Raw genomic sequence first — 125,396 nt, forward strand, 5'->3', positions numbered from 1 at the left:
GATAGTCATAACTTTACTTAGTATTTTGTGAAGTTCATCAGCAAATACTATTAATATATGGGTTAATGTCGGCGTATATTCAGTGCAAACTAACGACTGTCGATTCCCAAATTGAAACAATATGTTTACCCAGAAATCTGTAGGTAAAAGGATCTAGTGTGAAACCAACAAACAACCAACAAGCGTTATACAATGAACAAATGTATAACAAAAAATAACTAGGTTTACAAATCAATACAAATTACTGCACAGCAATTACAATGTCAGTACACAATAGAGAGATAGTACAATATTCAATGACAATAAGTAAAATTATGGCAGTGGTCAGTATCAAATACAAAAATACAGTGTTGATAGCAAAAGTCAGTGAAAATAATATATTCACTCAGGGGCGACAGTGGTCAAGCTTTCGAAATGGGAATCAGGTATGATGAGCGATCCTCACATGAAAGCTGGTTCCGACGGAATCAAAATCCGTGAGAGATACGTACACACTCTCTTGTTCCCTTATATTGTCTAACCAGTTACTGGAAAGTTCCACATAGTGCCCTCACAACATAGAACATTACAGAAGTTTCGGTAACATACTATTACCGTCCGCAGTATACCGGACCGGAAGTTTACACACCACACTAGCATCTAAATATAGTAACTTCCTGACGACTGATCACTGTCCAAACACAATGCAATGAACGTATACCGAATCCCAACAGAAACAATTCAACACAGCTACAATCACTCTTAAACAATGAAATACACTGCCATATAACACGACAGTGTCTGGGGTATGTTTCCTTCTGTGGTGAATCGTGTTACTGACAATAGTGAGTGAGTGAGTTGGGTTTAACGCCGCTTTTAACAGTATTCCAGTTATATCGCGGTGCGTCAGCTTAATGTGGGAGGAAAGCCCGAAGTGATGCAGGTCTCAGACGTTTACCACTTCGGTGAAACCCACGAGCGCGGGTATGGTGCTGACAAACCTAGAAACATAATCGGGGCGAACCAGGATTCGAACCCACAATCATAGGTTTCTGGCGTGCCCAAGGGACGCAACTCTGCACAGCGAATCGCGGTGCCTTAGACGACTGGGACACCCGTGCCCCCCGAAACACGAAATATCAAATGCATGCTGCAAATATTTCTTCTCATTTGTTTGAGAGTGCATAATTTTTATAACCGCATCCTATCTGTAAGAAGCGGTCTTAGCGCTAAGATGTTCGTAGCTCCCATAAACATAGACTTACGACAGTCATAGTGCTAAGGTTGTTTTGTACAACGACACCCAGAACTAATATTACGATTGTAGTTAGAACAATAAGTCATGAGTTTCCGTCATAAATAGTTATTTTTTGTGACAACAGACGGACATCTTTGAAAGTTAGTGAGTTAGTGAGTGAGTTTGGTTTTACGCAACTTTTAGCAATATTCCAGCAATATCAAGGCGGGGGACACCAGAAATGGGCTTCACACATTGTACCCATGTCGGGAATCGAACCCGGGTCTTTGGCGTGACGAGCGAACGCTTTAATCACTAGGCTATCCAACCGCCCCCCTTTAACCACTAGGCTACCCGACCGCCCCCTTTGAAAGTTAATAGCCATGTTGGATGTTTAGGTGGCTTTTGTATCAATTGACTCACATTGGAATAATACTTTAAAGATTAAATAATCCCTATATATGGTTCATTGTCTCCTTCACTCATACTGAGTTATACATCCATTGTTATAATAAAAGCACACTATCAGGTGACTCACATTCGAATAATACCATAAACATTAATGCTTCCCGCCATCCGTTGAAAGATTCCATATATGTGGTTCATGTTCTGCTTTACTCATAGTGGACCGCCTCCGTGGTCTAGTGGTAGTGCGTCCGCCCGGAGAGCGGAAGGCCCGGGGTTCGATCCCCGGCCGTGTCATACCAAAAGACGTTAAAAGATGGTACTTGTTGTTACCCTGTCTGGTGCTCGGCATTAAGGGGCTAAAACAGTGACTGGTCAGCTCGGAGTCTGTATACTGTGTCTAAGTGGGGTATCAATGTTAAACTGCGGCATGGTATCTCAGACTGCTAGCACTATAAATCGGCATCAGTCCGGACTAGTACAAGCAGCCACACACGCACACACACACGTGCATGCACGTCGCTAAATTAGCGCAATAATCTTGGACGCGACGTTAAACCCAACTTCACCTCACCTTACTCATAGTGAGTTATACATTCCTTGTTATAATAACAGCACACTGACATAAATAAGGTAAACGCCCAGTTTCGGACACAGACACAGTGTACTGATGAATGATTGATTGGCGTTAAGGAGTTTACAGTTAGCGCAGGCAAAATCAACATATTGTTCCTGACAGGTCAAGAATGATCCATCTCTTGGGTGAAGGTCACACTTCCTTGTTATCGACATGAAAGATGTACAATAAAACATGACTCACTTAGAAACCCTTACGTTTACTGTCAAATCTGACAATCGTTTATGTAATGTATAGGCAAAATAAATCAACATGACAATGCCACGCGGCGTTAACTAGTATCCATCGTACAGGACATAATTCACATGTTCCTTTTCGCGAACACCTGGTGTCATCACTATTTGATGCCGCATCCCTGGTCTGGTAGTACTGCGTCCACCCGGAGAGCGGAAGGTCCGGGGTTTGATCCCCGGCCGCGTCATACCAAAAGACGTTAAAAGATGGTACTTGTTGTTATCCTGTCTGGCGCTCGGCATTAAGGGGCTAAAACAAGGACTGGTCGGGCTCGGAGTCATTATACTGTGTCTGAGTGGGATATTCATGTTAAACTGCGACATAGTATCTCAGTGAGCAAGCACTAGAAATCGTCATCAGTCCGGACTAGTACCAGCAGCCACACAAACACATACACGTACATGCACGATTATGATTATTGAAATGTTTTTTGTCGGTTTTCATTATTAGTCTTATACAACCAGACATTTGGTGTAGAGGTATCATGAGACTATGAGTCTAAATAATTTCTGATACGTTTAAGAGCAGAGTAACCTGTTGGCTAAAGCGTTCGCTGTTCAAGCCCACTTGAAATGTGGGATGTCAGTTCTTCTGGAATATTGCTAAAACTGTCGTTTACCATACTCATTGACTAGATGACGATCGATGACTAAAGATCCATCAATGTCCTCAGGGGCGACAGTGGTCAAGCTTTCGAGCTCAAAAGCCCACTTGAAATGTGGGAAGTCAATTCTTCTGGAATATTGCTAAAACTGTCGTTAACCATACTCATTGACCAGATGCCGATCGATGACTGAAGATCCATCAATGTCCACGTTTTTGTAGCTTGGGCACTGTGATTTATCATCTGAAGGTATTTAAAGTACGGACTAGTTTTTCCTTTGCAATCAAGGTCATCAGGCCAACAATTCAGAAAAACAACACACAAATACATGCATATGAATAACCCATATCTTCGCATGTCACCTTATAAATAAGAGGGGCGGTCGGGTAGCCTAGTGGTTAAAGCGTTCGCTCGTCACGCCGAAGACCCGGGTTCGATTCCCGTCATGGGTATAATGTGTGAAGCCCATTTCTGGGTTCGATTCCCGACATGGGTACAATGTGTGAAGCCAATTTCTGGTGTCCCCCGCCGTGATATTGCTGGAATTTTGCTAAAAGCGGCGTAAAACCATACCCACTCACTCACTTATAAATAAGCGTCAATGTCGAATACCGGGCTGTGTGTTGATTAACACTTTCGCTTGTAAACCGAAGGTCCGTGATCGATTTCTCAAATGGGTACAACATGCTAACATCTGCAATTCAGTCATGTCACCTTGGACGGTCAATTCAGCAAGGACGTTAAAGACATTTTTGTCTTGTCATGTCATGCATTCATTTTGAGGTCGATAAATGTCATATGATATTATTTGTGAGTCCAGTCACATGTTGAACATGCATTTAAAAAAGATAATTATAGGAAACTCTACAATTATCAAATCGTTTCACTCTTGATTTTGATTACAGATTGTGGACGCAAGTTTCACTTTGATTTTGAACGTCAAGAGGGACATCCTCCCGGCGGCATCTGGCAGGGTTTGGAGGGGAGGGTCACCTTCAGAGGGGGTAAGGCGTGGCTTGACGGTCACGGGTCTCTCATTTATCCTTTCTTTTCACACAACGATCTAAGAACAGGCTTTGCATTCTCCTTCAAAATAAAACCTGCCAAAATAGCACCTGGTGGTCGAGTAGCCATTATCACCAACGGCGTGGACCCTGGATCGTCGACCTTGACTGTATTTCATAACGGCACGTGTCTTGGGGTGAAGGTCGTTGAGATAGCTGAAACATGGAATCCGGCGAAAGGAATCGACTTCAGCAGGAATGTGGAACTTAGTGTGGAGTATACAAAACATAAACAGGTTTGAACATTATTTTACATATATGTAATACTAATATTCCTTTCTGAAATGGTGATATCTTATGATGATAGTGGTACGAAATACCTTGATGTTCATGTTATTTTCATCAATATTAGAAATAATATCCTAAATTATAAGATTATTTAATATTTTGAGGATTGATTATTGATACTCACTCACTCACCTAAACATTTCAGAATGATACTTTTATTCTCACAGAGGCTGAAACGCTCCTCGGATACGGGAGCAACGGCAGACGTCTACGTCGACCCCAACCAGTCAGACGATGATATGACCAACGTGGCGATCAAGAACGACACCACAGGATCGCTGGAGACCATAGAAAAACTTTTAAGTTTCATTTCCGGTGAAGTTCCGGGTAACCATGGCGACGCTGCCGGAGTTCCAGATGACGGACCACGGGATGATAACGGAGTAAGAGGAAGATTAAATTGAAGTAAACTGAATCTATAATTTATATTCGGCTCTAAATTAAACAAATTTCAAAGGATCGAAAGGGTCATTAAGATTAATGTCATCTTTATTGTGGTCTTCAAAGAGTGAATGAGTGAGTGAGTTCGTGAGTCAATGAGTGAGTGAGTTCGGTTTAACGCCGCTTTTAACAGACTTGAGTATTCCAGTTATATCGCGGCGCGGATATCGAAAGCCCGAAGTGATGCAGGTCTCAGACGTTTACCACTTTGGTGAAACCCACGAGCACGGGTATGGTGCTGACAAACCTAGAAACCTAATCAGGGCGAATCTTGGCAGTCGCGGCGACTCAGGATTTGAACCCCTAATCATATGTTTCAGGCGTGCCCTGATTCAGATTCAGATTCAGTGGCCCCCTTAAATCACCTTATGCTCGACATTGTTCTGCATTTTGAATGTATTTATTTGGCATTGTATCGCTGTTATGTTGATTGATTGAACTTGCGATGGGAATTGGGTGGGGTTGGATGTGGGTGGTGTTAGATGAGGGTGGTGATGTGGGTGGTGTTTGATGTGGGTGGTGTTTGATGTGGGTGGTGTTTGATGTGGGTGGTGTTTGATGTAGGTGGGGTTAGATGTGGGTAGTGTCAGATGTGGGTGGTGTTGGATGTGGGTGGTGTTTGGTGTGGGTGGGGTTGGATATGAGTGGTGTTTGATGTGGGTGGTGTTTGATGTGGGTAGTGTTTGATGTGGGTGGTGTTGGATGTGGGTGGTGTTTGATGTGGGTGGTGTTGGATGTGGGTAGTGTTTGATGTGGGTGGTGTTGGATGTGGGTAGTGTTTGATGTGGGTGGTGTTGGATGTGGGTGATGTTTGATGTGGGTGGTGTTGGATGTGGGTGATGTTTGATGTGGGTGGTGTTGGATGTGGGTAGTGTTTTGATGTGGGTGGTGTTGGATGTGGGTAGTGTTTGATGTGGGTGGTGTTGGATGTGGGTGATGTTTGATGTGGGTAGTCTTGGATGTGGGTGGTGTTGGATGTGGGTGGAGTTGGATGTGGGTGGTGTTTGATGTGGGTGGTGTTGGATGTGGGTGGTGTTTGATATGGGTGGTGTTTGATGTGGGTGGAGTTGGATATGGGTGGTGTTTGATGTGGGTGGTGTTTGATGTGAGTGTGGTTTAACGTGGATGTGGTTGGAATTGGGTGGATTTCCCTGGAGGTGGACATTATACATATAGTTCAGCTCTTGCCATTTTCAACTTACAATCCTTCCACAGATTAATGGTTCAACTTTTAATGATATATCATTAAGGTGATGTTTTCCTCTACAGGCGTCAACAACAAATTTGAACTATGACATCATTGCAGTTCGAAAACTGTTCAAAGAGGACACAACAAACACCCACAGCTCGGCATATCATGTTGACATTGTGACGGAGACACCGTCCATCACCACGACCGCGTACAGAGACATCACAGATACACAGTCCAGCACAACCACGTCTACGGACGGCACAGATACACAGTCCAGCACAACCACGTCTACGGACGGCACAGATACACAGTCCACGACAACCACGTCTACGGACGGCACAGATACACAGTCCACCATCACCACGAAGAGCGACATTAAAGAAACACCGTCCACCACCACCACCAAGCATGGGGACGTCACGGATACACTGCCCAATACCACCACAACGTATGGCGACGACATCACGAAGACAGCATCCACGACGATGTATAGCGACACCACGGAGATACCGTCCACGTCAACGTATAGCGACATTATAGAAACACCGTCCACCACCACTACGTACAGCGGCATCACGGAAGTACCGTCCACGACAACGTATAGCGACATCACGGAGACAGCATCCACGACGACATATAGCGACAATCCGGAGACAGCATCCACGACAACCTACAACGTCGCCACAGACACACCGTCGACAACATGTAGCGACAACACGGAAACTATAGAAGATAGCGATACTGACAATGGGAATACAATTTCTGATTTTGTGATTGATACGAACTCTTCGACCCTACGAAGTGTCTATACATCTAGTGGTGTTTCAGACCACACTGCTACACCGTTGACCGAATCAGACACAACATATTCAACGTATGGCGCCAGAGTTAGAGAGCAGACGACACAAACGCCACACTCCACGCGTACAGCATCTACGACAGATTTTGTTGTATATAGACTACCTTCAACATATTCCGTCCACATTTACACTGACGCAGAGCAGACGACAATTGATCCCGCCTCAAATCACATGTCGTCTGGCGTCAGTTTAAGTCAGCAGACGACAACGCTGCCATCTACAACGTCACGTGTTCCCCAAGAAAGAGTTGTGGTTCCAAAAAGGAACAGGTTTCTGATTATCCCTAATATATTCAAGGGTTTGCAGGAAGAAGACCCAGATGAGGTAATATTACAGAGTCGGTCCGCTTTACGGTAGACAATCACGGTAGATGTGAGGTGAGGTGAGGTGAGGTGAGGTGAGGTGAGGTGAGGTGAGGTGAGGTGAAATGGGGTTTAACATCGCGTCCAAGATTATTGCACTTATATAGCGACGTGCATGCACGTGTATATGTGTGTGTCTGCTTGTACTAGTCCGGACTGATGCCGATTTATAGTGCTTGCACACTGAGATATCATGCCGCAGTTTAACATGGATACCTCACTCAGACACAGTATACTGACTCCGAGCCGACCAGTCCTTGTTTTAGCCCCTGAATGCCGAGCGCCAGACAATAATCACGGTAGAGAGTCACGGAAATAAATATAAAGCTTATTGAATATTCAAGTCATGTTCTGATAAGAAACATTTAATGTTTGATTGATTTTACATACTTTGTATACGCCAAAAAGCGGAGCAAGGAATCACACTTCGACTTTTATTATTTATGTGCACTGGGTCATTGAAATATATATTCTTTTATGCAGTCTGCTGTGTATTTAGCTGTGCGGGTGCCCTTTCCATCAGTACTCATACTTACATCAGCTCTTATATTGTGCCTCAGAAAAGGAATACCCGGACTTATGAAAACATGACAACTTAAGTTTAGTCCACAGTGGGGGAAAATGGAATTGGCTGTGCAGGATTGCATCCCTTTCGTTGTGCAGATTTGCCTCCCTTAGTCCCGCTAGAAACCTATGGCTTTGAGTCCCTATATGCTACGATTGTTGCTGGGTTTGTCATCACCATACCAAAGTAGTAAACGTCCAACCCTGCACCACTTCTTTCCTCCAACATCAAGCTGACTTGTGGGTTCGCCCCGATTATGTTTCTAGGTTTGTCAGCACCATACCCGTGCTCGTGGGTTTCACCGAAGTGGTAAACGTCTGAGACCTGCATCACTTCGGCTTTCCTCCCACATTAAGCTGACACGCCGTGATATGAATGGAATACTGTTAAAAGCGGCGTTAAACCCAACTCACTCACTCACTCATTAACTTTAAATGTACATAAGAGTAATTGAGTTGTGTTGAACGCCGCTTTCAACAGTATTCCTGTTATATCACTATTGAATTTGTTGACGTTGAAAAAGTGTGTCATTTAAAAGTGGTCAAATTTAACAAATGTTATATTTGGGATAACACTTTCTTAGTAGATATTCTAGTACTTTTTTTATTGAGTCCCCTCCGGATTCGAACCCACAGTGTCAACGTGAGGCACCTAATCGCCAGCAAAATGAGGCAGCGATCTAAACCACTCAGCCACAGGAGCGTCCACAAAATGAAAGTCCGACACCTGGTAGTCTAGATCACGTACTTTGTGTACCCCTCTGACAAGTGTAAAGTGGCATGGCTCCCATGGCCGAAAGCTATGAACACAATGCCATTTAGAATGTGATCAAATGTAGCAAATGTTGGGATTAACATTTTCTTAGTGAAGTCCAGATTCTAGTACTGTTTGGGGTTGAGTCACATTCGGGATTCGAACTCACACTGCCAGAGTGAGGTACCTAATCGCCAGCACACAAAGCCAGCGATCTCAGCCACCAGATTGGATTCAACCCAAAAAGGTACTAGAATCTGTACTTTACAAGGAAAGTGTTATCCCAAATATATTACATTTGTTACATTGAGTATGACACAACTATCCATGTGTTTTTCTATGTGCTAGATAGAGGTCCGGCTTGCCCAGGATAATGGAGTCTTGCGGCTGCAGGTCGGAGAAAGCGCCATACAGGAGACCACTGTGGGTAATGCAGCCTTATTACAGCCTTCGTGTCAATGTTGGTTGGTTTGTTGTTCACCGCCACAATCAGCAATATTCCAGCTATATGACGGCGACAATCTAGTCATTGATATCATGAGCATCGATCCAGGCAATGCGGATACTATGCCATGCATCATCCAAGTCAGCAAGCCTGACTATCCGATCCCGTTAGTCGCCTCTTACGACGAGCATAGTCGCCTCTTACGATAAGCATGGGTTGCTAAAGACCTACTCTAACCCGGATCTTCACGGGTTTTATGTTATTGAGGGCAGTGGGGTAGTCTGGTGGTTAAAGCGTTCACTCGTCATGTGTTCAACTCCCCACACGGGTACAATGTGTGACCTGTTTTTGGTGTCTCCCACCGTGAATCCACACGATGTGAAACCGAACTCACTCACTTACGAATGTGAGCATGGTTTCATAATGTATTTCTGTTACAATATCAGCATTGAGAGCACTCAGCATGAGCAAACACACTGGCGTCACACCTCTTTAGACTGCACCTAATTAAACTGGAAACCCCACATTCCGGACAGATATTATTTGGAGCGTGTCCAGTGAAGTTACTACGGATAATTTCTGACGTTTTGCTGTCAACCATTGGTTTACCTGGTCCAGACTGGACCACTTACAGGACGCCGTGCAAAACACCGACTATTGCTGATTCTTGCATAATACAGCATTGATGCATTCTTGTATTGACCCAGGAAGATCCGGGTTAGAATAGGTCTTCAGCAACCCATGCTTGCAGTAAACGGCGACTATGCTTGTCGTAAGAGGCGACTAACGGGATCGGGTGGTCAGGCTCGCTGACTTGGTTGATGCATGTCATCGATCCCAGTTGCGTGGATCCATGCTCATGATATTAATCACTGGATTGTCTGGTCCAGACTCGACTATTTACAGACCGCCGTCATATAGCTGGAATATTGCTGAGTGCGGCGTTAAACAACAAACAAACCAACCATTCTTGTTTTAATCACTATTGCTCCGTACTGACCAAACACTACATTAATGAATCTTGATACAGGGCCACCGCGGGGATTTCGGGTTATCCCCATGGAAACCAATAGTGTCCCCTTCTGTTTCTTTATGCATATGAATAGGAATTTCTGCCCGGTTTGGCAAAGTCAAAACAAGGAAATATGGCCAAGAAGTTTAACTTAGGCTTCAGGTATATCAATGATCTGATATAGTTCAATCATCATCAAATAGCCAGTTCCCTTCCATCGATTTACCCACATGAACGGGAAATAAAGGAGACCAGTGAGACCGTCTCATTTGTTTCATATTTAGATCTACGCATAAAGATTATGGATGACAAAACACTCTCCACAAGAATGTAGGACAAGAGGGATGACTTCAACTTTCCTATAGTCAACTTTCACTTTCTGTCGTGCAATATTCCTTCAGCTCCAGACCTTTGCATCTACTTTTCACAAGCTTGGAGGTACAATCGAGCATGCTCTTTGTACCAAGATTTTAAAGAGCGTCATACGACTCTTGCTTCTTAGTTGCTTGATCAAGGTTACAACATTCAAGGCCCCAGTAATGATTTTATAGTGGACATGTTTAGGACATTTCAATATTTGACGCAAACGTGACACCATTGATTTCTGATGCAATTCCCTATTTGCACTTGTACCATATGTTCCAGTGTTTTTCAGGTGAACAATTGACTTGCCTTGAATGTGTTTGAATGGATCCACTGTTGGGGCAAGATACGCTCACCTTTTCGATGTTTGATCATTATTTGATACTTATTCATAAACACATGCTCATGATATATGTATATTCGGAGTAGTACAATCGACTCTGCTTTTGGCAGAGATTTCTCATGAATATGGGAAGGTGTTTGTCGCTTTTATTTATAGAAATAGTCCCCAGCAACCCATGCTGATCATAGGAGGCGAATTAATGCATCGGGTGGTCAGGCTCGGTGACTTGGTTGATTAAGTGTCATCGTACCCTGGTGGATGTAGCCTCTAATATCACTGGATTGTCATTATTTACAGGTCGCTGTACTAACGGGATAGGGTGGTCAGGTTCGCTGACTTGGTTGAAGCATGTCATCGATCCCAATTGCGTGGATCGATTCTCATGCTATCAATCACTGGATTGTCTGATCCACACTCGATTATTTACAGACCGTCGTCATATAGCTGGAATATTGCTGAGTGCGGCGTAAAACAACAAACCAACAACAACTACAGGTCGCCGTCATGTAGTTGGAATATTGCAGAGTGCGGCGTTACACAACAAACTGACTGTGGTACTTAACGCATCAGTGCATGGAGAATGTATGCTAATTTAGCCATTTGATGACCACAGGCGTCACCGAGCATATGAAGGCCCCACGGTCAGCTCTGAGGGTCGGCACCGGGGACGGACTCCTGTCATACAAGGGCAGCTTTGATGAGGTAAATCCATTAAATAGTATCACCCAACTAAATTGAGGGGCGAAAGTAACTATACATTTCAATTGATTTTATCGTATGTTTGATTTTCAACTGAAAATATCTTAAGTTAACGATATTTTATAAAAAAAGATTAACTATAATGGCCCTTAGTCAGCACTCAAAGAAGATACATCCACATAATATTTAAAAAAATATGATTGAAACTTTTGAAATTAAGAAAGAAAATTCGCATAATAAAACACTACTAATGGGTGTCTTAGACATATTATTTTTTTTAAATCAATACATTTGGTGTTTAGGGCACATATTTACATTTAAAACATGGTAGGGGTCACGAAGCTGCAAATTCATTTCTTATCCCAGTCTTCACAGATTGATTAATTTTTACACAAAATTGCCCAGCCACAGATGACTTTTAACAAACTGTTGCAGGAATGAGTGTGGAACAATTACATTTAAGTTGAAAATGTGGTAAAAGAGATATACCAACTGATGCAAATACGCAATATTACACGTTAAAAGATGTTTACTTAATACTTGCAAACGATAAATGAAGATTTAAATTTGATGCTGTAAAAATGTTTCATTTTCAGTTTTCCATGTACGACTGTGCGCCTGAAAAATTCTTTAAAGATGAAAACTGAGGATGAAGAAACATAATTTTTGCATCTTGTGCCACCATGTGGCGCCTTTGAGCAAGGTTAACCGACCTTTAATGTCGGTCTTCTGGGCAAGAACGTCTCAGACTTGGCCTACTCGCTTTCGGGCGTCATCGTTGTGTGTAGTGTTTTATTCCACAAATGACTAATTACGATATTTCTGGTATGACTGACACCTGTCAGCGTTCAGAGTCCAGCGTGTTAATTTGAAGACTTTATTACCTCGTTAACTTCCACTGTCAATCTGCGAAACTGTTTAACAACTGGTCTAAGTCATTCATGGGAGTTATGTAAATATAGATGTATTTGCATTTTAGGAGAGACGTAGCAAACGGTTTAAACATTTACACATATAGTTTCTTTTTTTAATGGAGATTTATTTTAAATAGATATGTTTTTTCCTAGTCATAACTTGCACCTGCCGTAGTGCTGATTTTGATGTGTAGTCTTGTCATCTGTGTTATTTATTAGTAAACTCAGTGAGGTTTGTGTCGGGTTTCTGCAGGTCAGAATTGTTTACTTGAGTGTATATGTGTCAGATATCGGTGACAGTAGTAATAAACAAAACAAAACAGCATTCGTGTTTATTATTGTAATTTTAAGGAAACAAATTAATGATAATTTATAAGGTGAGGTGAGGTGAAATTGGATTTAACGTCGCGTCCAAGATTATGGCACTTATATAGCGACGTGCATGTACGTGTGTGTGTTTGTGTGTCTGCTTGTACAAGTCCGGACTGATGCCGATTTATAGTGCTAGCCCACTGAGATACCATGCCCCAGTTTAACATGAATACCCACTCAGACACAGTATACTGACTCCGAGCCGACCAGTCCTTGCTTCAACCCCTTAATGCCGAGCGCCAGACAGGGTAACAACAAGTACCATATTTTAACGTCTTTTGGTATGACGCGGCCGGGGATGGAATCCCGGACCTTCCGCTCTCCGGGCGGACGCTGAGAATTTATAATGATCACATTGCAGGGTTGATGTGTATTGAAGTGCTATTTTCAGTTTGACATTGCATTCAGCTTCCTCTAAAATACACTGACTGAAATACAGTTCCAATAGCGTTAAACTTCGCTCACTCACTCATATTATTTTCCGATGTTTCAGTAAAAGTCGTTTTTATTAATGTCAACTTTTGATTTCCAAATTTATTAAAGTTGTAAATCGGATATTTTCTCTCTCTTTTGTCTGTCATAAACACCACGTTGGTCTAAAATATGAAGTTTTGGTGTAACCCACCTATACAATTGCTGATACCATCTACTTCAATGAACGTTGCAAGTGGTGTGAGCTTTTACCCTTACTCTTAGAATTAATTCAGGCCCAGTCATTTCACGCTGTATTGTCACTTGTTTCTCTGCTCACAACATGGAGTAACTCGTTGATATTTTCTGTACACTTTCAAACCAAAACGATTGTCATGGAAGCGGAAACAAGCGAGAACCATTTGTCATTTATGAGGTGAATATAAGCGCTTATTGATCAAGCACTCGCTGCTACCTCTCTTGCAGGACGTGGTTTGATTCGTTGTTTAAATTAGCACGACATCGCACAGCAACCTGTGTATGCACGGGTGATGGAGGAGTGCATAATCTACTGAACCATTTCAGTTTCGGGATCCAGCTGGCAGGCTGATGGGGTCTACCTCAACCGTGGTACAATCGAAATGTACCCTGGGTACATTAATGTACCACGATGTAATCACTCGGCACTTTTGGGTGCTACCGCGGTCGGCACTAGTAGGTGAGGAGTGCATAATCTTCTGAACCATTTCAGTTTCGTGATCCATCTGGCAGGCTGATGGGGGTCTACCTCAACCGTGGTACAAACGAAATGTACCCCGGGTACATTAATGTACCACGGTGTAATTACTCCAAGCCCTTTTGGGTGCTACCGCAGTCGGCACTAGTAGGTCTGCCCAGAGAGCTAAGGTCGGTGACTTTTAACGCGACATTAAACCCCATTTCACCTCACCTCACCTCACCTCACTTCCTAAGTAAATGCCTGGACGTAACTTGTTGGGGTTGATGGTCCAGCTTCAGGGGGTGTCTATACACGTGATCTGACACAGGGTGGTCCTGTCGTCTTAAGAGGTCTGCTCTGTTTCTCACCTGCTGTCCATGACTTAGATTTCAACCGGAAGTGACGTATTTGTTTGGAGTAATCCTGGTGCATTATGGGAATGTAATTCCTGGATGGCACCGACATTGGAAGTTACAAGTGAAGAATTATTAACATACTTGTAATATACAATTCTACATTTAAAACTCGCAATATCTCGACTAAATAGTGATGAAAGCTTAAACCACAACAACCCAATATATCCTTAATACACTTGATCCATTTGGAATGGTAATTGTTTGTGATGAAAATTTATTATAGATAATTATAGTAAGCTTATAACTCATACATGATACAATTATATACCAGAATGCAACCATTCGCTTCCAGTCTCAACAAACAACATGTATGATGAGGTATTTTTCTTGAATGGAGTATATACTTTAAAAATATTTTATGTACACCCTCTACACAAGTGACATCACTGAAACCCCACACTTCACAACCATACATTGCTATAAAATTCCGGCTATATTATCTATTCATCTACATTTTTCTATAACGACGTCTGTCCTTTTTTTTCTTTGTATATTTCCATCTGTCATATAAATATAGAAGTAATGAATATTCTTCAACAAACCTCGCTGTCACTGCAGTAAGAGTCAAGGTCGCTATCTCGTGAATCTTCCCCGTCGAAAAGTAGACCTCTTGGTTTGAAGTCTTCTTGCACACTTTGATGCTAATGTCTTTGCATTGTGGCACAAATTTCTTCAAATAGTTTCTACTGGGCTATGAAAGTGAATCTAATAATATGTGTTTGGTACATAATTGTCAAATAATTTGACAAACCTCACTGTCACTGCCAAGTGATTCAAAGCCAAGCCTCTTTGGGATAAAGACTTCTGGTTAACTCTGACATTCTCTTCTTACCATTGTGGCACAGATTTCTTCAAACAAGTATATCTATGGTCATGTATTTGCAAGTTATGCAGTTGCCAGGAGAATGATGCTGTGTCTTGCATCGGTTGCATATACACCTGTACTAAAACAACATATTTACATAACAAAGACAGCACTCGTTGATCGATTCGTTACCCAATTAATCGTGCATTGTTTATACTGGTTAATAGAAGCAGTATAGACTTTCACACATTAAAGGAGATCGGTTAAGTATGTGGGCTTGGTGTGAATGTGCGATCGCTAATGTCCCCCGTAAATAAGTATCTACCTGTACGAAGGTAGGAAGGGATTATCCCGAAGTCATCCAGGTAGAGCTTCAAATGTACCTGCAGCCCATGTTTGGATAATACAGAATTAAGGTCGTTCTCGTCGTCAGTTGAATGGCAATTAAGGAAGATTTGTATTTATTTTGTGAAGAAGACATTTAATGTCGGCTCACTTTCTGCATGTATTCCCGACCAGCTGGATTAAGGTGTAAAGAAAGCATGTTTATTAAAGGGAAGTTAAGGTGATCGGGATGATCTGGATTAGACTAATGCTTTAGTGTTTCATAAAATACGTAACACTTCGTGAAATATAGTGTATTTCTTATTGGTTTCTTACCTCCTGCTCCATTGTTTGAACATGCATTAACACTTCACTTGCTGACTGAAACACACAAGCGATATGGTCATAAGAAGATTCTGCTGACACCAATGTACGATTCCGACTATATCACAAGCATGTGTTTATGAATAACTATCATAGTGGTGATACCAGGTGTTCGCGAAAAGGTGGGCGTATCCTACCCCACGGGTGTTACACACTTCACTGGTTTACTGACCCAGATTCCATTTCTTGATTAATTTAAGAATATTCGAACATAACCACACTGCCAGTGTATTTGCATGCGTAGTTTTAAAAACCCATTAAGATTTATATTACAAATGAATGTTACTTTCTACAATGTGTATGTTCTTTATAAGCATTGCAACTGAATGATACTAGGACCACGTGACTGTCTCAGTAGTATTTTGTATTCCCCCTTCCCTCTCTCGCCTCTGTCTGACTGTTTGTCCCGCTCTGACATTTTGGAGAAAAATAAAGAAAACTTTGGTGATTGATAATTAAATGGTAGACCATAACATCATTTGCAAACATCATTTAGATCAAGATACATTATGACACATTGTTATTTAATTTTCGTTTTACTTCAGTTTGCTAAACTTAAAATATACACTGCCAATAACACACATTGTGTTCTATACTATTCCATTCTTATAATATGACAATGAATAATTCTAATTATGCGCCTGTTATATTCTTCATGGTCTTGTAATCTTACTTCTTTGCTTATCGGATCACTCAGATAAAAATCAAAATCTATTGTGTATGTCCACAATAAGCGTTGGTGATGTACATTGTAATTACCCCTTTGGTGAAAGTCACGATGACGACTTGGTCACAAGTGTCTATGGAGTGGACAGGGGATGGCTTAAAGTGCACAGACATCGAAATGTATCGACGCTACAGTAATCATGGACCACTTGCACAGAGCAATCTTAGCGCCTTTGTAACTTCCATACTCTACACACTCTACCAAATATATTTGAAATTGTAATTGAACTTGACAAACAACAGAGACAATCCATCGATTAAGAAGAACGTTTGTGATTTGATGTGAAAATGTGAGGAAAGTGTGTGTTTCAAAGTGAAGACATTCAACGAGCTGAAGATATGTATTTATTCATATCAAACAAAGAAACAGTCGATAACAGGACGGTATCACAGTGTGGTTAACAAAACAGGTCAACGTATGTGTAAAGTATTCCGTGATTACCTCAACATTCAGGCACCAACATAATCAACAATAACAGTGGCAATAAACAACAAATCTCTGAAATCCAACACTCGGACAACAGGTGACATTTCACATTTCAGCAATTCATATTCCAGATTACCATGGAGACATCTTAAGCGGAGACGAATCTATTATGAGACGTCGACTGCGCATGCTCTGTTTTTCTCCTGCTGTCCATGACTTGGACTTTACTCGGAAGTGACGTAGTTGTTTGGAGTAATCCTGGTGCAGCATGGGGACATAGTTTCTTGGATTGCACTGAGACTGAAAGTTATAAGAAAGTATTTATTACCATACGTGTGACACATGAATGCACTGATAACACAACATTCTCCCCAAAAGGGTAGGACAGATAACTTTAAATTTAGAATGCATATTAAAATGATTATTAAAAGGCATACATTTGATTAGAGACTCATTTACAATATCCTACAAGTAGTCCCGTTAATTTCGAACATTCGTCAACCTACCTGATGTTGTTCATAGAAGGCCTTGTATCCGCCATCTAACAGGTATACTTCCGGGTAGAAGAGGAAAGGGTAACGGTCACTGTTCTGCTTCCGGTCAAGGTTTCTGAGAAGTCTCAATCTGTATCAGAAGATATATAATTGGAATAATTGTTACATAAGGTAAAACAAATGCAATTATATTGGGTAGTACAGTAAACCTATGACCGTATGATCTTTTACGCCGACTGTTTCAAGTGCTAAACGCGAGAAACAACGTACAATGTATTAACAATAGAAACCGCAAAATCAATTTTCATGTGAACAATGATGTTAACTTTTAACTTTTGAGCCTTTACGCCAACAGCAAATGTGTTTTACGTAAGACAAAATACGTACAGTTTCGGGCCTCTCTCTGATGAAAATTCACAGTGGAAAACCAGGATGTTCCGTTGAGTGGAGTCCCTCCCCTGTAGACTGGTCACTAAGTCTTTGATCAGAGCGTGGGTGTGAAGGTTCTCGGCACCCTGAAGTAAATAATGTAAGAATATAAGCTCAGTAAACTCTTATTAATATATTGGCCTAAATTTTTATAAAAGTACAATGCAAAGATATAATATGAACAAACAAACATTGATTACATTCTGTTATAGAAGCTTAAAGATAACAGCATACCTCAATGTGACCACCTTCATACTCATATGGGTAACGACAGTCAATGATCCTGTAGCTGGAAATGACGTCATCGTACTCTCCTGTTAGAAGCTGACTGACTGTATGTGGAGTCACAGATTTGAGATCCTTGTGTCTGCCTTGTGTAGTTGGGAGACTATGAACCTGAAAACATAATGACAACTTGAAAAAATGTGGAATTCCTTCTCATTCTAATAGATTAAGCAATTCAGAAGATCTATATAATCGATATTAGAATGGAAGGATGAATCCTCAACTAACCTCTGAACCATCACCGATGAGATCAACTTCATTTTGCATTTTGTCGACTGCCGTCTTCATGACCTCTGATGTTACTTCGGCTTGGAGGTTATGACCACAGCTGGCTATTTTTTGTTTCTTGGTCTGTCTCACTTGAACATAATAATCTCCGTCATCGCCATTGTCACGCTGTCTCTTTCCTCCGAACAGTGACTTCCTTGTTCCATGGAAACCCGCTTTCCTGTGATCCAAAGGTTGTGGGGATACCTGATGAAGAAACATGCATACAGTAAATTTCAGTGTTGGCTTAACAATTACATGTAAAAGCATCACATTTCTTTTTTGAAACCGCCTCATCCAACCCTTTAACTATCCATTATCCATATCCATTACTGCATATATATTTCTGTCTGCTTTATGTATTTAAGAAGTAGCTGTTCTCTGTTCTATTATACACAATTCGACAAACCTCACTGTCACTGCAAAGTGATTCAAAGCCACTATCACGTGAGTCTTCATCTTCGAAAACAAGGCTCTTTGGGATAAAGACTTCTGGTAAATTCTGACATTCTCTTCTCGGCATTGTGGGACAGATTTCTTCAAACAATTCTGAATGTTAAGAAAGTATATTTATGATCATGTATGTGCACGTTATGCAGTTTGCAGGTGAATGATGATGTGTCTTGCATCTGTTGTATATAAACCTGTACTAAAACAACATATTTACATAACAAAGACAGCAATCGTTGATCGATTGGGCGACCAATCGATCGCACTTTCTTTATTCTATTTAATGAAAACTTATGTAAACATTAACACATTAGAGCAGATCGGTTAAGAATGTTGGCTTGGTGTGAAAATGCGGGATCGCTTGCGCCCCCCTGTAGGTATGGAACTACCTAAATGAAGGTGTGAGGGGGATTATCCCAAGGTAATCACCAGGTAGGACATCAAATGTACCGTTAACACATGTTTTGATAAAGCAGGATTCAGTTTGTTGTGGTCGTGCGCTGAATGACAATTTAGGACGATTTGTATTTACATGGCAAACGAGATGTTTCATCAAGGTGCAATGTGGCTGTGTTAAGATGTAAAGTAAGCAGGTTTATCAAGGGCCAGTTAGAATGATCTGGATTAGGTGGACTAGATTCATGTTTGTAGAGAATGTCTTGTCAGTTACGTGTCTATTGATCTTGAAAGGGAGGCACATGGAAAAAGTTATTGGTTTTCTGTTTAGTGTGTGTGTGGTTCTATGGCAACTTTAGCAGAAACAATAAAATGATTTGACTTTATGAGGTTATTACTGTCTGTATGTTTTCTTGTTGGACGTTAGAATAATTATACAAGCACGATTTGATAGTGGTTCAGATTTTATTAAAGATAATTTATGATTATTGAAATGTTTTCTGTGACTTTATTTTATTTGAATCTGGTATTCGGCTCACAGTCATTTACAGTAGATTTTGTGCTTTAGCCTCAGTCTTATAACAACGCTGTGGTAATACCACGAATATGCCACCACGAATGGGTGTCAAATATTGTACCAATATAAGGAATGGAATTTAAGATCTTCAGCATAGTGATCAAACGACTTGATATAACGATCTAATGGCATTAAGAACATCGCTGGCTGTTTCAAAAATGTTCACCAAATATAATCCATTCATGGCTATTTCCAGCAAATAAAAAAACTGTCTAGATCATTTACCGTTTGGTTGCGAAACCGTTTTTAATTCACAAAATATATATATATCAATATTCATTAACAAATTAACGTGTTAATAATTAAAAGTAAATTGCTTCAATAGACATAATCTTCCTTGTTACGTCTCGCATGTGACTAATATAACCTAGAGTCTTGAACGATTCCTTGCAATGTTTCCCAAATGACTATCCACTCGCGATAACAAATGAGTTGAATATTTAATAATTCAACAACTTGTTTGGTAGATGAATGGCATTTGCTGATGGATGGAAAGCCCAAACAGCACTCCCGAGCAACAAAATTGGAAGACTTTTGACATGAAATATATGTAACAATACCTTCGTTGGCAAATTATCAAAAACATTATGATGATTTAAGGAATACTACTACTTTTCATCCATGATCCTGAGCACGAAAAATGGACCCCCAGAAAGTTTGGGATGAAACTATTTCAAGAGGATTTCCATTCAGAAAGAATGATTCGTAGCATTGTAATGTGTCAGCCATTCTGAATACAATTTCCTTCATCGTATCAAGATTTATTGTTAATTTCAATTTATTGCAGTACAAAACTACTTTGTCTCGACTCTTTTATAAACTTAAAACTGAGAGATCAAACAATACAATGTCACATAAATAACTCAATAAATTCTAAATTAATCCTGCATATGGTCTTTCAACAATATCATTAACAAACAAAGAGAAAAGAAAAGGTGATAACTGGCACCCTTGACGTACGCCAATAAACAATAAAGAAATGTATATCCATTCTTCACTGAAATACAAGCTTGAACTTTTTCATACACGCTTCTTAACAATCTAAAGGTCTTGCCTTTGACATTTCCCAGCACAAGTTTGTAATAAAACACCTATACCTGTCTACAGAGTTAAAGGCTGACTTTAAATCAATAAAGGCGCAATACAACTGCCCATTATATTTATAGGTACTTATTAATGATGGTGCTGAGAACAAAAATATCATTGTGTGTCTGAAAACCATAACTTACCCAGCCTGCTTATGAATGAAAAAATGTTCCCGCTTGGCCCAATGATTTCATCTATTAATAAAAACCTGAGAGAAAATTTTACCCGAAACTTCAAGCAATAGTCAATAGTTTGGTGGACAGTCAGATCTACCCTTCTTATAGAAGGGAAATAATAACTCAGTTGTACCATTCGGGTGGATACATACCTGTAGATAAAGATTTTAGCCGATTAATACTTAATTATGGTGCATTTTTGAAATTTCAATTGGAATTCCACTATATCCGGGAGTTTTACCAATTTGCATATATTGAATTGCATCAATATTATCTTGATACCAGATTTCTTGATCCAAATCATCAAAATACTTTTTACAAGTTATTAAATGCAGAACTGAAAACTATGAAAATCATTTTATTCACACTAGAACGAACTTACGGAACATTTTATCGCCAGATTTGACTAACGCAGGTTCATATGATATTTCAAACGAATTATTAATAAAATTGATGATTGTGCACAACAATTTTACTTTGAATGCGACTAAAACTAAGAGGTACTGACTTGAATGTCTAGATCTGCAAGTACTGTAGACACATCTGTGAAGACCCTTCTTGTTTCCGTGGTTCGGTATGCGAGGACACTGCTCATTGTTTCTTAATATGTCCAATTTATAGAACCATAAAGATCAAAATCATACTTCTATACCATGGGATAGTACATCTGTTTGGCATCTTATGGCACTTCCCTAGAAATCGGAAACGTTAAAACAAACAATTTTGGCATCTGTTTGTGATGCTATTAAACAAACAAAAATATTTTCAAATTGATCATGAACCAGTTTATATAGCCTATTACACCCCCCGACACACCTTCATCTTATCCATTGGCGTTATCCCCAAGTTATTGCTACCTTTACTGTATTTCATTTTCAATTGTACGTATTACTCGGAAAGTATTCATATAAGTCGCACGACTTGTTTTCCAATCCATTCCGTGTAAACGTATGGAAACCACAAAGGTTCATAAAGTCTTAAAACGTAAGTTTAAGAAGAAATTTCAAATTGAAAAGGTATCTATTTCATGTAATGTAAGTACCCAAATTTGGTGCCAGGATCACTATTGTCCAGATTAGTGGATTTTGAACATGTTTTCGATATCATTCAATTTCTCCAAAGGACTGACATTGCATATATTATTGTAGCTCAACAGGTTCCTATACTATGAAATCGTTTTGTATAGCAAACCTGTCCAGCAATTGATGCTATTACTTATAATGTTTCAGCAATGAATCTTTTGTCCCAAACATACAGAGAATAATTCAATGTAACACCTGATATAACAGAATTTTTAAGTCTCCCAACCGAGGTTGGGATGCACTTGTTACTGAAGTTACTTGTTCAGATTTGAACCAATTAGTAATAACACATCTGCATTTTTTTTATATTCGTGATAACATTTTCTGGTATAGATTCTAGTTCTTTTTTGGGTTAAGTCCCATCTGGGATTCAAACCCACACTCACAGAGTGAGGCACTTAATCGCCAGCACACAAAGTCAGCGATCTAAATGAAAGTCCGACAACTGGAAGTCTAGATTTAGACTTGTTAGAGGGGTAAAAAAAAGTAGCTTGATCAAGTGATCTTGAACAGTTGTCGGACTTTCAATTTGTGGAAGCCTCGGTGGCTGTGTGGGTAAGATCGCTGAGCAAAGAAAACACTCGTTGATTGATTCGTTACCCAATTGATCGTACATTGTCTATATTGGTTAATGGAAGTAGTATAAACATTCACACATTAAAGGAGATCAGTTAAGTATGTGGGCTTGGTGTGAATGTGCGATCGCTTGTGTCCCCCGTAGATACGTAGCTACCTATACGAAGGTGAGAAGGGATTATCCCGAGGTAATCATCCAGGTAGAACTTCAAATGTACCTGCAGCCCATGTTTGGATAACACAGAATTCAGGTCGTTCTCGTCGTCAGTTGAATGGCAATTAAGGATTTTTTTTATTTATTTTGTGAACAAGACATTGAATGCGAGCTCACTTTCTGCATGTATTCCCGACCAGCTGGATTAAGGTGTAAGGAAAGCATGTTTATTAAAGGGAAGTTACGGTGATCGGGATGAGCTGGATTAGACTAATGCTTGTAGAGTATCACGTTTACACAAAGTACGTAACACATCGTGAAATATAGTGTATTTCTTATTGGTTTCTTGTCTCCTGTTCCATTGTTTGAACATGCATTAACACTTCACTTGCTGACTGAAACACACAAGCGTCATAAGAAAATTCTGCTGGCCCAATGTACGATTCCGACTATACCACAAGCATGCGTTTATGAATAACTATCATGGTGATGATACCAGGTGTTCGCGAAAAGGTGGGCGTATCCTGCCCCACCGGTGTCACCGTCACAAACACTTCACTGGTTCAGTGGCCTAAATTCCGTTTTCCGATAAATGTAAGAATATTCACGTGTGATATAAACGACGTTAATTGGCTATTCAATGAAGTCAGTCAATGTTCAGTTTACAGCTTTATAGATTCAGATTACAGATCTGGTGCTTTGGCTGACAGTTCTTCACGGCATAAACATTCATGCATTCTGAAACATAACGAGGGATGTATTTCAAGTCAGTCTGTAACCTCGAAACAGATGTTTAATGCTTTAACCACGTGCACAGCATTACCGTGGAGTCTTGACACTCAAATGACAAGAGTTTTTCCCAAGTGAGTTATGAATGCTACACCAGTCCATGGATATCCTAATACTTTGGAACCAAACGGGAGATTGGGCAAATATGAAAATAACTTCATTGTTCAATGGTGTAGCAAATACCTCCGAATATGACCACACTGCCAGTTTATATTGATTTGTACTTTTTAAATCCCCTATAACATTTATAGTAAATATCCTTATAAATGATTTATATATCTTTAACACATGAATATTACTTTCTACAATGTGTATGTTCTTTATAAGCATTGTAGCTGAATGATACTAGAACCACGTGACTGTCTCAGAAGTATTTTGTATCCTCCCCACCCCCACCCATCAGTCTGTCTGTTTGTCCCACTCTGAGATTTTGAAGAAAAATATAGAAAACTAAATGGTATACCATAACATCATTTAGATCAAGACAAATTATGACACATTGTTATTTTCACTTCAGTTTGCTAAACTGAAAATATATATACTGCCAATGATACACATTGTATTCCATATTCTTCCCTTTTTATAAAATAACAATTAATAATTCTAATTATACGCCTGTTATTTTTCTTCATGGTCTCGTAATCTTACTTTATTCGTTGCTTATCTAATACATAAACCACGGATCACTCAGATAAAAATCAAAATCTATTGTATATGTCCGGATGTCAGCTTAATGTGGGGTAAAATCCCAATAGGCGTTGGTGATGTACATTTAATTACCACTTTGGTGAAAGTCACGATGACGACTGGGGCACAAGTGTCTCTTAGCGCGAATGTCGACTTGTGCAAGTGGCTCCTGGACTTCACCAGATTCACGGCACATTCGATCAAATATATTGAAATTGTAATTCAACTAGACAAAGAACAGAGACACACCATCGATTAAGAAGAACGTTTGTGATCTGACGTGTGAGAGTGAGGGAAGTGAGGACACTAAACGAGCTGAAGATAAGTATTTATTCATATCATACAAAGAAACAGTCGATAACAAGACGGTAGCACAGTGTGGTTGACATAACAAGTCAAGGTATGTGTAAAGTATTCCGTGATTACCTCAACATTAAGGTAGCAACATAATCAACAATAACAGTGGCAATAAACAACAAATATCTGAAATCCAACACTCGGACGACAGGTGACATTTCACATTTCAGCAATTCATATTCCAGATTACCATGGAGACATCTTAAGCGGAGACGAATCTATTATGAGACGTCGACAGCGCATGCTCTGTTTGTCTCCTGCTGTCCATGACTTGGACTTTACTCGGAAGTGACGTAGTTGTTTGGAGTAATCCTGGTGCAGCATGGGGACGTAATTTCTTGGAATGCACTGAGACTGAAAGTAATAAGAAAGTACTTATTAGCATACGTGTGACACATTAATTCACTGATAACACTGCATTCTACCCAAAAGGGTAGTACAGATAACTTTAACTTTAGAATGTATATTAAAATGAATATTAAAAGGCATGCATTTAAATAAGGACATATTTGCATTTTCCTACAAGTAGTCCCGTCAGTTTCGAACATTCGCCAACCTACCTGATGTTGTTCATAGAAGGCCTTGTATCCGCCATCTAACAGGTATACTTCCGGGTAGAAGAGGAAAGGGTAACGGTCACTGTTCAGCTTCCGGTCAAGGTTTCTCAGAAGTCTCAATCTGTATCAGGAGATATATAATTGAAATAACTGTTACATAAGATAAAACAAATGTAATAATTTTGGGTAGTGCAGTAAACCTATGACCGGACGATCTTTTATGTCGACTGTTTCAAGTACTATACGCAAGAAACAACGTACAATGTATTAACAATAGAAGCCGCAAAATCAAATTTTCATGTGAACAATGCTAACTTTTGAGTCTTTTACGTCAAATGCAACTTTGTAGTATGTAAGAAAAAATACTTACAGTTTCGGGCCTCTCTCTGATGAAAATTCACAATGGAAGACCAGGATGTTCCGTTGAGTGGAGTCCCTCCCCTGTAGACTGGTCACTAAGTCTGTGATCAGATCGTGGGTGTGAAGGTTCTCGGCACCCTGAAGTAAATGATGTAAAAATATATGCTTAGCAACATATTGATGTCAGTTTTTTTAAAAGTATTATGCAAAGATATTACATGAACAAACAAACATGGATTACATTCCTTTATGCAAGTTTAAAGACAGCAGCATACCTCAATGTGACCACCTTCATACTCATATGGGTAACGACAGTCAATGATCCTGTAGCTGGAAATGACGTCATTGTACTGTCCTGTCAGAAGCTGACTGACTGTGTGTGGAGTCACAGATTTGAGATCCTTGTGTCTGCCTTGTATCGTTGGGAGATTATGAACCTGAAAACATAATGGCAACTTGAAAATGTGGATTTCCTTCTCATTCAAATAGATTAAGCAATTCAGAAGATCTATGTAATCGATATTAGAATGGAAGGATGAATCCTCAACTAACCTCTGAACCATCACCGATGAGATCAACTTCATTTTGCATTTTATCAACTGCTGTCTTCATGACCTCTGATGTTACTTCGGTTTGGAGGTTATGTCCAAAGCTGGCTGTTTTTTGTTTCTTGATCTGCCTTGCTTGAACAAAAACTCCGTCATCACCATTGTCACGTTGTCTCTTTCCTCCGAACAGTGATTTCCTTGTTCCATGGAAACCAGTTTTCCTGTGATCCAAAGGTTTTGGGGACACCTGATGAAGAAACATGCATACATTAAATTTCAATGTTGGTTAAACAATGACATGTAAAATGAATCACACTTCCTTTTTTAAAATCATCTTATGCAACCATTTAAATATACATTATCCATAGCTCTCTATATCCATTGCTGCGTATATATCACTATCTGCCCAATGTAGCTGTTGTCAGTTCGATTATACATAGTTCCACAAACCTCATTGTCACTGCAAAGTGACTCAAAGCCACTATCACGTGAGTCTTCGTCATCGAAATCAAGGCTCTTTGGGATAAAGACTTTTGGTATACATTTTCTTTTTGCCATTGTGGGACAGATTTCGTCCAACTATTCTGAATGTTAAGAAATTTATATCTATGGTCAGGTGTTTGCAAGTTATGCAGTTGCCAGGGGAATGATGCTGTGTCTTGCATCTGTTGTATATATACCTGTACTAAAACAACATATTTACATAACAACGACAACACTCGTTGATCGAATCGTTGAAAACTTATATAAACATTAACACATTAGAGGAGAACGGTTAAGAATGTTGGCTTGGTGTGAAAATGCGGGATCGCTTGTGTCCCCTGTAGGTATATGGAGCTACCCATACGAGGGTGTGAGGGAGATTATCCTGGGGTAATCACCAGGTAGGACTTCAAATGTACCGTTAACCCATGTATTGACAACGCAGGGTTCAGTTCGTTGTGGTCGTCCGCTGAATGACAATTAAGGACGATTTTCTATTTACATGGCAAACGAGATGTTTAATTAAGGCGCATATTCAGCGTGGATTCCCTACTGGCTGTGTTAAGGTGTGAAGTAAGCAGGTTTATCAAGGGCCAGTTAGAATGATCTGGATTAGCTGGAATAGATTCATGTTTGTAGAGAATGTCTTGATAGTTAGGTGTCTATTCATCTTTAAAAGGAAGCACACGGATAAAGTTATTGTTTTTCTTCTATTTCTTCTGTGTGCGTGCGTGCGTGCGTGCATGTGTGCGTGCGTGCACGTGTGCAGCTTCAGCAGAAACAAAATAATGATTTGACTTTAAGCGGTGATTACTGTGTATATGTCCACGTATTTGCATCTTCTTGTTTTCATCGAATATAATAGATGGAAAACGTTCAAAAGCTTCACGTTATTCCGACAATTATTGCTGTAAAGTTTCTTGTTGGACGTTAGACTCATTGTATAAGCACTATTTGATAGTGATCCAGATTTTTTTTAGAGATATTATATGATGATAGAAATATTTTCCGTCATTTTATTTAATTTTGGTATTCGGCTCAAAGTCATTTACAGTAGAACAAGAAAGATACAGAGAATATCACTCGAGTCTCAGTCTTATAATAATGCTGTGGTTATAGCACGAATGGGACACCAAGAATGGGCTTCACACATTGTACCAAAATAGGGAATCGAACCTAGGTCTTCAGCATGCCGAGCAAACGACTTGATATAACACTCTTATGGCATTGAGAACATTGCTGGCTGTTCCAAAAATGTACACTAAATATAATCCAAACATGGCTATTTCATACCACCCAGCAAATCAGAACACTGTCCAACACTTTATATTTGTGATGGATCATTTACCTTTTCGTTGCGAATACGTTTTACATCAATATTCCTACACAAATTGACGTGTTAATAATCAAATGTAAATGACCACAGCTCCAACATTTGGTGTTTACATTTCGCAACGTTTGAGAAACAATCAAACATGTTCTTTCTACAAAGATTTCTAAGAGCGTTATAAGACTCTCAGACGTTGTTGTTTTTCCCTCTTACATCCCACATGTGACTAAAATAACCTGGATTTTTGAACGATTCTTTGCAATGTTTCCCAAATGACTATACACTTGCGATAACAAATGAGTCCAATATTAAATAATTCAACAATACTAATTCACTTTTAATGAATAACGACCAATTTCAGCATGAACAACAATGTTTGAGAAATTCTTGAGAGACCCACCACTTGTCTACAAAACTTGTTTTGTACATTAATGATATTTGGTGATGAATGGAAATCCCAAACTTCACTACCGTACAATAAACCATGAAGACATTTGACATCAAATATTTGTAACGATACCTTCGTTTGCAAATTATGAAAAAAACCCATTGTTGATAATTTAAGGATTAATGATACTTTCCATGCTTGCTCAGCTAAGGTGTTTTGTGTAAAATACCATGATTCTGAACACGAAACATGGAACCCAAGAACATTTTTGATGAAACTGTTTTCCATTCAGAAGAATGTTTCGGAACGTTTTAATCTCTCGGCCTTTCTGAACACAACTACCTTACCCCAATCAACATCTCCTTTTAGTCCGCATTTATTGCAATACAATAAATGCTTGTCTAGCCTCTTTTGTAAACTTAAAGCCGAGAGATCAAACGATACAATGTCACATAGATAACTCAATAAATTCTGAATTAATACACCTCTGACTGCTGTCTGCATAAGGACTTTCAACAATATCATTAACAAACAAAGAGAAAAGAAAAGGTGATAACTGGCACCCTAGACGTAGCCAAATAAACAATAAAAAAGAAGTATATCCATCCTTCATTGAAATACAAGCTTGAACTTTTTCATACACGCTTCTTAACAATCTAAAGGCCTTGCCTTTGACATTCCCCAGCACAAGTTTTAAAAAACAAACACCCTCTACCTGTCTACAGAGTCAAAGGCAGACTTTAAATCAATAAACTGCCCATAATATGTATATTTATTTTTAAAGATTGTGCTGAGAACAGAAATATTATCGTGGGTCTGAAAACCATATCTTAACCCATCCTGCCCCTGAATGAAAAATGTTCCCGCTTTGCCCAATGATTTCATCTATTGATAAAAACTTGAGAGAAAATTTTACCCGAAACTTCAAGCACGGTCAATAGTTTGGTGGACAGTCAAATCAACCCTTCTTTTAAGGGAAATAATAAATCAATAGGACCATTCAGGTGGATACATACCTGTAGATAAAACACTGTTAAATAAAGGTTTTAGCAAATTTATACTTAAATCTAGTTCATTTTCGAAAATTTCAATTGGAATTCCACTATATCCGGGAGCTTCACCAGTTTGCATATCTTAAATTGCATTAATTATATTTTGATAACAGATTTTTTCATCCAAATCATCAAAATCAACTGATGATTTTACGAGATTATCATTAATAATAAAATGTTCCTCGTCAGCTGATACATGCAATCCCTGAAAAAGCTGCTGAAAATGATTAATCCATACAGACGTATTGTTGTTGACAAAATTGATTTAACTGTTCTCCAAAATAACTTATTGTCTTTTGCAGAAAGCACATTACAAAGTCGGTCTGTAAAGTTGGTAAATTTGCCTAGAAATCGGACACGTTGAACCAAACAATTTTGGCATCTGTTCGTTATGATATTAAACAATCAAAAATATTTTCAAATTGATCATTAACCAGTTTATATAGCCTATTACACGCACCCGACATACCTTCATCTTATCCACTGGCATTATCTCCAAGTTATTGCTACCTTTACTGTAATTTCATTTTCGATTGTAAGTATTACTGGAAAAGTATTCATATAAATCGCACGACTTGTTTTCCAATCCAGTCCGTGTAAATCATATGGAAACCACAAAGGTTCATAAAGTCTTAAAACGTAAGTCTTCCAACCGAGGTTGGGATGCACTTGTTACTGAAGTTACTTGTTCAAATTTGAACCAATTAGTTATATACATTTGCATTTTTTCATATTCGTGATAATATTTTCTGGTACAGATTCTAGTTATTTTGGGGGTATAAGTCCCATTCGGGATTCAAACCCACACTCACAGAGTGAGGCACTTAATCGCCAGCACACAAAGTTAGCGATCTAACACAGCCTCCAAGGCTTTCAATAAATGAAAGTCCGACAACTGGAAGTCTAGACTTAGACTTGTCAGTACCTTGACCAAGTGATCTTGACTACCAGTTGTCGGACTTTTATTTTGTGGAAGCCTCGGTGGCTGTGTGGGTAAGATCGCTGAGCAAAGAAAACACTCGTTGATTGATTCGTTACCAAATTGATCGTACATTGTCTATATTGGTTCATAGAAGCAGTATAAACATTCACTCATTAAAGGAGACCAGTTAAGTATGTGGGCTTGGTGTGAATGTGCGATCGCTTGTGTCCCCAGTAGATACGTAGCTACCTATACAAAGGTGAGAAGGGATTATCCCGAGGTAATCATCCAGGTAGAACTTCAAATGTACCTGCAGCCCATGTTTGGATAACACAGAATGCAGGTCGTTCTCGTCGTCAGTTGAATGGCAATTAAGGAAATTTTTAATTTATTTTGTGAACAAGACATTGAATGCGAGCTCACTTTCTGCATGTATTCCCGTCAAGCTGGATTAAGGTTTAAAGAAAGCATGTTTATTGAAGGGAAGTTAGGGTGATCGGGATGAGCTGGATTAGACTAATGCTTGTAGAGTATCACGTTTACACAAAATACGTAACACATCGTGAATTATAGTGCATTTCTTTTTCGTTTCTTGTCACCTGTTCCATTGTTTGAACATGCATTAACACTTCACTTGCTGACTAAAAAGACACAAGCATAATAAGAAAATTCTGCTGGCCCAATGTACGATTCCGACTATACCACAAGCATGTGTTTATGAATAACTATCATAGTGATGATACCAGGTGTTCGCGAAAAGGTGGGCGTATCCTGCCCCACCGGTGTCACCGTCACAAACACTTCACTCATTCAGTGGCCTAAATTCCGTTTTCCGATATATGTAAGAATATTCACGTTTGATATAAACGACGTTACTTGCCTATTCGACGAAGTCAATCAATGTTCAGTTTACAGCTTTACAGATTCTATTGTATCTAGTGCTCTGGTTGACAGTTATTCACAGCATTAACAGTCATGCATTCTGAAACATAATGTGGGATGTATTTCACGTCAGTCTGTAACCTCGAAAAAGATGTTTAATGCTTTAACCACGTGCACAGCATTACCGTGGAGTCTTGACACTCAAATGACGAGCGTTTTCTCTCAGTGAGATATGAATGCTACACAAATCCATAGATATCCTAACACTTTGGAACCAAACGGGAGATTGGTCAAATACGATAATAAATTGATTGTTCAATGGTGTAGCAAATACCTCCGAATATGACCACACTGCCAGTTTATATTGATTTGTACTTTTTAAAACCCAATAAGATTTATAGTAAATATCCGTATAAATGATTTATGTATCTTTAACACATGAATATTACTTTCTACAATGTGTATGTTCTTTATAAGCATTGTAACTGAATGATACTAGAACCACGTGACTGTCTCAGAAGTATTTTGCATCCTCCCCCACCCATCAGTATGTCTGTTTGTCCCGCTCTGAGATTTTAAAGAGAAATAAAGAAAACACTAAATGGTATGCCATAACATCCTTTAGATCCAGACACATTATGACACATTTTTATTTTATTTTCACTTCAGTTTGCTAAACTGAAAATATATATACTGCCAATAATACACATTGCAATCTATACTATTCCATTCTTATAATGTAACAATTAATAATTCTAATTATATATGCTCCTGCTATTTTTCTTCATGGTCTCGTAATCTTACTTTATTCTTTGCTTATCTAAAACATAAACCACGGATAAAAATCAAAATCAATTTTGTATGTCCACATGTCAGCTTAATGTGGGGTAAAATCCCAATAGGCGTTGGTGAGGTACATTTTAATCACTTACTTTGGTGAAAGTCACGATGACGACTGGGTCGCAAGTGTCTTTGGAGTACAACTATCTCGGACTTTAAATTGATGAATTCCTGGATTTTACCACGACGGCAAAAGCAGTTCCACAGTCAGCGAGTAGAGCCCTGGGTCTTATCATTGCTAACAGTAAAGCCCTGGGTGGTCTCCCCTACGATGCGTATTCCAAAGTATATGATGCAATTGTGCTACCTGTGATTACGTATGGCGCATCAGTTTGGGGAACTAGAGAATTTTCTACAATTACAAGATTCAAAACAGAGCGTGTAGACATTTTCTTGGAGTCGTAAAATATACTCCTAATGATGCAGTACAGGGGGAGATGGGATGGGCCCCTATGTGTGTCAATCTATGGAAAGCCGTGTTACGTCAGTGGAGAAGATTGGTGAACATGAATGTGGATGGATTGAACAGAAGAATATTCCTCCTACTGGACAATTACCGAGTATCAAGATTTAAGATATGAAACTACAGAATTTACAAATTCTTTGAAAACCAAGGGTCGAGTAATTTCTGCAACGTTGAAACTTTTATATCCAAGAATGTGATCGATAGTGTTATTAATGCATATGAACTGAAAATATTGGAAGCATGGAGAGACAACATTCGACAAAATGATAGAAAATTGAGAACTTATCGTCTTTTTAAACAAGATTACTGTATGGAACCTTATACTCAAGTTAACATGCCCAAAACCTTCAGGAGTGCATGAAGTAAATTTCGCATATTATTTAATGTATATATTGCTGTACATGAGGTGAGACCCTAATAAACTGTCTGTCCGTCTGTCGGCATGGTGTATAGTGTACAGACATCGAAATTTAACGAAGCTTTAGTAATCATGGCGATCTTAGCGCCTTCGCCTTCGTAACTTCCCTACTCTAACACAGACTTACACTAATGTTTTAGCGCGAACGTCGCCTTGTGCAAGTGGCTCCTGAACTTCACCAGATACACGGCACATTCGACCAAATATATTGAAATTGTAACTGAACTAGACAAACAACAGAGACACGCCATCGATGGTTTGATGCAAAAGTGTAAGGAAAGTGTGTGTTTCGAAGAGAGGGAACTAAACGAGCTGAAGATCAGTATTTATTCATATCGTACAAAGAAACAGTCAATAACAGGACGGTATCACAGTGTGGTTGACAAAACAGGTCAACGTATGTATAAAGTATTCCGTGATTACCTCAACATTCAGGCACCAACATAATCAACAATAACAGTGGCAATAAACAACAAATCTCTGAAATCCAACACTCGGACAACAGGTGACATTTCACATTTCAGCAATTCATCTTCCAGATTACCATGGAAACATCTTAAGCGGAGGCGAATCTGTTATGAGACGTCGACTGCGCATGCTCTGTTTTTCTCCTGCTGTCCATGACCTGGACTTTACTCGGAAGTGACGCAGTTGTTTGGAGTAATCCTGGTGCAGCATAGGGACGTAGTTTCTTGGATTGCACTGAGACTGAAAGTTATAAGAAAGTACTTATGACCATACGTGTGACACATTAATTCACTGAAAACACAACATTGTACCCCAAAAGGGTAGGACAGATAACTTTAAATTTAGAATGTATATTAAAATGATTATTAAAAGGCATACATTTAAATAAGGACATATTTGCATTTTCCTACAAGTAGTCCCGTCAGTTTCAAACATTCGCCAACCTACCTGATGTTGTTCATAGAACTTTTTGTATCCGCCATCTAACAGGTATACTTCCGGGTAGAAGAGGAAAGGGTAACGGTCACTGTTCAGCTTCCGGTCAAGGTTTCTCAGAAGTCTCAATCTGTATCAGGAGATATATAATTGAAATAACTGTTACATAAGATAAAACAAATGTAATTATTTTGGGTAGTCTAGTAAACTTATGACCGGACGATCTTTTATGTCGACTGTTTCAAGTACTATACGCAAGAAACAACGTACAATGTATTAACAATAGAAACCGCGAAATCAAGTTTTCATGTGAACAATGCTAACTTTTGAGTCTTTTACGTCAAATGCAACTTTGTTGTATGTAAGAAAAAATACTTACAGCTTCGGGCCTCTCTCTGAAGAAAATTCACAATGGAAAACCAGGATGTTCCGTTGGGTGGAGTCCCTTCTCTGTAGATCGGTCACTAAGTCTGTGATTAGAGCGTGGGTGTGAAGGTTCTCGGCACCCTGAAGTAAATGATGTAAAAATATATGCTCAGCAACATATTGATGTCAGTTAGTTTTTTTTAAAGTATTATGCAAAGATATTACATAAACAAACAAACATGGATCACATTCCTTTATACAAGTTTAAAGACAGCAGCATACCTCAATGTGACCACCTTCATACTCATATGGGTAACGACAGTCAATGACCCTGTAGCTGGAAATGACGTCATCGTACTCTCCTGTCAGAAGCTGACTGACTGTGTGTGGAGTCACAGATTTGAGATCCTTGTGTCTGCCTTGTATCGTTGGGAGACTATGAACCTGAAAACATAATGGCAACTTGAAAATGTGGATTTCCTTCTCATTCAAATAGATTAAGCAATTCAGAAGATCTATATAATCAATATTAGAATGGAAGGACGAATCCTCAACTAACCTGTGAACCATCACCGATGAGATCAACTTCATTTTGCATTTTATCAACTGCTGTCTTCATGACCTCGGATGTTACTTCGGCTTGGAGGTTATGTCCATAGCTGGCTGTTTTTTGTTTCTTGATCTGCCTTGCTTGAACATAATTAACTCCGTCATCACCATTGTCACGTTGTCTCTTCCCTCCGAACAGTGACTTCCTTGTTCCATGGAAACCAGCTTTCCTGTGATCCAAAGGTTTTGGGGACACCTGATGAAGAAACATGCATACATTAAATTTCAATGTTGGCTAAACAATGACATGTAAAATGAATCACACTTCCTTTTTTAAAATCATCTTATGCAACCATTGAACTATTCATTATGCATATCTCTCTATATCCATTGCTGCGTATATATCACTATCTGCCCAATGTAGCTGTTGTCAGTTCGATTATACATAGTTCCACAAACCTCATTGTCACTGCAAAGTGACTCAAAGCCACTATCACGTCAGTCTTCGTCGTCGAAATCACGGCTCTTTGGGATAAAGACTTCTGGTAAACATTCTCTTCTTGCCATTGTGTGACAGATTTCGTTCAACTATTCTGAATGTTAAGAAATTTATATCTATGGTCAGGTATTTACAAGTTATGCAGTTGCCAGGGGAATGATGCTGTGTCTTGCATCTGTTGTATATATACCTGTACTAAAATAACATATTTACATAACAACGACAACACTCGTTGATCGATTCGTTGAAAACTTATATAAACATTAACACATTAGAGGAGAACGGTTAAGAATATGGGCTTGGTGTGAAAATGCAGGATCGCTTGTGTCCCCTGTAGGTACATGGAGCTACCTATATGAGGGTGTGAGGGGGATTATCCTGGGTATAATCACCAGGTAGGACATCAAATGTACCGTTAACCCATGTATTGATAACGCAGGGTTCAGTTCGTTGTGGTCGTCCGCTGAATGACAATTAAGGACGATTTGTATTTACCTGGCTAACGAGATGTTTAATTAAGGCGCATATTCAGCGTGGATTCCCTACTGGCTGTGTAAAGGTGTGAAGTAAGCAGGTTTATCAAGGGCCAGTTAGAATGATCTGGATTAGTTGGAATAGATTCATGTTTGTAGAGAATGTCTTGATAGTTAGGTGTCTATTAATCTTTAAAAGGAAGCACACGGAGAAAGTTATTGTTTTTCTTCTATTTCTTCTGTGTGCGTGCGTGCGTGCGTGCGTGCGTGCATGTGTGCGTGCGTGTGCGTGTGCAGGTTCAGCAGAAACAAAATAATGATTTGACTTTAAGTGGTGATTACTGTGTATATGTACACGTATTTGCATCTTCTTGTTTTCATCGAATATAATAGATGGAAAACGTTCAAAAGCTTCACGTTATTCCGACAATTATTGCTGTAAAGTTTCTTGTTGGACGTTGGACTCTATAAGCACTATTTGATAGTGATCCAGATTTTTTTAGAGATATTATATGATGATGGAAATATTTTCTGTCACTTTATTTTATTTAATTTTGGTATTCGGCTCAAAGTCATTTACAGTAGAACAAGAAAGATACAGAGAATATCACTCGAGTCTCAGTCTTATAATAATGCTGTTGTTATAGCAAGAATGGGACACCAAGAATGGGCTTCACACATTGTACCAAAATAGGGAATCGAACCTAGGTCTTCAGCATGCCGAGCAAACGACTTGATATAACACTCTTATGGCATTGAGAACATTGCTGGCTGTTCCAAAAATGTACACTAAATATAATTCAAACATGGCTATTTCATACCACCCAGCAAATCAGAACACTGTCCAACACTTTATATTTGTGATGGATCATTTACCTTTTGGTTGCGAATACGTTTTACATCAATATTCCTACACAAATTGACGTGTTAATAATCAAATGTAAATGACCACAGCTCCAGCATTTGGTGTTTACATTTCGCAACGTTTGAGAAACAATCGAGGATGTTCCTTCTACAAAGATTTGAGTTTTGAACGATTCTTTGCAATGTTTCCCAAATGACTATACACTTGCGATAACAAATGAGTCCAATATTAAATAATTCAACAATACTGATTCACTTTTAATGAATAACGACCAATTTCAGCATGAACAACAATGTTTGAGAAATTCTTGAGAAACCCACCACTTGTCTACAAAACTTGTTTTGTACATTAATGATATTTGGTGATGAATGGAAATCCCAAACTTCACTCCCGTACAATAAACTTGGAAGACATTTGACATCAAATATATGTAACGATACCTTCGTCTTGCAAATCATCAAAAAACAACATTGTTGATAATTTAAGGATTAATGATACTTTCCATGCTTGCTCAGCTAAGGTGTTTTGTGTAAAATACCATGATTCTGAACACGAAAAATGGAACCCAAGAACATTTTTGATGAAACTGTTTTCCATTCAGAAGAATGTTTCGGAACGTTTTAATCTCTCGGCCTTTCTGAACACAACTACCTTACTCTAATCAACATTTCCTTTTAGTCCGCATTTATTGCAATACAAAATAACTTGTCTAGCCTCTTTTGTAAACTTAAAGCTGAGAGATCAAACGATACAATGTCACATAAATAACTCAATAAATTCTAAATTAATACACCTCTGACTGCTGTCTGCATCAACAATATCATTAACAAACAAAGAGAAAAGGAAAGGTGACGTAGCCAAATAAACAATAAAAAAGAAGTATATCCATCCTTCATTGAAATACAAGCTTGAACTTTTTCATACACGCTTCTTAACAATCTAAAGGCCTTGTCTTTGACATTTCCCAGCACAAGTTTTAAAAAACAAACACCCTCTACCTGTCTACAGAGTCAAAGGCCGACTTTAAATCAATAAACTGCCCATAATATTTATATGTATTTATTAAAGATGGTGCTGAGATCAGAAATATTATCGTGGGTCTGAAAACCATATCTTAACCCATCCTGCCCCTGAATGAAAAAATGTTCCCGCTTTGCCCAATGATTTTATCTATTGATAAAAACTTGAGAGAAAATTTCACCCGAAACTTCAAGCACAGTCAATAGTTTGGTGGACAGTCAAATCAACCCTTCTTATAAAGGAAATAATAAATCAATAGGACCATTCAGGTGGATACATACCTGTAGATAAAACACTGTTAAATAAAGGTTTTAGCAAATGTATACTTAAATCTAGTTCATTTTCGAAAATTTCAATTGGAATTCCACTATATCCGGGAGCTTCACCAGTTTGCATATCTTAAATTGCATTAATTATATCTTGATAACAGATTTTTTCATCCAAATCATCAAAATCAACGGATGATTCTACGAGATTATCATTAACAATAAAATGTTCCTCATCCGCTGATACATGCAATCCCTGAAAAAGCTGCTGAAAATGATTAATCCATACAGACGTATTGTTGTTGACAAAATTGATTTAACTGTTCTCCAAAATAACATATTGTCTTTTGCAGAAAGCACATTACAAAGTCGGTCTGTAAAGTTGGTAAATGCTGATGACTACATTGAAGCACACAACTGTTAAAAAAATGACCACAACTCGACATAACATTGTCGATCGCAGTTACTGTTACTAGCTTGAACTGCACGCAGAAAGGGCCGAGTTGTGTTACATGCAGACCAACACTCCGCGTCATATCAGTTGTCTCCCTTCGAAGACACTTTTCTTACAAAAGTCTGCACAACATTGATTGATACAGTTTAACATGGATAACGCCTCAGCACCTCACCATTGGCAACATAGTAATTATTTGAACAATTTGCGGGGTTCCAAGAGGCACTTATCATAAAAAGTCATAAAAAGTTAAAATCGTTTGGGGGAAAAGTGAAATAATTTTAAAATGGTGTTCTACTATAAAATGGTAAATAACAGCCTATTATCATTCTGATCTCGTTCTGGTCCACTTTAAGTAATGACTTGCAAGTTGACAATTTATTAAATGCAGAACTAAAAACTATGAAAATCCTTTTATTCCCACTACAACGAACTTACGTAACATTTTATCGCCAGATTTGAGTAACCCAGGTTCCTCGTGATATTTTAAACGAATTATTAATAAAATTGCTGATTGTACAAAACAATTTTACTTTGACTGCGTCTAAGACTAAGATGTAGTGACTTGAATGCCTCTAAGTGCGATAGACACATCTGTGAAGGCCCTTCTTGTTCCCGTGGTTCGGTATGCGAGGACACTGCTCATTGTTTCTTAATATGTCTAATTTATGGAACCATAAAGAACAAACTCATACTTCTATACCTTGGGATAGTACATCAGTTTGTCATCTTATGGAAATTTGCCTAGAAATCGGACACGTTGAACCAAACAATTTTGGCATCTGTTCGTTATGATATTAAACAATCAAAAATATTTTCAAATTGATCATTAACCAGTTTATATAGCCTATTACACGCACCCGACATACCTTCATCTTATCCACTGGCATTATCTCCAAGTTATTGCTACCTTTACTGTAATTTCATTTTCGATTGTAAGTATTACTGGAAAAGTAATCATATAAATCACACGACTTGTTTTCCAATCCAGTCCGTGTAAATCATATGGAAACCACAAAGGTTCATAAAGTCTTAAAACGTAAGTCTTCCAACAAAGGTTGGGATGCACTTGTTACCGAATTAACTTGTTCAAATTTGAACCAATTAGTTATATACATTTGCATATTTTCATATTCGTGATAATATTTTCTGGTATAGATACTAGTTATTTTTGGGGTATAAGTCCCATTCGGGATTCAAACCCACACTCACAGAGTGAGGCACTTAATCGCCAGCACACAAAGTTAGCGATCTAACACAGCCACCAAGGCGTTCAATAAATGAAAGTCCGACAACTGGAAGTCTAGACTTAGACTTGTCAGTACCTTGACCAAGTGATCTTGACTACCAGTTGTTGGACTTTTATTTTGTGGAAGCCTCGGTGGCTGTGTGGGTAAGATCGCTGAGCAAAGAAAACACTCGTTGATTGATTCTTTACCCAATTGATCGTTCATTGTCTATATTGGTTAATGGAAGTAGTATAAACATTCACTCATTAAAGGAGACCAGTTAAGTATGTGGGCTTGGTGTGAATGTGCGATCGCTTGTGTCCCCAGTAGATACGTAGCTACCTATACAAAGGTGAGAAGGGATTATCCCGAGGTAATCATCCAGGTAGAACTTCAAATGTACCTGCAGCCCATGTTTGGATAACACAGATCCAGGTCGTTCTCGTCGTCAGTTGAATGGCAATTAAGGAATTTTTATAATTATTTTGTGAACAAGACATTGAATGCGAGCTCACTTTCTGCATGTATTCCCGTCAAGCTGGATTAAGGTGTAAGGAAAGCATGTTTATTGAAGGGAAGTAAGGGTGAACTGGATGATCTGGATTAAACTAATGCTTGTAGAGTATCACGTTTACACAAAATACGTAACACATCGTGAAATATAGTGCATTTCTTTTTGGTTTCTTGTCTCTTGTTCCATTGTTTGAACATGCATTAACACTTCACTTGCTGACTAAAAAGACACAAGCATAATAAGAAAATTCTGCTGGCCCAATGTACGATTCCGACTATATCACAAGCATGTGTTTATGAATAACTATCATGGTGATGATACCAGGTGTTCGCGAAAAGGTGGGCGTATCCTGCCCCACCGGTGTCACCGTCACAAACACTTCACTGGTTCAGTGGCCTAAATTCCGTTTTCCGATAAATGTAAGAATATTCACGTTTGATATAAACGACGTTAATTGGCTATTCGATGAAGTCAATCAATGTTCAGTTTACAGCTTTACAGATTCTATTGTATCTAGTGCTCTGGTTGACAGTTATTCACAGCATTAACAGTCATGCATTCTGAAACATAATGTGGGATGTATTTCACGTCAGCCTGTAACCTCGAAAAAGATGTTTAATGTTTTAACCACGTGCACAGCATTACCGTGGAGTCTTGACACTCAAATGACGAGCGTTTTCTCTCAGTGAGATATGAATGCTACACAAATCCAACGATATCCTAATACTTTGGAACCTAACGGGAGATTGGTCAAATACGATAATAAATTGATTGTTCAATGGTGTAGCAAATACCTCCGAATATGACCACACTGCCAGTTTATATTGATTTGTACTTTTCAAAACCCAATAAGATATATAGTAAATATCCGTATAGATGATTTATGTATCTTTAACACATGAATATTACTTTCTACAATGTGTATGTTCTTTATAAGCATTGTAACTGAATGATACTAGAACCACGTGACTGTCTCAGAAGTATTTTGTATCACCCCCCACCCATCAGTCTGTCTGTTTGTCCCGCTTTGAGATTTTAAAGAGAAATAAAGAAAACTCTAAATGGTATACCATAACATCATTTAGATCAAGACAAATTATGACACATTGTTATTTTATTTTCACTTCAGTTTGCTAAACTGAAAAAATATATACTGCCAATAATACACATTGCAATCTATACTATTCCATTCTTATAATGTAACAATTAATAATTCTAATTATGCTCCTGTTATTTTTCTTCATGGTCTCGTAATCTTACTTTATTCTTGCTTATCTAGAACATAAACCACAGATCACTCAGATAAAAATAAAAATCAGTTTTGTATGTCCACATGTCAGCTTAATGTGGGGTAAAATCCCAAAAAGGCGTTGGTGAGGTACATTTTAATCACTTACTTTGGTGAAAGTCACGATGACGACTGGGTCGCAAGTGTCTATGGAGTACAACTATCTCGGACTTTTAATTGATGAATTCCTGGATTTTACCACGACGGCAAAAGCAGTTCCACAGTCAGCGAGTAGAGCCCTGGGTCTTATCATTGCTAACAGTAAAGCCCTGGGAGGTCTCCCCTACGATGCGTATTCCAAAGTATATGATGCAATTGTGCTACCTGTGATTACGTATGGCGCATCAGTTTGGGGAAGTAGAGAATTTTCTACAATTACAAGATTCAAAACAGAGCGTGTAGCCATTTTCTTGGAGTCGTAAAATATACTCCTAATGATGCAGTACAGAGGGAGATGGGATGGACCCCTATGTGTGTCAATCTATGGAAAGCCGTGTTACGTCAGTGGAGAAGATTGGTGAACATGAATGTGGATGGATTGAACAGAAGAATATTCCTTCTACTGGACGATTACCGAGTATCAAGATTTAAGATATGAAACTACAGAATTTACAAATTCTTTGAAAATCAAGGGTCGAGTAATTTCTGCAACGTTGAAACTTTTATATCCAAGAATGTGATCGATAGTGTTATTAATGCATATGAACTGAAAATATTGGAAGCATGGAGAGACAACATTCGACAAAATGATAGAAAATTGAGAACTTATCGTCTTTTTAAACAAGATTACTGTATGGAACCTTATACTCAAGTTAACATGCCCAAAACCTTCAGGAGTGCATGGAGTAAATTTCGCATATTATTTAATGTATATATTGCTGTACATGAGATGAGACCCTAATAAACTGCCTGTCCGTCTGTCGGCATGGTGTATAGTGTACAGACATCGAAATTTAACGAAGCTTTAGTGATCATGGCGATCTTAGCGCCTTCGCCTTTGTAACTTCTATACTCTAACACAGACTTACACTAATGTTTTAGCGCGAACGTCGCCTTGTGCAAGTGGCTCCTGGACTTCACCAGATTCACGGCACATTCGACCAAATATATTGAAATTGTAACTGAACTAGACAAACAACAGAGACACGCCATCGATGGTTTGATGCAAAAGTGTAAGGAAAGTGTGTGTTTCGAAGAGAGGACACTAAACGAGCTGAAGATCAGTATTTATTCATATCGTACAAATAAACAGTCAATAACAGGACGGTATCACAGTGTGGTTGACAAAACAGATCAACGTATGTATAAAGTATTCCGTGATTACCTCAACATTCAGGCACCAACATAATCAACAATAACAGTGGCAATAAACAACAAATCTCTGAAATCCAACACTCGGACTACAGGTGACATTTCACATTTCAGCAATTCATATTCCAGATTACCATGGAGACATCTTAAGCGGAGGCGAATCTGTTATGAGACGTCGACTGCGCATGCTCTGTTTTTCTCCTGCTGTCCATGACTTGGACTTTACTCGGAAGTGACGTAGTTGTTTGGAGTAATCCTGGTGCAGCATGGGGACGTAGTTTCTTGGATTGCACTGAGACTGAAAGTTATAAGAAAGTACTTATGACCATACGTGTGACACATTAATTCACTGATAACACAACATTCTACCCCAAAATGGTAGAACAGATAACTTTAAATTTAGAATGTATATTAAAATGAATATTAAAAGGCATGCATTTAAATAAGGACATATTTACATTTGGACCCGTCAGTTTCGAACATTCGCCAACCTACCTGATGTTGTTCATAGAAGGCCTTGTATCCGCCATCTAACAGGTATACTTCCGGGTAGAAGAGGAAAGGGTAACGGTCACTGTTCAGTTTCCGGTCAAGGTTTCTAAGAAGTCTCAATCTGTATCAGAAGATACATAATTGAATCATTGTTACATAAGATAAAACAAATTAAAAAAACCAACCCCTAAACAAACAATTATTTTGGGTAGTGCAGTAAACTTATGACCGGACGATCTTTTTCGTCGACTGTTTCAAGTGTTATACACGAGAAACAACGTACATTGTATTAACAATAGAAACTGCATAATCAATTTTCATGTGAACAATGATCTAAACGTTTAACGTCTGAGTCCTTTACGTCAACTGCAACTGTGTTTTACGTGGGAAAGAATACTTACAGTTTCGGGCCTCTCTCTGATGAAAATTCACAATGGAAGACCAGGATGTTCCGTTGAGTGGAGTCCCTCCCCTGTAGACTGGTCACTAAATCTGTGATCAGAGCGTGGGTGTGAAAGTTCTCGGCACCCTGAAGTAAATAATGTAAGAATATAAGCTCAGCATAAACTCTTCGCAAAATATTGAAGTCAGTTATTTTTTGCCTGTATTATGCAAAGATATTACATGAGCAAGCAAAAACATAGATTCCATTCCATTATACAAGCTTAAAGACAGCAGCATACCTCAATGTGACCACCTTCATACTCATATGGGTAACGACAGTCAATGATCCTGTAGCTGGAAATGACGTCATCGTACTCTCCTGTCAGAAGCTGACTGACTGTGTGTGGAGTCACAGATTTGAGATCCTTGTGTCTGCCTTGTATCGTTGGGAGACTATGAACCTGAAAACATAATGGCAACTTGAAAATGTGGATTTCCTTCTCATTCAAATAGATTAAGCAATTCAGAAGATCTATATAATCAATATTAGAATGGAAGGACGAATCCTCAACTAACCTGTGAACCATCACCGATGAGATCAACTTCATTTTGCATTTTATCAACTGCTGTCTTCATGACCTCTGATGTTACTTCGGCTTGGAGGTTATGTCCATAGCTGGCTGTTTTTTGTTTCTTGATCTGCCTTGCTTGAACATAATTAACTCCGTCATCACCATTGTCGCGTTGTCTCTTTCCTCCGAACAGTGACTTCCTTGTTCCACGGAAACCAGCTTTCCTGTGATCCAAAGGTTTTGGGGACACCTGATGAAGAAACATGCATACATTAAATTTCAATGTTGGCTAAACAATGACATGTAAAATGAATCACACTTCCTTTTTTAAAATCATCTAATGCAACCATTTAACTATTCATTATCCATATCTCTCTATATCCATTGCTGCGTATATATCACTATCTGCCCAATGTAGCTGTTGTCAGTTCGATTATACATAGTTCCACAAACCTCACTGTCACTGCAAAGTGACTCAAAGCCACTATCACGTGAGTCTTCGTCATCGAAGTAAAGGCTCTTTGGGATAAAGACTTCTGGTAAAAAATCTCTTCTTGCCATTGTGGGACAGATTTCGTTCAACTATTCTGAATGTTAAGAAATTTATATCTATGGTCAGGTATTTACAAGTTATGCAGTTGCCAGGGGAATGATGCTGTGTCTTGCATCTGTTGTATATATACCTGTACTAAAACAACATATTTACATAACAACGACAACACTTGTTGATCGATTCGTTGAAAACTTATATAAACATTAACACATTAGTGGAGAACGGTTAAGAATGTTGGCTTGGTGTGAAAATGCAGGATCGCTTGTGTCCCCTGTAGGTATATGGAGCTACCCATACGAGGGTGTGAGGGGGATTATCCTGGGGTAATCACCAGGTAGGACATCAAATGTACCGTTAACCCATGTATTGATAACGCAGGGTTCAGTTCGTTGTGGTCGTCCGCTGAATGACAATTAAGGACAATTTGTATTTACATGGCTAACGAGATGTTTAATTAAGGCGCATATTCAGCGTGGATTCCCTACTGGCTGTGTTAAGGTGTGAAGTAAGCAGGTTTATCAAGGGCCAGTTAGAATGATCTGGATTAGCTGGAATAGATTCATGTTTGTAGAGAATGTCTTGATAGTTAGGTGATCTTTTAATCTTTAAAAGGAAGCACATGGAGAAAGTTATTGTTTTTCTTTTATTTCTTCTGTGTGTGTGCGTGCATGTGTGCGTGCGTGCGCGTGTGCAGCTTCAGCAGAAACAAAATAATGATTTGACTTTAAGTGGTGATTACTGCATATATGTCCACGTATTTGCATCTTCTTGTTTTCATCGAATATAATAGATGGAAAACGTTCAAAAGCTTCACGTTATTCCGACAATTATTGCTGTAAAGTTTCTTGTTGGACGTTAGACTCATTGTATAAGCACTATTTGATAGTGATCCAGATTTTTTTAGAGATATTATATGATGATAGAAATATTTTCTGTCATTTTATTTAATTTTGGTATTCGGCTCAAAGTCATTTACAGTAGAACAAGAAAGATACAGAGAATATCACTCGAGTCTCAGTAATAATGCTGTGGTTTTAACTCGAATGGGACACCAAGAATGGGCTTCACACATTGTACCAAAATAGGGAATCGAACCTAGGTCTTCAGCATGCCGAGCAAACGACTTGATATAACACTCTTATGGCATTGAGAACATTGCTGGCTGTTCCAAAAATGTACACTGAATATAATCCAAACATGGCTATTTCATACCACCCAGCAAATCAGAACACTGTCCAACACTTTATATTTGTGATGGATCATTTACGTTTTGGTTGCGAATACGTTTTACATCAATATTCCTACACCAATTGACGTGTTAATAATCAAATGTAAATGACCACAGCTCCAGCATTTGGTGTTTACATTTCGCAACGTTTGAGAAACAATCGATCATGTTCCTTCTACCAAGATTACAAAGAGCGTTACAAGACTCTTGCTCAGACGTTGTTGTTTCTCCCTCTTACATCACACATGTAACTAATATAACCTAGAGTTTTGAACGATTCTGTGCAATGTTTCCCAAAAGACTATACCCATGCGATAACATATGAGTCCAATATTTAATAATTCAACAATACTGATTCACTTTTAATGAATAACAACAATGTTTGGTGTATTTTTTGAGAAACCCACCACTTGTCTACAAAACTTGTTTTGTACATTAATGATATTTTGTGATGGATGGAAATCCCAAACTTCACCCCCGAACAATAAACTTGGAAGACATTTGACATCAAATATATGTAACAATACCTTCGTTTGCAAATTATCAAAAAACATTGTTGATAATTTAAGGATTAATGATACTTTCCATGCTTGAACAGCTAAGGTGTTTTGTGTAAAATACCACGATTCTGAACACGAAAAATGGCAGCCCAGCACATTTTTGATGAAACTGTTTTCCATTCAGAAGAATGTTTCGGAACGTTTTAATCTGTCGGCCTTTCTGAACACAACTACCTTACTCTTATCAACATCTCCTTCTAGTCCGCATTTATTGCAATACAAAATAACTTGTCTAGCCTCTTTTGTAAACTTTAAGCTGAGAGATCAAACGATACAATGTCACATAAATAACTCAATAAATTCTAAATTAATACACCTCTGGCTGCTGTCTGCATATGGACTTTCAACAATATCATTAACAACAAAGAGAAAAGGAAAAGGTGATAACTGGCACCCTAGTCGTAGCCAAATAAACAATGAAAATGAAGTATATCCATCCTTCACTGAAATACAAGCTTGAACTTTTTCATACCCGCTTTTTAATAATCTAAAGGTTTTACCTTTGGCATTTCCCATCAAACATTTGTAAGAAAGCCCCTTTACCTGTCTACAGAGTCAAAGGCCGACTTTAAATCAATAAAGGCGCGATACAACCGCCCATTATATTTATAGGTACTTATCAATGATGGTGCTGAGAACAGAAATATTATCGTGGGTCTAAAAAACATATTTAAACCCAGCCTGCTTCTGAATGAAAAATGTTCCCGCTTGGCCCAATGGTTTCATTTATTAATAAAAACTTGGGGGAAATTTACCCGAAACTTCAAGCACGGTTATCGGTCTATAGTTTGGCGGACAGTCAAATCAACCCTTCTTAAAAGGGAAATACTAACTCAATAGGACCACTCAGGTGGATACATACCTGTAGATAAAACACTGATGAATAAAGCTTTTAGCAATTTAATGAATGAGTATGGTTTTACGCCACTTTTAGCAATATTCCAGTACGGCGGGGGACATCATAAATGGGCTTCACACATTGTACCCATGTCGGGAATCGAACCCGGGTCTTCGGCGTGACAAGCGAACGCTTTAACCACTAGGCTACCCGATCGCCCCTTTTAGCAAATTAATGCTTAAATCTAGTTCATTTTCGAAAATTTCAATTGGAATTCCACTATATTCACCAGTTTGCATATCTTAAATTTCATCAATTATATCTTGATAACAGATTTCTTCATCCAAATCATCCAAATCAACGGAGGATTCTACGAGATTATCATTAACAATAAAGTGTTCCTCATCCGCTGATACATGCAATCCCTGAAAAAGCTGCTGAAAATGATTAATCCATACAGACGTATTATTGTTGACAAAATTGATTTAACTGTTCCCCAAAATAACTTATTGTCTTTTGCAGAAAGCACATTACAAAGTCGGTCTGTAAAGTTGGTCTTATATAAGTTGCACGACTTGTTTTCCAATCCAGTTCGTGTAAACGTGTGGAAACCACAAAGGTTCATAAAGTTTTAAAACGTAAGCTTAAGATGAAATTTCAAATTGGAAAGGTATCTATTTCATGTAATGTAAGTACCCAAATTTGGTGCCAGGATCAATATTGTCCAGATTAGTGGAATTTGAACATGTTTTCGATATCATTCATTTACTTCAAAGGACTGACATTGCATATATTATTGTAGCATAACAGGTTCATATACTATGAAATCGTTTTATATAGCAAACTTGTCTAGCAATTGAGGCTATTATTTATCATGTTTCAGCAATGAATCTTTTGCCCCAAACATACAGAGAATAATTCAATATAACACAACAGGATTTTTAAGTCTCCCAACAAAGGTTGGGATGCACTTGTTACTGAAGTTACTTGTTCAGATTTGAACAAATTAGTAATATACATTTGCAATTTTTCATATTCGTGATAACATTTTCTGGTATAGATTCTAGTTCTTTTTTGGGTTAAGTCCCATCCGGGATTCAAACCCATACTTCCAGAGTGAGGCACTCAGCGTCAGCGATCTAACCCAGCCTCCAAGGCTTTCAATAAATGAAAGTCCGACAACTGGAAGTCTAGATTTAGACTTGTCAGAGGGGTAAAAAAGTACCTTGATCAAGTATCTTGACTACCAGTTGTCGGACTTTTATTTTGTGGAAGCCTTGGTGGCTGTGTGCGTAATTAAGATCGCTGAGCAAAGAAAACACTCGTTGATTGATTCGTTACCCAATTGATCGTTCATTGTCTATATTGGTTAATGGAAGCAGTATAAACATTCACACATTAAAGGAGATCAGTTAAATATGTGGGCTTGGTGTGAATGTGCGATCGCTTGTGTCCCCCGTAGATACGTAGCTACCTATACGAAGGTGAGAAGGGATTATCCCGGGGTAATCATCCAGGTAGAACTTCAAATGTATCAGCAGCCCATGTTTGGATAACACAGAATTCAGGTCGTTCTCGTCGTCAGTTAAATGGCAATTAAGGAAGATTTATATTTATTTTGTGAACAAGACATTGAATGCGGACTCACTTTCTGTGTATTCCCGACCAGCTGGATTAGATTTAAGTATCACGTTAACATAAAATACGTAACACATCGTGAAATATTGTGCATTTCTTATTGGTTTCTTATTGGTTTCTTGTCCCCTGTTCCATTGTTTGAACATGCATTAACACTTCACTTGCTGACTGAAACACACTAGCGTCATTAGAAAATTCTGCTGGCCCAATGTACGATTCCGACTATATCACAAGCATGTGTTTATGAATAACTATCATGGTGATGATACCAGGTGTTCGCGAAAAGGTGGGCGTATCCTGCCCCACGGTGTCACCGTCACAAACACTTCACTGGTTCAGTGGCCTAAATTCCGTTTTCCGATATATGTAAGAATATTCACGTGTGATATAAACGACGTTAATTGGCTATTCAATGAAGTCAATCAATGTTCAGTTTACAGCTTTATAGATTCAGATTACAGATCTGGTGCTGTGGCTGACAGTTCTTCACGGCATAAACATTCATGCATTCTGAAACATAACGAGGGATGTATTTCAAGTCAGTCTGTAACCTGGAAACAGATGTTTAATGCTTTAACCACGTGCACGGCATTACCGTGGAGCTTTAACACTCAAATGACGAGCGTTTTCTCTCAGTGAGATATGAATGCTACACCAGTCTATGGATATCCTAATACTTTGGAACCAAACGGGAGATTGGGCAAATATGATAATAACTTCGTTGTTCAATGGTGTAGCAAATACCTCCGAATATGACCACACTGCCAGTTTATATGGATTTGTACTTTTTAAAACCCAATAAGATTTATAGTAAATATCCGTATAAATGATTTATGTGTCTTTAACACATGAATTTTACTTTCTACAATGTGTATGTTCTTCATAAGCATTGTAACTGAATGATACTAGAACCACGTGACTGTCTCAGAAGTATTTTGTATCCTCCCCCACCCATCTGTCTGTCTGTTTGTCCCGTTCTGAGATTTTAAAGAGAAATAAAGAAAACACTAAATGGTATGCCATAACATCCTTTGGATCAAGACAAATTATGACACATTGTTATTTTATTTTCACTTCAGTTTGCTAAACTGAAAATATATATACTGCCAATAATACACATTGCAATCTATACTATTCCATTCTTATAATGTAACAATTAATAATTCTAATTATGCTCCTGTTATTTTTCTTCATGATCTCGTAATGTTACTTTATTCTTTGCTTATCTAAAACATAAACCACGGATCACCCAGATAAAAATCAAAATCAATTTTGTATGTCCACATGTCAGCTTTTGCGGGGTAAAATCCCAATAGGCGTTGGTGAGGTACATTTTAATCACTTACTTTGGTGAAAGTCACGATGACGACTGGGTCGCAAGTGTCTTTGGAGTACAACTATCTCGGACTTTTAATTGATGAATTCCTGGATTTTACCACGACGGCAAAAGCAGTTCCACAGTCAGCGAGTAGAGCCCTGGGTCTTATCATTGCTAACAGTAAAGCCCTGGGTGGTGTCCCCTACGATGTATATTCCAAAGTATATGATGCAATTGTGCTACCTGTGATTACGTATGGCGCATCAGTTTGGGTAACTAGAGAATTTTCTACAATTACAAGATTCAAAACAGAGTGTGTAGATATTTTCTTGGAGTCGTAAAATATACTCCTAATGATGCAGTACAGGGGGAGATGGGATGGGCCCCTATGTGTGTCAATCTATGGAAAGCCGTGTTACATCAGTGGAGAAGATTGGTGAACATGAATGTGGATGGATTGAAAAGAAGAATATTCCTCCTACTGGACAATTACCGAGTATCAAGATTTAAGATATGAAACTACAGAATTTACAAATTCTTTGAAAACCAAGGGTCGAGTAATTTCTGCAACGTTGAAACTTTTATATCCAAGAATGTGATCGATAGTGTTATTAATGTATATGAACTGAAAATATTGGAAGCATGGAGAGACAACATTCGACAAAATGATAGAAAATTGAGAACTTATCGTCTTTTTAAACAAGATTACTGTATGGAACCTTATACTCAAGTTAACATGCCCAAAACCTTCAGGAGTGCATGAAGTAAAATTCGCATATTATTTAATGTATATATTGCTGTACATGAGGTGAGACTGTACTAATAAACTGTCTGTCCGTCTGTCGGCATGGTGTATAGTGTACAGACATCGAAATTTAACGAAGCTTTAGTAATCATGGCGATCTTAGCGCCTTCGCCTTTGTAACTTCCCTACTCTAACACAGACTTACACTAATGTTTTAGCGCGAACGTCGCCTTGTGCAAGTGGCTCCTGGACTTCACCAGATTCACGGCACATTCGACCAAATATATTGAAATTGTAACTGAACTAGACAAACAACAGAGACTCGCCATCGATGGTTTGATGCGAAAGTGTAAGGAAAGTGTTTGTTTCGAAGAGAGGACACTAAACGAGCTGAAGATCAGTATTTATTCATATCGTGCAAAGAAACCTTCAATAACAGGACGGTATCACAGTGTGGTTGACAAAACAGGTCAACGTATGTATAAAGTATTCCGTGATTACCTTAACATTCAGGCACCAACATAATCAACAATAACAGTGGCAATAAACAACAAATCTCTGAAATCCAACACTCAGACAACAGGAGACATTTCACATTTCAGCAATTCATCTTCCAGATTACCATGGAGACATCTTAAGCGGAGACGAATCTGTTATGAGACGTCGACTGCGCATGCTCTGTTTTTCTCCTGCTGTCCATGACTTGGACTTTACTCGGAAGTGACGTAGATGTTTGGAGTAATCCTGGTGCAGCATAGGGACGTAGTTTCTTGGATTGCACTGAGACTGAAAGTTATAAGAAAGTACTTATGACTATACGTGTGACACATTAATTCACTGATAACACAACATTCTACCCCAAAAGGGTAGGACAGGTAACTTTAAATTTAGAATGTATATTAAAATGAATATTAAAAAGCATGCATTTAAATAAGGACATATTTACATTTGGACCCGTCAGTTTCGAACATTCTTCAACCTACCTGATGTTGTTCACAGAAGGCTTTGTATCCGCCATCTAACAGGTATACTTCCGGGTAGAAGAGGAAAGGGTAACGGTCACTGTTCAGTTTCCGGTCAAGGTTTCTAAGAAGTCTCAATCTGTATCAGAAGATACATAATTGAATCATTGTTACATGAGATAAAACAAATTAAAAAAACCAACCCCTAAACAAACAATTATTTTGGGTAGTGCAGTAAACTTATGACCGGACGATCTTTTTCGTCGACTGTTTCAAGTGTTATACACGAGAAACAACGTACAATGTATTAACAATAGAAACTGCATCATCAATTTTCATGTGAACAATGATCTAAACGTTTAACGTCTGAGTCCTTTACGTCAACTGCAACTGTGTTTTACGAAGGAAAGAATACTTACAGTTTCGGGCCTCTCTCTGATGAAAATTCACAATGGAAGACCAGGATGTTCCGTTGAGTGGAGTCGCTCCCCTGTAGATTGGTCACTAAGTCTGTGATCAGAGCGTGGGTGTGAAGGTTCTCGGCACCCTTAAGTAAATAATGTAAGAATATAAGCTCAGCATAAACTCTTCGCAAAATATTAATGTCAGTTATTTTTTGCCTGTATTATGCAAAGATATTACATGAGCAAGCAAAAACATAGATTCCATTCCATTATACAAGTTTAAAGACAGCAGCATACCTCAATGTGACCACCTTCATACTCATATGGGTAACGACAGTCAATGACCCTGTAGCTGGAAATGACGTCATCGTACTCTCCTGCCAGAAGTTGACTGACTGTGTGTGGAGTCACAGATTTGAGATCCTTGTGTCTGCCTTGTATCGTTGGGAGACTATGAACCTGAAAACATAATGGCAACTTGAAAATGTGGATTTCCTTCTCATTCAAATAGATTAAGCAATTCAGAAGATCTATATAATCATTATTAGAATGGAAGGACGAATCCGCAACTAACCTGTGAACCATCACCGATGAGATCAACTTCATTTCGCATTTTATCAACTGCTGTCTTCATGACCTCGGATGTTACTTCGGCTTGGAGGTTATGGCCACAGCTGCCTGTTTTTTGTTTCTTGATCTGCCTTGCTTGAACATAATTAACTCCGTCATGACCATTGTCACGTTGTCTCTTCCCTCCGAACAGTGACTTCCTTGTTCCACGGAAACCAGCTTTCCTGTCATCCAAAGGTTGTGGGGACACCTGATGAAGAAACATGCATACATTAAATTTCAATGTTGGTTAAACAATTACATGTAAAATTAATCACACTTCCTTTTTTGAAATCATCTAATGCAACCATTTAACTATTCATTATCCATAGCTCTCTATATCCATTGCTGCGTATATATCACTATCTGCCCAATGTAGCTGTTGTCAGTTCGATTATACATAGTTCCACAAACCTCATTGTCACTGCAAAGTGACTCAAAGCCACTATCACGTGAGTCTTCGTCATCGAAGTAAAGGCTCTTTGGGATAAAGACTTCTGGTAAAAAATCTCTTCTGGCCATTGTGGGACAGATTTCGTCCATCTATTCTGAATGTTAAGAAATTTATATCTATGGTCAGGTATTTACAAGTTATGCAGTTGCCAGGGGAATGATGCTGTGTCTTGCATCTGTTGTACATGTATATATACCTGTACTAAAACAACATATTTACATAACAACGACAACACTCGTTGATCGATTCGTTGAAAACTTATATAAACATTAACACATTAGAGGAGAACGGTTAAGAATATGGGCTTGGTGTGAAAATGCAGGATCGCTTGTGTCCCCTGTAGGTATATGGAGCTACCCATACGAGGGTGTGAGGGGGATTATCCTGGGTATAATCACCAGGTAGGACATCAAATGTACCGTTAACCCATGTATTGATAACGCAGGGTTCAGTTCGTTGTGGTCGTCCGCTGAATGACAATTAAGGACGATTTGTATTTACCTGGCAAACGAGATGTTTAATTAAGGCGCATATTCAGCGTGGATTCCTTACTGGCTGTGTTAAGGTGTGAAGTAAGTAGGTTTATCAAGGGCCAGTTAGAATGATCTGGATTAGCTGGAATAGATTCATGTTTGTAGAGAATGTCTTGATAGTTAGGTGATCTTTTAATCTTTAAAAGGAAGCACATGGAGAAAGTTATTGTTTTTCTTTTATTTCTTATGTGTGTGTGCGTGCATGTGTGCGTGCGTGCGCGTGTGCAGCTTCAGCAGAAACAAAATAATGATTTGTCTTTAAGTGGTGATTACTGCATATATGTCCACGTATTTGCATCTTCTTGTTTTCATCGAATATAATAGATGGAAAACGTTCAAACGTTCCAAAGCTTCACGCTCAAAGTCATTTACAGTAGAACAAGAAAGATACAGAGAATATCACTCGAGTCTCAGTAATAATGCTGTGGTTTTAGCACGAATGGGACACCAAGAATGGGCTTCACACATTGTACCAAAATAGGGAATCGAACCTAGGTCTTCAGCATGCCGAGCAAACGACTTGATATAACACTCTTATGGCATTGAGAACATTGCTGGCTGTTCCAAAAATGTACACTGAATATAATCCAAACATGGCTATTTCATACCACCCAGCAAATCAGAACACTGTCCAACACTTTATATTTGTGATGGATCATTTCCCTTTTGGTTGCGAATACGTTTTACATCAATATTCCTACACAAATTGACGTGTTAATAATCAAATGTTAATGACCACAGCTCCAGCATTTGGTGTTTACATTTTGCAACGTTTGAGAAACAATCGAGCATGTTCCTTCTACCAAGATTACAAAGAGCGTTACAAGACTCTTGCTCAGACGTTGTTGTTTCTCCCTCTTACATCCCACATGTAACTAAAATAACCTGGAGTTTTGAACGATTCTTTGCAATGTTTCCCAAAAGACTATACCAATGCGATAACAAATGAGTCCAATATTTAATAATTCAACAATACTGATTCACTTTTAATGAATAACAACAATGTTTGGTGTGTTTCTTGAGAAACTCACCACTTGTCTACAAAACTTGTTTTGTACATTAATGATATTTTGTGATGGATGGAAATCCCAAACTTCACCCCCGAACAATAAACTTGGAAGACATTTGACATCAAATATATGTAACAATACCTTCGTTTGCAAATTATCAAAAAACATTGTTGATAATTTAAGGATTAATGATACTTTCCATGCTTGAACAGCTAAGGTGTTTTGTGTAAAATACCACGATTCTGAACACGAAAAATGGCAGCCCAGCACATTTTTGATGAAACTGTTTTCCATTCAGAAGAATGCTTCGGAACGTTTTAATCTGTCGGCCTTTCTGAACACAACTACCTTACTCTAATCAACATCTCCTTCTAGTCCGCATTTATTGCAATACAAAATAACTTGTCTAGCCTCTTTTGTAAACTTAAAGCTGAGAGATCAAACGATACAATGTCACATAAATAACCCAATAAATTCTAAATTAATACACCTCTGGCTGCTGTCTGCATATGGACTTTCAACAATATCATTAACAACAAAGAGAAAAGGAAAAGGTGATAACTGGCACCCTTGACGTAGCCAAATAAACAATGAAAATGAAGTATATCCATCCTTCACTGAAATACAAGCTTGAACTTTTTCATACCCGCTTTTTAATACTCTAAAGGCTTTACCTTTGGCATTTCCCATCAAACATTTGTAAGAAAGCCCCTTTACCTGTCTACAGAGTCAAAGGCCGACTTTAAATCAATAAAGGCGCGATACAACCGCCCATTATATTTATAGGTACTTATTAATGATGGTGCTGAGAACAGAAATATTATCGTGGGTCTAAAAATCATATTTAAACCCAGCCTGCTTCTGAATGAAAAATGTTCCCGCTTGGCCCAATGATTTCCTTTATTAATAAAAACTCGGGGGAAATTTACCCGAAACTTCAAGCACGGTTATCTGTCTATAGTTTGGCGGACAGTCAAATCAACTCTTCTTAAAAGGGTAATACTAACTCAATAGGACCATTCAGGTGGATACATATCTGTAAATAAAACACTGATGAATAAAGCAATTTAATGAATGAGTATGGTTTTACGCCGCTTTTAGCTATATTCCAGCACGGTGGGGGACACAAGAAATGGGCTTCACAAATTGTACCCATGTCGGGAATCGAACCCGGGTCTTCGGCGTGACGAGCGAACGCTTTAACCACTAGGCTACCCGATCGCCCCTTTTAGCAAATTAATGCTTAAATCTAGTTCATTTTTGCAAATTTCAATTGGAATTCCACCATATCCAGTACATTCACCAGTTTGCATATTTTGAATTTCATCAGTTATATCTTGATAACAGATTTCTTCATCCAAATCATCAAAATCAACGGATGATTCTACGACATTATCATTAACAATAAAATGTTCCTCATCCGCTGATACATGCAATCCCTGAAAAAGCTGCTGAAAATGATCAATCAATACAGACGTATTGTTGTTGACAAAACTGATTTAACTGTTCTCCAAAATAACTTATTGTCTTTTGCAGAAAGCACATTACAAAGTCGGTCTGTAAAGTTGGTAAATGCTGATGACTACATTGAAGCACACAACTGTTAAAAGAATGACCACAACTCGACATAACATTGTCGATCGCAGTTACTGTTACTAGCTTGAACTGCACGCAGAAAGCGCCGAGTTGTGTTACATGCAGACCAACACTCCGCGTCATACCAGTTGTCTCCCTTCGAAGACACTTTTCTTACAAAAGTCTGCACAAGATTGAATGATACAGTTTAACATGGATAACGCCTCAGCACCTCACCATTGGCAACATAGTAATTATTTGAACAATTTGTGGGGTTCCAAGAGGCACTAATCATAAAAAGTCATAAAAAGTTAAAATCGTTTTGGGGAAAAGTGAAATAATTTTAAAATGGTGTTCTACTATAAAATGGTAAATAACAGCCTATTATCATTCTGATCTCGTTCTGGTCCACTTTAAATAATTACTTGCAAAGGAATACTTCCTATTTACAATTTACATGTATTATATGCAGAACTAAAAACTATGAAAATCCTTTTATTCCCACTACAACATACGTAACATTACGTAACATTTTATCGCCAGTTTTGAGTAACCCAGATTCCTCATGATATTTTAAACGAATTATTAATAAAATTGCTGATTGTACAAAACAGTTTTACTTTGACTGCGACTAATACTAAGATGCAGTGACTTGAATGCCTATAAGTGCGATAGACACATCTGTGAAGACCCTTCTTGTTCCCGTGGTTCGGTATGCGAGGACACTGCTTATTGTTTCTTAATATGTCTAATTTATAGAACCATAAAGAACAAACTCATACTTCTATACCATGGGATATTACTTCAGTTTGGCATCTTATGGCACTATCTTAGAAATCGGAAATGTTAAACCAAACAAGTTTGGCATCAGTACGTGATGATATTAAACAAACAAAAATATTTTCAAATTGATCATTAACCAGTTTATATAGCCTATTACACACCCAGAAACACCTTCATCTTATCCACTGGCATTATCTCCAAGTTATTGCTACCTTTACTGTAATTTCATTTTCGATTGTACGTATTACTGGAAAAGTATTCATATAAGTTGCACGACTTGTTTTCCAATCCAGTTCGTGTAAACGTATGGAAACCACAAAGGTTCACAAAGTCTTAAAACGTAAGCTTAAGATGAAATTTCAAATTGGAAAGGTATCTATTTCATGTAATGTAAGTGCCCAAATTTGGTGCCAGGATCAATATTGTTAAGATTAGTGGAATTTGAACATGTTTTCGATATCATTCATTTACTTCAAAGGACTGACATTGCATATATTATTGTAGCATTCCAGGTTCCTATACTATGAAATCGTTTTATATGGCAAACTTGTCTAGCAATTGATGCTATTATTTATCATGTTTCAGCAATGAATCTTTTGCCCCAAACATACAGAGAATAATTCAATATAACACAACAGGATTTTTAAGTCTCCCATCAGAGGTTGGGATGCACTTGTTACTGAAGTTACTTGTTCAGATTTGAACAAATTAGTAATATACATTTGCAATTTTTCATATTCGTGATAACATTTTCTGGTATAGATTCTAGTTCTTTTTTGGGTTATGTCCCATCCGGGATTCAAACCCACACTTCCAGAGTGAGGCACTCAGCGTCAGCGATCTAACCCAGCCTCCAAGGCTTTCAAGAAATGAAAGTCCGACAACTGGAAGTCTAGATTTAGACTTGTCAGAGGGGTAAAAAAGTACCTTGATCAAGTATCTTGACTACCAGTTGTCGGACTTTTATTTTGTGGAAGCCTTGGTGGCTGTGTGGGTAATTAAGATCGCTGAGCAAAGAAAACACTCGTTGATTAATTCGTTACCCAATTGATCGTTCATTGTCTATATTGTTTAATGAAGCAGTATAAACATTCACACATTAAAGGAGATCAGTTAAATATGTGGGCTTGGTGTGAATGTGCAATCGCTTGTGTCCCCCGTAGATACGTAGCTACCTATACGAAGGTGAATAGGGATTATCCCGGGGTAATCATCTAGGTAGAACTTCAAATGTATCAGCAGCCCCTGTTCTGGATAACACAGTATTCAGGTCGTTCTCGTCGTCAGTTGAATGGCAATTAAGGAAGGTTTTTAATTATTTTGTGAACAAGACATTGGATGCAGACTCACTTTCTGCATGTATTCCCGACCAGCTGGATTAGATTTGAGTATCACGTTAACATAAAATACGTAACACATCGTGAAATATTGTGCATTTCTTATTGGTTTCTTGACTCCTGTTCCATTGTTTGAACATGCATTAACACTTCACTTGCTGACTGAAACACACAAGGGTCATAAGAAAACTCTGCTGGCCCAATGTACGATTCCGACTATATCACAAGCATGTGTTTATGAATAACTATCATGGTGATGATACCAGGTGTTCGCGAAAAGGTGGGCGTATCCTGCCCCACGGTGTCACCGTCACAAACACTTCACTGGTTCAGTGGCCTAAATTCCGTTTTCCGATAAATGTAAGAATATTCACGTGTGATATAAACGACGTTACTTGGCTATTCAATGAAGTCAATCAATGTTCAGTTTACAGCTTTATAGATTCAGATTACAGATCTGGTGTTTTGGCTGACAGTTCTTCACGGCATAAACATTTATGCATTCTGAAACATAATCGGGATGTATTTCAAGTCAGTCTGTAACCTCGAAACAGATGTTTAATGCTTTAACCACGTGCGCAGCATTACCGTGGAGTCTTGACACTCAAATGACGAGCGTTTTCTCTCAGTGAGATATGAATGCTACACAAATCCATGGATATCCTAATACTTTGGAACCAAACGGGAGATTGGGCAAATGAGATAGTAACTTCATTGTTCAATGGTGTAGCAAATACCTCCGAATATGACCACACTGCCAGTTTATATGGATTTGTACTTTTTAAAACCAAATAAGATTTATAGTAAATATCCGTATAAATGATTTATATATCTTTAACACATGAATTTTACTTTCTACAATGTGTATGTTCTTTATAAGCATTGTAACTGAATGATACTAGAACCACGTGACTGTCTCAGAAGAGTTTTGCATCCTCCCCCACCCATCTGTCTGTCTGTTTGTCCCGTTCTGAGATTTTGAAGATAAATAAAGAAAACTGAATGGTATGCCATAACATCCTTTAGATCCAGACACATTATGACACATTGTTATTTTATTTTCACTTCAGTTTGCTAAACTGAAAATATATATACTGCCAATAATACACATTGTATTCCATATTCTTCCATTTTTATAATATAACAATTAATAATTCTAATTATGCTTCTGTTATTTTTCTTCATGGTCTCGTAATCTTACTTTATTCCTTGCTTATCTAATACATAAATTACGGATCACTCAGATAAAAATCAAAATCTATTGTATATGTCCGGATGTCAGCTTAATGTGGGGTAAAATCCCAATAGGCGTTGGTGATGTACATTTTAATCACTTACTTTGGTGAAAGTCACGATGACGACTGGGGCATAAGTGTCTATGGAGTGGATACTGCTTGGTGTTTAGTGTACAGACATCGAAATGTAACGAAGCTATAGTAATCATGGACCACTTGCACAGAACGATCTTAGCGCCTTTGTAACTTCCAGACTTCCATACTCTAACACAGACTTACACTAGTGTTTCAGCGCGAACGTCGACTTGTGCAAGTGGCTCCTGGACTTCACCAGATTCACGGCACATTCGACCAAATATATTGAAATTGTAATAGAACTAGACAAACAACAGAGACATATCATCGATTAAAAAGAACGTTTGTGATCTGATGTGTGAGAGTGAGGGAAGTGAGGACACTAAACGAGCTGAAGATCAGTATTTATTCATATCATACAAAGAAACAGTCGATAACAGGACGGTATCACAGTGTGGTTGACAAAACAGGTCAACGTATGTATAAAGTATTCCGTGATTACCTTAACATTCAGGCACCAACATAATCAACAATAACAGTGGCAATAAACAACAAATCTCTGAAATCCAACACTCGGACAACAGGTGACATTTCACATTTCAGCAATTCATATTCCAGATTACCATGGAGACATCTTAAGCGGAGGCGAATCTGTTATGAGACGTCGACTGCGCATGCTCTGTTTTTCTCCTGCTGTCCATGACTTGGACTTTACTCGGAAGTGACGTAGATGTTTGGAGTAATCCTGGTGCAGCATGGGGACGTAATTTCTTGGAATGCACTGAGACTGAAAGTTATAAGAAAGTATTTATTATCATACGTGTGACACATTAATTCACTGATAACACAACATCCGCAAAAAGGGTAGGACAGATAACTTTAAATTTAGAATGTATATTAAAATGAATATTAAAAGGCATGCATTTAAATAAGGACATATTTACATTTGGACCCGTCAGTTTCAAACATTCGCCAACCTACATGATGTTGTTCATAGAAGGCCTTGTATCCGCCATCTAACAGGTATACTTCCGGGTAGAAGAGGAAAGGGTAACGGTCACTGTTCAGTTTCCGGTCAAGGTTTCTAAGAAGTCTCAATCTGTATCAGAAGATACATAATTGAATCATTGTTACATAAGATAAAACAAATTAAAAAAACAACCCCTAAACAAATGTAATTATTTTGGGTAGTGCAGTAAACTTATGACCGGACGATCTTTTTCGTCGACTGTTTAAAGTGTTATACACGAGAAACAACGTACAATGTATTAACAATAGAAACTGCATCATCAATTTTCATGTGAACAATGATCTAAACGTTTAACGTCTGAGTCCTTTACGTCAACTGCAACTGTGTTTTACGTAGGAAAGAATACTTACAGTTTCGGGCCTCTCTCTGATGAAAATTCACAATGGAAGACCAGGATGTTCCGTTGAGTGGAGTTGCTCCCCTGTAGACTGGTCACTAAGTCTGTGATCAGAGCGTGGGTGTGAAGGTTCTCTGCACCCTGAAGTAAATAATGTAAGAATATAAGCTCAGCATAAACTCTCCGTAAAATATTGATGTCAGTTATTTTTTGCCTGTATTATGCAAATATATTACATGAGCAAGCAAAAACATAGATTCCATTCCATTATACAAGCTTAAAGACAGCAGTATACCTCAATGTGACCACCTTCATACTCATATGGGTAACGACAGTCAATGATCCTGTAGCTGGAAATGACGTCATCGTACTCTCCTGTCAGAAGGTGACTGACTGTGTGTGGAGTCACAGATTTGAGATCCTTGTGTTTGCCTTGTATCGTTGGGAGACTATGAACCTGAAAACATAATGGCAACTTGAAAATGTGTATTTCCCTCTCATTCAAATAGATTAAGCAATTCAGAAGATCTATATAATCAATCTTAGAATGGAAGGACGAATCCTCAACTAACCTGTGAACCATCACCGATGAGATCAACTTCATTTTGCATTTTATCAACTGCTGTCTTCATGACCTCTGATGTTACTTCGGCTTGGAGGTTATGGCCACAGCTGCCTGTTTTTTGTTTCTTGATCTGCCTTGCTTGAACATAATTAACTCCGTCATCACCATTGTCACGTTGTCTCTTCCCTCCGAACAGTGACTTCCTTTTTCCACGGAAACCAGCTTTCCTGTCATCCAAAGGTTGTGGGGACACCTGATGAAGAATACATTTAATTTCAATGTTGGCTAAACAATTACATGTAAAATGAATCAACAATTACATGTAAAATGAATCAACAATTACATGTAAAATGAATCACATTTTCTTTTTTTAAAATCATCTTATGCAACCATTCAACTATTCATTTAAACCGCCATTTAACTATCGATATCTCTCTATATCCATTGCTGCGTATATATCACTATCTGCCTTAAGTATCTGTTGTCAGTTCGATTATACATAGTTCCACAAACCTCACTGTCACTGCAAAGTGACTCAAAACCACTATCACGTGAGTCTTCGTCGTCGAAGTCAAGGCTCTTTGGGATAAAGACTTCTGGTATACATTCTCTTCTTGCCATTGTGGGACAGATTTCGTCCAACTATTCTAAATGTATATCTATGGTCAGGTATTTGCAAGTTATGCAGTTGCCAGGGGAATGATGCTGTGTCTTGCATCTGTTGTATATATACCTGTACTAAAACAACATATTTACATAACAACGACAACACTCGTTGATCGATTCGTTGAAAACTTATATAAACATTAACACATTAGAGGAGAACGGTTAAGAATGTGGGCTTGGTGTGAAAATGCGGGATCGCTTGTGTCCCTTGTAGGTATATGGAGCTACCCATACGAGGGTGTGAGGGGGATTATCCTGGGGTAATCACCAGGTAGGACATCAAATGTACCGTTAAACCATGTATTGATAACGCAGGGTTCAGTTCGTTGTGGTCGTCCGCTGAATGACAATTAAGGACGATTTTCTATTTACATGGCAAACGAGATGTTTAATTAAGGCGCATATTCAGCGTGGATTCCCTACTGGTTGTGTTAAGGTGTAAAGTAAGCAGGTTTATCAAGGGCCAGTTAGAATGATCTGGATTAGCTGGAATAGATTCATGTTTGTAGAGAATGTCTTGATAGTTAGGTGTCTATTAATCTTTAAAAGGTAGCACATGGAGAAAGTTATTGCTTTTCTTTTATTTCTTCTGTGTGTGAGTTTGCGCGCGCGCACGTGCGTGCGTGTGTGTGTGTGTGTGTGTGTGTGTGTGTGTGTGTGTTTGTGTGTGTTTTTATTCTTCTATTGCAGCTTCAGCAGAAACAAAAAATGATTTGACTTTAAGAGGTGATTACTGTGTATATGTCCAAGTATTTGCATTTTTTTGTTTTCATAGAATATAATAGATGGAAAACGTTCAAAGCTTCACGTTATTCCGACAATTATTGCTGTAAAGTTTCTTGTTGGACGTTAGACTCATTGTATAAGCACTATTTGATAGTGATCCAGATTTTTTAGAGATATTATATGATGATGGATATAATTTCTGTCACTTTGTTTTATTTAATTTTGGTATTCGGCTCAAAGTCATGTACAGTAGAACAAGAAAGATACAGAGAATATCACTCGAGACTCAGTCTTATAATAATGCCGTTTTTATACCACGAATGGGACACCAAGAATGGGCTTCACACATTGTACCAAAATAGGGAATCGAACCTAGGTATTCAGCATGCCGAGCAGACGACTTGATATAACACTCTTATGGCATTGAGAACATTGCTGGCTGTTCCAAAAATGCACACTAAATATAATCCAAACATGGCTATTTCATATCACCCAGCAAATCAGAACACTGTCCAACACTTTATATTTGTGATGGATGATTTACCTTTTGGCTGCGAATACGTTTTACATCAATATTCCTACACAAATTGAGGTGTTAATAATTAAATGTAGATGACCACAGCTCCAGCATTTGGTGTTTACATTTCGCAACGTTTGAGAAACAATCGAGCATGTTCCTTCTACCAAGATTTCAAAGAGCGTTACATGACTCTTGCTCAGACGTTGTTGTTTCTCCCTCTTACATCCCACATGTAACTAAAATAACCTGGAGTTTTGAACGATTCGTTGCAATGTTTCCCCAAAAGACTATACCCTTGCGATAACAAATGAGTCCAATATTAAATAATTCAACAATACTGATTCACTTTTAATGAATAACAACAATCTTTGGTGTATTTCTTGAGAAACCCACCACTTGTCTACAAAACTTGTCTTGTACATTAATGATATTTTGTGATGGATGGAAATCCCAAACTTCACCCTCGAACAATAAACTTGGAAGACATTTGACATCAAATATATGTAACAATACCTTCGTTTGCAAATTATCAAAAGACATTTTTGATAATTTAAGGATTAAACGATACTTTCCATGCTTGAACAGCTAAGGTGTTTTGTGTAAAATACCACGATTCTGAACACGAAAAATGGCAGCCCAGCACATTTTTGATGAAACTGTTTTCCATTCAGAAGAATGTTTCGGAACCTTTTAATCTGTCAGCCTTTCTGAACACAACTACCTTACTCTTATCAACATCTCCTTCTAGTCCACATTTATTGCAATACAAAATAACTTGTCTAGCCTCTTTTGTAAACTTAAAGCTGAGAGATCAAACGATACAATGTCACATAAATAACTCAATAAATTCTAAATTAATACACCTCTGGCTGCTGTCTGCATATGGACTTTCAACAATATCATTAACAACAAAGAGAAAAGGAAAAGGTGATAACTTGCACCCTAGACGTAGCCAAATAAACAATGAAAATGAAGTAGATCCATCCTTCACTGAAATACAAGCTTGAACTTTTTCATACCCGCTTTTTAATAATCTAAAGGTTTTACCTTTGGCATTTCCCATCAAACATTTGTAAGAAAGCCCCTTTACCTGTCTACAGAGTCAAAGGCCGACTTTAAATCAATAAAGGCGCGATACAACCGCCCATTATATTTATAGGTACTTATCAATGATGGTGCTGAGAACAGAAATATTATCGTGGGTCTAAAAACCATATTTAAACCCAGCCTGCTTCTGAATGAAAAATGTTCCCGCTTGGCCCTATGATTTCATTTATTAATAAAAACTTGGGGGAAATTTACCCGAAACTTCAAGCACGGTTATCGGTCTATAGTTTGGCGGACAGTCAAATCAACCCTTCTTAAAAGGGAAATACTAACTCAATAGGACCACTCAGGTGGATACATACCTGTAGATAAAACACTGATGAATAAAGCTTTTAGCAATTTAATGAATGAGTATGGTTTAACGCCGCTTTTAGCAATATTCCAGCACGGCGGGGGACATCATACATGGGCTTCACACATTGTACCCATGTCGGGAATCGAACCCGATTCTTCGGCGTGACGAGCGAACGCTTTAACCACTAGGCTACCCGATCGCCCCTTTTAGCAAATTAATGCTTAAATCTAGTTCATTTTCGAAAATTTCAATTGGAATTCCACTATATTCACCAGTTTGCATATCTTGAATTTCATCAATTATATCTTGATAACAGATTTCTTCATCCAAATCATCCAAATCAACGGAGGATTCTACGAGATTATCATTAACAATAAAGTGTTCCTCATCCGCTGATACATGCAATCCCTGAAAAAGCTGCTGAAAATGATTAATCCATACAGACGTATTGTTGTTGACAAAATTGATTTAACTGTTCTCCAAAATAACTTATTGTCTTTTGCAGAAAGCACATTACAAAGTCGGTCTGTAAAGTTGGTCTTATATAAGTTGCACGACTTGTTTTCCAATCCAGTTCGTGTAAACGCGTGGAAACCACAAAGGTTCATAAAGTTTTAAAACGTAAGCTTAAGATGAAATTTCAAATTGGAAAGGTATCTATTTCATGTAATGTAAGTACCCAAATTTGGTGCCAGGATCAATATTGTCCAGATTAGTGGAATTTGAACATGTTTTCGATATCATTCATTTACTTCAAAGGACTGACATTGCATATATTATTGTAGCATAACAGGTTCCTATACTATGAAATCGTTTTATATAGCAAACTTGTCTAGCAATTGATGCTATTATTTATCATGTTTCAGCAATGAATCTTTTGCCCCAAACATACAGAGAATAATTCAATATAACACAACATGATTTTTAAGTCTCCCAACAAAGGTTGGGATGCACTTGTTACTGGAGTTACTTGTTCAGATTTGAACAAATTAGTAATATACATTTGCAATTTTTCATATTCGTGATAGCATTTTCTGGTATAGATTCTAGTTCTTTTTTGGGTTATGTCCCATCCGGGATTCAAACCCACACTTCCAGAGTGAGGCACTCAGCGTCAGCGATCTAACCCAGCCTCCAAGCCTTTCAAGAAATGACAGTCCGACAACTGGAAGTCTAAATTTAGACTTGTCAGAGGGGTTAAAAAGTACCTTGATCAAGTATCTTGACTACCAGTTGTCGGACTTTTATTTTGTGGAAGCCTCGGTGGCTGTGTGGGTAATTAAGATCGCCGAGCAAAGAAAACACTCGTTGATTAATTCGTTACCCAATTGATCGTTCATTGTCTATATTGGTTAATGGAAGCAGTATAAACATTCACACATTAAAGGAGATCAGTTAAGTATGTGGGCTTGGTGTGAATGTGCGATCGCTTGTGTCCCCCGTAGATACGTAGCTACCTATACGAAGGTGAGAAGGTATTATCCCGAGGTAATCATCCAGGTAGAACTTCAAATGTATCAGCAGCCCATGTTTGGATAACACAGAATTCAGGTCGTTCTCGTCGTCAGTTAAATGGCAATTAAGGAAGATTTATATTTATTTTGTGAACAAGACATTGAATGCGGACTCACTTTCTGCATGTATTCCCGACCAGTTGGATTAGATTTAAGTATCACGTTAACATAAAATACGTAACACATCGTGAAATATTGTGCATTTCTTATTGGTTTCTTGTCCACTGTTCCATTGTTTGAACATGCATTAACACTTCACTTGCTGACTGAAACACACAAGCGTCATTAGAAAATTCTGCTGGCCAAATGTACGATTCCGACTATATCACAAGCATGTGTTTATGAATAACTATCATGGTGATGATACCAGGTGTTCGCGAAAAGGTGGGCGTATCCTGCCCCACAGGTGTCACCGTCACAAACACTTCACTGGTTCAGTGGCCTAAATTCCGTTTTCCGATACATGTAAGAATATTCACGTTTGATATAAACGACGTTAATTGGCTATTCAATGAAGTCAATCAATGTTCAGTTTACAGCTTTATATATTCAGATTACAGATCTGGTGCTTTGGCTGACAGTTCTTCACGGCATAAACATTCATGCATTCTGAAACATAACGAGGGATGTATTTCACGTCAGTCTGTAACCTCGAAACAGATGTTTAATGCTTTAACCACGTGCACAGCATTACCGTGGAGTCTTGACACTCAAATGACAAGCGATTTCTCTCAGTGAGATATGAATGCTACACCAGTCCATGGATATCCTAATACTTTGGAACCAAACGGGAGATTGGGCAAATGAGATAATAACTTCATTGTTCAATGGTGTAGCAAATACCTCCGAATATGACCACACTGCCATTTTATATGGATTTGTACTTTTCAAAACCCAATAAGATTTATAGTAAATATCCGTATAAATGATTTATATATCTTTAACACATGAATATTACTTTCTACAATGTGTATGTTCTTTATAAGCATTGTAACTGAATGATACTAGAACCACGTGACTGTCTCAGAAGAGTTTTGCATCCTCCCCCACCCATCAGTCTTGTCCAGCTCTGAGATTTTGAAGATAAATAAATAAAACTAAATGGTCTGCCATAACATCCTTTAGATCCAGACACATTATGACACATTCTTATTTTATTTTCACTTCAGTTTGCTAAACTGAAAATATATATACTGCCAATAATACACATTGTATTCCATATTCTTCCCTTTTTATAATATAACAATTAATAATTCTAATTATGCTCCTGTTATTTTTCTTCATGGTCTCGTAATCTTACTTTATTCGTTGCTTATCTAATACATAAATTACGGATCACTCAGATAAAAATCAAAATCTATTGTATATGTCCGGATGTCAGCTTAATGTGGGGTAAAATCCCAATAGGCGTTGGTGATGTATATTTTAATCACTTACTTTGGTGAAAGTCACGATGACGACTGGGACATAAGTGTATATGGAGTGGATACAGCTTGGTGTATAGTGTACAGACATCGAAATGTAACGAAGATATAGTAATCATGGACCACTTGCACAGAACGAGCTTAGCGCCTTTGTAACTTCCAGACTTCCATACTCTTACACATACTTACACTAGTGTTTCAGCGCGAACGTCGACTTGTGCAAGTGGCTCTTGGACTTCAGCAGATTCACGGCACATTCGACCAAATATATTGAAATTGTAATAGAACTAGACAAACAACAAAGACATACCATCGATTAAAAAGAACGTCTGTGATCTGACGTGTGAGAGTGAGGGAAGTGAGGACACTAAACCAGCTGAAGATCAGTATTTATTCATATCATACAAAGAAACAGTCGATAACAAGAAGGTATCACAGTGTGGTTGACAAAACAGGTCAACGTATGTATGAAATATTCCGTGATTACCTCAACATTCAGGCACCAACATAATCAACAGCGGCAATAAACAACAAATCTCTGAAATCCATCACTCGGACACCAGGTGACATATCACATTTCAGCAATTCATATTCCAGATTACCATGGAGACATCTTAAACGGAGATGAATCTATTATGAGACGTCGACTGCGCATGCTCTGTTTTTCTCCAGCTGTCCATGACTTGGACTTTACTCGGAAGTGACGTAGTTGTTTAGAGTAATCCTGGCGCAGCATTGGGACGTAGTTTCTTGGATTGCACTGAGACTGAAAGTTATAAGAAAGTACTTATTACCATACGTGTGACACATTAATTCACTGATAAAACAACATCCGCAAAAAGGGTAGGACGGATAACTTCAAATCTAGAATGTATATTAAAATAAATATTAAAAGGCATGCATTTAAATAAAGACACATTTACATTTTCCTACAAGAAGTCCCGTCAGTTTCAAACATTCGCCAACCTACCTGATGTTGTTCATAGAACTTTTTGTATCCGCCATCTAACAGGTATACTTCCGGGTAGAAGAGGAAAGGGTAACGGTCACTGTTCAGCTTCCGGTCAAGGTTTCTGAGAAGTCTCAATCTGTATCAGGAGATATATAATTGAAAATCTATGTTACATAAGATAAAACAAATGTAATTATTTTGGGTAGTGCAGTAAACTTATTACCGGATTGTCTTTTACGTCGACTGTTTCAAGTGCTATACGCAAGAAACAACATACAATGTATTAACAATAGAAACCGAAACAATAGAAAATTTTCATGTGAACAATGCTAACTTTTGAGTCTTTTACGTCAAATGCAACTTTGTTGTATGTAAGAAAAAAATACTTACAGCTTCGGGCCTCTCTCTGATGAAAATTCACAGTGGAAGACCAGGATGTTCCGTTGAGTGGAGTCCCTTCTCTGTACACTGGTCACTAAGTCTGTGATCAGAGCGTGGGTGTGAAGGTTTTCGGCACCCTGAAGTAAATGATGTAAAAAATATATGCTTAGCAACATATTGATGTCAGTTATTCCTTTAAGTATTAAGCAAAGATATTACATGAACAAACACACATGGATTACAATCTTTTATAAAAGTTTAAAGACATACCTCAATGTGACCACCTTCATACTCATATGGGTAACGACAGTCAATGATCCTGTAGCTGGAAATGACGTCATCGTACTGTCCTGCTAGAAGCTGACTGATTGTGTGTGGAGTCACAGATTTGAGATCCTTGTGTCTGCCTTGTGTAGTTGGGAGACTATGAACCTGAAAACATAATGGCAACTTGAAAATGTGTATTTCCCTCTCATTCTTATAGATTAATCAATTCACAAGATCTTTTAAATCGATATTAGAATGGAAGAATGAATCCTCAACTAACCTGTGAACCATCACCGATGAGATCAACCTCATTTTGCATTTTGTCGACGGCTGTCTTCATGACCTCTGATGTTACTTCGGCTTGGAGGTTTTGACCACAGCTGGCTGTTTTTTGTTTCTTGGTCAGCCTCGCTTGAACATAATCTCCGTCATCACCATTGTCACGTTGTCTCTTCCCTCCGAACAGTGACTTCCTTGTTCCATGCAAACCATTTCTCCTGTGATCTAAAGGTTGTGGGGACACCTGATGATGAAACACATTGAATTTAGAGTGTTAAATTTTCAAAATGTCAATCCGATTTTTATGTCTGAAAATTTTCCAGGCATTTTTTCCATACAAAGGTACTATATATTATTCATCAAATCTCGCTGTCTCTGCAGAGAGACTCAAAGAATGAATCAGTTTTCTTTTTTCTATTTCATCCATTTAACTATTATTTTTTGTGTCTCATTATTTATCCATTTATCCATTGCTGCATACTCATGATCATATGTATAAGAGGTGACTAACGGGATCGGGTGGTCAGACTCGCTGACTTGATTGATGCATGACACCGTACCCCAGAAGCATGGATCGATGCTCATGATGTCAATCACTGAATTGTCTGGTCCAGACTCGATTATTTACAGACCGCCGCCAGATAGCTGGAATATTATTGCTGAGTGCGGCGTTAAACAACAAACAAACAAGCATTATGCATATAAGACATTGTCTGTTGTATTGTGAATGATTCAACAAACCTCACAGTCACTGCAAAGTGACTCAACGCCACTGTCACGTGAGTCTTCGTCGTAGAAAACGAGACCCGTAGGGATAAAGACTTCTGGGAAAACTTGGCATTCTCTTCTTGGCATTGTATTTTTATAAATTCTTCGGAATGTTAAGAAAGTATATCTGTAATCATGTATTTGCAAGTTAGTCAGTTGCCAGGAGAATGACGCTGTGTCTTGCTTCTGTGGTATATATACCTGAACTAAAACAACATATCTACATAACAAAGACAACACTCGTTGGTCGATTCGTTACCCAATTGATTGCACTTACTTTATACTATTTAATGAAAACATTAACACATTGGAAGAGATCGGTTAAGGATGTGGGCTTGGTGTGACTGTACAATAGCTTGTGATCCCCGTTTGATTTGGAGCTACCTGTGCGAAGGTGTTTGGGGGATTATCCGACGTAATCACCAGGTACGACATCAAATGTACCGGTACCCCAACTGGTATAACCTAGCGTTCAGTTTCTTCTGGACGTCAGCTCAAAGCAGTTAAGGACGATTTGTATTTACTTAGCAAATGTTTAATTGGGGCGCACTTTCTGCATTAATTCCTGAACAAGCTGGATTAAGGCGTAACAGGCTTTAATCAACGGGTATCTTGGATGATCTGGATTAGCTGGATTAGAACCATGCTTGAAAGAGCGTGCTTTGATAGTTGGTGGACGTTAAGATAAATATGCACAAATGGTGAAATACACTGTATTTCGTATCAGTGTCATATCTTATTGTAAGTCTTGACGATACACTAACAATTCTTGTATTTACTAAATGATCAACACATATATGCAAATGAAGGCGACAAAACCCTTTTTTTTCATAAGATATCTCGAGTCGATTGTACGATTCCGACTATATCATGAGTATGTGTTATGAGTTATCCAGATCATGAATATGTGTTATGAGTAATCCAGATCATCATAATCGAATAGTTGTGATACCAGGTGCTCGTGAAAAGGTAAGTTTATCCTGCTACCAATGACACCCGTAACAATCGAATCTTAAATATAAAACGTCAACCTCAAAGACTTCTGAATAACCACCTGATGGCATCACTGATTGTCAGTGATCCCTTGATATAATTTTCACGGCTATTTTGCCTTTTACACCCAATGGAATCTGCTTCGTCATATAATCGAGATGGGGATATGTAAATACACGCATTTGTGTATGCAGTGTCCTGTTTGTTAAGTGTTTGTTAAACCACGTGTAGTAATCTAAAATAGAAATCACTTGCATTAATTTAAGAAGCTGATCAAATCGTGCCTGTCCTAATAGATCCCAAGAACAATACACACTTTCTCTTTTTCTCTGATTGAGGTTTCAAATCACAATAACAGCATCTGATTGAAACCCAATCATCATCAACGAGAAGGTTCATATTTCTAGGAAGGTCTTCCTTTCCCCGTCATTGACGGGGAACAGTGTATATTATGGAGGTTACGAAAAGTTGACAGACGGTTCCTGGACTAATCAGAGTCTAAATGGAAGGCCATTTTGGACACGAAATACCATGAAAATCGACATAGGGAGAGTATATAGTCGGCCTTTTCCCTGGCAACCCTTTGCAAAAGTAGAATATTGTGACGTGATTATAGTGACGTGCTTGAAACCTAAACCTTGCTTTGACGTCATTATCTCAAGGAGTGTCCATTGCATAACGATAACGTTGTTTGGGTAGGGAATCCACTATATATAGACAGTGATCGGTGATTCCTTAATATAAATAAGCAGCCTACCCATAACGTTTGATTTACAGTTAAGTTTTTAATAATAGAATAGTGATCAAGATTCTGTGTTTTCAATGTAGATCAGTAACCTGTACGTTGTGACGGGATTTTAAAATCGAATGCACAGTTAAAATAGACATTTCAAACATTACACTGCGTGTTCAATTTATAATAAACTTAGTACGTATACCGTCAACAAAAGTATAAACTGAAAAAAACCCCACAGTATATCCATATCGTATTACTGGTTAATCCGGTAGAGCAGGACATGACTCCCTCTTTCGGAGTACCTGGTTACACACAATATTTTACATTCCAATAAATAACTTCAAGTACCTTGTTTATGTCAATGTCCATATGACGATTAACACGCTTTCAACAGGCACATAATCCATCTAATCCAGATCATCCTAACTGTCCTCTGACAAAGCTTTCTTATTTAACACATTAACCTAGCTAGATTGGAATCTACACAGAAAGTGCTCCAGCTTTAATATCGCGTTCGCGAAGTTACAACAAATCAAACTGGCCTTAATTGTCATTCAACTGACGACCAGAACGACCTGCGTCCTACGTTATTCAAACATTGCCTACCGGTACATTTGAAGTTCTTCGTGGATGATTATAATTGCCCCAGGATAATCCCTTTTCACCGTACAGGTAGCTGCGTATCTACGGGGACACAAGCGATCGCACATTCACACCAAGCCCACATACTTAACCGATCTCCTTTAATGTGTGAATGTTTATACTGCTTCCATTAACCAATATATACAATGTACGATCAATCTGGTAAAGAATCGATCAACGAGTGTTGTCTTTGTTATGTTAATATGTTGTTTTAGTGAAGGTATATAGATATGAGAGAGGACAGACATAGCACCATTCGCTTGACAGCTGTCTAAATAGCAAACACAGGATACTAGATACATTTTCTCATCCCTGTTGAAATCATTTGTTCACGACAATGTCTAGAAAGCAACGTCAGAGTTTACTGGAGGTTTTCAAACCCAAAACCCTTGTTTTCGATGATGAAGACTCACAGGATAGCGGCTTTGAGTCTCTCTGCAGTGACGACGAGGTGTGTTGAATAAATATATCACGCTTTTTTATTTAGACAGATCGAAAGATACACACAAAGAAAGGAAAGACAGTTATTTAGAAACTTAAAGGCAATATATGTTTTTTTCTTCAGGTGTCACCGCAATCTTTGGTTCACATGAGAACTAGTTTTCATGGCAAAAGGAAGTCGCTTTTCACGGGAAAGAGACCACGTGACTATGATGATGAAAATGACGAACACGTTCAAGCTCAGGAGATGAAGAAACACAAAACCGTCTACGTTGACCATGAAACCCAAGTAGAAGTAACGTCAGAAGTTATGAAAACAGCTGTGGACAAAATGCAAAACGAGGTTGACCTGATCGGTGATGGTTCACAGGTTAGTAGAAGGTTTATTATTCCATTCTAATGCTAATTATTAAGAATTGCCTAATTAATTGCAATAATAAGGATATTCATCATTTTGTAAACATTTCTATCACACAGGCATATAAATAGCATCATTTTTAAAGTAACTATAAAGTTTTCCTTATGTTTTAGATTCATAGTCTCCCAACCATACAAGGCAGACACAAGGATCTCAAATCTGTGTCTTCAAACACAGTCAGTCAACTTCTTGCTGGAAAATATGATGACGTCATTTCCGGTTACCAAATCATCGACTGTCGTTACCCCTATGAATATGAAGGCGGACATATTAAGGTAAACCTAAATAATGTCTCACATATTACAAATATATTCAACTCATTTTTTATTATTGGTGTGGCGATCTTACACATTATAAACAAATCTACAATGGTAGATATCAATATTCTTAACGTCTGTAATCTAAATACTGCCATTTTTCAACTTCAGGATGCCCAGAACCTTCACAGCGAGGCTCTGATCACAGATTTAGTGACCAATCTACAGGCGAGGGACTCTATTCAACGGAACATCCTGGTCTTCCACTGTGAATTTTCATCAGAGAGAGGCCCGAAACTGTAAGTATTTGATATAAGTGGTTGATATAAACAACTTCAAATATATGTGAACCGGTTTATACGTTTATTGCACGATGTAGAATACTAATGACATCGAAAGTAATTATCATTTTCTAATGCAACGTTTCATTCAGTGATGTATCTTCTGATACAGATTGCGCCACCTTAGAAACCTTGACCGGAAGATGAACAGTGACCGTTACCCTTTCCTCTTCTACCCGGAAGTATACCTGTTAGATGGTGGATACAAGGCCTTCTATGAACAACATCAAGTAGGTTGAGAAACGTTTGAAATTGACCGGAGTCCCTTTTCGGGAAAGTTCGTTGGTTGGTTGGTTCGTTGTTTAACGCCGCACTCAGCAAGATTCCAGCTATATGACGGCGGTCTGTAAACAATCGAGTCTGGACCAGACAATCCAGTGATTAATATCATGAGCATCGATCCACGCAATTGGGATCGACGACATGCATCAACCAAGTCAGCGAGTCTGACCACCCGATCCCGTTAGTCACCTTTTACGGCAAGCGTGGGTTGCTGAAGACCCCGGAATCTTCACGGGTCCCTTTCGGGAAAGATAAATATGTCTATATTTAGTGTATATGTGTACTTTTTTTCGTATACATTTTAACAAAGCAGAGTTATTTTTACTGTACTACCTTTTTTTGTAAAAAATTATGTAATAATGTGTCTTTACAACTCTATTTCAGACTCAGTGTCAACCAAGAAAGTACGTTCCCATGCTGCACCAGGATTTCTCCAAACAACTACGTCACTTCCGGGTGAAGTCCAAGTCGTGGACAGCAGGAGAGAAACAGAGCATGCGTAGTCGACGTCTCATAATAGACACGTCTCCGCTCAAGATGTCTCTTTGGTAATCTGGAGATGAAATGATGAATCAGATTTCAGATACTACCCGACGATCGGTTTTGAGGGACTTATTGATTGCTATTGTTATTGTTTTGGTTTGGTGCCTGAATGTTGAGGCAATAACTGAATACTTTACACATATGTTGACCTGTTTTACCACCCAATCTGTGATACAACATTCGTACAATAAAAATAAATACTGACTTACAATTTGTTCAGTTTCCTTTATTGTTGTATAAATGTTCCATACAAACCCGTACAGGGCGAAATACATGATTGGATCCAGAAACAAATTTAAAAAAAGTTTAACCGGAATCCTTAATATAATCAAGGAAGGATTTTCTATATTTTCACAGCAAGTATTTGAGACAAGTGGAATTAATACCATTTTGATTTCCAAATGCCCGACGTATTTATTTAAATGTTTCCATTCTCAGAAAAGAACCAAGTTCAATTCTGTCAAAACAATTGAGTTTTCAACAACACAACTATCCCCACCACAAACTTAAGGAACAATTCATTCCTTGAATCATTTTCCATGTCTATAGTTGTATCTCTATTTCTTAAGGTTCGGGGTAATTTGTCAAAAATGAAAGCAAGTGCCGTCCGAAGTTTACTGAGAAGAAAATACGTGAAATGCTTGACTTCTACATTGATAATATCTATGTAAAAATTGGAGATAAAACATTAAGGCAAGAAGAAGGCATCTCAATGGGCACCAACTGTCCTCCCCTTCTGGTTGATATGTTTTTTTTATGCACATGAATAAGAAATTATAGGCTCAGATTGGCATTTGAACAATAGACTTGCCTTTGTATATCAGATTCCCATGCATTATACAGTTTGAGCAGCGTGGTGTTTGAAAGACTGTAATCAATGTTTTGGGGGCTGTCAATTAACCTGTCCTAGCCTCCCTTTAAGATAAGGAAGCCACAATGCCTCAACGAATGAATTGTACTTGGTTGTATGGCCGCCAGGATCATCACTTTCTACGTTTATCTTTTGTGAAATAAGAAACTGGTATAAACATGTTTGCAGAACAGTAAAATCAAACTGTACATTTATGAAACGAACAAAATTAAAAGTTTTCTCTATCTGTATTTGACGCATCAATGACGAAACGGATTTTTTTGTCACTTTTATTTATATAATACAGCTGGAATGACATTAAGACGACGAAACCCTTCCAATAATCAAAAGAAATATCCACTAAAAGCAGAGTCCATTGTCGATCTTCGATATTATGATCATGTATTTATGAATCATTGTAAAATGGTGATGACAGTAGGTGTTCGCGAAAAGATGATTTTATCCTGCCTCTCCGGTGGCATGTTCACCATCAAAAACAAAGCTGCGTTAAACTTAACTCATTCATTCTCTTTCGTCGTGAAAAAGTAGCGTAAGTGTAATTATTCACAAAAACAAAATTAAATATTCAATTATGAGAAATTTTGTGTAAAGTAACAATCAGGCGCATAACAACAACAGCAGCAGCAACAACAACAACAATCTTTACATTATTGTCTATGAAGTGACATACGAAATGGTTTGTTTAGGAACGTCTTAAAGACCTGCTCTTAATAAATACGTTTTTGTATCTATGGTTTGTCACAGTTCCATACCCTGCACGATCTGACTCTTTTACTGTCCGACCATCTTAAGATGAAACACTTTAATGTTTATCTCTAATCTTCAGAGAAGCATTAACCCCCAACTCATCCAAATGCAGAAATGCTGATACAAATTGTATATACAGACATAGATTTAGCCGAAGTAAGTGTTCAGGGTATATATAAAGATTCATGTTAAATCTAAACCGACGACCAAAAGAAACTTTAGCATTTAAAAACTGAAATTGCTCATTACCTGCAACAGTTTGTAAAAAATAATCTGTAGCTTGGTAATTGTGAGTGAACATAAATTGGTTCAATGAAGACTTTGGTAAGAAATGAACCACATGACACCTACTATGTTTGAAATGTTGTGATTATTTTCCGAAAAAAGCAAATTTATTTATTTCAAAATATGAGATATCTTAGATACCCACCAGCAGTTGTGTATGTAAAGTTTTAAATCAAATTACATTTTTAAAAATAAAACCATGTAGAAGTATTCTTTGAGTGCTAACTGAGATCCAGTACAGTACATTACTGTAATATCGCTAACTTAGGCTATTTTCAATTGAAAATCTAACACAATTACGACAAAATCAACTGAGAGGTATAGTTTCCTTTGTCCATCAGTCTAGATTTATCCATCAATGTCTTTTTACTCTTGTATATGTAACACAAGGAAGTTGTCAGTCAGTCATTGTCACAATTTCAATGAGTGAGTGAGGGAATGGTATTTCATTACACAGTCAGGTAGCTAGATCACGGCAGAGTCAGGACACGTCGGGGTTCTACCACTCCTTGGTCAGGTCACACACTGTCACTACCGATCATCATTAGTTGGGCTCTTAGGGTCAAACATAGAATACCGAGAATTGATCTACATCAAATCTACACGTGCGGATAAAATAGGAGTGATAAGACAACCTCAACAGAGATCATCGATGACACTGTTTGAGAAGAAGGTTACATAGATAAATTGTTTCAGAACATTTTGCACCATACAAATGTTGTGAGAAGTGATAAATCGTAAGCAGTTAACGACATATATTTTGTCTCTATCTTGAATCTAAGTCCCCCGACCAGAATGTTAAATGGTAGGTTCATTAGACACGAGGACATGGAACTAGGAGCGTGTCTTGAGTTTATTCACATCGAACAGTAATATACAACACTAATGTATAACAACATGGTAACAAAACAACGAACAGCCTGTAAATTGTCATATGCTAATATACAACACTAATGTATCACAACATGGTAACGAAACAACGAACAGCCTGTAAATTGTCATATGCTAATTTATCAACACGCAGGTATCAATACCATCGCCAGAGCATTTCAGTCAAATCACACTAGAGATAGTTTGAGTGGAGACACATCAATGTGGAGACGTCGACTAGGTATGGCTTGTTTCTCTTCTGCTGATCGCGACTGTTAACTATCACCGATGACAATTTTGTAAATCCAACTCTTGTCATCATTTTCGATGTCACTTCTATTTGGATTTATTAGTGTTATTTGGCGTTACCAAAGGATTGATGATCTCCATTCATTCATTCATTCATTCATTTGAAACTGTACTGGTTGTCTACTGTATAATATGACACTTTTTCAATTCTCGCTAGACTTGTAAATCTTCGTCGTCGAGGTTCTAAGGGATGAAGACTTCCTGTATATCCCGACTTTCACTGTAAGTGCTTTTCTCGAATAGCCCATGAAAAAACCACAATGAAAAAATAAGTATTTTTTTATATGATCAGATTCATACGGTGAACATTATTCTTTATCAGACAAAAATATATGTTATTGATAACAATTGATTAACAAACCTATTCTGTCGATGATGTCAGTGAAAGGAAAGGGTTTTGTCGCTTATGTTCACTGAAAGCTGACTTCTTCACATTATTGAATAGATTGTTGAAATTGTTTCTGTAATCTTTAGGAATAAAATAGATAGCATGTGAATGATATCATTTCTGTTGTGATGGAAGTATGTATACCGTTACTGAATAAACAACTACACGTGGATGCAACAAAGACAACACTCGTTGATAAGCTCATTTCCCAATTGAGCGTACATTGTTTTCTAATATGAAATGAAAACCAAGATAAACCTTAACACATTAAGCGACCCGATAACAATGTGGGCTTGGCGTGAAAGTACGATCGCTTGTGCGTCCAGTGGATATTAGCTACATATACCAAGGTGTGAGGGATTAAGCTCTGGTAATCATCCAAATTAGCCATCAAATGTACCGATATAATATGGGCTTATGCAGGGTTTAGATCGTAAGCTTAAGAACTTAAGAACTTAAGAAAGAATTTTTAGTGTATTTCACTTTCTGTATAAACCCCGAGTGATGGGTTAAGGTGCTAAGTCAGAACAGAATGAAAAGGAAGGTAGTAGAAAAGATGGAATATGTTCCCTGTAGAAGAAAAAAGATTTTGTTTAGAATAAAGAAGATTCACTGGAATAGATTATTCAACATCCATACACAGTTTAATAAATAAAAGTGACAAAACCATTTCCATAATCGTAGGAAATATCTGCTAAAAGACATGGTATGTGGTGTATGAAGTATTATATGTGTTTCAGCAAACCCTTGGTCGAATTGAGGAAGAAAATGCATTGTTTCTCGCGTCGTATATGTCATATATTAAGGTCCTTGGAACATATTCAAGGGATAGCTTAGTGGTTAAAGCGTTTGCGCGTCACGCCAAAGAACTAGGTTCGATTCCCCACGTGATCTGTGAGGACCATCCTGATATGGCTGCAATGGGATAACAGTGGTATGAGAACTCAATTCTCTAATTCTTACGGGCATGTTCTAACATATTTTTTCTTACAAACATATTCTTCATATATTTCTGTTTTAGCAAGAGACATGGTTTGAAACATGCAAATGATGTGTACATCCTTTATAAATCTCTCTCCCCTACCCTCTCGCTCTCTCTCCAACCTATCCATTGAAATTGATCCCAGGGGCGATGGGATATCCATGTGCATAAAGCATTTGATCGTTTCGCCGAATGTCCGGGTTCGATTCCCCAAATGGACACAGAGTGTGAAGCCCATGTCTGGTGTTCCTCCCGTGATTTGCCTGGCATATTGCTCAAGCGGCGAAAAAACTAACTCACTCACCTATATATTTGGCCTTAACTTGCAGTTTGGAAGTAAGCCACATATATCGAAGCCAAACAAACCAAGTTACCCTTTTAAGCAAACACAAATGTCTGAAGCAGCGTGATAATTCAACAGGTGTTGGAAACCGAGATAAGAAATTGCACACAAAACATGTCTGTTTATGACGACAGTAATATATGTCACTTCTAAAGCTGAAATAGGACATGAAACCAATATGAAATACAAAACATTTCATTGTGTTACCTAATTTCAGTTAACATCCATCCAACCATTCAGATGTTTTCTACAACCATGAGTCTTATCCAGCTAATCCAGATCATCCTAACATACTCTTGATAAATCTGCTTACTTTACACCTTAACCCAGCCAGTGGGGAATCCACGCAGAAAGTGTGCCTGTATTAAATATCTTGTTCCCAAAGTAAATACAAATTGTCCTTAATTGTCATTCAACTGACGACCAAACCTACTTGAATTCTGTGTTATCAATACATGGACCACCGGCACATTTGATGTCCTACCTGGTGATTACCACGGGATAATACCCCTCACACCCTCGTATGGGCGGCTCCATATCTACCGGGGACGCAAGCGATTGTACATTCACACCAAGCGCACTTTCTTACTGGGTAAGCGTTTAACTATGTTTTCAATAGCCATTATGAATAGAGAAGGTTAACTGGATAATGAAACGATTAACGAGTGTTTTCATTGTTATGTTAATATGTTGTTTTAGTACAGGTATATAAACAGGAGAGTGCACAGGCATTGTATCATTCGACTTCAAACTGTTCAACTGTCTAACTTACATCTCTTAGCATTACAGAAACAATTTGAAAATACTTGTGTCATAATGTCACGAAAGCAGATCACGGTAACTATTTATTGATGGCGACATTTATACTTTTTTGACAACTATAAGGCCGGCGTCTTATGTTCATTTAATCATAATTCGAAAAAAACCCTAAGGATGAAGACAATCATATGAAAACTATTTCTTTTCATCTTTCAGTTTTCCAGTGACCTGTCAAATAACCTTGAGTGTCCGACTTCACCGGACGTTTTCATCAAGAAGAGCCTTGTTTTCGATGATGACAACTCTCTAGACAGTGGCTTTGAATCTCTTGGCAGTGACATCGAGGTTTGTTACATTTCATTTAACACTATGGGCAGTTCTTATTTGCAGAAATACTTAGGTATATAAATACTATACTGTAAATGCTTGAAACAAGCAAAATTAATATTTGACAGAAATATGTATTTTCATGAACACAATTCTAATAAAAATAAAACATTTGATGATATGTTTCTTCATCAGGTGTCGCCACTACCTTTGGATCACAGGAGAACTGGTTTCCATGGAAAGAGGAAGTCTCTTTTCGGAGAAAAGAGACGACGTGATGACGATGACGATGGGGATCATATTCTAGCTCGGCAGATGAAGAAACTTAAAACAACCAATGGTGTCCCCAAAGCCCAAACAGAAGTCACGTCAGAGGTTATGAAGTCAGCCGTCGACAAGATGGAACAGGGCACTGATCTCATTGGTGATGGCTCACAGGTTAGTTGGAGACTAATTATTTCATATTTATCAATCAAATACATTCTTTAGAGTTAAAAGATGCACGCTGATTTTGAAGATAACGAGGTAACTGGAAAACAACTTCAAATTCATATCAATAACGTTAGTGTTTGTGTTCCAGAATCATTGCCTTCCAACTATTCAAGGAAGACACAAGGATCTCAAGTCTGTGGCTCCACACACAGTTAGTAAGCTTCTGGCAGGACAGTACGATGACGTCATTTCCAGCTACAGGATCATCGACTGTCGTTACCCATATGAATATGAAGGTGGTCACATTGAGGTATGCTACTGTCTTTAGATAAACAATACAACCATTGCCATGTAATATTGTTCATAGAATAACACATTCAGAGCATATTGATTGTATTTTGCCTAACATCTGGTAACAGTCTAAGTTTACATTTGACCAATTATTTACTTCAGGGTGCCGAGAACCTTCACAATGAGACTCTGATAAAAGGCTTGGTGACCAGCCTACAAGAGAAGGACTCCATTCAACGGAACATCCTGGTCTTCCACTGTGAATTTTCATCAGAGAGAGGCCCGAAACTGTAAGTATTTTGTCAGATCACTTACTTGAGACACTGAACGATTCTAACATTACGATAACGATGCTCAGTTTAAACGAAAACTCAAATAAGCATGTATATCTTAGCCTCTTGTTTTAAAACGGTTCTCTGATACAGATTGCGCTGCCTTAGAAACCTTGACCGGAAGGTGAACAGTGACCGTTACCCTTTCCTCTTCTACCCGGAAGTATACCTGTTAGATGGTGGATACAAGGCTTTCTATGAACAACATCAGGTAGGTTGAGAAACGTTTGCAATTGACAGGAGTCCCTTTTCAGCAAGCCTGACCACCCGATCCCGTTAGTCACCTATATTTAGTGTACATGTATACGTTTTTCATATATAATAAAGCAGAGTTACTTGTACTGTACTACTTTTTTGTAAAATTTTGTGTAATAATGTGTCTTTACAACTCTATTTCAGACTCAGTGCCAACCAAGAAACTACGTTCCCATGCTACACCAGGATTTCTCCAAACAACTACGTCACTTCCGGGTGAAGTCCAAGTCGTGGACAGCAGGAGAGAAACAGAGCATGCGCAGTCGACGTCTCATAATAGACACGTCTCCGCTCAAGATGCCTCTTTGGTAATCTGAAGATGAAATGATGAATCAGATTTCAGTTACTACCCGACGATCGCTTTTGAGGGACTTATTTATTGCTATTGTTATTGTTGTTTTGGTGCCTGAATGTTGAGGTAATAACTGAATACTTTATACATATGTTGACCTGTTTTACCAGCCAATCTGTGATACAACATTCGTACAATAAAAATAAATACTGACTTACATTTTGTTCATTTCCTTTATTTCTTTTTAATGTTCTATACAAACCCGCACAGAGCGAAATACATGATTGGATCCAGAAACTCTACCGAATGTATCTGTTAAAGTTTAACCGGAATCCTTAATATAATGAAGGAAGGACTTTCTTTAGTCAAAACAAGGGAATCTGGTCAAACAGTTTAACACAGGCTTCAAGTATGTCCATGATCTGATATTCAACATTCAAAGCCATAGAAAAGCTTTCAAACAGTATGATGGAAGATACGTGAAGGACATTTCCAAATATGACACATCAGTGACAAAATCAATAACCGTTGAAAATCAATGACTTAACTGATGTTTTTGTCACTTTTATTTATATAATACAGCTGGAATTACACTAAAACGACGAAACCCTTTCAATAATCAAAAGTCCATTGTCCAATTTCGATATTATGATCATGTATTTATGAATCATTATAAAATAGTGATGATAGCAGGTGTTCGCGAAAAGATGATTTTATCCTGCCTCTCTGGTGAAATTCTGTGTAAAGTAATAATCAGGCGCATAACAACAACAGCAGCAGCAGCAGCAACAACAATCTTTACATTATTGTCCGTGAAGTGACATACGAGATGGTTTGTTTAGGAGCATCTTACGAGCCTGCTCTTAATAAATACGTTTTTGTATTCATGATTTGTCACAGTTCCAAACCCTGCACATTCTGACAATTTTACTTTCCTACCATCTTAAGATGAAACACTTTAAGGTTTAACTCTAATCTTCAGAGAAGCATTAACCCCCAACTCATCCATATGCTGAAGTCTGATACAAATTGTATATACAGACATAAATTGTGCTGAAGTAAGTGTTCAAGGTACATATAAATAAATCTAAACTGACGACCAAAAGAAACTTCAGCATTTAAAAAAATGGAATTGCAAAAAGCTTTAATTGCAAGTTTTAAGCTTGGAGGGATGTGGTCGAAAATGAGAACCGTTTGTTGTCATAATAATTATGCGAGGTAAAGTTCTTAAAATGATGCACTAGATTTTCTTACATTTTTACAATGACACTAATTACTTTACCGTTTGATGATTATCATAATATTTGAGTATGTGATGACCAGATTTGTATAAGTAATAATCAAAATGTCAAGCGTTTAGTAAGAAACCACAAACTGGATACCGAAAACGTATCACAAACATGTTACTATCATATCTTTACTTTATATGTAAATATCCACGCTTTCACATAAACCGTTGAGCATTATGATAAAACTGATTTGTCACTGAAAATTGAAAGAATTTGTTAAATTTGATTGTCTTTTTTAACCGTCACTAATTCCTGCAACAGTTTGTAAACATTTATCTGTGGCTTGGTGGTAATTGTGTGTAAACATGAATTGGTTCAATGAAGACTTGGGTTAGAAATGAGTGAGTGAGTGAGTATGGTTTAACGCCGCTTTTAGCAATATTCCAGCAATATCACGGCGGGGGACACCAGAAATGGGCTTCACATATTGTACCCATGTCGGGAATCAAACCCGGGTCTTCAGCGTGACAAGCGAACGCTTTAACCACTAGGCTAACCGACCGCCCCTTGGGTTAGAAATGAATTTGCAACCACATGACACCTACTATGTTTGGAATGTTGTAATTATTTTTCGAAAAAAGGAAATTTATTTATTTAAAAATATCTAAGATACCCACCAGCAGTTGTGTATGTAAAATTTTAAATCAAAATATATTTTTAGAAATACAACCATGCAGAAGTGTTCTTTGAGTGCTAACTTACATCCAGTTCAGTAATTTCTTTTATATAATATCGACAACTTAGGATATTTTCAATTGAAGATCTGACACAATTAAGACAAAATCAATAGAGAGGTATAGTTACCTTTGCCCATCAGTCTAGATTTCATCCATCAATGCCTTTTTACACTCTTGTATCTGTAATTGGAAACGCAAGGAAGTTGTCAGTCACAGTATCAATGAGTGAGTGAGGGCATGGCGTTTCATCACACAGTAGGGTAGCAGATAAAGTAGGAGTGATTAGACAACCTCAACAGAGATTATTGATGGTGCTGTTTGAGAAGAGGTAACAAAAATAATTTGTTTCAGGAAAAAATGAATCAGTAAAAAAATATTCATTTGTGAAAAGAGATAAATCGTAAGGCTCCTCTGAGTGAGTGAGCTCTTGTATGCTTTCAATCAGGTAACGACACATATTTTGTCTCTATCTTGAACCTAAGTCCCCCGACCAGAATGTTAAATGGTAGGTTCATTAGACATGAGGACATGGAACTAGGTGCGTGTCTTGAGTTTATTCACATTGAACAATGATATACAACACTAATGTATCACAACACGGTAACAAAACAACGAACAGCCTGTAAATTGTCTTCCCCTAAAACCTCAACACGCAGGTATCAACACCATCGCAAGAGTATTTCAGTCAAATCAGACTGGAGATAGTTTGAGTGGAGACACATCAATGTGGAGACGTCGACTGGGTATGCTCTGTTACTCTTCTGCTGATGGTGACTGATAACCATCACCGGTGAGAACAATTGTTTTATGGAACTCTCTTCATAATTTCCTATGTCACTTCTATATATTTGGAGTCAATTAGCGACATTGTCTGATCTATAGTGTCATTCATTCATTCATTCATTCATTCATTCATTCATTCATTCGAAACTATAATGGCTGTATGCTGTATGATATGAAACTTTTCAATTCTCGCTGTCACTGCAAAAAGACTTGAAGACTGTTTTGTGAAATCTTCTTCGTCGAGACTCTTTAGGATGAAGACTTCCTGTAAATTCTGACTTTCACTGTAAGTGCTTTTCGAATGGCCCATGGAAAACCTGAATGAAAAATATATTATATCATATATAAGATTCATTTTTATGCTTTCAGGTAATACTGTGAACAGTATTCTTGATCAGACAAAGGCATATGTTATTGTGACAACTGATTAACAAACCTATACTGTAGATATGATGTCCGTGAAGGGAAAGCTGACTTCTTCACGTTATTGAATAGATTCTTCAAATAGGTTTTGTAATGGACCAAATAGATAGTAGGTGAATGATGTCATTTCTGTTGTATTTGAAGTATGTATACCGTCACTGAATCAACATGTGCACGCGTATGCAACAAAGATAACACTCGTTGATAAGCTCATTGCCCAAATGAGCGTACACTGTTTTGTACTGTCAAATGAAAACGAAGATAAACATTAGCACATTAAGCGACCCGACAACAATGTGGGCTTTGTGTGAAAGTACTATCGCTTGTGCGTCCAGTGGATATTAGCTACATATACCAAGTTGTGAGGGATTAAGGTCTGGTAATTATCCAAATTAGCCATCAAATGTACCGATATAATATGGGATAATGCAGGGTTTAGATCGTTAGCTTAATGTCACTTAAGAACGATATTTTACTGTAAACAGATACACTTTCTGCATGAAGCCCAAGGGAGGGGTTAAGGTGCGAAGTAGAAGATTCTAAATTTTAGAATAAAGAAGATGCACCGGAATAGATTGTCAATATCCATACACAGTTTAATAAATAAAAATGACAAAACCATTTCCATAAGCGTAAGCAATATCTGCTTAAAGACATGGTATATAGTGTATGAAGTATTATGTGTTTAAACCTGTGTTCCTTTGAGTAGTTCCAGTTCTTCAAATGTGAATGCGACGTATGCTTTGTATCTAAATGTAACACTAGAATGGTGAGGACCTTTGGGAATTGTGAGGGCCTATTTTGACATGGCTGCAATAGGATAACAGTGGTATTTGAACTAAACTTTCTAACCCTTTAGGACATCTCATAATATCATTTTTCGTACGAACATATTCTTCATGTATTTTTGTTTCAGAAATAGACATGGCGTGACACATGAAACAGACGCGAGAATATACAATTACCGTCTTTCAAAACAGCTTTTAAATACTATTTCAAGGACGCACGTTCAACCATCTCAATAGGACCGACATGCATGATGCTAATTAACCATTATATATCATCCAACTATATTGGAAATTTCTCTATGCAACACACTCCTTCTATCATTATTAATATTGTCTATTGATGAACTTTTTTCCTTTGTATGATTCCTGTTCTTCTAATGTGAATGCTGAATGCGATGTATGCTTTGTATCTAAATGTAACACTAGAGTTGAGATACAAATAAAACAGGTATCTGTAAGCTTTGCAATTGAAAAATATTGTAATTTTTTTTCTCTCTCTCTCTCTCCTCTCTCTCTCTCCCTCTCTCTCTCTCTCTCTCTATATATATATATATATATATATATATCTCGGGTCTCCCTTCATGGACATATGTCTGAAGCCCATTTCTGGCGTTTCTCCCTCTGGCGTCAAAACCCAACTCACTCACCCATATATTTAGCCTCAAAATGCATTTCGGAAGGAAGTCACATCGTCGCCATACAAGCTTGTAACTAAACAAAGATATACACAAATGTCTGTGACAACGCGATAACAGGTGTAGGAAGCCTTGAAATTGCACACAAAACATGTCTGTAAATATGAACAGAATTTTATGTCTCTTCTAAAGCTGAACTAGAACATGAAACCAATATGAAATAAAAAACATTACACTGTTACTTAATTTCAGTTAACATCCATCAAACCATTCAAACGTTTTCTGCAAGGATGATCCAATCGAGCTAATCCAGATCATCTTGACAGTCCCTTGATAAATCTGCTTATTTTACAGCCAGTGGAGAATTCATGTAAAAAGTATGCCCGTATTAAATATCTTGTTCCCAAAGTAAATACAAATTGTCCTCAATTGTCATTCAACTGACGACCAAACCTACTTGAATTCTGTATTATCAATACATGGACCACCGGCACATTTGATGTCCTACCTGGTGATTACCCCGGGGTAATCCCCCTCACACCCTCGTATAGGCGGCTCCATATCTACGGCGATCGTACATTCACACCAAGCCCACCTTCTCACTATATTAGCTTTTAAGTATGTTTTCATTAGCCATTATGAATAAAGTACGGTTAAATGAATATTGAACCGATTAACGAGTGCTTTCTTTGTTATGTTAATGTGTTGTTTTTGTACAGGTATACATAGACAGGAGAGTGCACAGACATTTTTGTGATGACATTCAGCCTCCAGAAAGTCTAACTAAAAAGGGTTACACCCTCCCTAAAACTCCCAAAGTTGACATTGCTTTAACATCAGAAGTCACTAAAAAAGAAAACCCAACCCGACTACGATCACTAGCTATCACTAAAATTCAAACTACCTGGGACAGCTGGGCCCATATAAACACTGATGGATCCAAGAATCCTATCAACAACAGTGCTGGTTACGGGAACCATATCGACAGCTCCATTAGAACCATATCCACAGCTCCATTCAGGTGGAGCGGTGTTGGATCCCCTCTCACATAGATATTCATGAAAATGATAAAGCAGACTCACTGGCGAAACTAGCTCTAGACAAAGCGGATGGATCCAAGAATCCTATCAACAACAGTGCTGGTTACGGGAACCATATCCACAGCTCCATTAGAACCATATCCACAGCTCCATTCAGGTGGAGCGGTGTTGGATCCCCTCTCACATAGATATTCATGAAAATGATAAAGCAGACTCACTGGCGAAACTAGCTCTAGACAAAGCGGATATACAGCCTATTCCCTTTAGTAAACTAGAGATAAAAAGCAAAATCAAAGCCTCCAAAGCAGAAAGATGGCAAGCCCCATGGGACGCAAGTAAGATCGCAGATGGCTATACAAAATTCAACACAAGGTCCAACAAAAGCCAAAGTCATACGAAAATGAAAGGAAAATTGAAATTGCTATCTCACGCCTCAGACTCGGTCACAAAAAGCACTATGACAAGGTTTGTTCATTTTGCAATCAGGCTGAAACCATTGCTCACGTGTTACTAGAATGGCAAGACCATGCCCCAGCCTGGGCTAGGTTAAAACAAAAAATTACAGTTAGAACCGCTATCTGTCATAGATCTCCTAAAGCCAAGAGATGCAATAGCGAAGGCCAAAGTAACTCTATTTCTGAGAGATGGACAGCTACTCGAACGTATATGAACAGAGCAGCCAGGGATAAAAATGAAATCATAACCATAAAAGAAAATAGAAATCATATCAATACAAAAACAGAAATTATGTGAACACCAAACTTACAATAGATATGTGTACCCTACTCTTACACAGGAGTCCCAAAGAGGGACAGGTCAGCCGAAATTGCATAAGCAGAAGGCGACCTCTTAAACACTTAATGCAACAACAACAACAGACATCGACAAGAAATGCAGTTAGATCCGCTATCTGTCATAGATCTCCTAAAGCCAAGAGATGCAATAGCGAAGGCCAAAGTAACTCTATTTCTGAGAGATGGACAGCTACTCGAACGTATATAAACAGAGCAGCCAAGGATAAAAATGAAATCCTATCAATATAAGAAAATAGAAATCATATCAATACAAAAACAGAAATTATGTGAACACCAAACTCACAATAGATATGTGTACCCTTTTCACACACAGAGGGACAGGTCAGCCGAAATTGCTTAAGCAGAAGGCGACCTCTTAAACACTTAATGCAACAACAACAACAACAACAACAACACATACATTGTGCCACTAGACTTAAAATTGTTCAATTGTCCAACTTACATTTCTTACCATTATTATACTTGTGTCCTAATGTCAAGAAGGCAGCTCGCGGTAAGTATTTATTTATAATAACATTTTGACTTGTTTCACAACCAAATGACCGACTTCTTATGTTCATTTAATCATAATAAGAATCAATTTAAGGATGATACAATCATATGAAAAATATTTCTTTTCAGTTTTCCAGTGACCTGTCAAATAACCTTGAGTTTCCGACTTCACCCGAAATCTTCATCAAGCAGAGCCTAGTTTTCGATGAAGACGAACTCTCGAGATATAGGCTTTGAATCTCTTGGCAGTGATAGTGAGGTTTGTTACATTTCATTTAACATTATGGGCAGTTTTTCTTTGCAGAAATGCATAGGTATATCAATATACTATCCTGTAAATGCTTGAAACAAAAAAAAAATATTTGCCAGAAATATCTATATTCATAAAAAAAGTCTAATCCAAATAAAACATTTGATGCAATGTTTCTTCATCAGGTGTCACCACTACCCTTGGATCACAGGAGGACTGATTTCCGTGAAACAAGGAACTCCCTTTTCGGAGAAAAGAGACGACGTGATGACGATGGTGTTGAAGATCATATTCTTGCTCGGCAGATGAAGAAACTTAAAACAACCAATGGCGTCCACAAAGCCCAAACAGAAGTCACGTCAGAGGTTATGAAGACAGACGTTGACCAAATGGAACAGGGGACTGATCTCATCGGTGAAGGCTCCAAGGTTTGTTGGAGGCTAATGGCTTCTTATTTATCAAACAAATAAAAAAATGCATGCTGATTTTGAAGATTACGAGGTAACTGGTAAACAACTTCACATTTAAATCAATATCGAAATTATTTCTTTTCCAGTAACCGTGGCTCCACACACAGTCAGTCAACTTCTGGCAGGACAGTACGATGACGTTATTTCCAGCCTCAGGATCATCGACTGTCTGTACCCGTATGAATATGAAGGTGGTCATATTGAGGTATATGCTACTGTCTTTAAACTCCTTCAAAACAATTCAATCATGGCCATGTGATATTGTTCATAGGCTATGTTTATACCATATTAACAACATATTGATTCTATCTTTCTTAATATCTCTAAAAATCTAAGTTTACATTTTACGTCAGGGTGCCTAAGATACAGTAACAGTCTAAGTTTACATTTTACTAGTAATTATTTACTTCAGGGTGCTGAGAACCTTCACAACGAGGCTCTAATCACAGACTTAGTGACCAGTTTACAGAGAAGGGACTCCACTCAACGGAACATCCTGGTCTTCCACTGTGAATTTTCATCAGAGAGAGGCCCGAAACTATAAGTATTTTGTCACATCACTAACTTGAAGCACTTAACGATACTTACATTACGATAACGATGCTCAGTTTAAAGGAAAACTATAGATGCCAGTATAATTTGGACACAAAATACCATGACAACCGACATAGAGAGATTATTTAGTTTTAAATTTGGCCTTTTAAACCTCCCTTGACGTAATTCCTCAAGAAGTATTCATGGGCCACTTGCATGACGACAACGTTGTTTTGGTACATATTCCACCAAAAATAGTGTGTGATCGACGATTCCTTAAATTAGATTCGCAACCTGGTAACATTAGACTTAACAGTTAAGTAGAATAGTTATCAAGATTCTGCGTTTTCGATGAAAATCACTAACCTTTACGTTGTGACGGCATTTTTTCAATGCACCTCTAAAATAGACATTTGAAACATCACAATGCGTGTTCAATTTATAATCATTTTAGTACGTATACCGTCAACATAATTCTACACTAAAACAAAGACAATATATCCATCTCTTATTACTGGTGAAACCGGTAGAGCAGGGCATGACTACCTCTTTCGGAGTATCTGGTTACACACAATATTTTACAATCCAATAACTAACTAGATTACCTTATTTATGTTAATGACCATATAACGATTAACACGCATTCAACAAGCACATAATCCATCTAATCCAGATCATCCTAACTGTCCTCTGACAAAGCTTTCTTATATTTATTTAACACATTAACCTAGCTAGATGGGAATCCACACAGAAAGTGCTCCGGCATTATATCGCGTTCGCAAAGTTACAACAAATTAAACTGGCCTTAATTGTCATTTAACTGACGACCAGAACGACCTGCGTCCTACTTTATCCAAACATTGTCTATCGCTAATTTGAAGTTCTTCCTGGATGATTATAATTGCCCCAGGATAATCCCTTCTCGACGTACAGGTAGCTTCGAATCTACGGGGACACAAGCCATCGCACATTCACACCAAGCCCACATACTTAACCGATCTCCTTTTATGTGTGAATGTTTATACTGCTTCCATTAACCATTATAGACAAGGTACGATCAATTGGGTAAAGAATCGATCAACGAGTGTTGTCTTTGTTATGTAAATATGTTGTTTTAGTGAAGGTATATAGATATGAGAGAGGACAGACACAGCACCATTCGCTTGACAGCTGTCTTAATAGCAAACACAAGATACTAGATACATTTTCTCATCCCTGTTGAAATCATTTGTTCACGACAATGTCTAAAAAGCAACGTCAGAGTTTACTGGAGGTTTTCAAACCAAAAAGCCTAGTTTTCGATGATGAAGACTCACAGGATAGCGGCTTTGAGTCTCTCTGCAGTGACGACGAGGTGTGTTGAATAAATATATCACGCTTTTTTATCTATAAGACAGATAGAAAGATATACACAAAGAAAGGAAAGACAGTTATTTAGAAACTTAAAGGCAATGTATGTTTTTTTCTTCAGGTATCACCCCAATCTTTGGTTCACATGAGAACAAGTTTTCATGGCACAAGGAAGTCGCTTTTCACGGGAAAGAGACCACGTGACTATGATGATGAAAATGACGAACACGTTCAAGCTCAGGAGATGAAGAAACAAAAATCCGACAACGTTGTCCATGAAACCCAAGTAGAATTAACATCAGAAGTCATGAAAACAGCTGTGGACAAAATGCAAAATGAGGTTGACCTGATCGGTGATGGTTCACAGGTTTGTAGAAGGTTTATTATTCCATTCTCATGTCGATTATTAAGCGGTTCTGAATTGCCTAATTAATTGCAATAATACGGATATTCATCATTTTGTAAACATTTCTATCACATAGACATATAGCATTATTATTGAAGTTATCATAAAGTTTTCCTCATGTTTTAGATTCATAGTCTCCCAACCATACAAGGCAGACACAAGGATCTCAAATCTGTGTCTTCACACACAGTCAGTCAACTTCTTGCTGGAAAATATGATGACGTCATTTCCGGTTACCAAATCATCGACTGTCGTTACCCCTATGAATATGAAGGCGGACATATTGAGGTAAAATGTCTCAAATATTACAAATATATTCAACTCCTTTTTTTAATATTGGTGTGGCGATCTTACACATTATAAACAAATCTACAATGGCAGAGATCAACATTCTGAAGGTCTGTAATCTAAATACTGCTATTTTTCAACTTCAGGGTGCCCAGAACCTTCACAAAGAGGCTCTGATCACAGATTTAGTGGCCAATCTACAAGCGAGGGACTCCATTCAACGGAACATCCTGGTCTTCCACCGTGAATTTTCATCAGAGAGAGGCCCGAAACTGTAAGTATTTCATAAAAGTGGTTGATATAAACAACTTCAAATATATGTGAACCGGTTTATACGTTTATTGCACGATGTAAAATACTAATGACATCGAAAGTAATTATCATTTTCTAATGCAACGTTTCATTCAGTGATGTATCTTCTGATACAGATTGCGCCATCTTAGAAACCTTGACCGGAAGATGAACAGTGACCGTTACCCTTTCCTCTTCTACCCGGAAGTATACCTGTTAGATGGTGGATACAAGGCCTTCTATGAACAACATCAGGTAGGTTGAGAAACGTTTGAAACTGACCGGAGTCCCTTTTCGGGAAATATAAATATGTCTATACCTAGTGTACATGTAAACGTTTTTCGTATACATTTTAATAAAGCAGAGTTATTTGTAATGTGCTACTTTTTTTTGGTAAAATTGTATGTAATAATGTGTCTTTACAACTCTATTTCAGATTCAGTGTCAACCAAGAAACTATGTTGCCATGCTACACCAGGATTACTCCAAACAACTACGTCACTTCCGGGTGAAGTCCAAGTCGTGGACAGCAGGAGAGAAACAGAGCATGCGCAGTCGACGTCTCATAATAGACACGTCTCCGCTCAAGATGCCTCTTTGGTAATCTGAAGATAAAATGATGAATCAGATTTCAGATACTACCCGACCATCGGTTTTGAGGGACTTATTTATGGCTATTGTTATTGTTGTTTTGGTGCCTGAATGTTGAGGTAATAACTGAATACTTTATACATATGTTGACCTGTTTTACCACCCAATCTGTGATACAACATTCGTACAATAAAAATAAATACTGACTTACATTTTGTTCAATTTCCTTTATTTCTTTATAAATACAAACCCGTACAGGGCGAAAAACATGATTGGATCCAGAAACTCTACCACCGAATATATCTCTAAAAGTTTAACCGGAATCCTTAATATAATCAATGAAGGGCTTTCTTTATTTTCACAGACAGTATTTGAGGAATTAATACCATGTGGATTAACAAATACCCGACGTATTTACTTGAATGTTTCTAATCTCAGAAAAGAACCAAGTTCAATTCTGTCAAAACAATTGAGTTTTCAACCACACAACTTTCCCACACCACAAACTTAACGAATTCCTTGAATCATTTTCCATGTCCATAGTTGTATCTCTATTTCTTAGGGTTCGGGGTAGTTTGTCAAAAATGAAAGCAAATGCCGTCCAAAGTTGACTGAGAAGAAAATACGTGAAATGCTTGACTTCTACATTGATAATATCTATGTAAAAATTGGAGATAAGACATTAAGGCAAGAAGAAGGTATCTCAATGGGCACCAACTGTCATCCCCTTCTTGCTGATATGTTTTTTTATGCATATGAATAAGAAATTATCCGCTCGGATTGGTAAAGTCAAAACAAGGGAATCCGGCCAAGAAGTTTAACATAGGCTTCAAGTATGTCCATGATCTGATATTCCACAATCAAAGCCTTAGAAAAGCTTTCAAACAGTATTATGAAAGATATGTGAAGGACATTTCCAAATATGACACATCAATGACAAAAACAATAACCGGTGAAAATCCTTATGTTGACGTGCACCATATGTTCCCGTGCTTGTTCAGGCAGTTGAACAATAGACTTGCCTTTGTATGTCAGATTCCCATACATTATACAATTTGAGCTGAGTGGTGTTTGAAAAAACTGGAATCAATGTTTTTAGGGCTGTCAATTAACCTGTCCTAGCCTCCCTTTAAGATAAGGAAGCCACAATGCGACAACGAATGATTTGTACTTGGTTGTATGCATATGACCGCCAGGATCATCACCTCCTACGTATACGTTTATCTTTTGTGAAATGTGGACATGTTTGCAGAACAGTAAAATCAGATAAACTAAGCGTTATCTTTATCTGATTCCACCGTATTTGACGCATCAATGACGAAATCGATGTTTTTGTCACTTTTATCTATATAATACAGCTGAAATTACATTAAGACGACGAAACCTTTTCAATAATCAAAAGAAATATCTACTTAAAGCAGAGTCCATTGTCCAATTTCGATATTATGATCATGTATTTATGAATCATTGTAAAATAGTGATGATAGCAGGTGTCCGCGAAAAGATGACTTTATCCTGCCTCTCTGGTGAAATTCTGTGTAAAGTAACAATCAGGCGCATAACAACAACAGCAACAACAACAACAACAATCTTTACATTATTGTCTGTGAAGTGACATACGAAATGGTTTGTTGAGGAACGTCTTAAAGACCTACTTTTAATAAATACGTTTTTGTATTCATGGTTTGTCACAGTTCCATACCCTGCACGATCTGACCCTTTTAATTATTCATAAAAAGAAAATTAAACATTCTATTATGAGAAATTCTATGTAAAGTAATAATCAGGCGCACAACAACAACAACAGAAGCAGCAACAACAACAATCTTTACATTATTGTCTGTGAAGTGACATACGAGATGGTTTGTTGAGGAACGTCTCAAAGACCTGCTCTTAATAAATACGTTTTTGTATTCATGGTTTGTCACAGTTCCAAACCCTGCACGATCTTTTACTTTCAAAAAAGCTTTAATTGCAAGTTTTAAGTTTGGAGGGATGTGGTCGAAAATGAGAACCGTTTGTTGTTTTAATAATTATGCGAGGTAAACTTCTTAAAATGATGTTCTTACATTTTGTCAATGACACTAAATTAAAACACTTTACCGTTTGATGACTGTCATAAAATCTGAGTGCGTGATGACCAGATTTGTATAAATAATAATCGAAATGTCAAATATTTAGTAAGACACACAAACTGGATACCGAAATCGTATCACATACATGCTACTATCATATCTTTACTTAATATATAAATATCCACGCTTTCACATAAACCATTGAGCATATTGATAAAACTGATTTGTCACTAAAAATTGAAAGAATTAGTTATATTTAATTATGGTTTTTTTAACCATCACTCATTCCTGCAACGGTTTGTAAAAAATAATCTGTAGCTTGATAATTGTGAGTGAACATAAATTGGTTCAATGGAGACTTGGGTAAGAAATGAATTTGCAGCCACGTGACCCCTACTATGTTTGAAATGTTGTAATTATTTTCCGAAAATAGGTAAAATTTATTTATTTAGAAATACAAGATATCTAAGATACCCAGAATCCGTAAATATCACTGTAATATCATCAATGTCTTTTTCACTCTTGTATCTGTAATACAAGGAAGTTGTCAGTCAGTCATTTTTCACAGTATCAATGAGTGAGTGAGGGAATGGTGTTTCATCACACAGTCAGGTAGCTAGATCACGGCAGTGTCAGGGGCACGTCGGGGTTCTACGACTCCTATTTGGTACCGATCCTCATTACTTCGGCTCTTAGGTTGTGATCATCGATGGCACTATTTTAGAAAAGGTTACAAATATAATTTGTTTCAGAAATTGTTTCTATTATTAGACATGAGAACATTCACATCGAATCATCATATATAACACTTATGCACCACAACATGGTAACTAAGCAACAAACAGCCTGTAAATTGTCATAACTCACACCTCAACACGTAAGTGTCAATATCACCATAGCATTCATTCATTCATTCATTCATTCATTCATTCATTCATTCATTCATTCATTCATTCATTCATTCATTCATTCATTCATTCATTCATTCATTCATTCATTCATTCATTCGACCACCTCCGTGGTCTTGGGGTAGAGGGTCCGCCCGGAGAGCGGAAGGAAGGTCAGGGGTTCGATCCCCGGCCACGTCATACCAAAAGACGTTAAAAGATGGTACCTGATGTTACCCTGTCTGGCGCTCGGCATTGAGGGACTAAAACAAGGACTGGTCGGCCCGGAGTCAGTATACTGTGTCTGACTTGGGTATTCATGCGGCATGGTACCTCAGTGTGCTAGTACTATAAATCGGCATCAGTCCGGACTAGTACAAGCAGCCACGCACGCACGCACGCACGCACGCACACACACTCATTCATTTGTTATAATATAAAACTTTTCAATTCTCGCTATCACTGCAAAAAGACTCAAAGACAGTTTCCCCGACTTTTGCACCATGGAAAAGTGAAATGAAAAATATAAGTATTTTTTCATAGTATCAGATTTGTGTTTATGCTTTTCGGTAATACTGTGAACAGTATTCTTGATCAGACAAAGGCATATGTTATTGATAACAACTGATTAACAAACCTATACTGTAAATATGATGTCCGTGAAGGGAAAGCTGACTTCTTCATGTTATTGAATAGATTCTTTAAATAGGTTTTGTAATGGACCAAATAGATAGTAGGTGAATGATGTCATTTCTGTTGTATTTGAAGTATGTATACCGTTACTGAATCAACATATATATATATCGTTGATAAGCTCATTGCCCAATTGAGCGTACATTGTTTTCTACTGTCAAATGAAAACGAAGATAAACATTAACACATTAAGCGACCCGACAACAATGTGGGCTTTGTGTGAAAGTACTATCGCTTGTGCGTCCAGTAGATATTAGCTACATATAACAAGGTGTGGGGGATTAAGGTCTGGTAATAATCCAAGTTAGCCATCAAATGTACCGATATAATATGGGATAATGCAGGGTTTAGATCGTTAGCTTAATGTCACTTAAGAACGATATTTTACTGTATACAGATACACTTTCTGCATGAAGCCCAAGGGAGGGGTTAAGGTGCGAAGTAGAAGATTCTAAATATTAGAATAAAGAAGATGCACCGGAATAGATTGTCAATATCCATACACAGTTTAATAATTAAAAAAGTGACAAAACCATTTCCATAAGCGTAAACAATATCTGCTTAAAGACATGGTATATAGTGTATGAAGTATTATGTGTTTAAACCTGTAGTTCCAGTTCTTCAAATGTGAATGCGATGTATGCTTTGTATCTAAATGTAATACTAGAATGGTGAAGACCTTTGTGAATTTTTAGGACGATTTTGATATGGCTGCAATAGGATAACAGTAGTATTAGAACTATACTCCCTAACTCTTTAGGACATGTTGTAACATCATTTTCTTACGAACATATTCTTCATGTATTTTTGTTTCAGAAATAGACATGGCGTGAAACATGCAACAGACGCGAGAATATACAATTACCGTCTTTCAAAACAGCTTTTAAATACTATTTCAAGGACGCAAGTTCAACCACCTCAATAGGACCCACATGCATGATGCTAATAAACTATTATATATCATCAACACTTTTATATTCAACTATATTGAAAATGTCTCTATGCAACACACTCCTACCATTATTAATATTGTCCTTTGTATGGTTCCTGTTCTTCTGATGTGAATGCGATGTATGCTTTGTATCTAAATGTAACACTAGAGTTGAGATACAAATAAAACAGGTATCAGTAAGCATTGCAATTGAACGATGTCTGAACTTCTCAATAAAATCACATTAAAATAATTGTAATTGTATCTGTCTTTCTCCCTCCCACCTCTCTCTCTCTCTCTCTCTCTCTCTCTCTCTCTCTCTCTCTGTGTCTCTCTCTCTCAGTTCGGAAGGAAGCCACATAGTTACCATACAAGTTTGTAAGTAAACACAGATAAACACAAATGAAACAATGTGATAACAGATGTAGGAAACCTAAATTAAGACATAGCACAACAAACATGTCAGTTTATAACGACACTGTCTCTTCTAAAGCTGAAATAGAACATGAAACCAATATGAAATACAAAAATTTCACTGTGCTACTTAATTTCAGTTTCAAGCATGATTCTAATCCAGCTAATCCAGATCGTCCTAACATACTCTTAATAAACCTGCTTACTTTACACCTTAACCCAGCCAGTGGGGAATCCACGTAAAAACTGCCCGTATTAAATATCTTGTTCCCAAAGTAAATACAAATTGTCCTTAATTGTCATTCAACTGACGACCAAACCTACTTGAATTCTGTGTTATCAATACATGGTCCACCGGCACATTTGATGTCCTACCTGGTGATTACCCCGGGATAATCCCCCTCACACCCTCGTATAGGCGGCTCCATATCTACGGGGGACGCAAGCGATCGTACATTCACACCAAGCCCACTTTCTTACTGTGTTAGCGTTTAACTATGTTTTCATTAGCCATTATGAATAAAGTACGGTTAAATGAATAATGGAACGATTAACGAATGTTTTCTTTGTTATGCTAATGTGTTCTTTTTGTACAGGTATATATTAAACAGGAGAGTGCACAGACATTTTGTCATTCGCCTTCAAACTGTTCAACTGTCCAACTTACATTTCTAACTATTATTATACTTGTGACATAATGTCAAGAAGGCAACTCTCGGTAAGAATTTATGTATTGTAACATTTTGACGTGTTTCACAACCATAAGACCGACTTCTTATGTTCATTTAATCATAATAAGAAACAAATTAAGGATGAAAGCAATCATGAAAAATATTTCTTTTCAGTTTTCCAGTGACCTGTCAAATAACCTTGAGTGTCCGACTTCACCGGACGTTTTCATCAAGAAGAGCCTTGTTTTCGATGATGACAACTCTCTAGACAGTGGCTTTGAATCTCTTGGCAGTGACATCGAGGTTTGTTACATTTCATTTAACACTATGGGCAGTTCTTATTTGCAGAGATACTAGGTATATAAATATTATACTGTAAATGATTGAAACAAGCAAAATGAATATTTGACAGACATATGTATATTCTTAAACATTATTCTAATCAAAATAAAACATTTGATGATATGTTTCTTTATCAGGTGTCGCCACTACCTTTGGATCATAGGAGAACTGGTTTCCATGGAACGAGGAAATCTCTTTTCGGAGAAAAGAGACGACGTGATAACGATGACGATGAAGATCATATTCTAGCTCGGCAGATGAAGAAACTTAAAACAACCAATGGTATCCACAAAGCCCAAACAGAAGTCACGTCAGAGGTTGTGAAGACAGCCGTTGACAATATGGAACAAGGGACTGATCTCATAGGTGATGGCTCACAGGTTAGTTGGAGGCTGATGGCTTCTTATTTATCAATCGAATAAAAAATGCATGTTATTTTGAAGATGACGAGGTAACTGGAAAACAACTTCACATTTAAATCAATATCGAAATTATTTCTTTTCCAGAATCATGGTCTTCCAACTATTCAAGGAAGACACAAGGATCTCAAGTCTGTGGCTCCACACACAGTCAGTCAGCTTCTGGCAGGACAGTACGATGACGTCATTTCCAGCTACAGGATCATCGACTGTCGTTACCCATATGAATATGAAGGTGGTCATATTGAGGTATGCTACTGTCTTTAAACTCCCTCAAAACAATTCAATCATGACCATGTAATATTGTTCATGGGCTATGTTTATACCATACTAACAACATATTAATTGTATCTTTCTTAATATCTCGTGACCTCCTCCTTGGTCTAGTGGTAGAGCGTCCACCCGGAGAGCGGAAGGTCAGGGTTTCGATCCCCAGGCGTCATACCAAAAGACGTTAAAAGATGGTACTTGTTGTTACCCTGTCTGGCGCTCGGCATAAAGGACTAAAACAAGGACTGGTCGGCACGGAGTCAGTACACTGTGTCTGAGTGGGGTATTCATGTTAATCTGCGGCAAGGTATCTCAGTGAGCAAGCACTATAAATCGGCATCAGCCGGACAAGTACAAGCAGCCACACACACGTCACAAGTGCAATTATCTTGGACGTGACGTTAAACCCAATTTCACCTCACCTCACCTTAATATCTCTAAAAATCTAAGTTTACAGTTTACTTCAGGGTGCCTAGCATGCAGTAACAGTCGTAGTTTACATTTTACTGATTATTTACTTCAGAGTGCCGAGAACCTTCACAACGAGGCTCTGATCACAGACTTGGTGACCAGCCTACAAGGGAGGGACTCCACTCAACGAAACATCCTGGTCTTCCACTGTGAATTTTCATCAGAGAGAGGCCCGAAACTGTAAGTACTTTTTGTTACATCACTTACTTGAGGCACTTAACGATTCTTACATTACGACCAACGATGCTTAGTTTAAATGGAAAGTAAAAAGACCATGAAAATCTAAGGCCTCTCGTTTTAAAACGGCTTCTCTGATACAGATTGCGCTGCCTCAGAAACCTTGACCGGAAGCTGAACAGTGACCGTTACCCTTTCCTCTTCTACCCGGAAGTATACCTGTTAGATGGCGGATACAAGGCCTTCTATGAACAACATCGGGTAGGTTGATTGGCACTTGATGCGGATTTAATAACTGAATACGAATATATATGCGTGACACATGTTTTGCTGATTACGTTATCTTTATAACTACTCTCAGTGTAATACAAGAACGTGTAGTGTCTATGATCTTACCAACCTACATCAATACAACAATTGATGAATGCATTCTTGTTGACATTGATATCGTTTTTAAAATTTGAGAAATATTCCTTTTTCACTATTTATCATTTTTGTTGAAAAGTGGATAATGTTCTATTTCAACATTATGAAATGTGTCTAACAGTGTATCGTCATCATTTTTCTAGTGTCAGTGTGAACCAAAAAGCTATCTTCCCATGCTGCATCAGGATTACTCCAAACAACTACGTCACTTCCGGGTAAAGTCCAAGTCATGGACAGCAGGAGAGAAACAGAACATGCGCAGTCGACGTCTTCAAATAGATGTATCCCCTCTCAAGTTATCTCTATAGAACTGTGGAACTTAATCTAACGTGTACTATTTTACATGACGATTGGTGCTGTTGAATTTATTAACATATATTACTGATGCTGTTGATGTTAGTGTCTGCTTGTTATTGCAGTCCGTGAGATTCATTTTGACCTGCCGTGTTAAGGTCAACAAGCCCCACTGTGATACCGATTATTGTCAATAAATATCAAACTTATAGTTCATTGAATGTCCTCATTTTTTCACATTTTGGGAAGGCATCGCAATTTGATGTTTATAGCTGCGTTCTTTAGACGATCAAGAAATCAATGATCGTGGGTTTTAACTCCTCGACGCCCTGATTGTGCTTTTAGCACTATGGCATGCACGTGGCAAAAAGTATAAGACCTTGAAATACTGTAAAACCAAACTTACTCTGCACACCTGTCTAACCAGCGCATTGACCACAAGGTTATCCCACTGAACAATAAGAGTGTATAGAAATTGGACCTGAGACATTAAAAGTAAACTCCAGTGGACGCGAGTTGAAAATTCACGCCTATGATCCAAGGTTACAGTTTATCATGGGGTTTACTTCTCGCCATCGTTATACTGAACACATTGAGAGGACTTCATATATACTTGACATGATTGGACGATTGAGTAGCACAAAGGAACTTTAACTCGACGCACTGAGAGGTCAGGTTCGATTCCACTGAGAATACAATATGTGAATTCTTGGCACCCCGACCTGTTTATAGCCCAAACTGCCAGAGTAACACCATACGCATTGTAAGCCTGCTAGTTGGTATGAAATATGAAGATCCTGTCGCTCCTTATTATATGAATCTACATGTCAACGCCAGTGATGACAACGGGTGGTTATTCTCTGGCGTTGACTTAGATTTTTGTAAATTTAGGATTCAGTATGTAACGGGTGCCATCATATATACGGAATCGTACAAGAGACTCTGAAAAACATGAAAAATGTTTTGTGTGGGTTCGAATCCCGGACGGGACTCAACCCCAAAAGTAAGAGAATATGTTCTTTTCCAAGAAAGTGTTATCCCAAATATAACATTTGTTACAGCCAAATATTGTATAGTACATACGCCAATAGACCCATGTGAATGATTTTATTTTATATTTTAGCTAATCCTTGAAATAACAAACGAATAAACTGAAACACTGTTAGTGAATATATTTGGAATCTACCGTATCTGGGATTAAAACTCACATTCAATGGTTCCTTGCACGTTTCACAAAGACAACACTCGTTGATCAATTCATTGCCCAGTTGATTGTTTATTGTTTTCTACTGGCTAAGATAAACATAAAAGTGATCCGCCAAAAATGTGGGCTTGGTGTGAAAGAACGATCGCTTGTGCGTCCAGTGGATATTAGCTATATATATAGGTGTGAGAGATTATCCTGTGTTAATCACCTCTTAAGACATCAAATGCACCAGCACTACGGGGTATTTAGCAGGGTGTACATCGCCAGCTGACAATGTCAATTAAGAAGATTTGTTTTGACTGAAAGAACAGAAATATATTACCGAGAAATTCTCTGCTTGAAACTCAAGGTAGCTGGGTTAAAGTGCGAAGTAAGCACACTTTAGCAAGGGAAGGGGAATCTTTACATAAAGAATATGAATAGATTAACAATAACAATATACAATTTAACAAATAAAAAACGACAAGTGGTTGGGATTTGATTAACGACAAAAAATAAATTGTCGCAGAAATTTCGTTCAAAAGATAATTATGCTTCAGAGTGTTGAAACCCCCAAAAATTGCCGAACACAAAAAATACTTTGTTGCAAGATATTATTTTGAAAGTAATTTGTAATGTCCAAAAGAAACGTTGCCATTCATGGAGGAGGCATTGTTCCAATTCCCGGAGGTTAACTGGAGGCACAGGGCGATTCCTGACTTTGCGGCCGAGAATGTCCCACATGTGTTCGATTGGGTTCATGTCCGGTGAACATGCCGGCCATGGTAAAACAGGAATATAATGTTGGCGTTTGCTAGGAAGTTCTGGGTCAGCCTTGCCTCGCATTATCGTGCTGGAAAATGATACCATTAGGCTGTTGGATGAATGGCACCACAGCTGTAAGATGTCATCACGATAACGCTGCGCATTCAGGTCTCCTCGAATAACGACGAGTCTCGTTTTGACGTCACCGCAGATTCCACCCCAAACCATTAAACCTCCGCCTCCATATGGCCTGAGTTGATGGGTGCAGTTCGGTGCCAAACGTTCACCTACTCTTCGGTACACACGCTGCCGGCCGTCGTTCCTGAAGATGCAAAATCTGCTTTCGTCAGAGAACATGACACGTGCCCAGTTCCACCGTTGCCACCGTCGAAGTCGCCTGGCCCATATCCATCTGTTGAGTCGGTGTTGAGGTGTCAGGAACGCTCCGCGGTAGGGGCGACGTGCTCGGATACCATGTGCCCGCAGTCTCCTGTACACGGTTTGTCGACTTATCACGTGTCCCAGTGCCGTCCGTGCCGTTAACGTCGCCGTTACGAAGCGGTTCCTAAGGCGAAGTACCCGGATGTGGCGGTCTTCAATAGACGTGGTCACCCCTGGTCTCCCGGTTTTCGGCCTGTCTGCTGTCCGACCTGTTTGACACAACCGCTGCATTAACCTGGTGACGGTTATGCGCGCGCATCCTAACCTCCTGGCGACGTCCCGGTGCGTAGCTCCCTGTTGTTTTATTCCTACGGCTCTCTCTCTCTCTCTCAATCGCTGTCAAACGTGGCATTTCTTTTGTGTGTTTTTTGTTGCTGTGATCCCAACGTGTCGGGTCAGCAGTTTTATACAGAAGATATGCACGTGCATTTCGTGTTACGTCATTTGGGCAAATTGCACGCTTTTATCTCAATTGATCAAATGTTCCCGGTTTTATCGACCTAATACGTTTGGTTTGGAACGTAGAATACGCAAAAGTAACTTTTCAGACGAAAATTAACTCTTCATAATAAAATATTTAGAAAAATGTGTGGTATCGTTTCTTTTGGACATTAGTTTAGTTGTAATTTTTTTTTCTTCTAGTTTTGCGGCTGCAGCTGAAAAATATTCATTGCGCCTCAAGACCAGTCCCCCCCCCCCCCCCCCCCCCCCGCCCACACACACACCTCCGAAAATATAATATGATCTGTCCCTCAAAGCAGAGTTCATAGCACGATTCCGACTATATGATGAGCATGAACCACTATCACACAGAGATGATACGAGGTGTTAGCGAAAAGATGAGAGTATCCTGCTCTACCGGTGGCACCCGTAACACACGCAAGGGCAAGTCAATTGCACACCTGAATAACAACACGCGGGAACATATGGTGCAAGTCAAAATAGGGAGTTGCATCGGACATACTTTTTGTCACTGATGCATCAAATTTAGAAACTTACTCCACATGTAGAAGATGGGGACGTCAGAAATGACTTCACAAGTTGTACCCTTGCTTGAATCAATCCCGAGCACGTGGAGTTAAAGTTGTAATCCACTGTGCTACTACAATGTTCAAGCATGTACTGAATGTATGAAGTATGTTGCAGTCCGACCATGACGTGCAGTATAAGGAAGTAACCCCCATGATAAACTGTAACCTAAAATCAGTGGCATGACTTTTCAACTCACGTCCATTGCAGTTTACATTAAGGTTCTTAGATCCAATTTCTGTACACCTCCTTGTCCAACATGAGTGAATGACTATGGTTTTACGCCACTTTTAGCAATATTCCAGGAATGTCGGGCGTTGGACACCTGAAATGGGCTTCACATATTGTACCCATGTCGAGAATCGGAAACGCTTTAACCACAAGGCTACTCGACCGCCCCTTATCCAATACGGTAGCCTAGTGGTTAAAGCGATGGTTACACTAGTGTCAAGAGTGAGTGTGTTTAGTTTACAGTATTTCAAGGCCTTAGGCGTTTACCACGTGCACGACATGATGATGATAAAGCTAGAAACATAACCAGTGCTTAACTGAGATCAAACCCACGATTATTGAATTCTTGCACGTCTAAAGGACGCAACTATGCACATCAAATTGCAGCGCCTTAGACGACTGGGTCACCCGTGCACCCAAAGAGTGGAAAGAAATGAGGAAATTCAATGAACTAACAGTTTGATTTTTATTGACATGAAACAATATTTGGTATCACAGTGTGGTTGTTGACCTTAACACGGCAGGTCAAAAATGAATTTCATGGATTGCCATAACAAGCAGACACTAACATCAACAGCATCAGTAATATATGTTAACAACTTCAACAGCACCAACAGTCAGGAAAAATAGTACACGTAAGAATATTTTCCACATTGCTATAGAGATAACTTGAGTGGTGACACATCAATTTGGAGACGTCGAAGGCGCATGTTCTGTTTCTCTCCTGCTGTCCATGACTTGGACTTTACCCGGAAGTGACGTAGTTGTTTGGAGAAGTCCTGATGCAGCATGGGAAGATAGCTTTTTGGTTCACACTGACACTAGAAAAATGATGACGATGTACTGTTAGACACATTTCGAAATGTTGACTGATGGAACATTATACACTTTTCAACAAAAATGACAAATAGTGAAAAAGGAATATTTCTCAAATTTTAAAAACGATATCAATGTCAAAAGAATGCATTCATCAATTGTTGTATTGATGTAAGTTGGTAAGTCCATAGACACTACACGTACTTGTATTACACTGAGAATAGTTGTAAAGAAAACATAATCTGCAAAACATGTGTCACGCATATATATTCGTATTCAGTTATCAAATCATCAAGTGTCAATCAACCTACCCGATGTTGTTCATAAAAGGCCTTGTATCCTCCATCTAACAGGTATACTTCCGGGTAGAAGAGGAAAGGGTAACGGTCACTGTTCAGCTTCCGGTCAAGGTTTCTGAGGCAGCGCAATCTGTGAAAGAGAAGCCGTATTAAAACGAGAGGCTGAGATATACATGGTCGTTTTAGTTTTCATTGAAACTAAGCATCGTTATCGTTATGTAAGTATCGTTAAGTGCCTCAAGCAAGTGATGTGACAAAAATACTTACAGTTTCGGGCCTCTCTCTGATGAAAATTCACAGTGGAAGACCAGGATGTTTCGTTCAGTGGAGTCCCTCCCTTGTAGGCTGGTCACCAAGTCTGTGATCAGAGCCTCGTTGTGAAGGTTCTCGGCATTCTGAAGTAAATAATCAGGAAAATGTAAACTTAGACTGTTACTGCATGCTGGGCACCCTGAAGTAAACTGTAAACTTAGATTTTTAGAGATATGAAGGTGAGGTGAGGTGAAATTGGGTTTAACGTCAAATCAAAGATTATTGCACTTGTGACGTGCATGCATGTGCATGCACGTGTGTGTGTGTGTGGCTGCTTGTACTTGTACTTCTGATGCCGATTTATAGTGCTTGCTCACTGAGATACCTTGCCGCAGATTAACATGAATACCCCACTCAGACACAGTGTACTGACTCCGTGCCGACCAGTCCTTGTTTAAGTCCTTTATGCCGAGCGCCAGACAGGGTAACAACAAGTACCATCTTTTAACGTCTTTTGGTATGACGCCTGGGGATCGAACCCCTGACCTTCCGCTCTCCGGGTGGACGCTCTACCACTAGACCACGGAGGCGGTCACGAGATATTAAGAAAGATACAATCAATATGTTGTTAATATGGTATAAACATAGCCCATGAACAATATTACATGGTCATGATTGAATTGTTTTGAGGGAGTTTAAAGACAGTAGCATACCTCAATATGACCACCTTCATATTCATATGGGTAACGACAGTCGATGATCCTGAAGCTGGATATGACGTCATCGTACTGTCCTGCCAGAAGCTGACTGACTGTGTGTGGAGCCACAGACTTGAGATCCTTGTGTCTTCCTTGAATAGTTGGAAGACCATGATTCTGGAAAAGAAATAATTTCGATATTGATTTAAATGTGAAGTTGTTTTCCAGTTACCTCGTCATCTTCAAAATCAGCATGCATTTTTTATTTGATTGATGATAAGAAGCCACCAGCCTCCAACTAACCTGTGAGCCATCACCGATGAGATCAGTCCCCTGTTCCATTTTTTCAACGGCTGTCTTCACAACCTCTGACGTGGCTTCTGTTTGGGCTTTGGGGACACCATTAGTTGTTTTAAGTTTCTTCATCTGCCGAGCTAGAATATGATCTTCAGCACCATCATCATCACGTCGTCTCTTTTCTCCGAAAAGGGATTTCCTCGTTCCATGGAAACCAGTCCTTCTGTGATCCAAAGGTAGTGGCGACACCTAATAAAGAAACATATCATCAAATGTTTTATTTGGATTAGACATTTTTTAATGAATATAGATATTAATTAATAATATTTATTGGATATTTCTGGCAACTATTTTTTAATTTTGTTTCAATCATTTACAGGATAGTATATTGATATACCTATGTATTTCTGCAAATAAGAACTGCCCATAGTGTTAAATGAAATGTAACAAACCTCGCTGTCACTGCCAAGAGATTCAAAGCCACTATCTCGAGAGGTTTCATCTTCGAAAACCAGACTCTGTTTGATTGAGTTTTCCGGTGAAGTCGGACATTCCAGGTTATTTGACAGGTCACTGGAAAACTGAAAAGACAAGACAAAAATATAATATATAAAAATTAATATATATATTCTTCATCTTTATAAAATTTTACTGATTATAAAAATAAGAAGCATGTTATTACTTACCGTGATCTGCCTTCGTGACATTATGACACAAGTATTTTCAAAGTGTTTCAATAATACTTAGTAAGAAATGTAAGTTGGACAGTTGAACAGTTTGAAGTCGAATGATACAATATCTGTGCATTCTCGTGTTTATATACCCGTACTAAAACAACATAGTAACATAACAAAGAAAACACTCGTTAATCGGTTCATTATCCACTTAACCGTACTTTATTCATAATGGCTAATGAAAACATAGTTAAACACTAACATAATTCGAAGGTGGGCTTGGTGTGAATGTACGATCGCTTGCGTCCCCCGTAGATATGGAACCACCCATACAAGGGTGTGAGGGGGATTATCCGGGTTTAATCACCGGGTTGGACATGAAACGTACCGGTAGCCCATGTGTTGATAACACAGAATTCAAATAGTTTTGGTCGTCAGTTGGATGACAATTAAGGACAATTTGTATTTACTTTGGGAACAAGATATTTAATACGGGCACACTTTCTACGTGGATTCCCCACTGGCTGGGTTAAGGTGTAAAGTAAGCAGATTTATCAAGCGGTTGTTAGGATGATCTGGATTAGCTCGATTAGACCCATCCTTGTAGAAAACGTCTGAATGGTTGGATGGATGTTATACGCAGATACGCAATTTCTTGTAAAGCTTTGTGTTGGTTTTCTGAACAAATTGAAGTATCACGTTATTATAGAAACTTATGTTTATCTAACAGTTTTTTTGCGTTTACTCGAAGGATGGCGTGATTTATAAAAAATACAGAATATGTGTTTTGCCTTTGAACTACATGTTGAGGTAAATAATGGGTGAGTTAGTGAACTCGGTAGTTCGGCGTGAAGAACCAAGGTACACATCACGTTCACATTAAATAAAACTGGAGTGAGTGAGTATGGTTTTACACCGCTTTTAGCAATATGCCAGCAATATCACGGCAGGTGCTTCACACATTGTACCCGGGTCTTCGGCGTGACGAGCGAACCCCACCGCCCCAATTAAACTTGAATCATTCGAAGGACGAAGTACATAAAATCATAATATAGAGATATTTGTGATATTGTTTAATAAAAAGTGTTGATAATGTTCAATTTTACAGTTAATGTGGATGCTAATGAGGTGGGTTGAACTTTTGTATGTGTGATAATATTTAATGCAGTTTTGACATATGGAAATTGTACTTACTCGTTTCTGTTGCATGTTCCATACTATGTCTATATTATAAGAATGGTGTATACTTTGATGTAAATTATGGATCAAGATTCTGTCAGGTTATACACTCCCGTCTCAGGCTTGGCTGCAGTGATCTTAACTCCGACAAATTTGCCAGATTTATATCCGACAGCCCGAGATGTTGTGGCTTTCATACGGAAGATGTACTTAATTTCTTTCTTACGTGTCCCTTAAACAGCACATTAAAGCAATTTCGTAAAAGGCTACGATTTAAATTCAATTCTAAATTGTAATTCACATTTAACGACTGTAACAAATCTTGAAATGTTGAAATCAGTGCACAGTTTTATTCTATCTTCTTGCCGATTTAGAGATGTTGTCTGAGATGTTGGCTTTGCTATATGATACTGCGATGTTGTTGTACTGGATGTAAATAATAACGTAGCTGTAGTTACGATAATCAAGTAAATAAACACTTACAGAACAATACTTATCTTTACTGTCAATTATATAATGTATGCTATTTCTTATGTCTCTTTCAATACATTGTAATTTGTATGTGTATCATGTTTGAGAGAGGCATTCAGATAAGCAAAATTTGCTTGGTTGCCAATCCCTCCACTTTATGGAAATCAGTATATTTATATCATGTCTATTCCTGTGTAAAATATATCATATTGATAGGTTTCGTCTCGTTCGCATTGAAATATAATGATCATGTACGTTTTCCATAATGATAAGAAACCTCCATTGAGAGTCCATTGTACGATTCCGACATTTTCGTAATCCTGTGTTTATGAATCACTATCAAATAGTGATGATGGGGTTTGCGAAATTGTGAGCGTAGCCAGCTCCCCGATGGCACCGTCACAAACACATGCAAGGGCAGATCAACTTGTTTACCCAAGAAAACACGGGAACGTATGATTCAAGTCAACAAAGGGAATTGCATAGTATCACATGAATATATATCAAAGCATATTTTAAAGGTCGGGACATCTAATCGTTGACCTGTTTTGTTTTCATAGAAAAACTAGACGGTGTTGGTAATTTGTCTCATATTAAAGCATTTTCCAAAGAAATCGAAAAAAGTATATACATTTCACCTTCACCTGACAACTATTATGTGTCAGTCCAAGTAGAATTGTTTGAACTAAGGAAGAACACTACATGTATGTCTGCAACGTTTCTATTCACAATAAAGAGTGACATACTTAATGTCATTCTACAGGTAGGACATGATATGTTTACCTTTTTCGCGAGCACCCAGTGTCATCACTGATTTTCGGTGATCCATTCACATACTTTCCACCACTATTTTGCCTTTCAGGACTAATGGAATCGATTTCGGGGAATAATCGTTATTGTCTCATGAATTTGGAAATTAATCGCAATAACAGGCGATTTGACACGGAAGCTAATACTTCTTTTTTAGTCATTGTCAGTAGGCATATGTAAATAATTATGGGTACACTATAAGTTATAAAATGCAAAGTTGCGGATACTGCAATATTCAAAGGATGTGTGGCAATACTTTTTGTGCAGAATACACGATAGAAACCTACCAAGAGAATGTATTTCAAGTTTGGGGGATGACAGAGTGCTTGGATTCTGGCGCATAAGACTGTGACGTCATATCTTTTGCCTCACGGTGAGGAAATAATAGTGCTGTGCGGTGAAGAAGGAAACCTTTGCAAGGCTTGCTTAGTTTTCTTTAGGGGTGCCCACATCATGTTAGCGTACGAAGTTGCCGTGCTACATGCTTTCAATGCCTGCCATTAAATTTAATGCCCGAGTGAAGTATTACGCTGCAGAGAACAGCTTGAGCATAAACAGCGCCATATTTTGTGTAAAAGCAGTTGTCTGTGAATCCGTGAGTCAGATTGACAACTCATTCCAAACAGTGGACTCAACTAATGTCGCTTCACTCAGATGGACACAAACGGCTTCGCATTTCATGAAGTCATAGCTTCGCGTTCGGTTTCAAATTCAATTTGGCGCGATTAAATCTGAAGTTAATCCAGCTCTACATTGCAAGTAGATTATGTTTATCTTCTAAATGATTATTTTATATTTTTATATTTATGAGTGTATGAGGAGGGTTGTACGTCGATGTAAGCAGTGTCATATCTCCAAGTATGTAATGATATGTAACTTCGTGTATAGCGGTAGGTTCAGTGAACATATAGATCACATAAGTATACTTGTCACATAATGCATTAATTATTACTCATCTATCCTCAAGGAATAGGTCGCACATAGGGAATGTTTAATCAGACATGTCAATAGTTTTCTCTGCCCCCATAAAAGTAAAATAAAAGACTGTGTACATTCACCTTAGTTGAATTTGTATGAATAAAAGCAGAAAAATCCTTTCTATATTTATAAGAAAACTCTGCCTAAAGCAGAGCCAATTGTACTTATCCGACTATATCAGGAGCATGTGTTTATGAATCACTATCAAATGGTAATGATACCAGATATTCGCTGAGTGGTGACAGTCGAATCGACAAGAAGAATGTGTTACCATTTAATGTAAAGCTTGTGGTTAGTGGCTAAAATGCTAACTATCATTCAATTACAATTGTTTTTACCGTAAATTTCATCAATTACATTTCTCATAATCTACATTTTGTACTTTTAAAGTGTTGTAACTGGTACATGCGACAATGTAAATTTTAATGAAAAGTGTCTTGTTCATTCTTACTATTAGATACAAAATACAAAATATTGAATTGCACATATGCCAATAAACATGATTTCCTTATTTTAGCTAATCACTGTTATATGTTAACAAATGGACAAGACTGAGGGAACAGTGAATATGTATGCAATGTACCATATCTGGGATGAGAACTCACATTTAATGTATCCTCTGCTAATATTTTGATGAAAGTTTCTGGATGTGTCGTTATATATTCGCCTGTTATCAACCACATGACTATAAGGTAATCGAACTTTCTTTCATGATTTAAAGTTATTGTGAACATGTGATCGGTTTTTATTTTTATTAAGTCCAAAGCAAGGTTCGTAATGTGCCATTGTTGACAGTTGACTTGCCTTTAATGTTTGCAAGTGTTTATGACGCATGTCACAGGTGTGGCAAGATATGTTAACCTTTTCACGAACACCTGGTATCATCACTAGTTGATAGTGATTCATACACACATTTACATGATACAGTCATGAGATTATTTCACCCGGCCTTATCGATTTATAAAACCATACAGATAAAATGTTGCGAGGCTAGGATTGTAATGGTGACAAGCAAGAGTGGAGAGATAATGACAAAGAATTGTATGTGTGGAATTTATTCACATGAAACAATAATGGATTAACAAAAGAATATCACAGAATGGTTGATGACCTTAACACAGCAGGTCACAATATATAATCAGTCTTCCGCAATTATCGGCACTAGCTTCAACAACGTCTGCAACACAGTTCAACAAGAACAAGAACAAGAACAACATGTAGTTCTTTACGTGAGCAGTTTAACTTTTACCATAAAGCTAATTTGAGTGGAGACGCATCCATTTGGAAACGACGACTGCGCATGCTCTGTTTCTGTCCTGCTGACTTTGATTTAACCCGGAACTGACGTAGTTGTTTGGAGTAATCTTGATGCAGCATGGGCAGGTAGGATCTTGGTTCGCACTGACACTAACAAAATGATGAAAGGAATTTGTAGAAACATTTGGAATATGTAGATTGATAGAACATTAATGTTCAACAAAAATGAATAGTGAAAAGATAATACATCACATTTTTTCAATACTTCAATGTCAGTACGATTGTATGCCTATATTGTTGCATTGATGTAGGTTTGGCACCCTATAAGACAAATTAGAAATAATGCATAGACTAATACGTACATTTTGTTGTCAACACATACTCCTGAATAAAGTAGACTAACATATTGACATAAGAACATGCTCACATTTGAATATCAAAGTATGTAATAAGTGCATTAACCTACCTCATGTTGTTCATAGAAGGTCTTGTATCCGCCATCTAACAGGTATACTTCCGGGTAGAAGAGGAAAGGGTAACGGTCACTGTTCAGCTTCCGGTCAAGGTTTCTAAGATGGCGCAATCTGTATGAGGGGAAACCACGATGAATGAAAGTTGTACTTGTAATTATTATTCATAGACAACTTTAATACAGGATAAATGTAGCAGCAATATTTATTTATTAAATATGCTTAGTGTCGTTTAGAATCAGTTGCCTCAAGTAATATGGCAAATGCTTACAGCTTTGGGCCTCTCTCTGATGAAAATTCACAATGGAAGACCAGGATGTTCCGCTGAGTGGAGTCCCTCCCCTGTAGACTAGTCACTAAGTCTGTGATCAGAGCCTCGTTGTGAAGGTTCTCCGCTCCCTGAAAGTAAACAAATAAGCAAAATATAAATTCGGAATATTACAAGAGCTGATATATAAGGAATCATTCTATGAACGTCCACATATACACCCGAGCTATAGTAGCATTTATCTCATCCCTGATGAAGACAATAGCATACCTCAATGTGTCCCCCTTCATATTCATATGGGTAACGACAGTCGATGATCCTGTAGCTGGAAATGATGTCTTCGTAGTCCCCTGCCAGAAGCTTACTAACTGTTTGTGGAGCCACAGAACTGAGATCCTTGTGTCTTCCTTGTATAGTTGGGAGACTATGAACCTGAAATGCAAAAGAAAACTGTTATTGACTTGAAATGAGATTATTGTTAGACGGGATTATTCCCAATAATGATTAATTTAACCGTTATTCAGTTGATTTGGATAAGAATTTGTTTCAACTAACCTTTGAGCCATCGCCAATAAGACCTGTATCGTTTTGCATTTTATCGACGGCTGTCTTCATAACAATGGACGTCACTTCAGCTTGGGCTTTGTCGGAAATTTTGGGTGATCGAAGTTTCTTGACCTGCCAAACAGCGTGACCTTCAGCGTCCTCTTCACGTGATCTCTTGCCCGAGAAGAGTGATCTCCTGGTGCCATGGAAACCATTCCTTGTCTTATGATCCAATGCCAGAGGAGATACCTGATAAGAGATAAGTTCCCACATATGTATACAAGCTAATAAGCCAGAATTAGGTGAGTTCCCAACAGGCACAACCTGCTAAAGCTCCTGCATCGCCGAGGGGCGATGGGGCAGCCTTGTGGTTGAGGCGCTCACTCGTCACGCCGAAGGGTGAGTTCGATTCCCCACATAGGTACAAAGTGGCCGATATATGTTGTCCCCCGCCGTTATATTGCTTGGATATTGCTAAAAGCGGCGTAAAACCTAACTCTCTGCATCGGTGTGACAACGAGCAAGGAAAGAAGGATTCACCAAGATGAACATACCTCATTGTCACTGCTCAAAGATTCAAAGCCGCTGTCATTGGAATCTTCTTCGTCGAAATCGAGGCTCTTTGGAATGAAGACATCCGGCGAACACATGCACACATCACCAGAGGTTGTTAAATCCTCAAATGCTGAAGGTTCCATGCAGAACTGAAATGAAGCAAAATATGTGTAATTGCAAAAATTTCATTGTTTTCCCTATCACATGTCACATTCCCTGAGATATGGGTGTCCCAGTCGTCTTTGACGCCGCAATTCGTCCCATAGACGTACAAGATGTCGTGAGTTCGAAATTGATTCGCCATAATTATGTTTCTTGGTTTGTCAGTACCAAACCGTGCTCGTGGGTTTCACCAAGTGGTAAATGTCTGAGACCTGCATCACTTCGGTATTTCCTGTTACATGAAGCCGAACATCTGTTATTCTTACCTTAAGCTGTTTTCGTGACATGGTGGAATCGGTTTCTTCGAGGGAATTCTGTAATGTTAAGAAATCGTTGTATGATGGTGTGTACTCGTCAAGTATTAGACGGCGAATGATACTGAATCTGCTTACTTACTTACTTACTTTGGAGATTTAACGTGCGCTTTCCGACTGATGCGTATTTCGCACACGGGCTGAATCTGTCTTATCCAATGTTTATATATCTTTCTAAAACAACATATTTACATAACAAAGGCAACACTCGTTGATCGATTCAGTAACGAATTGATAACACATTGGATATACTTGGCAACGGAAACAAAGATAAACAAAATATTATAATAGTGATCTTGGGCTTGGTGTGAAAGTACTATCGCTTGTGCGTCCAGTGGATATTTAGCGACCTATACGAAGTGTGAGAGGGATTATCTCGGCTTAATCACCAGGTAGGACATCAAATGTACCGTGCACCCATGTTTGCACAATACATGGTTTAGATCGTTCTAGTCGTCAGCTGAATGACAATTAAGGACAATTTGTTTTAACTGGCGGAACGAGGTATTTAATTGGGACACACTTTGGGCACGGATTCCCCAGCTAGCGGGATTAAGGTGTATCGTAGTCAGATTGATCTGGATTAGGTGGATTATATCAACACGTGTAGATTACGCTGTTGATACTTAAGAAACAGTAACATAAAATAGGAAACCCCTTGGGTATCTGAATATCTTCAGCTTCAGAAACCGCCGGGCAAAAGAAAGTACACACCCATGTTTGATGGTGGCTAAAATGAAACAAACAAGTTTTGGGCGTGAAGTGTCCAGTGTTTCCGCGACTGTTTTCAGCCTAGTAACGTTTCGATAGCGTTTGTGATACTTTTGGTCACATCCAATTTTCAAATCTGTACTTTCTTTCGCCTGGTGGTTTACATTGCAAGATAACTTCACTTTTGGTTTCCGTTTAAACGATGATTTATTCTTAACACATGTACTTAAACCATTAAAATGTAATATTCGTTGATTTTAAATTGAAACAATTCATATTTATCCAACATTAAAGTAGTTCCGTTTATGTACTTAGACATGATTTAGTGTGGTACGTTAATAGACCTATTAAAAATAAAATTGTCTAATACATTTTGAATGATCATAAATCATATTTTAATTATCATAACCTCCCCCATCAACAAACACATGGAAATAATGCTATAGACCTATTTCTGGTGTCGTCCCCCGCGAGATATGGATGGACTATTGCTAAATATTGCGGCGTAAAACTAACTAACTCACTCACTCACTCATAACCTACCAGTCAGCGATGCAAATACATTCGGTTTGTAGAAGGCAGTTTAACCATCAGTAGATATAGCCCCGACATTCAAAGCAAATAGAAATGTGAGACGACTGTCGCATTGACACTGAGCCTTGAGAGCGGAACAGCGATGAGCTGGTGGTGTCAGCATCCTCATCAATAGATTGCCTTCCACCAAGTACCGCACCTATGACTATGTGAGATGAAGGCGTCAATAATTACTGTTCGGACAGATGCAACTCAGAACGAAGACAAATATATGCCATGACATCTTAATTTTATAGAAAAATATTTGATTAATATTTTTAATGTTACATGTTTGACTTTACACAAATATATGAAACTGGAATCTGAAACGAAATAGATATGTTCAGTTAAGAGAAATTTAATCATTTGAACCCACAGAGAACGTTTCGGAGAATGTGAAGACTCCCGAACACTGCAGCCTTCTGCAATACACAGATTGTCAGAAGGGCTGTTTTCCTAGAAGCAAACACGGGTACTCTCCCATTGCCAGTCTACAGATTAAGAGGTACCAAACCTAAGGCACCGAGAAAAATGGGGAGTCGGACAACTTGTTATTGAAATATATTTGATTAATATTTTTAATGTTACATGTTCGACTTTACACAAATATATGAAACTGGAATCTGAAACGAAACAGATATTCCCAGTTAAGAGAAAATTAATCATTCTTTTAACTGGGTGGTCAGCTGGGTTCGGAAGTCAGATACACTGTACTTGTTGTTTTCATGTGTTTTCTTTCACGTATGGTTTTCGCAAGCTTTTAAGATGTCAAATATATGAAAATATTCTTAAACTTAGGGACAAAAGAAGGTTTACCGAATTTGCTTTTTTATTTAATTCCCAATTGAAAGAACTATTGTTAAATTTGTTAATGTCGATTTAACCATCACTCATTCCTGCAATTGAAAAATGTAATCTGTGTCTAGGAAATTGTGTGTAAAAATAGCGAGTGAGTTAAATTTTAAATCGCATCGGCAATATTACAGCCATATAGCGCTTTGATCAAGGTATTCAGATCAGGTGTAAAAATAAATTGGTAACACTAGGTTAAGGCTAGGGTAACAAATGAATTTGCAACCACGCGCCCCCTGCCATGTTTGAAATATAAATTATTGCCGACAAAAGCGACACATTTCTTTTTCAAGGATAAGATGTTTAAGATACACATCATCAGTTGTGTAGCATGCGAAAAACTATGATTTGATTTTTAAAAGTTTTGAATCAAAATATATGTAAAACATATTTAACTAATCAGAATAATTCTTTGAGTGTTGACTAAGTGCCAATACAGTTAATTTTTGGATACAGTATCGATAACTTAAGATATTTTCAATTAAATATAAGTTTGTAAGATATGATAAAGTCAACTGAGCGGTATAGTTTCTTTTTCCTCTTCATCAGTTTATGTACTTCATCAGTTTATGTACACAACTCTGAATGTATATGAAGATCTATGCTCAAACTCGATATCATATAAAAACACAAATACCGTAGTCGACGTAATAAGCGAGGGCGCTCTCAAAATTAGAAATAGGGGGCTCTTATTAGAATATTATTTTAGTGAAAAAAACAGAGTTGAAAGATAAATTTCGTGGTTTATGCTGACAGCCTGAAATGTTTATGTACGACAGATATATGTTTCCAGAATTTAATTGCCAATAACAAAGGGGGCATATAACACACGAGTGCGTATTATAGACGGATAGGGAAAGGAAGCGATGCGTATTATATGCGAATAGGGGTCGGATGGGGTGCTAATTGGGATTGTTCACTAGTCAATATATCAGCGGGGCGCTTATTACGTCGAATACGGTACAGTTTTTATTCGGGCTGAGTCAAATTTCATATTTGGAAGATAAAGCTTTAATAAACACTATCCATATTCATAAGAAATCTCTAAACGTAGAGGCCAATGTACAATTCCGACTACATTACGAGCATGTGTTTATATATCATTATTAATTAGTAATGACACCAGGTGTTCGCGGAAAGATGAGCGTATCCTGCTCCACCGTTACAGTGGATGGTGAAGGTCACTACGAGTCAAGATGAGGATCATACCCTGTACATTTATGTTAAGATTTCAATTTAAACACCAAATAAATAAAGCGACAAAACCCTTTCAATAGCCAATAGAGATCTTTGCATTAAGCAGAGACGATTGCACGATTCCGGCTATATGATGGGCATGTGTTTATGAATCACTATCAAATGGTAAAAGCATCATTTAGTATAAGATCACATTCCCATGTAACTAAACTATTTTGTGAACGTTTATTTGTTCATATTCACAAAGCGTAACGCCATGGTTTATCATAGGATTACGAACGTCGTAACACAAAGAACGCTTTAAATTTGTGAATCGGAGCCCTGGCTATGAGGTATACTACTAAATAAAGTAAATAAAGTGTTGTTTTGACGAAACAAAAATAATCTGCTGCAACGACAAGGGAATTAACAATCCGAAATATGAACAATCCTCTTTTAGAGTTGAGATTTTAATATTGAAAATATTGAAACTAATAATGGTGTATGTCTAACATTAGGTTAATGCTGTGGGTCAGCCAGGAGAGGCAAAGCCGTTCTTTCTGTTTGCATTTTGTTTCTGTTTGCATGACGTATATCAATTTGACGTGCGTGTGGTGGCAAATCAGATGAAGTTAAGCAACGTCGGTCGCGGAGAGTCCTTAGAGAGAGTTTCTGGGTCTTCGATCCTGCCCCACATTAAGGCACATGTAACACATGTGGCGTCTCCTTGGGCAAGTGACTTTGTTCAAAATGTGCCTCTGTTCACCCAGTAGTGAATGGGTACCCAGTTTGCTGAGATGGCAATGTGGTTGTTAACCATCTACCGCCGAACAGGCAACTTGGGTAGTATGATCCCCAGGGAGCTGAGAATGATTCGTGAGTGCACACAGCACCAGGTAATAATATCGTTTTGAGCAGTCGAACCCACAGCGAACCTTTCGGAGAATTTGAAGACTCCCCAACACTGCAGCCTTCTGCAATTTACAGATTGTCAGAAGGGCTGTTTTCCTGGAAGCAAACACGGGTACTCTCCCAATGCCAGTCAACAGATTAAGAGGTACCAAACCTAAGGCACCGAGTAAAAATGGGGAGTCGGACAACTTGTTACTTAAGATGCAAGCGTGACATTTCGAACTCGAGGTCCGCATTTCTGCCATGTTTTCCTCAACCTTGTCAATCACATTAGTGTCAAAAGGGACAGAAAATTCAATAATATAAATGATTTCATTGGATTAATGAAAAAGGACAAGATCAGGGTTGTTTGCCTGGATACGTCTGAGGCTGTAAACGGGCCTATTCCAAAGAATTTTGTATTTTCTCATTTTCCATAACGTCCTCCAAATATTCTGGGTCTTACCATGGATGGACCTCTGTGTCAAAGCCACAAGCATTGCGAAAAGGGTAATAAAATGATCGAGCTACACCTTCATGTCGCTTAAGATACTGTGTTTGTGCCAAAGCTGGGCATCTACTGACAATGTTTTGGACAGTCTCATTAAATTCATTGCATTATCTACTTTTCATATTCACATTTTGATGCAAAATCACACATTGACGGTTTTGAGTGGGAAGTGACTGGTCCTGAGCAGCAAACAGAAAGCCTTCTGTTTCTCCTTTCATGCTGGCCGACTTCACTCACTCACTCACTCTTTAAAGTGATAAACGTCTGAGAACTGCATCACAGACTTTCCTGGTTAAATAGTTAAATTATAATACTTAGTTTGGATTTTCATTCACTATATCAGCATTTGGAAAATACATTTATTTGACAACACGATATTGTAACTGTAAACTGCAAATTAAATTGATTCATAATATTCTCAATCTTTCAGGGTCACACTTTTTTTTTGGAGGGGATTTTTTTGGAGGATGTTTCCTTCGGCTGCAAACCTCCGCTGGTGACAATTCATGGAAACCTGAATGACCAACAATACCAAGATGCCGTTCTTCGTCCAGTGGTAGTCCCTCATTTTGACAACCATCCTCTTCAGACAAGACCTGTTTCCATGGACGACAATGCTAGACCACACAGATCTCGGGCAGTTTTGGCTTATTTGCGTCAAGAAGCTATTGCCACTCTTCCTGTTGTTCGGATCTTAATCCGATTGAGCATCTCTGGGACATTCTTGGCCGGAAAATCAGACATCGTGATCCCCCAGTTCAAAATCTCGCTGGACTTGAAGCCGCACTTCATGAAGAATGGATCCGTTTGCCTCAGAGAAACAGAGATCTTGTCACTTCCGACAACGAATCGTAAAAGAGAAATCCTGTATATAAACGGACATACATATTATTTTAACAGACGCGTTGTACATGAATAGCGAGTGAGTGAGTATGGTTTTACGCCGCTTTTAGCAATATTCCAGCAATATCACGGCGAGGGACACCAGAAATGGGCTTCACAAATTGTACCCATGTCGGGAATCGAGCCCGGGTTTTCGACGTGACGAGCGAACGCTTTAACCACTAGGCCACCAGACCGCCCCACATGAATACAAAAGAAGGCGTCAAAATCATTACATTTACAACCTCGATCAACTTCTATTCCATCTTATCAAAAAAGAGTCCATACATATATCTTACATAAGACACAAAACGTGGATTGATCATATATTGTTAACAATTAATCATAACCAAGCAATGATTATTTTCGACGTTTTTCCATAGGGCTTGGGGGCAGAATAGGTACCAGATTTGGGCACAGCATCATTGTTGCCCTACTAACTAGTTTATATCAATTAGTCGTAGCATTTAATGCAATTTGGTTGATATCTAATGTACATTGGTTTGACTTCATATCACCTTACCAAAAGTGCATATTGTCTGTCAGGACAATTAAATATGACAACTACATGCTGCTAATGATACTAATTAATGGAGGACATGACTGCACATCAACAAATGTTAAGTACATTTAATTGGATATATATCATAAACGTTCTTTATCTGAAGCACTTGTTTGAACTCCCATGCTAAATGTGTGAATGTGAATGTGTCAAAACGTAGATTTTTACATGTGGCTGTACCCCCTGAAGAAGATTAAGGGTAGTCCAGATTTCTCAAGCAGAAAGGGCATGTCAAACAAACAACACACCAGGGACTGACCATCCAAGCGGAATGACATACTTTATTTTTTAACTGATACTATTAACGATTAACTGAAACTATAAACATGCTTAAACATGTGGGTTAACTTCCTCACACGTTTATATGCATGCTGGCTATGTGTTGAAGCTTTATATAATCTAATGACTATACTGTTGTGTTATGAACACAAAAACACAAATATTGGTATTCGTCACCGTTGTCTTTTAAACCATATAAAGTGCATATTATTTTATTATGTAGAATACATTGCCACCAACCTACTCTAATTAGCATATGAAAGTCAGCCAAGCATCATCTACGTAAATTATAGTTTCATCGATCGCCACGTTGATGTTACTTTCATCTACGTCTTGTCTGCAGGAAGATTAAATTATTTCATTACAAATGTAAAACCTTCAAGCGTAAATTCTCCCTACATAACACACATGGACGGTTTACCATCCCCTGTAAGTACGACTAGAAATGTAGTTCCGTCTTTGCAAAATCTTAAAAAAAATATAAAAAGTAACCAAAAATATTTGATGTCACTAAAATTCTTTAGTATACATTTGGATATGATTATATACAAAATCAACTTCATCCAAAAATAAATTTCAAATCAATGAGACGGTTGTTCGGAGCGAAAGAATACACGCAAGTCAAGTAACAAAATGGCGCTTTGCGAAACGAAAAGGATCGACTGACAAATTAGATGAAAAATTTACAGTTTAATACGAATCATTTTCAGCAAAAGAACAAACGGTAAGAATCGGTATTAGCTACATAAATGACCATCTGTCATTATATGACTTGTCAACGTTGAACTGACGTAAATCAACAGTTTGTGTACGAGCTGTCTCATGTAGGCCAACATGCTTCGTCAGTGAACTACTCCCTCTGTATCTCTCCAAGTGCATTTGGTTTTTCAAGTAATGACCTACCTATTGTTAAGCGAAGCCGCAATGATCAGCCGACCGACTAGACCGACTGACGAAGCATGTTGGCCTACATGAGACAGCTCGTACACAAACTGTTGATTTACGTCAGTTCAACGTTGACAAGTCATATAATGACAGATGGTCATTTATTTGGGAGTAGTGCAATTTACCGGGCGCACTTTTTCAGATCCAATTAGCGCTGTGTAAGTTTCCCTAAGACCGAAAACGGGTGTTGGATCGTAAAGACGTGTAAGTTTCCCAAAGACCGAAAACGGGTGTTGGATCGTAAAGACGTGTAAGTTTCCCAAAGACCGAAAACGGGTGTTGGATCGTAAAGACGTGTAAGTTTCCCTAAGGCCGAAAACGGGTGTTGGATCGTGAAGCGAGAGTCACCGGAGCGTGAGGCACGGTAACGGTATAGCGAGACAGCATATATTGCGGTAGCTATAGTGCGGTAATTGACTGGATGGTAGAGCTCGGGCTGCGCCCGGTTAACTGCATTGCGGCCTGGTCATGTTCGTTAATTTCTACATTTTGTTGCTATTGGTATTCTGAGGATGTTGTAATTATACACGGGTTCTGGTCTTCTTTGACGTAGAATACATGAACTGGTTGAGTGACTTTCTACCATCAACGTGAGAGGATTACCCACACATATACCCACAATCCTTTGACAACGAGAAAGAAAGGATCATAAATCCTACAGATATCATATCTACCTGGTACTAAAAGTTCACTAGCAAATCTCCTCTGATAACAAACTGTTACATTTTATATCACAAAGCACCAATATTCAGTATGTTCATGGAGTAATTGTCAAAATCAGAAACCCGAATGAAATGCTGTTTACATGGTCACACCCGGTGATAGTTAAGATGTACAGATCTACTCTGGCAACATAGCAGTCTGTATTCATTCATCCCAAAAGTCCCCCACCAAACTTCCTCTTATTAATTCTTACAAAAACAAAAAAGTGGTATTCTGGGAGATGTCCTACTGTGAATGGGACATTGTTCATGCCTTTAACATATTTTTTACTCAGTAATTGAATCGGGATTGCTAAAATCTGCTCCAGAGACAAAAATATATTTATTAAGTAATATTGATATGTGTTGGTTAATACATACATACATACATACATACATACATACATACATACATACATACATACATACATACATACATACATACATACATACATACATACATACATACATACATACATACATATTATAAAACATAATACATATAAACATTAAAACAGAACACAAAACGAGTGGGCCAACAGTTTGGTGCGGTTGATGGAAAGGTATTCAATAATTAAGAAAAGCTATTTAACTCTTTAATACCTAAAACATAATTATCTTAAAATATGAATTAATTCTTCAGAACGTAGGATGTACATATTCACTAAATTCAAAATAGCTAAATTGACTGATTTTGTTTCCCATAAAGCACTGAATTCAAACTCTAACCTTTAGAATAGAAAGATGAATCTTTTCTTAAAACATTGTAGTTAGGGCATGTGAAAAAAAGGCAGTATATGGGATAGCCACAAGAGCATGCATGATGCGTTAACTGAGATGTGTCTTTCAAGGCGATGGAAGTTTATCACTACAACCCAGTCCAGGGCGATAAATGATTATGTGACAAAATCTGGTATAGCTGAATATTGGTAACATTGTCCAATTATTATAATAATAGTTTAATAATCATCTGTATCAGGTGACTATTCCAGTTATCAATGGTATCAGGAAAGAATGACTTGGCATAGCATTCTGTTCAGCAACTTGTAGCCTGTAAATTGCTTCGATTTCTTTAAAGTAATCATTGACAGAAGAGGTGTTTGCAATCTTGTGAAATAGTGTTTTCTTTTGACTATGTTAGTTTCTCTGTAAAGTTCCTCGTGACTTGTACGCCTTGTCGCCCCACAACTAGTCCGTAATGAATCTAAGTGTAAACTTTCAAGGATTGATTCTTGTTCTTTGGTACAATTATCCCAAATATGGGAGAAAACATATGGGCAATAAATGCGTGTACATAACTTCTAACGACTTTAACTTGAAATTGAATAGTTTATGTTTTCTTTGGATTAAATTTTAATTACTTTAATCCAATTGGTAATTTTC

At 38.1% G+C, this 125,396-nt stretch overlaps 14 protein-coding genes across 14 annotated transcripts in view; 5 read left to right on the forward strand and 9 right to left on the reverse strand.

Annotated features, from left to right (window-relative positions):
* Nucleotides 1-12,130, forward strand: part of LOC139452330 (uncharacterized) — a 14,036-nt gene extending 1,906 nt beyond the window's left edge. Inside the window, exons 2-8 of the mRNA XM_071233766.1 lie at nucleotides 4,002-4,396; nucleotides 4,616-4,831; nucleotides 6,159-6,409; nucleotides 6,539-7,265; nucleotides 8,970-9,048; nucleotides 11,398-11,486; nucleotides 12,080-12,130. Coding sequence (XP_071089867.1) covers nucleotides 4,002-4,396; nucleotides 4,616-4,831; nucleotides 6,159-6,409; nucleotides 6,539-7,265; nucleotides 8,970-9,048; nucleotides 11,398-11,486; nucleotides 12,080-12,130 — 1,808 coding nt within the window. The remainder of the gene's footprint in view (nucleotides 1-4,001; nucleotides 4,397-4,615; nucleotides 4,832-6,158; nucleotides 6,410-6,538; nucleotides 7,266-8,969; nucleotides 9,049-11,397; nucleotides 11,487-12,079) is intronic.
* Nucleotides 12,131-17,112: 4,982 nt separating this feature from the next.
* LOC139451736 (M-phase inducer phosphatase-like) lies at nucleotides 17,113-18,476 on the reverse strand. Its single transcript, XM_071233050.1, has 5 exons — nucleotides 18,417-18,476; nucleotides 18,138-18,299; nucleotides 17,862-17,989; nucleotides 17,487-17,604; nucleotides 17,113-17,280 (listed from the first exon to the last, which is right to left on the reverse strand). The coding sequence occupies exons 1-5, from the start codon at nucleotides 18,474-18,476 to the stop codon at nucleotides 17,113-17,115; spliced, it is 636 nt and encodes a 211-aa protein (XP_071089151.1).
* Nucleotides 18,477-18,544: 68 nt separating this feature from the next.
* On the reverse strand, nucleotides 18,545-26,314 carry LOC139451737 (M-phase inducer phosphatase-like). Its single transcript, XM_071233051.1, has 6 exons — nucleotides 26,255-26,314; nucleotides 25,978-26,139; nucleotides 25,713-25,840; nucleotides 25,346-25,463; nucleotides 24,976-25,139; nucleotides 18,545-18,662 (listed from the first exon to the last, which is right to left on the reverse strand). Exons 1-6 carry the CDS (start codon nucleotides 26,312-26,314, stop codon nucleotides 18,545-18,547), a joined length of 750 nt encoding a protein of 249 aa, XP_071089152.1.
* A 7,257-nt stretch (nucleotides 26,315-33,571) lies between these two features.
* Nucleotides 33,572-34,919, reverse strand: LOC139451738 (M-phase inducer phosphatase-like). Its single transcript, XM_071233052.1, has 5 exons — nucleotides 34,860-34,919; nucleotides 34,583-34,744; nucleotides 34,314-34,441; nucleotides 33,947-34,064; nucleotides 33,572-33,739 (listed from the first exon to the last, which is right to left on the reverse strand). Exons 1-5 carry the CDS (start codon nucleotides 34,917-34,919, stop codon nucleotides 33,572-33,574), a joined length of 636 nt encoding a protein of 211 aa, XP_071089153.1.
* Nucleotides 34,920-34,930: 11 nt separating this feature from the next.
* On the reverse strand, nucleotides 34,931-44,289 carry LOC139451739 (M-phase inducer phosphatase-like). The gene is made up of 6 exons (XM_071233053.1): nucleotides 44,221-44,289; nucleotides 43,944-44,105; nucleotides 43,662-43,789; nucleotides 43,264-43,381; nucleotides 42,903-43,066; nucleotides 34,931-35,105 (listed from the first exon to the last, which is right to left on the reverse strand). The coding sequence occupies exons 1-6, from the start codon at nucleotides 44,278-44,280 to the stop codon at nucleotides 34,931-34,933; spliced, it is 807 nt and encodes a 268-aa protein (XP_071089154.1). The 5' UTR covers nucleotides 44,281-44,289.
* Nucleotides 44,290-44,291: 2 nt separating this feature from the next.
* On the reverse strand, nucleotides 44,292-53,593 carry LOC139451740 (M-phase inducer phosphatase-like). Its single transcript, XM_071233054.1, has 7 exons — nucleotides 53,486-53,593; nucleotides 53,037-53,282; nucleotides 52,760-52,921; nucleotides 52,478-52,605; nucleotides 52,080-52,197; nucleotides 51,719-51,882; nucleotides 44,292-44,466 (listed from the first exon to the last, which is right to left on the reverse strand). The coding sequence occupies exons 1-7, from the start codon at nucleotides 53,591-53,593 to the stop codon at nucleotides 44,292-44,294; spliced, it is 1,101 nt and encodes a 366-aa protein (XP_071089155.1).
* A 7,099-nt stretch (nucleotides 53,594-60,692) lies between these two features.
* Nucleotides 60,693-62,072, reverse strand: LOC139451741 (M-phase inducer phosphatase-like). The gene is made up of 5 exons (XM_071233055.1): nucleotides 62,013-62,072; nucleotides 61,736-61,897; nucleotides 61,454-61,581; nucleotides 61,055-61,172; nucleotides 60,693-60,860 (listed from the first exon to the last, which is right to left on the reverse strand). The coding sequence occupies exons 1-5, from the start codon at nucleotides 62,070-62,072 to the stop codon at nucleotides 60,693-60,695; spliced, it is 636 nt and encodes a 211-aa protein (XP_071089156.1).
* A 6,783-nt stretch (nucleotides 62,073-68,855) lies between these two features.
* Nucleotides 68,856-70,197, reverse strand: LOC139451742 (M-phase inducer phosphatase-like). The gene is made up of 5 exons (XM_071233056.1): nucleotides 70,138-70,197; nucleotides 69,861-70,022; nucleotides 69,600-69,727; nucleotides 69,228-69,345; nucleotides 68,856-69,023 (listed from the first exon to the last, which is right to left on the reverse strand). The coding sequence occupies exons 1-5, from the start codon at nucleotides 70,195-70,197 to the stop codon at nucleotides 68,856-68,858; spliced, it is 636 nt and encodes a 211-aa protein (XP_071089157.1).
* Nucleotides 70,198-74,026: 3,829 nt separating this feature from the next.
* Nucleotides 74,027-75,566, forward strand: LOC139451744 (M-phase inducer phosphatase-like). The gene is made up of 5 exons (XM_071233057.1): nucleotides 74,027-74,086; nucleotides 74,248-74,409; nucleotides 74,563-74,690; nucleotides 74,845-74,962; nucleotides 75,399-75,566. The coding sequence occupies exons 1-5, from the start codon at nucleotides 74,027-74,029 to the stop codon at nucleotides 75,564-75,566; spliced, it is 636 nt and encodes a 211-aa protein (XP_071089158.1).
* Nucleotides 75,567-81,810: 6,244 nt separating this feature from the next.
* On the forward strand, nucleotides 81,811-91,246 carry LOC139451745 (M-phase inducer phosphatase-like). The gene is made up of 7 exons (XM_071233058.1): nucleotides 81,811-81,876; nucleotides 82,019-82,180; nucleotides 82,324-82,451; nucleotides 82,587-82,704; nucleotides 82,893-83,056; nucleotides 90,444-90,660; nucleotides 91,115-91,246. Exons 1-7 carry the CDS (start codon nucleotides 81,817-81,819, stop codon nucleotides 91,244-91,246), a joined length of 981 nt encoding a protein of 326 aa, XP_071089159.1. The 5' UTR covers nucleotides 81,811-81,816.
* Nucleotides 91,247-92,893: 1,647 nt separating this feature from the next.
* Nucleotides 92,894-94,175, forward strand: LOC139451746 (M-phase inducer phosphatase-like). Its single transcript, XM_071233059.1, has 5 exons — nucleotides 92,894-92,953; nucleotides 93,119-93,280; nucleotides 93,427-93,554; nucleotides 93,709-93,826; nucleotides 94,008-94,175. The coding sequence occupies exons 1-5, from the start codon at nucleotides 92,894-92,896 to the stop codon at nucleotides 94,173-94,175; spliced, it is 636 nt and encodes a 211-aa protein (XP_071089160.1).
* Nucleotides 94,176-99,859: 5,684 nt separating this feature from the next.
* LOC139451747 (M-phase inducer phosphatase-like) lies at nucleotides 99,860-102,246 on the forward strand. The gene is made up of 7 exons (XM_071233061.1): nucleotides 99,860-99,880; nucleotides 100,008-100,136; nucleotides 100,313-100,555; nucleotides 100,682-100,843; nucleotides 101,388-101,515; nucleotides 101,656-101,773; nucleotides 102,082-102,246. The coding sequence occupies exons 1-7, from the start codon at nucleotides 99,860-99,862 to the stop codon at nucleotides 102,244-102,246; spliced, it is 966 nt and encodes a 321-aa protein (XP_071089162.1).
* Nucleotides 102,247-106,540: 4,294 nt separating this feature from the next.
* LOC139451748 (M-phase inducer phosphatase-like) lies at nucleotides 106,541-108,953 on the reverse strand. The gene is made up of 7 exons (XM_071233062.1): nucleotides 108,933-108,953; nucleotides 108,699-108,827; nucleotides 108,253-108,495; nucleotides 107,965-108,126; nucleotides 107,267-107,394; nucleotides 107,012-107,129; nucleotides 106,541-106,705 (listed from the first exon to the last, which is right to left on the reverse strand). Exons 1-7 carry the CDS (start codon nucleotides 108,951-108,953, stop codon nucleotides 106,541-106,543), a joined length of 966 nt encoding a protein of 321 aa, XP_071089163.1.
* A 4,650-nt stretch (nucleotides 108,954-113,603) lies between these two features.
* On the reverse strand, nucleotides 113,604-115,903 carry LOC139451749 (M-phase inducer phosphatase-like). The gene is made up of 7 exons (XM_071233063.1): nucleotides 115,883-115,903; nucleotides 115,454-115,603; nucleotides 114,909-115,148; nucleotides 114,624-114,785; nucleotides 114,357-114,484; nucleotides 114,082-114,199; nucleotides 113,604-113,765 (listed from the first exon to the last, which is right to left on the reverse strand). The coding sequence occupies exons 1-7, from the start codon at nucleotides 115,901-115,903 to the stop codon at nucleotides 113,604-113,606; spliced, it is 981 nt and encodes a 326-aa protein (XP_071089164.1).
* Between the last annotated feature and the right edge of the window lie 9,493 nt (nucleotides 115,904-125,396).

The sequence above is a fragment of the Haliotis cracherodii genome, unplaced genomic scaffold (assembly GCF_022045235.1).
Source record: "Haliotis cracherodii isolate W230 unplaced genomic scaffold, xgHalCrac1.p SCAF_9, whole genome shotgun sequence".
In the NCBI taxonomy this organism is placed as follows: Eukaryota; Metazoa; Mollusca; class Gastropoda; order Lepetellida; family Haliotidae; genus Haliotis; species Haliotis cracherodii.

What these genes read in the sequence shown, in the direction of transcription:
- LOC139451738 (XM_071233052.1), bottom strand. Translation starts at nt 34,919, where the DNA reads ATGAAGACAGCAGTTGATAAAATGCAAAATGAAGTTGATCTCATCGGT. An exon ending in TCATCGGTGATGGTTCACAG is followed by an intron (nt 34,745 to 34,859) that starts GTTAGTTGAGGA and finishes TTATGTTTTCAG; the next exon opens with GTTCATAGTCTCCCAACGAT. An exon ending in AGTTCTATGAACAACATCAG is followed by an intron (nt 33,740 to 33,946) that starts GTAGGTTGGCGA and finishes TATAACTTTCAG; the next exon opens with TCTCAGTGCAATCCAAGAAA.
- LOC139451741 (XM_071233055.1), bottom strand. Translation starts at nt 62,072, where the DNA reads ATGAAGACAGCAGTTGATAAAATGCAAAATGAAGTTGATCTCATCGGT. An exon ending in TCATCGGTGATGGTTCACAG is followed by an intron (nt 61,898 to 62,012) that starts GTTAGTTGAGGA and finishes TTATGTTTTCAG; the next exon opens with GTTCATAGTCTCCCAACGAT. An exon ending in TCAGAGAGAGGCCCGAAACT is followed by an intron (nt 61,173 to 61,453) that starts GTAAGTATTCTT and finishes CTTCTGATACAG; the next exon opens with ATTGAGACTTCTTAGAAACC.
- LOC139451749 (XM_071233063.1), bottom strand. Translation starts at nt 115,903, where the DNA reads ATGTCACGAAAACAGCTTAAG. An exon ending in TGTCACGAAAACAGCTTAAG is followed by an intron (nt 115,604 to 115,882) that starts GTAAGAATAACA and finishes GCTTCATTTCAG; the next exon opens with TTCTGCATGGAACCTTCAGC. An exon ending in TTATTGGCGATGGCTCAAAG is followed by an intron (nt 114,786 to 114,908) that starts GTTAGTTGAAAC and finishes TTTGCATTTCAG; the next exon opens with GTTCATAGTCTCCCAACTAT.
- LOC139451737 (XM_071233051.1), bottom strand. Translation starts at nt 26,314, where the DNA reads ATGAAGACAGCAGTTGATAAAATGCAAAATGAAGTTGATCTCATCGGT. An exon ending in TCATCGGTGATGGTTCAGAG is followed by an intron (nt 26,140 to 26,254) that starts GTTAGTTGAGGA and finishes TTATGTTTTCAG; the next exon opens with GTTCATAATCTCCCAACGAT. An exon ending in CCTTCTATGAACAACATCAG is followed by an intron (nt 25,140 to 25,345) that starts GTAGGTTGGCGA and finishes TATTACTTTCAG; the next exon opens with TCTCAGTGCATTCCAAGAAA.
- LOC139451744 (XM_071233057.1), top strand. Translation starts at nt 74,027, where the DNA reads ATGAAAACAGCTGTGGACAAAATGCAAAACGAGGTTGACCTGATCGGT. An exon ending in TGATCGGTGATGGTTCACAG is followed by an intron (nt 74,087 to 74,247) that starts GTTAGTAGAAGG and finishes CTTATGTTTTAG; the next exon opens with ATTCATAGTCTCCCAACCAT. An exon ending in CCTTCTATGAACAACATCAA is followed by an intron (nt 74,963 to 75,398) that starts GTAGGTTGAGAA and finishes ACTCTATTTCAG; the next exon opens with ACTCAGTGTCAACCAAGAAA.
- LOC139451736 (XM_071233050.1), bottom strand. Translation starts at nt 18,476, where the DNA reads ATGAAGACGGCAGTCGACAAAATGCAAAATGAAGTTGATCTCATCGGT. An exon ending in TCATCGGTGATGGTTCAGAG is followed by an intron (nt 18,300 to 18,416) that starts GTTAGTTGAGGA and finishes TTATGTTTTCAG; the next exon opens with GTTCATAGTCTCCCAACTAC. An exon ending in TCAGAGAGAGGCCCGAAACT is followed by an intron (nt 17,605 to 17,861) that starts GTACGTATTTTG and finishes CTTCTGATACAG; the next exon opens with ATTGAGACTTCTCAGAAACC.
- LOC139451748 (XM_071233062.1), bottom strand. Translation starts at nt 108,953, where the DNA reads ATGTCACGAAGGCAGATCACG. An exon ending in ATGAAGGTGGTCATATTGAG is followed by an intron (nt 107,395 to 107,964) that starts GTATGCTACTGT and finishes TATTTACTTCAG; the next exon opens with AATGCCGAGAACCTTCACAA. An exon ending in TCAGAGAGAGGCCCGAAACT is followed by an intron (nt 107,130 to 107,266) that starts GTAAGTATTTTT and finishes TCTCTTTCACAG; the next exon opens with ATTGCGCTGCCTCAGAAACC.
- LOC139451739 (XM_071233053.1), bottom strand. Translation starts at nt 44,280, where the DNA reads ATGAAGACAGCAGTTGATAAAATGCAAAATGAAGTTGATCTCATCGGT. An exon ending in ATGAAGGTGGTCACATTGAG is followed by an intron (nt 43,790 to 43,943) that starts GTATGCTGCTGT and finishes TATTTACTTCAG; the next exon opens with GGTGCCGAGAACTTTCACAC. An exon ending in CCTTCTATGAACAACATCAG is followed by an intron (nt 43,067 to 43,263) that starts GTAGGTTGGCGA and finishes TATAACTTTCAG; the next exon opens with TCTCAGTGCAATCCAAGAAA.
- LOC139451745 (XM_071233058.1), top strand. Translation starts at nt 81,817, where the DNA reads ATGAAGTCAGCCGTCGACAAGATGGAACAGGGCACTGATCTCATTGGT. An exon ending in TCATTGGTGATGGCTCACAG is followed by an intron (nt 81,877 to 82,018) that starts GTTAGTTGGAGA and finishes TTTGTGTTCCAG; the next exon opens with AATCATTGCCTTCCAACTAT. An exon ending in TCATCGGTGAAGGCTCCAAG is followed by an intron (nt 90,661 to 91,114) that starts GTTTGTTGGAGG and finishes TATTTACTTCAG; the next exon opens with GGTGCTGAGAACCTTCACAA.
- LOC139451742 (XM_071233056.1), bottom strand. Translation starts at nt 70,197, where the DNA reads ATGAAGACAGCCGTCGACAAAATGCAAAATGAGGTTGATCTCATCGGT. An exon ending in ATGAAGGTGGTCACATTGAG is followed by an intron (nt 69,728 to 69,860) that starts GTATGTCTTTAA and finishes CATTTACTTCAG; the next exon opens with GGTGCCGAAAACCTTCACAC. An exon ending in TCAGAGAGAGGCCCGAAGCT is followed by an intron (nt 69,346 to 69,599) that starts GTAAGTATTTTT and finishes CTCCTGATACAG; the next exon opens with ATTGAGACTTCTCAGAAACC.
- LOC139451746 (XM_071233059.1), top strand. Translation starts at nt 92,894, where the DNA reads ATGAAAACAGCTGTGGACAAAATGCAAAATGAGGTTGACCTGATCGGT. An exon ending in TGATCGGTGATGGTTCACAG is followed by an intron (nt 92,954 to 93,118) that starts GTTTGTAGAAGG and finishes CTCATGTTTTAG; the next exon opens with ATTCATAGTCTCCCAACCAT. An exon ending in TCAGAGAGAGGCCCGAAACT is followed by an intron (nt 93,555 to 93,708) that starts GTAAGTATTTCA and finishes CTTCTGATACAG; the next exon opens with ATTGCGCCATCTTAGAAACC.
- LOC139451747 (XM_071233061.1), top strand. Translation starts at nt 99,860, where the DNA reads ATGTCAAGAAGGCAACTCTCG. An exon ending in CTCTTGGCAGTGACATCGAG is followed by an intron (nt 100,137 to 100,312) that starts GTTTGTTACATT and finishes TTTCTTTATCAG; the next exon opens with GTGTCGCCACTACCTTTGGA. An exon ending in TCATAGGTGATGGCTCACAG is followed by an intron (nt 100,556 to 100,681) that starts GTTAGTTGGAGG and finishes TTTCTTTTCCAG; the next exon opens with AATCATGGTCTTCCAACTAT.
- LOC139451740 (XM_071233054.1), bottom strand. Translation starts at nt 53,593, where the DNA reads ATGGCCAGAAGAGATTTTTTACCAGAAGTCTTTATCCCAAAGAGCCTT. An exon ending in TCATCGGTGATGGTTCACAG is followed by an intron (nt 52,922 to 53,036) that starts GTTAGTTGCGGA and finishes TTATGTTTTCAG; the next exon opens with GTTCATAGTCTCCCAACGAT. An exon ending in CCTTCTGTGAACAACATCAG is followed by an intron (nt 51,883 to 52,079) that starts GTAGGTTGAAGA and finishes TATAACTTTCAG; the next exon opens with TCTCAGTGCAATCCAAGAAA.